General features: G+C 36.8%; 2 protein-coding genes, 1 pseudogene and 21 gene segments (V, D, J or C); all 24 read right to left on the minus strand.

Annotated features, from left to right (window-relative positions):
• Positions 1 to 7,067: 7,067 nt before the first annotated feature.
• LOC118802774 lies at positions 7,068 to 10,529 on the minus strand. The segment is given in 3 exon segments: positions 7,068 to 7,358; positions 10,056 to 10,384; positions 10,490 to 10,529. Coding segments are annotated over 3 exon segments (660 nt in total).
• Positions 10,530 to 12,608: 2,079 nt separating this feature from the next.
• On the minus strand, positions 12,609 to 13,091 carry LOC118802775. The segment is given in 2 exon segments: positions 12,609 to 12,913; positions 13,015 to 13,091. Coding segments are annotated over 2 exon segments (345 nt in total).
• Positions 13,092 to 16,169: 3,078 nt separating this feature from the next.
• LOC118802776 lies at positions 16,170 to 16,625 on the minus strand. The segment is given in 2 exon segments: positions 16,170 to 16,480; positions 16,586 to 16,625. Coding segments are annotated over 2 exon segments (351 nt in total).
• A 2,407-nt stretch (positions 16,626 to 19,032) lies between these two features.
• LOC118802777 lies at positions 19,033 to 19,546 on the minus strand. The segment is given in 2 exon segments: positions 19,033 to 19,373; positions 19,507 to 19,546. Coding segments are annotated over 2 exon segments (381 nt in total).
• A 1,391-nt stretch (positions 19,547 to 20,937) lies between these two features.
• LOC118802778 lies at positions 20,938 to 21,419 on the minus strand (annotated as a pseudogene).
• A 3,415-nt stretch (positions 21,420 to 24,834) lies between these two features.
• On the minus strand, positions 24,835 to 25,322 carry LOC118802819. The segment is given in 2 exon segments: positions 24,835 to 25,167; positions 25,270 to 25,322. Coding segments are annotated over 2 exon segments (348 nt in total).
• A 2,656-nt stretch (positions 25,323 to 27,978) lies between these two features.
• On the minus strand, positions 27,979 to 28,479 carry LOC118802779. The segment is given in 2 exon segments: positions 27,979 to 28,289; positions 28,399 to 28,479. Coding segments are annotated over 2 exon segments (351 nt in total).
• Positions 28,480 to 30,831: 2,352 nt separating this feature from the next.
• Positions 30,832 to 31,427, minus strand: LOC118802818. The segment is given in 2 exon segments: positions 30,832 to 31,216; positions 31,329 to 31,427. Coding segments are annotated over 2 exon segments (351 nt in total).
• An 802-nt stretch (positions 31,428 to 32,229) lies between these two features.
• Positions 32,230 to 33,835, minus strand: LOC118802780. The segment is given in 3 exon segments: positions 32,230 to 32,241; positions 33,371 to 33,684; positions 33,796 to 33,835. Coding segments are annotated over 3 exon segments (366 nt in total).
• Positions 33,836 to 36,747: 2,912 nt separating this feature from the next.
• On the minus strand, positions 36,748 to 37,237 carry LOC118802782. The segment is given in 2 exon segments: positions 36,748 to 37,058; positions 37,198 to 37,237. Coding segments are annotated over 2 exon segments (351 nt in total).
• Positions 37,238 to 39,573: 2,336 nt separating this feature from the next.
• On the minus strand, positions 39,574 to 40,094 carry LOC118802783. The segment is given in 2 exon segments: positions 39,574 to 39,884; positions 40,005 to 40,094. Coding segments are annotated over 2 exon segments (351 nt in total).
• Positions 40,095 to 42,132: 2,038 nt separating this feature from the next.
• LOC118802784 lies at positions 42,133 to 44,845 on the minus strand. The segment is given in 3 exon segments: positions 42,133 to 42,467; positions 44,370 to 44,660; positions 44,766 to 44,845. Coding segments are annotated over 3 exon segments (666 nt in total).
• A 1,882-nt stretch (positions 44,846 to 46,727) lies between these two features.
• Positions 46,728 to 47,271, minus strand: LOC118802785. The segment is given in 2 exon segments: positions 46,728 to 47,038; positions 47,232 to 47,271. Coding segments are annotated over 2 exon segments (351 nt in total).
• A 1,701-nt stretch (positions 47,272 to 48,972) lies between these two features.
• On the minus strand, positions 48,973 to 49,477 carry LOC118802786. The segment is given in 2 exon segments: positions 48,973 to 49,277; positions 49,397 to 49,477. Coding segments are annotated over 2 exon segments (369 nt in total).
• A 4,382-nt stretch (positions 49,478 to 53,859) lies between these two features.
• LOC118802787 lies at positions 53,860 to 54,330 on the minus strand. The segment is given in 2 exon segments: positions 53,860 to 54,167; positions 54,291 to 54,330. Coding segments are annotated over 2 exon segments (348 nt in total).
• A 4,192-nt stretch (positions 54,331 to 58,522) lies between these two features.
• LOC118802788 lies at positions 58,523 to 59,003 on the minus strand. The segment is given in 2 exon segments: positions 58,523 to 58,833; positions 58,964 to 59,003. Coding segments are annotated over 2 exon segments (351 nt in total).
• Positions 59,004 to 64,251: 5,248 nt separating this feature from the next.
• LOC118802817 (uncharacterized membrane protein DDB_G0293934-like) lies at positions 64,252 to 74,014 on the minus strand. Its single transcript, XM_036563244.1, has 17 exons — positions 73,997 to 74,014; positions 73,544 to 73,657; positions 73,092 to 73,205; positions 72,640 to 72,753; positions 72,188 to 72,301; positions 71,736 to 71,849; positions 71,288 to 71,401; positions 70,840 to 70,953; positions 70,392 to 70,505; positions 69,940 to 70,053; positions 69,488 to 69,601; positions 69,036 to 69,149; positions 68,585 to 68,698; positions 68,133 to 68,246; positions 67,681 to 67,794; positions 64,665 to 64,744; positions 64,252 to 64,574 (listed from the first exon to the last, which is right to left on the minus strand). Exons 2-16 carry the CDS (start codon positions 73,655 to 73,657, stop codon positions 64,721 to 64,723), a joined length of 1,620 nt encoding a protein of 539 aa, XP_036419137.1. The 5' UTR covers positions 73,997 to 74,014; the 3' UTR covers positions 64,252 to 64,574; positions 64,665 to 64,720.
• Positions 74,015 to 74,435: 421 nt separating this feature from the next.
• On the minus strand, positions 74,436 to 81,267 carry LOC118802789 (stress protein DDR48-like). Its single transcript, XM_036563238.1, has 8 exons — positions 80,173 to 81,267; positions 79,080 to 79,272; positions 78,704 to 78,817; positions 76,245 to 76,343; positions 75,789 to 75,902; positions 75,346 to 75,450; positions 74,890 to 75,003; positions 74,436 to 74,555 (listed from the first exon to the last, which is right to left on the minus strand). Exons 2-8 carry the CDS (start codon positions 79,197 to 79,199, stop codon positions 74,436 to 74,438), a joined length of 786 nt encoding a protein of 261 aa, XP_036419131.1. The 5' UTR covers positions 79,200 to 79,272; positions 80,173 to 81,267.
• A 570-nt stretch (positions 81,268 to 81,837) lies between these two features.
• Positions 81,838 to 82,311, minus strand: LOC118802790. The segment is given in 2 exon segments: positions 81,838 to 82,148; positions 82,272 to 82,311. Coding segments are annotated over 2 exon segments (351 nt in total).
• A 4,187-nt stretch (positions 82,312 to 86,498) lies between these two features.
• On the minus strand, positions 86,499 to 86,969 carry LOC118802791. The segment is given in 2 exon segments: positions 86,499 to 86,806; positions 86,930 to 86,969. Coding segments are annotated over 2 exon segments (348 nt in total).
• An 8,171-nt stretch (positions 86,970 to 95,140) lies between these two features.
• On the minus strand, positions 95,141 to 95,617 carry LOC118802793. The segment is given in 2 exon segments: positions 95,141 to 95,451; positions 95,578 to 95,617. Coding segments are annotated over 2 exon segments (351 nt in total).
• Positions 95,618 to 96,706: 1,089 nt separating this feature from the next.
• On the minus strand, positions 96,707 to 97,649 carry LOC118802794. The segment is given in 3 exon segments: positions 96,707 to 96,812; positions 97,129 to 97,423; positions 97,551 to 97,649. Coding segments are annotated over 3 exon segments (441 nt in total).
• A 2,138-nt stretch (positions 97,650 to 99,787) lies between these two features.
• LOC118802816 lies at positions 99,788 to 100,389 on the minus strand. The segment is given in 2 exon segments: positions 99,788 to 100,102; positions 100,350 to 100,389. Coding segments are annotated over 2 exon segments (345 nt in total).
• A 7,563-nt stretch (positions 100,390 to 107,952) lies between these two features.
• On the minus strand, positions 107,953 to 108,557 carry LOC118802795. The segment is given in 2 exon segments: positions 107,953 to 108,257; positions 108,506 to 108,557. Coding segments are annotated over 2 exon segments (345 nt in total).
• Positions 108,558 to 144,179: the final 35,622 nt, after the last annotated feature.

Here is a 144,179-nt window from a genome sequence, read left to right on the forward strand (position 1 = left end):
ATTTGCATTCAACTTCATCATATATATAATGTTTTGCTTTTAAATAATAATTAAGCAGAAATTAAAGTGTATCTGCATATTTATCACTTTGATTATTTCACTTTTTATAAATTTACATTTATTCCGCATTTGTTCAAAATGAATGAAATATTTTATTTTCATACTTACATACCAAATTAAATGACTGGGATGGGTGGGGAAGAAGATCTCTTGGTAGAGCAGCGAACAGAATGAAGTTAGTCAGCTTATTTCTGTCGTTATCTAACCATTTAGAGGACGAGTCTGTTGGAAGCCCAGTGGAGATGCAGCCAAGCTGGATTTAGTGTTTAACGTCTCTAAATAAATGACATTTTACAAATAAACAATGTACCTGACACATAAACTTGGGTTAATAATTTTAATTACAATCTTTTTTCTGGAGCGAATCTTCTGCTGGATAATATTGTTAGTATTATTAGTATTTATACATAACTGCATTGTTCGTGATTCGTGTTCATTATGTATTTTTAGCTAAAACTTTTTTCATTGGCAGGCAGTTTTGCGATCAAAGTGAATGTGGTTTATAGACCATATATCAAGCGGTCGTCGGTCTTTCATTGCTTCATGGTTAAATAATGCTTGTTTGTATACCTCTGAAATCGCGATTTTTAATTTTGTGAAAATTCTCCTTTAATGCGCGATGAAAAGACTCTTCATGACAATTTTCTGTATGTCATAAAAATACCCTAAGTGCTTTAAATTGAGCGCGAGTATTGCATGTACAGCTGCAGAATGACGACACGATAAATACCAACACTTTATTTTACTGATAAAACTTCATCACCCTCCTTTAATGATAATGTCTATAATCCAGGCGTCTATTTAATTAATATTATAGTTCATTATACTTTCGCTGGGCGATGTGACATCGTCGTCGTGAAACATCTAAAGATCGAGTTCTTATTAATACATTAACGTTTTTTTCTGATAGACAAAATTACAGTTAGTGAGAAAGACTAGTCTATAAAACCTAAAGTAAAAAACGAATAGTCTTGTCTTGACACATTCTTGCTGATTGAGGAGGAACACTGGTTTAGACCAAGCCGCGAGGATTATTTTTGCCCATCTTTATGAAATGAAGCCTTACCCAAAACGGTGAATTGAGTTCCTTTCCCCCATTAGTCGAAAACATTACTGTGATCCTTGCTTTGCTAGCAACTGTACAAAAACCTCCACAGAAGGAAAAAAATGCGAGATTATTCGCGTTTAGCAAGAAGCACAATGTTAAAAACTATCAATTGCAATAACTGGTTTGGTAATGGAGAAAGAAAATGACCACTACTGTTGCTCTCCATTGTTTCCAATGACTAACTGGGTTTTTATTAAGGACTGTATCTCTGTGCCACCCCGGTATCACCGTGATACACTAGAAGACAAAAACCTGCATCATTTGATTTCAGCGTTATGGCTCTGAATCAGCGTTATTAGCGTTTTATTTAGCGCTGTTTTTCGGTTTCAAGGCCATTTTTATATAAAAACAGACGCCCTTTACTTGTTTTTCAGCATTTTATTGTAGTGCCTTTATTTATGCTATTTAAATGTTACTCCCATTTTAAATACGTATGTGATGCTTAACTTTTAGAATATAATGTGGGCCTGTATTTAAAGGCAAGTGTCCTTTTATACAAATAACAGTAAATGCATTCCGGCATCATCGTTACAGTAAAGAAAACACTTCTATATTCATTTCCAAATTTTTAAATTCTGCTACAAAACCTCCTCACTGAGGTTTTTGTACAGTGTTTTTTCACTGTGCACCCCAGTTATACACCATGTTCATTACTACTGCAAAAACCTCACAGCCTGTTTCACCTTTGTTTAGCTCAATAAACAAATAGAGAAGCGCTTAACTGCCATGCATACACACTCCGCGTACACATCACTATTAGTGCTCATTACCGCAAGACACACTGATCACATTATTTAATTTCATTTTAATTATTATTTCAATACATAAAACAGCATGTATAGTAATGTGAACTGGTTTTGCTTGAACACACTGTGCCCATTATTGTTAGCATTGCTTTGCTAGGTCATCTCAGTATTGCAATATTCTATTCCATTACAGCAACATGCATGTCTTCATTGCTTGTTGCGGTGATGAAGGCCTTAGGACAATATTTTATATGCCTGCATCCTATCATATAGAAATGTGCAAAAGTTTTGGGCAATCTGAGAAAAATTGTATGTGAAGCCGTTTTGTCTGGGCAATGTCCATTTATTTGTTCAAAAAAAATAATGTTTGAATACAAAAACTAGAAGGGGAAAGATCACAGGAAAGAGGGGAAAGAATGAAATTTAAGTTAAGCTTGATAAAGATAGCTAATAACATGAAAGGTTGCTATGGCACCATACAAACGTCATGGTTTTCCAGTCAGCTGCTAAATGGTTGCTGGGGTTTTGCTACCAGTCTCTAAACTATCCAAGGTTGTTGACTGGGTGTTACTAGGTGACTGCTATGGTGTTTCAGGTGGTTGCTAAAGGTGTTGCTATGGGGTTGCTATGTTATCCAGTGTGGTTGCTATGGTAGGTGGTTGGTAGAATCTTGTTATGCAGTTGCTATGATATTCAAACTTGTTGCTAGGGCATTACTAGGTGGTGGCTAAGTCATTGCTATGGTATTGGTAGGAGGCTGCCATGGTATTTTTGGTGATTGATAGCCTGCTGCAAAAAGTTGCGAAGGTATCAAAGGTCGTTGCTAGGGTATTTTCAGTAATTTCTGTGGCAATTTTATGTGGTTGCCAGGGTGTTGACAGATGGCTGCTATTGGATTTCTCATGAATGCTAGATGGTTGCTATGGTGTCCCAGTGGGTTGCAAAGGTACTTCTAGGTGGTTGCTATGGTATATCTGATGGTTGCTTAGGGGTTACTAGGTATGTGTGCCTGCACATGTGTGAGTGTATGTGTGTGTACTGTGTATGAACCTTTGTAGTGTGTGTTTAGTGTATTACTCTGTAATAACTGTGTTATTTATGTTTTATTAGTGTGCATGTGTGTATAAGTGTGTAAAAACTATTTAACTGCTATGTATTAGTCCACATGCAAGTCTGTATATAATGTGTACAAATATCAATGTGAGACATCTGCAGATTTGAGTTTGCTGAACATTTCACCAGTGTAGGTTCTATGATTGTAGTTATAGCTCAAAGACTGTGTACAACAGAAGTTACAGTGTTATGGGTACAGAACAAGATGAAGATGAATAATAATAATAATAATAAGAAGAAGAACAGTAAGTTTTTGTTAAGCTAACTTGAATAAATTAACTGTCCATTGTGCTTTGATGTGTGCAGATGTGTTAGCGTTACCATTTCCAAAGCTCAAAATCTCATATTTACAGTTACTATTCAATCCCTATTTTATCTAATCAGTCCTTAATTAAAGTAAATCAGGTGTGCTGCTGATGGAACCTGTGTTCTTCTAACTGTATTCTTCTAACATATATATTAATAACTTTACTGAAAACAAGAAAATTGTCTTATTTTTGATATATTTATTTTTGTTCCCTTACCTCTAAAACTGCTGTGAATTCTGTTAATGTAATTTGTATCATTAAATAAGGATCTGTGCATTTTTATTAAGTAAAGTAGTCAAGAACAGTTGCCATACAATAATTTAGACATAAATTCAGCATCTCAGAAGAGGATGATGGAAGCATACAATACACAAGTAAAGTTGTCATATAAGAAAAAAAAATCTTTTTAACAACTTCATTGCACCTTAGCTATGTTACTGTATCATTTGAAAGTATGTGTTTATACATTTAAACTTCCATTGAGAAAAAGAAGGAAAAAAGGAAAACAGGAAATGTTTACTACTGTTCTTAAAATAACAATGATGAAAGAAGCCATCTTAGCTTAAATGTTCAGTAATTTTCCTTTACTCTGCAAAGCAGGTGGTCCTCACTTACTCCGCCCATGTGTTTTTAGATGAGGAGGACGTTGCTTTGTGTCAGTGCGTCTCTGTACCGCGCACAGTAATACAAGGCTGTGTCTTCAGTTTGCAGGCTCTGTGCCTGTAAAGTCACTGTGCTTCTATCATCGTCTTTTGAGATGCTGAATTTATGGTTAAGTGAATCTTTGATGTTTCCTGAGGAGTGGCCGATCCACTCCATCGCTTTTCCTGTTGGATGTTGAATCCAGTGGTGTAGCTGCCGTCGCTCACTGAGTATCCTGACACATCACAGGTAATGGTGAACGGCTCACTGGGCTTCACATACTTAAATTCAGGCTGCCTCAGTTCAACCCCCTTAGCATCTGTAGATGGACAGAATAGAACAGAGTAGATTTTATGATAGTTTTTTTGACGAGTCCACTGTAGGTGCTTTGAAGATACTCAATATTCATCTTAATTTACATTCAACTAAATATCCATTAAATGCAAGTGAAGTTTAAATTCAATGGAATGGATTCTACTGAAACCAAACCTAAACCTAACCCTAACTCTGTTGATAATCACCTGATAGCATTGGTAAACAATCTAAAGACTCTAACAATAAAGTTTGACCCACAAAGGTCTGATATCTCAGTATAAGTAGGGGTAACATTCAATAGTGGAGCTGCTGATCATGTACTTACATCTTGCAGTTGCTAAAGCCATCAAAAGTTGAAGGATCATAATTCGAGCCCTTCAGAATATACTTTACACTTAAGCCCTGAGCTGATGGACATATGATGGGCAGCTTCCTCTTAAGTAAGGTTGATGTGTGCAACTTTGCATAGAATTTACATTTATATCTACAGCACTTAGCAGACAATGGAAATTAATTCAAACTGATTTTTGTAGAAGAAAGGACAGCTATTAAGCTATGACAGCTATTAAGATATTAAGGTATGAAGGTATCATTGCAGTTTTTGATTATGGAGATTGCCAAGAAATATAGGAACAAAGCTCTCACTTTATTTGGATAGCCCACTATAGTCCCCTATAGATTATCTACAGATCTTCAAATTGTTAATAATCTGTTTGTTGAAACTCACTTGATTCTAAACAGTGGTGGGGTTAGGGTTAAGATTTGGACCAGGGTAAGGGTTGGGTTTAGATTTTGGGTTGAGGTTAAGGTTAGGATTAGGATTAGAGCCAGGTTTAGAGTTAAAGACAATTATGGTTAATTTAGTAGATGTTTAGTTGAATGTAACTTGAAAGTAACACATATAAAGTGGACTATTCGAATAAAATGTTACAGAAACTGTCATACTGAGACTAAAGAAATGGCAAAGACAGTGGAAAATGGTCTATAAGACTTAGAGGTCTCATGTTTTATTGTCTCTAATAACTGTGTAGTTACGCATTAACAATACATGTAACAACAAAGTAACTACATATAATGTATTCACTGTTACAGATGGATTTCAGTAGTACACCTAATGTAATCTTGGCTTCTAAGAACTGTGTGCTTGTAAAAACATCCTCAGTCAGTATGAGGTAGTCTTTCATGGAATCCGCATATGTTAGAACGGTGATTGGTGGATTGCAGAGGTTCTACAGTCATGTGATCTCCAAGAAGATTCTGGGAAATGGAGTCCCTGGGTGAGTCTGAATCAGATGGATGCATGACAGCTTTATTCATAGCTTCCATTCTTTTCAGGAGATTAGCTTTCAGTGTTGTCCTTTCCTTCATGAATGTGCATGAGATGGGAGATAACGTGCAATACTTTCTCAAAATGGCACCTAATCTTCTTCTAAATTACTATACTAAGGCCTAAAACACAGGCCGCTTATTCAAAGTCATATGGAGACATTTTCTTCTATAAGCAACAGAGTGAAATCTGCACATGTTGACAGCATCTCTCATGCTACTATCTTGTTATGTAAAATTTTATGCTGCCAAAAGGGTATTTTTAGAGCAATGCCATGGAAAACCCTCTCTGACATCCCTAAACAACCTTTCATTGGAGGAGACGTGCAAATGTTCTTCCTGTTTATTAATTGTGCTGCCTGGCCGGGGCGAGGAACACCATTAAGAACGTCTCTCATCCTAACCATGGACTTCTTACCCTCCTCCCATCTGGAAGATGTTACAGTAACCTCCGCTCCCGCATCAGTAGGCTCAGGAAGAGCCATGATGAACTCCACACCACCACTTTAACTGCCTCTTTGCACTCACTGCACTGTTACTGTACTTTATGTCTAAGTATTATTGCACCATTCATATTTGCACAGTCAGTTACTGTTTTTACTCTGGATACATTTTACATATGCTGCTTTCACAGTACAGACTACCTACATTTGCACTCTCTCCACTCACTCTGTATATATGTATATTATATTTATACTTGCATATCTATATTTTTTACCGCTACCATCCTTAATTGTACATATTGTAACTGCAGCATTGCTTATCAAGGTGACTTTCCTGCACTTTATATGTAAATAACACTGTATTTTGGACTTCTGGTTAGATGCTAACAGCATTTCATTGGCTCTGTACCTGTACTCTGCACAATGATAATAAAATTGAATGTATTCTAATCCAATTATGTAAGTATATTCTCCACTTTATTCAAGGAAACACAAAAACAATTAGAGAGAAAATAGGATGTCATTAACAAGGTAAGTAATCATGAGTTTGTAGTAAAACCCACTTTTTTGAGAAGGACAAAATATAATACTTAATTAACAAAAATAAATCTGTAGACTGATAAACATAATTAAAAGGACTAACTCATAAATGTTAGTTCTTTATATGAATAAACACATGAGTGTTATGAGTTTATTTACAGTGTAATAAGAACGAGTTAATACTGTTCAAACCAGTTCAAACCAAGTGTAACTTTATTGTATAACATTGTGTTTGATGTTGATGTCTCCCAAAGCAGGAGTGACCAAGTCTTTTCCTGGAGATCTACCACCCTGCAGTTTAGCCCCAAAACATTTCACTCTAATATTCAAATGTTCACATCTAGATGGTGTTGTTGGTAATGAATGTCTCTGGATTTCTGCTCATTGCTAAGAGGATGTTTACAGCTCTGTCACATCTGGTCAACAGACGGAGTGGGTTTTTACACAAGTCTGTTGCCTTTTTGTGTCAGTGTGACTCCCATGCGCAGTAATAAACAGCCGTGTCTTCAGTTTTCAGGCTCTTCACCTGCAGGTACAGCATGTTTTTACTGGTGTCTTTAGTGATGGAGAACTGGCCCTGTAGTGACTGGGCAAAGTAAGTGCTAGAGCCATAATCAATGTAACCGATCCACTCCAGTCCTTTCCCAGGTTTCTGACGGATCCAGTGCATCGAGTTGCCCATTGATAAAGACACAGAACAGGACAGAGTGACCGATTTCCCAGGTTTCTCCACCACTGACCCAGAGGAGGTCAATGACTGTCCATAAGAATCTGAAGAAAAGATTGTTTAGATAGTTAATAACATAATGTATGCAATCATAGTCTGTGAAGAGAGAATATTCTCAGTAACAGCAACAGAAAATCAAAAAATGTGAAACTTACATGAAATCAGTATCATTAATACACAATAACTTAGAATCATCTTCCTGCTGAAGCTAAACAGACAGTACTGTTGAAGTGTTGTATGAGATGCTGCTGATAACTGGGACAGCCAAGAACGTGCCATATAAACCAGACTGTATTTGAATAAGGAGTGTCCACAGAGCTGGGCAGGAGTGTCAGATTCAGGCAGTTTCACACATGGATGAATAAAAGTTTACATTTTAGTAGTGAAGCATTTTCTGTATTATAACTGTCATGACATTTGCTATTTCTACATTTACAAGAACTAGATTTCTGACACAAACAAACAAAAAAAAACTTCTGTTTCTCCAAACATTGTTCATTTTAGGTCTAAATTATATTTCCAAGATTGTAATGTGTTTCTGCAGTAAGCAAAATATGTATGACTAGTTTGTAGCTCTGCTATTCTGTAGTATTCAGATTAAATAGTAATGCTATTTAGAAACTCTACAAAATAACAGGAGACTTCGGAATTATTGGCTAATTGCTGCTAATAAATACAGCATTGTGAAAAAGCCACATTGTAAAAATGTAAGTAACCTAGTAAACTTTGAGTTACTGAAATTCTAATAACACGTTAAAAGAAGAATCGTTTAAATATCGCTTGAAATTCAATAACCAAAACATTTAAAATAACCAGATTTCTTACTTTTTACGTTGGAAAGAGATCATCCTTTATTTATATAATTTCTAATGATTTCAGTGGAGATTAGATATAATAATCTACTTTTTCATGAGGAACGAGAAAGTAAAAATAACAAGAGTTTCCATTAGTAGAGTTCATAAAATTACAGTCATTTTATCATTTTTGATGCACAATGTCTATTAAGGATAATGACTGTAGAATGAGCTGTTCATATCTGCATCAACACATCACTCCATAATAAAACTTTACTTTTGTACTATAACTACAGAAGTAATTTAGAGATTTCATACATGGGGTTATTAATTAGATTTCTGCCTGATAAGTTTCATTATTTGGGAATAACACTTCATAACAGTGTTACAAAAGGAATTAATGTCACTTTACTTTAAGGCCCATGATGTTAATATAATGTCATTCACTTGCTGAAAACATCTCACATCATCTTGAAATTACTGTCCTAAGTTGTTCATACGTTCATACATACTAAGATATGGCTTTATAAATCTGTTGTTTCAATGCTTTTACATGTGTTATGACATCACTATGTAGGTAGCCTTGAAATAGAGCCTTCAAGTGAAATGTCAACACTCCTTTGATTAATAGACTGGATTACATGTTTAAGTTTATTCCTTTACAGTTTTTGAGAGAATGCTTGTCCAAACACTTCTTGTATGCATATCTCAATAAACAAAATTAACCTTAATCTTGTTCATCTGTTAAAGTGCATTAATACATTTCTTTATAAACTTCTAGAAACTATGTCTTCAAACTTTTACAAACAAGTGTTTGATACTCACAATCTGAATTTCCCTAAAGAAGCCTCTAGAGGGCAGAATATGCAAAGCAACCAACACTCAGACACACTCAAAGCACAACAAGCAAAGTTTTAATAATTAACTCAACAGATTCATAACATGTCATGCGAGAAAAATATTCTGCTGAAATGCTTTTAAAAGATTTTATTACATTTTACTTGTGTGATAAAACTGGTGGTGGTGATTAGATCTGGATATTTTTCGAATTTTTTCCTGCAGTACAAACAGTACTTTACAAAGGCCACAGATCAAATTTTATTTATTTAATTTCCAGTGAAAATACAGGTAAAAGTTATTCTTTTTTAAGTCATTAATTTCTTGGGAGATTAGATATAAGATAATCCACTTCAGTAAGGAAGGAAAAATAAAAGAAAGTGAAAAATCAGAGTTTTCCATAAGTGGAGTTCATAAAGTAAAGGATTTAAAGCAAACTGGTCTCATAACAACCACTTGCAAGACCTGATAGACACCAAAACCATCCCCATCAGATAAACAGCACTTAAAGCTTTCGTCTTTGAGAGAGAGGAGAAAATCAAGCTGCATCAGATCTGAAAACATCCACAGGTGTTTCTGTCCATCCTTCCACTGTGAGAAGACGACTCAGCGCTGTGGGTCTGAAAGGATGTGTAGCTGTTAAGGAGTCTTTACTGGAAAAATCAAATAGACACAAAAGAACATTTACAAATCAACAAAGAAGCTGCTGGTGTTCTCAGAACAATGAACCTCATTCACCAACCGTTCATAAGAAGAAATTTTCTCTTAAAACTCACTGCGCAGTTTTCATGATTCTGATATTCAGCAGTGCTTTTTTTATTTGGGATTTATTCTTAAGTTAAAACAGAATCTACACACACTCAATAGTACAAATGATGCTTTATGAAAGTGCTATCAATGGAATGAATGTCTGGAACTTTATTATCTGGCATTTACTTCAGCAAACATCTTAAGAAATAGTCTTATTTATTGCCTAATAGAAGTTAGCATTCAAACCAAGTATTACCTTATTTTATAACATTGCGTTTGTTGATTTCTCCCAAAGCAGGTGTGACCAAGTCTATTCCTGGAGATGAGCTTGAGCAGGTTTTTATACGAGTCTGTAGCCTTTTTGTATCAGTGAGCCTCGTGCACAGTAATAAACAGCCGTGTCTTCAGCTTTCAGGCTCTTCACCTGCAGGTACAGCATGTTTTTACTGGTGTCTTTAGTGATGGAGAACTGGCCCTGTAGTGACTGGGCAAAGCCAGTGCTAGTGCCAGTACTAATGTAACCGATCCACTCCAGTCCTTTTCCAGGTTTCTGACGGATCCAGTGCATCCAGTAGTAACTCATTGAGATACCAGATACAGAACAGGACAGAGTGACCGATTTCCCAGATTTCTCCACCACTGACTCAGAGGAGGTCAATGACTGTCCATAAGAATCTGGAGAAAAGAAGATAGTTAATAACATAATGTATGCAATCATACTCTGTGAAGAGAGAATATTCTCAGTAACAGCAACAGAAAATTGAAAATTGTGGAACTTACATGAAATCAGTACCATTAATATACAATAACACAGAATCATCTTCCTGCTGAAGCTAAACAGACAGTAGAAAGTGTGGAAGTGTTGTCTGAGATGTTGCTGATAACTGGGACAGCCAAGAACGTGCCATATAAACCAGACTGTATTTGAATAAGGAGTGTCCACAGAGCTGGGCAGGAGTCTCATCTTTGAGCAGATTCACATATGTGAACATTTCCATTTTAATAATGAAGCATTTTCTGTATTATAGCTGTCTTCCGAAATTTGCTCCTCCAACTTTTACAAAAATAGTTTTAATTAACATTTAAATGTTAAATGTTAATATTTCTAAGATGTGTTTTTGCAGTAAGCAAAATGTTCATGAGCAGCCTGTAGCTCTGCTGTTCTGTAGAAATTAGATTAAATAATCATGCTATTTAGAATCTCTATAAAAAATACAACTGAAAAATAAGTAACTGACTGACCTTCCAGTAAAATGTTTAGAGAAGAAAAAATTGTGTTTTATACTCTTTAACGTTTAATTCAATATTTTAAGTTAAGCAGGTTGTTTACTTTTTTAAGCTCAAAATTGAGGAGATTAAATATAAAATACTCCACTTAGAAGGAATGAGAAAGTAAATGAAGTGAAAGGCAGAAGTTTTGATTACACTCATTTTATTAGTTTTTTTATAAACACTGTCTATTAAGGATAATCTCTACGGAATTAGCTCTTCATGTCTGAATCTACACATTGCTCCATTATAGAAACTGTGCATTTTTACTTTAACTCCAGTATAAATATATAGAACTGTTTTATGGTGTTGTTAACTCGATTTCTGCCTATCAAATTTCATTACTTGTGAATGATGCTTCATAACAGTGTTACAAATGGAATACATGTCATTCTACTTCAAGGTTCCTTAGTTGAATATAATGCCATTCTCTTCATAAATCATCATATTTCAAGAAATATAATGAGAGATGATACATCATCTATTAATTGTTTCTTCAACCTTTTGCATTCACCTGTATATAGCGACATTCATAATCTGAATTTAGGGCAGACTATGCAAAGTAACCAACACTCAGACACACTTTAAACACAACAAGCAAAATTTGAGCCCTTTACTCAACAGATGTGCTAGTTAGACATATTTAGAATTTGTTTTGTAGAAAGAAAATATACAACGGTATTTTGTTATGTGAGAAAAATCAGAGACCAGCCTCACTTATACACATGATTCATTTTCCAAAGAAACTTCTGAACAGATTAGTTATAAGATAATCCACTTGTATAATTACAGAGAAAAAAGTGAAAAAGCAGGTTTTCCATAGCAAAAGTTTGTAGAATAAACGACTCAGAGAACACTGAACTGCTAAAAAAAACACCTGGAAGACCTGGTAGACACCAAAACTGGCCCCTATCAGATAAACAGCACTTAAAGCTTTCATATTTGAGAAAGAGGAGAAAATCAAGCTGCTTCAGATCTGAAAACATCCACAGGTGTTTCTGTCCATCCTTCCACTGTGAGAAGACGACTCAGCGCTGTGGGTCTGAAATGATGTGTAGCTGTCCAGAAGCTGTTACTGGAAAAATCAAATAGGAAATAAAAAACATGTGCGAACCAACAAGGAAGCTGCTGGTGTTCTCAGAATAATAGTTTTACAACCTCAGAACCCAGACCAATCAGTAATTTTGTATTTGTGTACTCAAGTAGAAATCTAGTCAGAGAACGTCTAGTTTTATTCAAGGAATATTTTACTATTACAGAGCATTTCTGCTTTTACTCAACATGAGATTTTAGTATTGGGATACATAAATTCATACATGTGGGAAAATATGTTTGAAAATGAGTATTTAAGCACATAAGTGAGTAAGACAGCTTCCGTTGAACTCATATATAATGATCTATACTAGATTTGTGGCAAGTTCTATTACTTATAAACGATATTTAATTACAGTGTTATAAATGGACCAAATGTCTGGCACTTCAGTTTATGTTCATACTCATCTCTTTTACTTCATCAAACACCTGAAGCCATTTTTGCTCATTGCTAAGAGGATGTTTACAGCTCTGTCACATCTGGCCAACAGAAGATGAGCTTGAGCAGGTTTTTATACGAGTCTGTAGCCTTTTTGTATCAGTGTGACTCTCTCGCACAGTAATAAACAGCCATGTCTTCAGCTTTCAGGCTCTTCACCTGCAGGTACAGCATGTTTTTACCGGTGTCTTTAGTGACTGAGAACTGGCCCTGCAGTGACTGGGCAAATATAGTGCCCGTGCCACTATCAATGCGACCAATCCACTCCAGTCCTTGTCCAGGTTTCTGACGGATCCAGTGCAACCAGCTAAGAGAAAGTCCAGACACAGAACAGGACAGAGTGACCGATTTCCCAGGTTTCTCCACCACTGACTCAGAGGAGGTCAGTGACTGTCCATAAGAATCTGGAGAAAAGAAGATAGTTAATAACATAATGTATGCAATCATACTGAAGAGAGAATATTCTCATTAACAGCAACAGAAAATTGAAAAATGTGGAACTTACATGAAATCAGTATCATTAATACACAATAACTCAGAATCATCTTCCTGCTAAAGCTAAACAGACAGTGCAGCTGAAGTGTTGTCTGAGATGTTGCTGATAACTGGGACAGCCAAGAACGTGCTTTATGTACCAGACTGTATTTGAATAAGGAGTGTCCAGAGTGTTGGGCAGGAGTTGCAGATTTGAAGCAGTTTCACATAGGAATGAAAAAAAGTTAACACTTTAGTAATGAAGCATTTTCCGTATTATAACTGTCATGAAATTTGCTATTTCTATATTTACAAAAACTAGATTTCTGAAAAAATAGGCTTTTGTTTCTCCAAACATTGTTCAGTTTAGCTCTACCTTATATTTCCAAGATTGTAATGTGTTTTTGCAGTAAGCAAAATATTTATGATTAGTATGTAGCTCTGCTAATCTGTAGAATTCAGATAATTAAAAATGCTGTTTAGAAACTCTATAAACTAACAGGAGACTTCAGAATTATTTGCTAATTGTTGCTAATAAATACAATATTGTGAAAAAAGCCACACAGGAGATCAGGTATGACAATCCACTTGTATAAGGAAAGAAAAAGTAAAAATAGTGAAAAAAGCAAGACTTTCCATTAGTAGAGTTCACAAGATTGCAGTTATTTTATAAGCAATTTTTTTATTTACAGTGGCTCTGCTGTGGACATCGTCTGGAGCACCTCGCTGTCCACATCACAAAGAACCTCACCTGGTCCCTCAACACCAACTCCATCATAGCCAAGACAGCTCAGCAGCGCCTCTACTTTCTGCGGAGACTGAAGAAGGCTCATCTCTCCCCTCCCGTCCTCACCATGTTCTACAGGGGAACTATGGAGAGCATCTTGAGCAGGTGCACCGCATCTAACTGCAAGACCCTACAGCGTATAGTGAGGACAGCTGAGAAGATCATTGGGGTCTCTCTCCCCTCCATCATGGACATCCACACCACACTCTGCATCCGCAAAGCCACAAGCATCGTGGACGACCCCATCCATCCCTCACACGAACCTTTCTCACTGCTGCCGTCTGGCAGAAGGTACTGGGGCATCCGTGCCATCACTGCCAGACTGCAACAGCTTTGTTCCTCAAGCAATCAGGTTTTTAAACTCACAAGGACTGAACTGAAAGCCCCCCCTCACACACACACTCTACATTCACACACACTCCTCTTTTGATGCTCTTTTGCACTGTCTGGAACTTTGCTGCTAATATAGTGTTTACACTTTGTTTACTCAAGTACTGTGTATATCCTACCTCAGTAACTGCTGTGCTCACGTATGTTATCTGACTGCGTTTACTCACAGATCACAGCATGTTAAATAATCTTTGTTTCATGTTGCACCGTGTTTCCTGGAGGGACATAATTTCACTCCACTGTGTATTTGTACATAGATGGAATGACAACAAAAGCCTCTTGACTTATTAGGGAAAAAGGCTGCAGAATGAGCTGTTCATGTCTGCAGCAACACACTGTTCAATAACACAAATTATACTTTTGTACTATAACTAAAAGAAAAATTTACAGAACTAATATGTGGGGTTATTAACTTGACTTCCACCTTATAAGTTTGATTACTTGGGAATTATGCTTCATAACAGTGTTCCAGTTCGAATTAATGTCCCTTTACTTTAAGGCCCCTAATGTTAATACAGTTTCATTTGCTTTAGAAAAAACTTGCATCATCTTGCAATTACTGTCATAAGCTGTTTATACAGATTGAGGTATAAATCAGTTGTTTTAATGATTTGGCATGTGTTATAACATCACTATGTACACTGTTACAAATAAAGGTTCTGTTCAGGTACATAAATGTTCCCTCAAAGGTACAACAGTGGTGTAAGGGTCCAATTGTGCACCTTAAATACGTTTTTTTTTCAGGTGAAAAAAATTTATTTGTACTGTTTCATAACCGAATGTTTTAAATCAGAACAGTAAAATAAAAAGCCTGGAGACGGTGTGTGGAGTCAATACAGCTTAGAAAATATGCTTTCAGTGGATTATGGTAACAGTTATGTTCCTGTGAATATAGGTACTGAGAGGTACCCTTGGGGGGACCACCCCAGTGACAGTTTAGTACCTTTTTCTGAGAGTGTAGGTGGCCTTCAAATAAAGCCTTCAAGTGAAATGTGAATAGTCCTTTAGTCAATAGACTGAATCACATGCTAAAGTTTATTCCTGTGAGATTTTTGGGAGAAAATGCTTGTTAAGCTCTTTTCTGTGTCCATATACATTTGGATGAAAGATCTTTATTGTTTATTGCTCAGGGAGCCACACTTAGTGTTGTACTTTGAGTGCCACCTTCATCCTGATCATCTGTTAATTTGCATTAATACATTTCTTTATACATTTCTAGTAATTATTTCTTCAATTTCTTTGCAAACGTGTTTGGATACTCATGATGTGTAAAAGAAGCTTCTAGAAGGCAGACTATGTAAAGTAACCAACACTCAGACTGAAAGCTCAACAAGCAAAATTTTAAAACTTTACTCAACAGATGCAGAAACTGCAATTTGAGAAAAATATTTGCTGAAAGGCTTTTAAAAGATATTATTACATTTTACTTGCATGATGAAAATAGTGGTGGTGATTAGATCTGGATATTTTAGTATATTTTCCTGCAGTACAAACAGTACTTTACCACAGACCAAGCTTTATTTATTAAATTTCCAGTCAAAATACTTACAACTAAGAGTTATTGATTTTTCCCATCAGATGAACAGCACTTAAAGCTTTCATCTTTGAGAGAGAGGAGAAAATCAAGCTGCAAATGAAGAAGCTGCTCATATTCTCTGAACAATGGGCCTCATTCACCCACTGTTCTTGAGAAGAAATTTCTCCTTAATTGCCTAACAGAAGATAGCATTCAAACCAAGTGTTAGCTTATTTTATAACATTGTGTTTAATGTTGATATCTTCCAAAACAGGAGTGACCAAGTCCATTCCTGGAGATCTACCACCCTGCAGAGTTTAGCTCCAAAACATCTTACTCTAATATTCCGATGTTCACCTCTAGATGGTGTTGTTGATAATGAAGGTCTCTGGATTTCTGCTCATTGCTAAGAGGATGTTCACAGCTCTGTCACATCTGGCCAATTGAAGATGAGCTTGAGCAGGTTTATTTACGAGTCTGTAGCCTTTTTGTGTCAGTGTGTCTGTCGTGCACAGTAATAAACAGCCGTGTCTTCAGCTTTCAGGCTCTTCACCTGCAGGTGCAGCATGTTTTTACTGGTGTATTTAGTGATGGAGAACTGGCCCTGTAGTGACTGGGCAAAGCTAGTGCCTGTGCCACCATCAATGTAACCGATCCATTCCAGTCCTTTTCCAGGTTTCTGACGGATCCAGCTCATGTTGTAGCTGCTCATTGAGAAACCAGACACAGAACAGGACAGAGTGACCGATTTCCCAGGTTTCTCCACCACTGACTCAGAGGAGGTCAGTGACTGTCCATAAGAATCTGGAAAAAAGAATGTTTAGATAGTTAATATAATGCACACACTCAAACTCTGTGAAGAGAGAATGTTGTCAGCAACAATCATAGTCTGAAAATGTTGAAACTTACGTGAAATTACTACCATTAATATACAATAACTCAGAATCATCTTCCTGCTGAAGCTAAACAGACAGTACTGTGGAAGTGTTGTCTGAGATGTTACTGATAACTGGGATAGCCAAGAACGTGCCATATAAACCAGACTGTATTTGAATAAGGAGTGTCCACAGAGCTGGGCAGGAGTCTCAGCTTTGAGCAGATTCACATATGTGAACATTTCCATTTTAATAATGAAGCATTTTCTGTATTATAGCTGTCTTCTGAAATTTGCTCCACTAACATTTACAAAAATAGTTTAAATCTAAATGTTAAATGTTAATATTTTTAACATGTTTTTAAAGTAAGCAAAATGTTCATGAGCAGCATGTAGCTCTGCTGTTCTGTAGAAATTAGTTTAAATGATCAAGCTATTTATACTCTATTAACTCACAGGGGAATCCAAAATTATCATTAGTTTCTAATAAATACAGTCTTTTAAGTCTGCAACTTAATAATTTAACCTACTGAACTTCTAATAAAATGTTAAGAGAAGAAAAATTTGTTTTGTATTTTTTAACATTTAATTGTAAGTTCAATTAATTTGATATTTTAAATTAAGCAGGTTATTTACTTTTTTAAGTTCAAAATTGAGGGGATTAAATATAAACTATTCCACTTATAAGGAATGAGAAAGTAAAATTAAGTGAAAAGCAGAAATTTTCATTAGAAGATTTTATAAAATTGCAGTCACTTATTATTTTTTGATAAACATAGCCTATTAAGGAGAATGGCAGCAGAATGAGCTGTTCATGTCTGCATCCACACATTGCTCCATAATAGAAACTGGACATTTGTACTTTAACTCCAATAGAAATATCTAGAACTGTTTTATGGTGTTGTTAACTAGATTTATGCCTATCAAATTTCATTTATTTGTGAATGACACTTCATAACAGTGTTACAAATGGATTAAATGTCAGTCTACTTTAAGGTTCATTAGGTCAATATAATTCCATTGTCTTCATATATATATATATATATATATGATGAAATATGATGAGATATAATATAATCATCTTTTAATTATTTCTTGAAACTTTTGCATTCACCTGTATGTTTAGACATTCATCTGAATTTCCCTACTGGAGCTTCTAGAGGGCAGACTATGCAATGTAACCAAAACTCAGATACACTCAAAACAGAAGCAACTAAATCTGCTTGAACTCTTTACTCAACAAAGGAGCTGGTTTAACAGACATATTTTGCATTTGTTTTGCAGAAATAAAATAAACAATGGTAGCATGTTATGTGAGGAAAATCTTCTGACGAAAAGCTTTTTTACATTTTATTTCCATGGTATTCTGGAGATTTTCATTAATTTGCTAGCAGTACTTTGCAAAAGCAGAGACCAGCTCCACTTATACAAATGATTCATTTTCAAAAGAAACTTCTGAACTTGTATAATTAAGGAAAAAAAAGTGAAAAAGCAGGTTTTCCATAAGCAAAGTTCGTACAATAAAGATTCAGAGAAAACTGAACTGCTGAAAAAACCACTTGCAAGACACCAAAACTGCCCCCATCAGATAAACAGCACTTAAAGCTTTCATCTCTGAGAGAGAGGAAAAAATCAAGTTGCTTCAGATCTGAAAACATCCACAGGTGTTTCTGTCCATCCTTCCACTGTGAGAAGACGACTCAGCACTATCGGTCTGAAAGGATGTGTAGCTGTCCAGAAGCTGTTACTGAGAAAAGAAAATAGGAAATAAAGAACACATACGAATCAACAAGGAAGCTGCTGGTGTTCTCAGAATAATGATCTTACAACCTCAGAACCCAGACCAATCAGTAATTTTGTATTTGTGTACTCAAGTAGAAATCTAGTCAGAGAACGTCTAGTTTAATTCAAGGAATATTTTACTATTACAGAGCATTTCTGCTTTTACCCAACATGAGATTTTGGTATGGGAAGATATAAATTCATACATGTGGGGAAATATGTTTGAAAATGAGTATTTAAGCACATAAGTGAGTAAGAAAGCTTCTGTTGAACTCATATATAATGATCCTTACTAGATTTGTGGCAAGTTCTATTACTTATAAACGAGGTTTAATTACAGTGTTATAAATAGAACAAATGTCTGGCACTTCAGTTTATGTTCATACTGTCTCATTTTCTTCATCAAACACCTGAAGCCATAGTCTTAGTTATTGCTAAATAAAAGTTGGCATTCAAATAACATTTTATCGTATTTTATAAAATTGTGTGAATGTTAATATCTCCCAAAGCAGATGTGTCCAATTCCTTTCCTGGAGATCTACCACACTGCAGAGTTTAGCTCCAAAACATCTTACTTTAATATTCAGATGTTCACCTCTAGATGGTGTTGATAATGAATGTCTCTGGATTTCTGCTTGTTGCTAAGAGAATCTTTACATATCTGGTACATCTGGCCAACAGAAGATGAGCTTGAGCAGGTTTATATATGAGTCTGTAGCCTTTTTGTGTCAGTGTGTGTCTGTCGTGCACAGTAATAAACAGCTGTGTCTTCAGCTTTCAGGCTCTTCACCTGCAGGTACAGCATGTTTTTACTGGTGTCTTTAGTGATGGAGAACTGGCCCTGTAGTGACTGGGCAAATATAGTGGTAGTGCCATCATCAATGCGACCAATCCACTCCAGTCCTTTTCCAGGTTTCTGACAGATCCAGTGCATCCAGTAGCCACTCATGGAGAAACCAGACACAGAACAGGACAGAGTGACCAATTTCCCAGATTTCTCCACCACTGACTCAGAGGAGATCAATGACTGACCATAAGAATCTGGAAAAAAAAGATAATTAGATAATAAATAAAAGAACTTCATAACAATTACTAAACACATGTTCTCTCACTCTCAGCAGAGAGAGAATACTGCCTCAGATTACAGTTTCAGTCTGAAAAATGTAGAACTTACATGAAATTAGTATCATTAAAATAAAATAACTCAGATTCATCTTCCTGCTGAAGCTCGTAACTGTTAAATGAAAGTGTTGTGGAAGTGTTGTCTGAGATGTTGCTGATAAACTGGGACAGCAAAGAACAGGCAGTATATACCAGACTGTGTTTGAATAGGGAGTGTCCAAAATTTGGAACATAGTCTTAGCTTCACATAGTTTAACAAATAGATGAGTGAATGTTCAATTTTTGTAAAAAATCATTTTCTGTGTCATAACACCATCATGTTCATTTTGAATAGAAACAAGGCCTCTTCCTCTCTTCCCAATTTTAAATTTAGGCATAAATCATAATAAGTATATGTTCATGCATGTTCATGATCAGCCTAGATAGATAAATAGACCTCTGCTCTCGCACCAGCAGGCTCAGGAAGAGCTTCGTCCCTGCTGACCCCCACACCTACACTTTAACTGCATCTTTGCACTCACTGCACTGTTACTGTACTTTATGTCCTAGTATTACTGCACTATTCAAAATTGCACAGACAGTTACTGTACATGTTTTTACTCTGCATACTTATCACTTTACATGTGCTGCTCTCACAGTATATACTACCTACATTTGCATTCTCCCCACTGACTCTGTATATATGTATATTATATACACATCTCTCCACTCACTCTGTATATATGTATATTATATTTAATAGCAATACTTAGTTGAAACATCTATATTGTTTACCACTTTACCATCCTTAATTATACATATTGTAACTGCAGCATCGCTTACCAAGGTTACTTTCCTGCACTTTATATGTAAATAATACTGTATTTTGCACTTCTGGTTAGATGCTAACTGCATTTCACTGGACGTGTACCTGTACTCTGCACAATGATAATAAAGTATATTCTCCACTTTATTCAAGGAGACATGAAAACAGTTAGAGAAAAAATAGTATGTTGTTAACAAGTTAAGTAATCATGAGTTTGTAATATAATTAGTTGTAAAACACAACACTTTTTTGAGAAGGACACCATATAATACTTTATTGACAACAATAAATCTGTAGATTGATTAACATAATTAAAAGGACTAACTCATAAATGTTAGTTGTTTATATGAATAAACACACTTATGAGTTTATTAACAGTGTAATAAGTACTAGTTAACACTGTTAGTTCAAACCAGTTCAAACCAAGTGTTAGCTTATTTTGTGCTTATATCATTGTGTTTGATGTTGATATGTCCCAAAACAAGTGTGACCAAGTCCTTTCCTGAAGATCTACCACCCTGCAGAGTTTATCTCCAACACACTTCACTCTAATATTCAGATATTCACCTCTAGATGGTGTTGTTGGTAATGAATGTCTCTGGATTTCTGCTCATTGCTAAGAGGATGTTTACAGCTCTGTCACATCTGGCCAACAGACGGATGAGCTCGAGCAGGTTTTTATACGAGTCTGTAGCCTTTTTGTGTCAGTGAGCCTCGTGCACAGTAATAAACAGCCGTGTCTTCAGCTTTCAGGCTCTTCACCTGCAGGTACAGCATGTTTTACTGGTGTCTTTAGCGATGGAGAACTGGCCCTGTAGTGACTGGGCAAAGCCAGTGCTAGTGCCACTATCAATGTAACCGATCCATTCCAGTCCTTTTCCAGGTTTCTGACGGATCCAGCTAAACCAGCTACTCATTGAGATACCAGACACAGAACAGGACAGAGTGACCGATTTCCCAGGTTTCTCCACCACTGACTCAGAGGAGGTCAGAGACTGTCCATAAGAATCTGGAAAAAAGAACATTTAGATAGTTAATAACATAATGAATGCAATCATACTCTGTGAAGAGAGAATATTCTCAGTAACAGCAACATAAAGTTGAAAAATGTGGAACTTACATGAAATTAGTATCATTAATATACAATAACTTAGAATCATCTTCCTGCTGAAGCTAAACAGACAGTCTGTTGAAGTGTTGTCTGAGATGCTGCTGATAACTGGGACAGCCAAGAATGTGCTTTATATACCAGACTATATTTGAATAAGGAGTGTCCACAGAGCTGGGAAGGCATGTCAGATTTAAGCTGTTTCACATACGGATGAATAAAAGTTTACAGTTTAGTAATGGAGCATTTTCTGTATTATAACTGTATTATAGCTACTTTTACATTTACAAAAACTAGATTTCTGAAAGAAAATATATATATATATATATATATATATATATATATATATATATATATATATATATATATATATATATATATACTTCTGTTTCTCCAAATGTTGTTTATTTAGGTTTATATTATATTTCCAAGATTGTGTTTTTGCAGTAAGCAAAATATTTATGACTAGTATGTAGGGGTGGGAATCTCTAGGCATCTCACGATTCGATTACGATTCAGAGGGCTACGATGTGATTATAAAACGATTATCCATGCATCGAGATGCATCTTTTTTTTCTATACATGATTTTTTTCTATTTTCTTACTGTCTGAGGACTTGGTAGTTTTTAAACAAAGTATTTGTAATGATCCATAATGCATTTACTTCCAATATCTTTTATTAATAAAACAAATGGAAGTGATGTGGCAAGTGAACTGGAAGGCTCTCATTCACTGCTCTTGTTTGGAGACGCTGCTAAAGCCCTGTTTTGCAATGACTCAGAACTCGCGTGCAGACTGCGGGTCACATAGCAACGAGGTTTCGCCGAGCTAGTAGTGAACGAAAAAGGAAAGAGAAAGACAGACGAACATTTGGAGATGAATGGACTTATTCGCTTTTATAAGCAGTTGGTTTCCTGGTACATTAAATCTGCAACAAGAGACTGTCAGACACTAAAAAGTTGTGAAAATGAAGTTGCTTCTCTTTCTAATTTTCCCGTTCCACCTTAAATGGTGCCGCATTTACATTCGGTGCCTCAGTCAGAATTTAAGGTGGAACGGGAAAGTTCAGCAAGAAGCTGGCGAATGAGAAGCGACTTTAGCCTCGTAAAACAGCCGAACGTTGAGAGACATTTTACAAGAAACTGATCTACTTTAGAGGAAAAGTTTTCTGGCAGAGATGGAAGAAAAGCGGCTACAGCTAAAGCTTAAAGCAGAGCAGAGTAAGTCTGCGTTTTCGTTTATATTGTTAGTCTATACTAGGACAATATCGCATACTGAGACATACTGGACATTAAATGTTGTGGCTCCCAAGGTGGTTTGATTTTTGTTGAAAGGACAGAGGGAGCCGGTCTGATTTCTTGCACATCCAGTTGTGTTTTTGTTATGTGCCACCACAGACTGTCCGGGCACTGCAATTCCCCACTTCCAAGTTCTGCCCTTTGCGTTCCGTCCACTTTACAGTATAAATTAAATATTAAGAAAATCGATTTTTGAAATTTGTGAATCGATTCAGAATCGTCCATGTCTGCATCGTGATGCATCTAAGAATCGATTTTTTCCTGCACCCCTACTAGTATGTAGCTCTGCTGTTCTGTAGTATTTAGATTAAATAGTAATGCTATTCAGAAACTCTATACAATAACAGGAGACTTTGGAAATATTGGCTAATTGTTGCTAATAAGTACAGTATTTTTTAAAAAAAAACACGCTGTAAAAAGTAAGTAACCTAGTGAACTGAAATTCTAATAATATGTTAAAAGAATATAAGCTTTGTTTATAGTTTAAATATTGTTTGAAATTCAATAACCAAAACAAACAAAAAAACTGTTTTTTTTTTTAATTAAAAAGAGACCATCCTTTATTTATTTATTTCTGGTCAAACAGATATTAAGTGCAAGTTATTCTTTTGTCGGGTGAAATTTCTGAGGAGATGAGACATGACAATCCACTTTTATGAAGAATGAGAAGGTAAAAAAGTGAAAAGAGTTTCCGTTATTAAAGTTCATAAAATAACAGTAATTTCACTATTTTTTATAAGCAATGTCTATCAAGGATAATGGCTGTAGAATGAGCTGTTCATGTCTGCATCAACACATCACTCCATAATAGAAACTGTACTCTTGTACTATAACTAAAAGAGAAATTTACAGAACTCATATTTCTGTTATTAACTTGTCTGAGGAACCTTATAAGTTTCATTACTTGTGAATGATGCTTCATAACAGTGTTACAAATGGAATAAATGTCATTCTACTTTAAGGTTCCTTAGTTCGATAGAAGGCGATTCTCCTCATAAAACATCATATATTATGAAATATGATGAGAGATGATACATCATCTGTTATTATTTCTTCAAACTTTTGCGTTCACCTGTACATAGGGACATTCATAATCTGAATTTCCCTAAAGAAGCCTCTGGAGGGCAGACTATGCAAAGTAACCAACACTCAGATTCAATGCTCAAAAAGCAAAATCTGAATACTTTATTCAACAGATGGATAAAATGCAATTTGAGAAAAATATTTGCTGAAGGGCTTTAAATTATTTTCTTTCATTTTACTTGCATGATAAAAATAATCGTGGTGATTAGATCTGGATATTTTCAATACGGATGGAAAAAAGTTAAAAAGCAGAGTTTTCCACAAGTGGAGTTCATAAAGTAAAGGATTTAAAGCAAACTGGACTCAATCACTTACAAGACCTGATAGACACCAAAACTGACCCCATCAGATAAACAGCACTTAAAGCTTTCATCTCTGAGAGAGAGGAGAAAATCAAGCTGCTTCAGATCTGAAAACATCCACAGGTGTTTCTGTCCATCCTTCCACTGTGAGAAGACGACTCAGCGCTATGGGTCTGAAAGGATGTGTAGCTGTCCAGAAGCTGTTCCTGAGAAAAGGAGACTGACACATCAAACAAAGAAGCTGCTGGTGTTCTTAGAACAATGGACTTCATTCACCAACTGTTCATAAGAAAAAAATTCTTCTTAAAACTCACTGTGCAGTTTTCATGATCATTCTGATATTCAGCAGTGCTTTCTTATTTGGGATTTGTTCTTAAGTAAGAACAGAATCTACACACACTCAATAGCACAAATGATGCTTCATAAAAATGTTATGAATGGAATTAATGTCTGGTACTTTATTATCTGGTATTTAATTCAGCAAACATCTTAAGAAAAAGTCTTAGTTATTGCCTAATAGAAGTTAGCATTCAAACCAAGTGTTACCTTATTTTATAACATTATATTGAATGGTAATATCTCCCAAAGCAGGAGTGACCAAGTCATTCCTGGAGATCTACCAGACTGCAGAGTTTAGCTCCAAAACACTTCACTCTAATATTCAGATGTTCACCACTAGATGGTGTTGTTGGTAATGAATGTCTCTGGATTTCTGCTCATTGCTAAGAGGATGTTTACAGCTCTGTCACATCTGGCCAACAGAAGATGAGCTTGAGCAGGTTTTTATACGAGTCTGTAGCCTTTTTGTATCAGTGTGAGTCTCTCGCACAGTAATAAACAGCCGTGTCTTCAGCTTTCAGGCTCTTCACCTGCAGGTACAGCATGTTTTTACTGGTGTCTTTAGTGATGGAGAACTGGCCCTGTAGTGACTGGGCAAAGTAAGCGCTAGAGCCACCATCAATGTAACCGATCCACTCCAGTCCTTTTCCAGGTTTCTGACGGACCCAGTGCAACCAGTAGCCCATTGAGAAACCAGACACAGAACAGGACAGAGTGACCGATTTCCCAGGTTTCTCCACCACTGACTCAGAGGAGGTCAGTGACTGTCCATAAGAATCTGAAGAAAAGAATGTTTAGAAAGTTAATAACATAATGCATGCAATCATACTCTCAGAATAGAAAAGATTCTTAGTAACAGTAACAGAAAATTGAAACTTACATGAAATCAATACCATTAATATACAATAACTCAGAATCATCTTCCTGCTGAAGCTAAACAGACAGTACTGTGGAAGTGTTGTCTGAGATGTTGCTGATAACTGGGACAGCCAAGAACGTGCTGTATAAACCAGACTGTATTTGAATAAGGAGTGTCTACAGAGCTGGGCAGGAGTCTCAGCTTTGAGCAGATTCACATATGTGAACATTTCCATTTTAATAATGAAGCATTTTCTGTATTATAGCCGTCTTCCGAAATTTGCTCCACTAACATTTACAAAAATAGTTTAAATCTAAATATTCAATATTAATATTTCCAAGATTGTGATGTGTGTTTAAATTAAGCAAAATGTTCATGAGTAGTATGTAGCTCTGCTGTTCTGTAGAAATTAGATTAAATAATCAAGCTATTTAAACTGTATAAATGACAGGGGAATCCAAAATTATTAGTAGTTTCTAATAAATACAGTCACACAGAAAAACTGCAACTTAAAAATAATTTAGCCTACTATTAACCTAACTTCTAATAAAATGTTAAGAGAAGGAAAAATTGTGTTTTCTATTTTTTAACTCAAATTACTTAATTCTTATTAAATTAATTAATTCTTTCATTCAATTTGATATTCAGTTAATTCAAGATTTTAAGTTAAGCAGGTTATTTACTTTTTTAAGTTCAAATTTGAGGGGATTAGATAAAATATCCACTTAGAAGGAATAAGAAAGTAAAATGAAGTGAAAAGCAGAAGTCAACTATGTGTATTAAGGACAATAGCTGCAGAATGAGCTGTTCATGTCTGAACCCACACATTGCTCCATAATAGAAACTGTGCATTTGGACTTCAACTCCAGTATAAATATATAGAACTGTTTTATGGTGTTGTTAACTAGATTTCTGCCTATCAAATTCCATTACTTGTGAATGATGCTTCATAACAGTGTTACAATTGGATTAAATGTCATTGTACTTTAAGGGTCCTTAGTTCAATATAATGCCATTCTCTTCATAAAACATCATATATGATAAAATATGATGAGAGATGATACATTATCTATTAATTATTTCTTCAAACCTTTGCGTTCACCTGTATATAGGGACATTCATAATCTGAATTTCCCTAACGAAGCCTCTAGAGGGCAGACTATGCAAAGTAACCAACAGTCAGACTCAATACTTAACAAGCAAAATTTTAATGCTTTACTCAGCAGATGCATAAAATGCAATTTGATAAAAATATTTTCTGCAAGACTTTTAAATGATTTTATTACATTTTACTTGCATGATAAAAAATAGTGGTGGTGATCATGTCTGGATATTTTTTATAAGGATGGAAAAATAATAAAAAAAGCAAAAAAGCTGAGTTTTCCATAAGTGGAGTTCTTAAAATAAAGGATTTAAAGCAAACTGGACTCCTAACAACCACTTGCAAGACCTGATAGACACCAAAACTGACCCCATTAGATAAACAGCACTTAAAGCTTTCATCTCTGAGAGAGAGGAGAAAATCAAGCTGCTTCAGATCTGAAAACATCCACAGGTGTTTCTGTCCATCCTTCCACTGTGAGAAGACGACTCAGCGCTATGGGTCTGAAAGGATGTGTAGCTGTCAAGAAGAACCTCACTGAGAAAAGGAGACGGACACATCAAACAAAGAAGCTGCTGGTGTTCTTAGAACAATGAGCCTCATTCACCAACCGTTCTTAAGTTGAAATGCCTTCTTAAAAACCATTCATGCAGTTTTCATGAACATTCTGATCTTCAGAAGTCTTTTCTTATTTGGGGTTTGTTCTTAGGTAAGAACAGAATGAACACACACTCAAGAGCACAAAGGTGTGAACAGTTTTGCAGTTTAAGAACACGTCATGAATCTGATGTGGACTGTTTCTAAAAACGTTTTTCGAGAAAAGATTCATTAAAAAAAATTTTGGAAGATATTAGTGAATGAGTCCCGTTGTTCTTCCATCCTCAGAATCCAGACCTTAACATCACTGTGAGAGCTGTGTAGTTCAGCTGAAAAGCAAATTCTGCAGCCATTCAGCCATTAAAGTTAAAAGCAAGATATATATATATATATATATATATATATATGTATATGTATATATATATTGGTACTCAAGTAGAAATTTAGTCAGAGAACTTCTATTTTATCAAGAGTATTCCGCTTTTTCTCAAAATGGGACTTGTTAAAATATAAATTCCTACATATGGGGGCATATGATGGAGTACTACAGCTTAAGTGTGAGCAAATTAAAAACTTCCTTTGGTGATATATGGTGATCTTCTCTAGATTTCCGAAAAGGTCTATTACTTGGAAATGATGCTTCATAACAGTGTTTTGAATAGACTGAATGTCTGGCACTTTATTATCTGGAATTTACTTCAGCAAACATCTTAAAAATAGTCTTAGTTATTGCCTAGTAAAGGTTAACATTCAAACCAAGTATTAGCTTACTTTATAATATTGTGTTTGATGTTGATTTCTCCCAAAACAGGAGTGAGCACGTTCATTCCTGGAGATCTACCACCCTGCAGAGTTTAGCTCCAAAACATCTTACTCTAATATTCAGATGTTCACCTCTAGATGGTGTTGTTGGTAATGAATGTCTCTGGATTTCTGCTCATTGCTAAGAGGATGTTTACAGCTCTGTCACATCTGGTCAACAGACGGATGAGCTTGAGCAGGTTTTTATACGAGTCTGTAGCCTTTTTGTATCAGTGTGTCTGTCGTGCACAGTAATAAACAGCCGTGTCTTCAGCTTTCAGGCTCTTCACCTGCAGGTACAGCATGTTTTTACTGGTGTCTTTAGTGATGGAGAACTGGCCCTGTAGTGACTGGGCAAAGCTAGTGCCTGTGCCACTATCAATGTAACCGATCCACTCCAGTCCTTTTCCGGGTTTCTGACGGATCCAGCTCATGTACCAGCTACTCATTGAGATACCAGACACAGAACAGGACAGAGTGACTGATTTCCCAGGTTTCTCCACCACTGACTCAGAGGAGGTCAGTGACTGTCCATAAGAATCTGGAAAAAAGAATGTTTATAGTTAATAACATAATGCATGCAATTATATTCTCAGAAGAGAGAATATTCTCAGTAACAGTAACAGAAAATTGAAAAATGTGGAACTTACATGAAATCAATATCATTAATATACAGTAACTCAGAATCATCTTCCTGCTGAAGCTAAACAGACAGTACTGTTGAAGTGTTGTCTGAGATGCTGCTGATAACTGGGACAGCCAAGAACGTGCTGTATATACCAGACTGTATTTGAATAAGGAGTGTCCACAGAGCTGGGCAGGAGTCTCAGATTCAGGCAGTTTCACATACGGATGAGTGAAATTTTATATTTTAGTAATGAAGCATTTTCTCTATTATAACTGTTGTAAAACTTGTTGCTTTTACATTTACAAAAAACTACATTTCTGAAGAAACACTAGACTTTTGTTTCTCCAAACATTTTTTTTAATTTAGGTCTAACTTGTATGTGCAAGATTGTAATGTGTTTCTGCAGCAAGCAAAATGTTTATGACAGTTATGTAGCTCTGCTAATCTGTAGATTACGTTCATGTTAAATAGTAATGCTGTTTAGAAACTCTATAAAAAACCTTTTGAGTCTGCTGAAGAAACTGGTGGGATATGTTGGTCTGGTTAAATTGTTCATGAATACAATGATGCTCAGTATATTAGAAAACTGAGTTTTCTTTAGAGTTTTCAACACATAAACATACAGCTGAAAACCCTTTGATGCACCTGTATGCCTCCATCTTACCATTTTACCGTCTTCCATTTAGATAACAGATCTTATTTGTGGATAGAAGTGGTATCAGTGTTGTGTAGGTTTGTCACACACATCAACCCTGGTTGAGGGAGTTTTCTAATTCAGCCAAAATCGAACCTACATTAGAGTGCAGAAATCAGGGACCACCCTTAACATGTTCATTTTCCAGTTAAAACAACCATTTATAGAACACATTTTTAACAAAAAATACCACAGAAGCCTCAACAACTAAGAATAATCTTAATTTTTTTAGTATCTGTTGTGTCCATCCCTTACTTTATATATAGCTTCCTTTCCTTTCAGGAGATTAGCTTTCTGTGTTGTCCTTTCCTCCATGAATGTACATGAGATGGGAGATAACATGTAATACTTTCTCAAAATAGCACCTAATCTTCTTCTAAATGATCATACTTAGGCCCAAAACGCAGGCCACTTAGTCAAAGGCATATGGAGACATTTTCTTCTATAAGCAACAGAGTGAAATCTGCACATGTTGACAGCATCTATCATGCTACTATCTTGTTATCTAAACTTTTATGCTGCCAAAAGGGTATTTTTAGAGCAGTGCCATGGAAAACCCTCTCTGACATCCCTAAACAACCTTTCATTGGAGGAGATGTGCAAATATGAAGGTCATTAGTTTAATTTAGTTTGAATTGTTCTTCCTGTTTAATATGTAGCATCATTTAGAATAAGCATTAATTGCGCTGCCTGGGCAGGTGAGGAACACCACTAAGGACATTTCTTATCCTAGCCATGGACTTTTTACCCTCCTAACATCTGGCAGATGTTACAGTAGCCTCCACTCCTGCACCAACAGGATCAGGAAAAGCTTCTTCCCCGAGGCTGTGACCATGATGAACTTCTCACCACCACTTTAACTGCCTCTTTGCACTTATTGCACTGTTACTGTACTTTATGTCTAAGTATTCTTGCACTATTCATATTTGCACAGTCAGTTACTGTTTTTACTCTGTATACATTTAACATATGCTGCTCTCACAGTACAGACTACCTACATTTGCACTCTCTCTGCTCACTTTCTCTATATGAATATTATATTTATACTTGCATATCTATGTTTTTTTACCTCTCTACCATCCTTAAATTGTACGTATTGTAACCACAGCATCACTTAACACTTTACTTTCCTGTACTTTATATGTAAATAATACCGTGTTTTGCACTTTTGGTTAGATGCTAACTGCATTACATTGGCTCTGTACCAGTACACTGCACAATGATAATAAAGCTGAATGTGTTCTAATCCAATTATGTAAGTATATTCTCAACCTTATTCAAGGAAACACAAAAGCAATTAGAGAGAAAATAGGATGTCATTAACAAGTTAAGTAATCATTAGTTTATAGTACAATTAGTAGTAAAACCCATTTTTTTTTGGGGGGGGGGGCGAATAACACAACATAATACTTAATTAACAACAATAAATCTGTAGATTGATTAACATAATTAAAAGGACTAACTCATAAATGTTAGTTCTTTACTTGAGTAAACATGAGTGTTATGGGTTTATTAACAGTGTAATAAGAACTAGTTAATACTCTTAAAACCAGTTCAAACCAAGTGTTAGCTTATTTTATAACATTATGTTCGAATGTTGATTTCTCCCAAAGCAGGTTTGTCCAAGTCCATTCCTGAAGATCTACTACCCTGCAGAGTTTAGCTCCAACACACCTGACTCTAATATTCAAATGTTCACATCTAGATGGTGTTGTTGGTAATGAATGTCTCTGGATTTCTGCTCATTGCTAAGAGGATGTTTACAGCTCTGTCACATCTGGCCAACAGAAGATGAGCTTGAGCAGGTTTTTATATGAGTCTGTAGCCTTTTTGTATCAGTGTGACCCCGCTGCACAGTAATAAACAGCCGTGTCTTCAGCTTTCAGGCTCTTCACCTGCAGGTACAGCATGTTTTTACTGGTGTCTTTAGTGATGGAGAACTGGCCCTGTAGTGACTGGGCAAAGTAAGTGCTAGAGCCATAATCAATGTAACCAATCCACTCCAGTCCTTTTCCAGGTTTCTGACGGATCCAGCTCATGTAGTAGCTGCTCACTGAGAAACCAGACACAGAACAGGACAGAGTGACCGATTTCCCAGGTTTCTCCACCACTGACTCAGAGGAGGTCAGAGACTGTCCATAAGAATCTGGAGAAAAAAAATGTTTAGATAGTTAATAACATAATGAATGCAATCATACTCTGTGAAGAGAGAATATTCTCAGTAACAGCAACATAAAGTTGAAAAATGTGGAACTTACATGAAATCAGTATCATTAATATACAATAACTCAGAATCATCTTCCTGCTGAAGCTAAACAGACAGTGTTGTTGAAGTGTTGTCTGAGATGCTGCTGATAACTGGGACAGCCAAGAACGTGCTGTATAAATCAGACTGTATTTGAATAAGGAGTGTCCACAGAGCTGGGCAGGAGTGTCAGATTCAGGCAGTTTCACATATGGATGAGTGAAAGTTTATATTTTAGTAATGGAGCATTACTAACATTGTTCAGTTATGTTTACATTATATTTCAACGATTATAATGTGTTTTTGCAATAAGCAAAATGTTTATGAAAATATGTAGTTCTGCTATTCTGTAGAATTCAGATTAAATAATAATACTGTTTAGAAACTAGACAATAATAGGAGTGTTTGGAATAATTGGCTAATTGTTGCTAATAAATACAGTATTGTGAAAAAAGTAACCTAGTTAACTTCAAGTTAACTGAAATTCTAATAACATCTTTAAAAGAATAATACTTTAACATATTGTTTGATATTCAATAACCAAAACATTTTAATTAACCTGATTATTATTTTTTTTTTATGTTGAAAAGAGACCAGCCTTTATTTATATAATTCATATTAATTTCTGAGGAAATTAGATATAACAATCCACTTATATGAGAAATTAAAAAGTAAAAAAGTGAAAAGAGTTTCCATTATTAGAGTTCACTGGATCACATGTTTAAGTTTATTCCTTTACAGTTTTTGAGAGAATGCTTGTCCAAACACTTCTTGTATGAAAATCTCAATAAACAAAATTCACCTTATTCTTGTTCATCTGTTAAAGTGCATTAATAAATTGCTTTATAAACTTCTAGTAATTATGTCTTCAAACATTTAAAAACAAGTGTTTGATACTCACAATCTGAAATTCCCTATAGAAGCCTCTAGAGGGCAGAATATGCAAAGCAACCAACAGTGAAACACACTCAAAGCACAACAAGCAAAGTTTTAATAATTAACTCAACAGATTCATAACATGTCATGTGAGAAAAATATTCTGCTGAAATGCTTTTAAAAGATTTTATTACATTTTACTTGTGTGATAAAACTGGTGGTGGTGAGTAGATCTGGATATTTTCGTAAATTTACCTGCAGTACAAACAGTACTTTACAAAGGCCACAGATCAAATTTTATTTATTTAATTTACAATGAAAATACAGGTAAGAGTTATTCATTTTTAAGTCATTAATTTCTTGGGAGATTAATATAAGATAATCCACTACAATAAGGATGAAAAAAAAAAAAGTGAAAAATCTGAGTTTTCCATAAGTGGAGTTCATAAAGTAAAGGATTTAAAGCAAACTGGACTCATAACAACCACTTGCAAGACCTGATAGACACCAAAACTGACCCCATCAGATAAACAGCACTTAAAGCTTTCATCTCTGAGAGAGAGGAGAAAATCAAGCTGCTTCAGATCTGAAAACATCCACAGGTGTTTCTGTCCATCCTTCCACTGTGAGAAGACGACTCAGCGCTATGGGTCTGAAATGATGTGTAGCTGTCCAGAAGCTGTTCCTGAGAAAAGAAAATAGGAAATAAAGAACACATACGAACCAACAAGGAAGCTGCTGGTGTTCTCAGAATAATAATCTTACAACCTCAGAACCCAGACCAATCAGTAATTTTGTATTTGTGTACTCAAGTAGAAATCTAGTCAGAGAACGTCTAGTTCTATATTTTACTATTACAGAGCATTTCTGCTTTTACCCAACATGAGATTTTGGTATGGGAAGATATAAATTCATACATGTGGGGAAATATGTTTGAAAATGAGTATTTAAGCACATAAGTGAGTAAGAAAGCTTCTGTTGAACTCATATATAATGATCTTTACTAGATTTGTGGCAAGTTCTATTACTTATAAACAATGTTTAATTAAAGTGTTGTAAATAGAACAAATGTCTGGCACTTGAGTTTATGTTCATACTATCTCATTTACTTCATCAAACACCTAAAGCCATAGTCTTAGTTATTGCTAAATAAAAGTTGGCATTCAAATAACATTTTACTTTATAAAATTGCGTGAATGCACAGTAATAAACAGCCGTGTCTTCAGCTTTCAGGCTCTTCACTTGCAGGTACAGCATGTTTTTACTGGTGTCTTTAGTGATGGAGAACTGGCCCTGTAGTGACTGGGCAAATCTAGTGCCCGTGCCATAATCAATGCGGCCAATCCACTCCAGTCCTTTCCCAGGTTTCTGACGGACCCAGTGCATGTAGTAGTCGTTCACTGAGAAACCAGACACAGAACAGGACAGAGTGACCGATTTCCCAGGTTTCTCCACCACTGATTCAGAGGAGGTCAGAGACTGTCCATACGTATCTGGAGAAAAGAATGTTTAGATAGTTAATAACATAATGTATGCAATCATACTCTGTGAAGAGAGAATATTCTCAGTAACAGCAATATAAAGTTGAAAAATGTGGAACTTACATGAAATCAGTATCATTAATATACCGTAACTCAGAATCATCTTCCTGCTGAAGCTAAACAGACAGTACTGTGGAAGTATTGTCTGAGATGCTGCTGATAACTGGCACAGCCAAGAACGTGCTGCATATACCAGACTGTATTTGAATGAGGAGTGTCCACAGAGCTGGACAGGAGTCTCAGGTTGAAGCTGTTTCACATACGGATGAATAAAAGTTTACATTTTAGTAATGGAGCATTTTCTGTATTATAACTGTCATGAAATTTGCTATTTCTACATTTAAAAAACTACATTCCTGAAAAAATGTTTCCCTAAACATTGTTTAATATAGGTCTAAATTATATTTCCAAGATTGTAATGTGTTTTTGCAGTAAGCAAAATGCTTATGACAATATGTAGCTCTGCTTTTCTGTAGAATTCAGATTAAATAATAATGCTGTTTAGAAACCAGACAATAACAGTAGATGTCAGAATTATTGGCTAATTGTCCATAATAAATACAGTTTTGTGAAAAAGCCACACAGGAGATTGGGTATGACAGTCCACTTGTATAAGGAATGAAAAAGTTTAAAAAAAGTGAAAAAGCAAGACTTTCCATTAATAGAGTTCACAAAATTACAGTCATTTTACATATTTTTATATACACAATGTCTATTAGGGTAAATGGCTGTAGAATGAGCTGTTTATGTCTGCATCAACACACTGTTCAATAACACAAATTGTACTTTGTGCTATAACTAAAAGAGAAATTTCCAGAACTCATATATGGGGTTATTAACTTGATTTCTGCCTTATACGTTTCATTACTTGTGAATGATGCTTCATAACAGTCTTCCAATTGGAATTGATGCCACTTTACTTTAAGGCACATTATGTTAATGTATTGTCATTTGCTTTAGAAAACAACTTACATCATCTTGCAATTACTGTCATAAGCTGTTTATACAGATTGAGGTATTGTTTTATAAATCAGTTGTTTTAATGCCTTGGCATGTGTTATAACATCACTATGTACACTGTTAGAAATAAAGTTTTAGTGCAGGTACACTTTTCATTCATCAGGGTATAAACAATGTAAATGTTCCCTCAAAAGTACAACAGTCGTTTTAAGGTCCAGTTGTGCACCTTAAATAAGTTTTTCCAGGTGAAAAGTTCGTATTTGTACCTTTTCATAACCGAATGTTTTAAAACAGAACAGTAAAATAAAAAGCCTGGAGACGAGACGGGGTGTGTGGAGTCAGTACAGCTTAGACAATATGATTTCAATGGATTATGGTAACAGTTATTTTCTCTGACTAAAGGTACTGAGAGGTACCCTTGGGGGGACCACCCCAGTGACAGTTTAGTACCTTTTTCTGAGAGTGTAGGTGGCCTTAAAATAAAGCCTTCAAGTGAAATGTGAATAGTCCTTTAGTCAATAGACTGAATCACATGCTAAAGTTTATTCCTGTGAGATTTTTGGGAGAAAATGCTTGTTAAGCTCTTTTCTGTGTCCATATACATTTGGATGAAAGGCTCAATAAACACTGCTAATCTTTATTGTTTATTGCTCAGGGAGCCACACTTAGTGTTGTGCTTTGAGTGCCACCTTCATCCTGATCATCTGTTAATTTGCATTCATAAATTTTATTCTACATTTTTAGTAATTATTTCTTCAATTTTTGCAAACAAGTGTTTGGATACTCATAATCTGAATTTCCCCAAAGAAGCCTCTAGAGGGCAGACTATGCAAAGTAACCAACACTCAGACTCAAAGCTCAACAAGCAAAATTTTAATACTTTACTCAACAGATGCAGAAACTGCAATTTGAGAAAAATATTTGCTGAAATGCTTTTAAAAGATTTTTACTTGCATGATGAAAATAGTGGTGGTGATTAGATCTGGACATTTTTGTATATTTTCCTGCAGTACAAACAGTACTTTACAAAGGCCACAGACCGAACTTTATTAAATTTTCAGTCAAAATACTTACAAGTAAGAGTTATTCATTTTTAAGTCATTCATTTCTGGAGAGATTAGATATAAGATAATCCACTTCAATTCAGATGGAAAAAAATAATAATAAAAAAAGTGAACAATCAGAGTCTTCCATAAGTGGAGTTCATAAAATAAAGGCTTTAAAGCAAACTGGACTCAACCACTCAATAACAATTACTTGCAAGACATGGTAGACACCAAAACTGACCCCTATCAGATAAACAGCAATTAAAGTTTTCATCTTTGAGAGAGAGGAGAAAATCAAGCTGCTTCAGATCTGAAAACATCCACAGGTGTTTCTGTCCATCCTTCCACTGTGAGAAGACGACTCAGCGCTATGGCTCTGAAAGGATGTCTAGCTGTTAAGAAGCCTTTACTGGAAAAATCAAATAGACACAAAAGAACATTTACAAATCAACAAGGAAGCTGCTGGTGTTCTCAGAACAATGGGCCTCATTCACCAACCGTTCATAAGAAGAAATTTCTTAAAACTCACTGCGCAGTTTTCATGATTCTGATATTCAGCAGTGCTTTTTTATTTGGGATTTATTCTTAAGTTAGAACAGAATCTACACACATTCAATAGCACAAATGATGCTTCATAAAAGTGTTGTGAATGGACTGAATGTCTGGCACTTTATTATCTGGCATTTACTTCAGCAAACATCTTAAGAAAAAGTCTTAATTATTGCCTAATAGAAGAAAGCATTCAAATCAGATGTTACCTTATTTTATAACATTGTGTTTGATGTTGATATCTTCCAAAACAGGAGTGACCAAGTCTATTCCTGGAGATCTACCACCCTGCAGAGTTTAGCTACAAAACATCTTACTCTAATATTCCGATGTTCACCTCTAGATGGTGTTGTTGATAATGAATGTTTCTTGATTTCTGCTCATTGCTAAGAGGATGTTTACAGCTCTGTCACATCTGGTCAACAGAAGATGAGCTTGAGCAGTCTGTGGCCTTTTTGTGTCAGTGTGTCTGTCGTGCACAGCAATAAACAGCCGTGTCTTCAGCTTTCAGGCTCTTCACCTGCAGGTACAGCATGTTTTTACTGGTGTCTTTAGTGATGGAGAACTGGCCCTGTAGTGACTGGGCAAAGTCAGTGCTAGTGCCACTATCAATGAAACCGATCCACTCCAGTCCTTGTCCAGGTTTCTGACGGATCCAGTACATGTAGTAGTCACTCATTGAGAAACCAGAGACAGAACAGGACAGAGTGACCGATTTCCCAGGTTTCTCCACCACTGGCTCAGAGGAGGTCAGAGACTGACCATAAGAATCTGGAAAAAGAAGATAATATACATAAATAATGAATGACATAATTATTTAAGAATTACTAACTAGATGTTCTCATGCTCTCAGTAGAGAGAGAATACTGCCACAAATGACATTTTCAGTCTGAAAAAATGTGGAACTTACATGAAATTAGTATCATTAATATAAAATAACTCAGATTCATCTTCCTGCTGAAGCTCTAAACCATTAAATGAAAGTGTTGTTGAAATGTTGACTGAGATGTTGCTGATAAACTGGGACAGCAAAGAACATGCAGTATATACCAGAGTTTATTTGAATAGGGAGGGTCCACAACTTTTTAGCAAAAAAAAAAAAAAAGCATTTTCTGCATCATAACACTGTCATGGTAAAGACTCTAATATAATGATGATAATCTTTGTACTTTGAGTGTTTGTGGTTACTTTTGCATAGTCTGCCCTCTTCAGGAATTAATAGGTATATTCAGATTTTGTGCTCATAGTAGACACTAAAAAGCATTCATAAGTTATAATTGAGTCTGAAATGTCAATCACAATCCCCAAGATCAGTCTCTAAATTCAACGGAATATACATGTACATAAACTGCATCAAACAGTCTGCATCCATTTGGGAATCCCACAGAATGGACTGCTGTGGGAACACCAATAGAATTTCTCTCAGAAGTTTACAGAGGTGGTTTTACCAACCAGCTTAGCAAAGATAAAGTTCAAAACAGAACCCAGGTCCATTCCTGGAGATCTACCACCCTGCAGAGTTTAGCTACGACTCTCTCTCTCTCTCTCTCTCTCTCTCTCTCTCTCTCTCTCTCTCTCTCAAGAACAGAGCATAGAGAGCTTCATGGAATGGGTTTCCATGGCTGAGCAGCTGCATCCAAGCCTTGCATCACCAAGCACTATGCAAAGCGTTGAATGCAGTGGTGTAAAGCGCCGCCACTGGACTCTAGAGCAGTGGAGACGTGTTCTCTGGAGTGACAAATCACGCTTCTCATGCTTCTGACTGCATTGTGCCAAGTGTAAAGTCTGGTGGAGGGGGGGGTCATGGTGTGGGGTTGTTTTCCAGGAGTTGGGCTCGGCCCCTTAGTTCCAGTGAAAAGGAACTCTTAATGCTTCAGCAGACCAAGAGATTTTGGACAATTTCATGCTCCCAACTTTGTGGGAACAGTTTGGGGACGGCCCCTTCCTGCTCCAACATGACTGCACACCAGTGCACAAAGCAAAGTCCATAAAGACATGGATGAGCGAGTTTGGTGTGGAAGAACTTGACTGGCCTGCACAGAGTCCTGACCTCAACCCAATAGAACACCTTTGGGATGAATTAGAGCGGAGACTGCGAGACAGGTCTTCTCGTCCAACATCAGTGTCTGATCTCACAAATGTGCTTCCGGAGGAATGGTCAAAAACTCCCATAAACACTCCTAATCCTTGTGGAAAGCCTTCCCAGAAGAGTTGAAGCTGTTAGTGACGCATTTTTCTGTATTATAGCTCAGACATGGTCATGCTTTATTTACTCCTTCTACATCTACAAAAATAAAAAGTAAAAACAAGACTTCTTCATATGGTAACAAACCAATGAACTAGCTTATTGAACTACAGTTGGTGGGGAGAGGAACTAAGAGGAAGTTCACTGAAAAGAACTGAAGTTGTAATAAAAGCAAACATTGAAAATGTGTAATTATATTTACTTGCTGAGGCTTCTGTGTCATTTTCAGTCATGCTATTTTGATGGTCCTCTGATCTTCATTCTGTCTTTAATTAACATTCAACTGAATATGTATGTAAAATGCAACTAAATTCAAATTATGTGAGACAAATTCTAATAACCTTAAACCTACTCCTGAACCTAACTTTATCCATAACCTCAACCCGAAACCAAAACCTACTCCTAAACCCAACCCTAACCTAATGGTTTTGATAGTTAACTTTCACCAGAAAGTTTGTTTAACAAATCTGTAAATCCTAGAAGACACCAAAGAAAATGTTGACAACATTTCTGTCAAATATATGTTTTCTGTTTCTTTTGCTGATGCTGGAAAATCAATAAAAATATAAAAAAAGGTGTAATTAATGGCTTTTAATGTTTTTTTCTGTCAAAATTGATGGCTTTTAATGGTTCTTGGCTGGCACTGGGTGTCATTTTCTGTGTTTATTTTTGTGTTATTTTCATGTTAATTTTGTAGTTAGTTTTTGCTGTTATAGTTATAGTTTTAAATTCAATAGTGCTTATACTTGGACTTGTCTTGTGTCTTGTAATCTTGGCTGACTTGAATTTGATGAAGAGATATCATTGGCACTACAGTGCTGTTTCATGGAAAAAAAAATCTTGACTCTGTTGCAATTTTCTGTTAATTTCTTATATTAAAAACAAATAAAACAGGAATGAAGCTTACATTTCATTTGTTGTTGGTAATGAATGTCTCTGGATTTCTGCTCATTGCTAAGAGGATGTTTACAGCTCTGTCACATCTGGCCAACAGAAGATGAGCTTGAGCAGGTTTTTATATGAGTCTGTAGCCTTTTTGTGTCAGTGTGAGTCTCTCGCACAGTAATAAACAGCCGTGTCTTCAGCTTTCAGGCTCTTCACCTGCAGGTACAGCATGTTTTTACTGGTGTCTTTAGTGATGGAGAACTGGCCCTGTAGTGACTGGGCAAAGTAAGTGCTAGTGCCAGTATCAACGAAACCGATCCACTCCAGTCCTTGTCCGGGTTTCTGACGAACCCAGTGCATCCAGTAGCTGCCCATCGAGAAACCAGACACAGAACAGGACAGAGTGACCGATTTCCCAGGTTTCTCCACCACTGACTCAGAGGAGGTCAGTGACTGTCCACAAGTATCTGAAGAAAAAAACGTTTTGATAATTAATAAGACAAAACATATTCTTATGAGCTCAGATGAGAGAATATTCTCAGTAACAGTAGCAGCAACAGTCACAATCTGAAACATGTAGAACTTACATGAAATTAGTATCATTAATATACAATATCTTAGATTCATCTTCCTGCTGAAGCTCCTAGCCTTTAACTGAGAATGTTGTGGAAGTGTTGTCTGAGATGTTACTGATAACTGGAACAAGAACGTGATGTATATACCAGACTGTATTTGAATAGGGAGTGTCCACAGAGCTGGTAATTAGTCTCAACTTTGGGCAGTTTCACATGAATGAGTGAACATTTACCTTTTAGTAATGAAGCATTTTCTCTATTATAACTGTCATGTGAAATTTGCTTCTTCTATGTTTACAAAACTAGATTTCTGAAAAAACAAAACATCAAAAAACTAGACTTCTGTTTCTCCAAATATTATTTAATTTGGGTCTAACTTATATTTGCAAGATTGTAATGTGTTTTTACAGTAAGCAAAATGTTCATGCGCAGTGTGTAGCTTTGCTATTCTATAGAATTCAGATTTAAATAGCAATGCTGTTTAAAACTCTGTAAACTAACAGGAGACTCCAGAATCAGTTTCTTATAAATATTAAATAAAAAATCTTATATGAATAACAAAATTCATATCTATTGTTTTTTGCTCATTGAGTCACACTCAGTGTTGTGTTTTGAGCTCCATCTTCATCTTGTTCATCTGCTGAAGTGCATTAATACATTTGTCTACAAACTTCTAGTAATTATTTCTCCAGACTTTTGCATTAAACTGTATCTTGGGACACAGATAATCTGAATTTCTCAACTGAAGCCTCTAGAGGGCAGACTGTGCAAAGGAACCAACACTCAGACACACTCAAAGCACAACAAGCAAAATGAACTCTTCACTCAGCAGATACACTTGTTAAAGAGAAATCATTAGTATTTGTGTCTGAAGAAAGAAATAAATTCAATGTTAATATGTAAATTGAGAAATTGAAATTGAAAATTGAGAAAATATATTTTGATGAAGGGCTTAAAAACATTTAAGTACATTTTACATGCATGATAAAACCGTGGAAAAGGTGGTGGTTAGAGACTTTCATAAATTTACCAGCACTACATACAATGATTTTGAAAACTCTGAGACCACCTTTCATTTTTTTCACTATCCAGACAAAACAGTAAAAAATAAAAAAAATCAGAGAAAAATAAAAGATTCAGAGAAAACTGAACTCCTAACAATCACCTGGGAAGAGCTGGTAGACACCAAAACTGACCCCATCAGATAAACAGCACTTAAAACTTCCATCTTTGAGAGAGAGGAGAAAATCAAGTTGCTTCAGATCTGAAAACATCCACAGGTGTTTCTGTCCATCCTTCCACTGTGAGAAGACGACTCAGCGCTATGGGTCTGAAAGGATGTGTAGCTGTAAAAAAGCCTCACTGAGAAAAGGAGACAGTCAAAAAAAAAAAATCATTTACAAATCCAACCAGCAGAAGCTGCTGATGTTCTCAGAACAATGTTCTTCTAACCTCAGAATCCAGACCTTAACATCATGCCGAGTGCTGTGTATTTGAGCTGAGAAGCAAATTATGCAGCTATTCTCCTTCATAGAAGGTTCATCAAAAATGATGAAACTAATTACTCTCAGCACATTTACTTTTGACAGTCAAGCACAGTCAAAAGAAAGTTTTGTAGTAGAAATTTAGTCAGAGAACATCTAGTTTTACTCAAATGATGTTTTACAAAGTATTTCCACTTTTACTCAAGACGAGATTTTGGTGCTGAAAATTATCAGCATAAATAGAGATCTTAACTTAATTTCTGCTTGGTAAGTTCTATTACTTGAAAATGATGCTTCATAGCAGTGTTATAAATTGATCTAATGGCCAGCACTTTAGTTTTGTCCATACTGTGCCATTTACTTCATCTAATGTCTTAAGTAATCTGGTATTGCTGGCCTAAGCTGTTTATGAAAATGTAGTTATTGCTTCATAAAAGTTATAAAGAAATAAAGTTTCACCATATTTGATAACACTTCATGCAATGTTGATATCCAAAGCAGGTGTGTCCAAGTTCATTCCTGGAGATCTACCACCCTGTAGAGTTTAGCTCCAAAATATCTTAATCTAAAATTCAGTTGTTCACCTCAAGATGGTGTTGTTGGTAATGAAATTCTCTGGATTTCTGCTCATTGCTAAGAGGATGTTTACAGCTCTGTCACATCTGGCCAACAGACGAGGAACTTGAGCAGGTTTTTGTATGAGTCTGTAGCCTGTTTGTGTCTTTGGCTTTCAGGCTCTTCACCTGCAGGTACAGCATGTTTTTACTGGTGTCTTTAGTGATGGAGAACTGGCCCTGTAGTGACTGGGCAAAGCTAGTGCTAGTGCCACTATCAATGTATCCAATCCACTCCAGTCCTTTTCCAGGTTTCTGACGGATCCAGTGAAACCAGCTGCCCATTGAGATACCAGACACAGAACAGGACAGAGTAACCGATTTCCCAGGTTTCTCCACCACTGACTCAGAGGAGGTCAGAGACTGTCCATAAGTATCTGGTGAAAAGAATGTTTAAATAATAAATAACATAACTATATAAGAATTACTAAACACATGTTCTCTCACTCTCAGCAGAGAGATTACAGTTTCAGTCTTAAATAAACATGGAACTTACATGAAATTATTATCATTAATATAAAATAACTCAGATTCATCTTCTTGCTGAAGCTCTGAGCCATTAAATGAAAGTGTTGTGGAAATGTTGTCTGAGACGTTGCTGATAACTGGGACAGTAAAGAACATGCAGTATATACCAGATTGTATTTGAATAGGGAGGGTCCACAACTTCAGAACGTAGTCTTAGCTTCATGTAGTTTAACATACGGATGAGTAAATATTTCAAATGTAGTAAAAAAGTACTATTTTCTGTGTCATAACACTGTCTTGTTAGTTTTGAATAAAATCAAGGCTTCTTTTTCTCAACATATTTTTAATTCAGGTATAAATCATATTTCCAGCATTGTAAAAGTTAATTTAAGTGTATGTTCAGAAAGATTGATTGATTGATTGATTAGGCTGAAATAAAAATGAGACATAAGTTAAAGTGTGAGAGAGTAGGAATTAAAGTATTTCTATTTGCATATTTACACAGCATATAAGACCGAATTGTTGTATTTAGGTATTCAGGTATTGCAATAAATGGTATGAAGTAGTTACAACACAATGAGTATAAACAGAACTAAGAATAGCAGCAGTGTTTAGAGTCTAAAGTGGGCAGTGAGAGTGTAATTGAAATGAAGCCTATGCTACTGTAACTAAAATGGTCAAACGAGAGTGATTTGGTTTTTCTTCTTCTAAATCAGTAGCGCAGCATAATCTTTCCACCAGTACAATATACAAGTTAAACTTGAAAGTGAAGGGGAAGTGGGGAAGTTCCAAGACAGAATTTTATGATGTAAACGAGTAACTTTGTGGAGATTTTAGTGGTCATTGAGTATGCAGTACATTACAGAAGGATTCTTTGACAGCCAAGATTTTCAGAAGCATCAAACATTGAATTGGGCCATTTGCATACACTATACAGATTACTGATAACTGGGACAGACTGTATTTGAATGAGGAGTGCCCACAGAGCTGGGCAGTAGTCTCAGTTTTGGGCAGATTTGCATATGGATGAGTGAACATTTCCATTTTAATAATGAAGCATTTTCTGTATTATAGCCGCATGAAATTTGCTCCTTCTACATTTACAAAAACTACATTTCTAAAAAAAATAGCCTCGAATTTTTAAAAATACAGTTTAATTTAAGTGTAAATTATATTTCTAAGATTGTAATATGTAGCTCTGCTATTCTGTATAGATTAAATAATAATGCTATTTAGACAATCTATAAACTCACAGAACTCTCTGTAATTATTAGCAGTTCCTGATAAATATGGTCACACAGTGAATATGCAACTTAAAAACTACCTACAAAACTTCTAATAAAATGTTAAGAGAAGAAAAATTCGTGTTTGATATTTTTTAACATTTAATTTGAAGTTCAGTTAACACAACATTTGAAGTTAAGCAGGTTATTTACTTTTATGAAGTTCAAAATTGAGGTGATTAGATATAAAATACTCCACTTATAAGGAATAAGAAAGTAAAATGAAATGAAAAGCAGAGGTTTTCATTACTAGAGTTTACAAAATTATGGTCAATTTATTATTTTTTTGGTGAACTATGTGTATTAAGGGTAATGGCTGCAGAATTAGCTCTTTAACTCAAAAACACTTCACTCTAATATTTAGATGTCCACATTTAGATGATGTTGTTGGTAATGAATGTCTCTGGATTTCTGCTCATTGCTAAGAGGATGTTTACAGCTCTGTCACATCTGGCCAACAGAAGATGAGCTTGAGCAGGTTTTTATACGAGTCTGTAGCCTTTTTGTATCAGTGTGACCCCGCTGCACAGTAATAAACAGCCGTGTCTTCAGCTTTCAGGCTCTTCACCTGCAGGTACAGCATGTTTTTACTGGTGTCTTTAGTGATGGAGAACTGGCCCTGTAGTGACTGGGAAAAGCCAGTGCTAGTGCCCCTATCAATGTAACCGATCCACTCCAGTCCTTTTCCAGGTTTCTGACGAATCCAGTGCATCCAGTAGTAACTCATTGAGATACCAGACACAGAACAGGACAGAGTGACCGATTTCCCAGATTTCTCCACCACTGACTCAGAGGAGGTCAATGACTGTCCATAAGAATCTGGAGAAAAGAAGATAGTTAATAACATAATGAATGCAATCATACTCTGTGAAGAGAGAATATTCTCAGTAACAGTAACAGAAAATTGAAAAATGTGGAACTTACATGAAACCAGTACCATTAATATACAATAACTTAGATTCATCTTCCTGCTGATGCTAAACAGACAGTCTGTTGAAGTATTGTCTGAGATGTTGCTGATAACTGGGACAGCCAAGAACGTGCCGTATAAACCAGACTGTATTTGAATAAGGAGTGTCTACAGAGCTGGGCAGGAGTCTCAGCTTTGAGCAGATTCACATATGTGAACATTTCCATTTTAATAATGAAATATTTTCTGTATTATAGCCGTCTTCTGAAATTTGCTCCTCCATCATTTACAAAAATAGTTTAAATCTAAATATTCAATATTAATATTTCCAAGATTGTGATGTGTGTTTAAATTAAGCAAAATGTTCATGAGTAGTATGTAGCTCTGCTGTTCTGTAGAAATTAGATTAAATAATCAAGCTATTTAAACTGTATAAATGACAGGGGAATCCAAAATTATTAGTAGTTTCTAATAAATACAGTCACACAGAAAAACTGCAACTTAAAAATAATTTAGCCTACTATTAACCTAACTTCTAATAAAATGTTAAGAGAAGGAAAAATTGTGTTTTCTATTTTTTAACTCAAATTACTTAATTCTTATTAAATTAATTAATTCTTTAATTCAATTTTATATTCAATTAATTCAAGATTTTAAGTTAAGCAGGTTATTTACTTTTTTAAGTTCAAAATTGAGGGGATTAGATAAAATATCCACTTAGAAGGAATAAGAAAGTAAAAATGAAGTGAAAAGCAGAAGTGAACTATATGTATTAAGGACAATAGCTGCAGAATGAGCTGTTTATGTCTGAATCTACACATTGCTCCATAATAGAAACTGTGCATTTGGACTTTAACTCCAGTAGAAATATACAGAACTGTTTTATGGTGTTGTTAACTCGATTTCTGCCTATCAAATTTCATTACTTGTGAATGATGCTTCATAACAGTGTTACACATGGATTAAATGTCATTCTACTTTAAGGGTCCTTAGTTCAATATAATGCCATTCTCTTCATAAAACATCATATATGATAAAATATGATGAGAGATGATACATCATCTATTAATTATTTCTTCAAACCTTTGCGTTCACCTGTATATTGGGACATTCATAATCTGAATTTCCCTAAAGAAGCCTCTGGAGGGCAGACTATGCAAAGTAACCAACAGTCAGACTCAATACTTAACAAGCAAAATTTTAATGCTTTACTCAGCAGATGCATAAAATGCAATTTGAGAAAAATATTTGCTGCAAGACTTTTACAAGATTTTATTACATTTTACTTGCATGATAAAAATAGTGGTGGTGATTATGTCTGGATATTTTATACAAGGATGGAAAAATAATAAAAAAGCAAAAAAGCAGAGTTTTCCATAAGTGGAGTTCTTAAAATAAAGGATTTAAAGCAAACTGGACTCATAACAACCACTTTCAAGACCTGGTAGGCACCAAAACTGCCCCCTATCAGATAAACAGCACTTAAAGCTTTGATATTTGAGAGAGAGGAGAAAATCAAGCTGCTTCAGATCTGAAAACATCCACAGGTGTTTCTGTCCATCCTTCCACTGTGAGAAGACGACTCAGCGCTATGGCTCTGAAAGGATGTGTAGCTGTCAAGAAGAACCTCACTGAGAAAAGGAGACGGACACATCAAACAAAGAAGCTGCTGGTGTTCTTAGAACAATGAGCCTCATTCACCAACCGTTCTTAAGTTGAAATGCCTTCTTAAAAACCATTCATGCAGTTTTCATGAACATTCTGATCTCCAGAAGTCTTTTCTTATTTGGGGTTTGTTCTTAGGTAAGAACAGAATGGACACACACTCAAGAGCACAAAGGTGTGAACAGTTTTGCAGTTTAAGAACACGTCATGAATCCGATGTGGACTGTTTCTAAAAACCTTTTTCGAGAAAAGATTCAGGAAAACATTTTGGAAGCTATACGGAGGCTATACGAGTCTGTAGCCTTTTTGTGTCAGTGTGAGTCTCGTGCACAGTAATAAACAGCCGTGTCTTCAGCTTTCAGGCTCTTCACCTGCAGGTACAGCATGTTTTTACTGGTGTCTTTAGTGATGGAGAACTGGCCCTGTAGTGACTGGGCAAAGTGAGTGCTAGTGCCAGTATCAATTTGACCAATCCACTCCAGTCCTTTCCCGGGTTTCTGACGGATCCAGCTCATGTAGTAGCTGCCCATTGAGAAACCAGACACAGAACAGGACAGAGTGACCGATTTCCCAGGTTTCTCCACCACTGACTCAGACGAGGTCAGAGACTGACCATAAGTATCTGGTGAAAAGAATGTTTAGATAGTTAATATAATGCACACACTCAAACTCTCAGAGGAGTGACTGTCCATATGTATCTAGGAAGATATTTAATAAAGTAATTGATTATTTATTATTAACTGTATGCTGTCATACTCTCAGAAGAAACAATATTCTTAAAGATAACATAAACAGTCTGAAAGTGTGGAACTTACATGGAATCAGTATCATTAATACACAATAACTTAGGTTCATCTTCCTGCTGAAGCTCTTAGCCATAAACTGAGAGTGCTGTTGAAGTGTTGTCTAAGATGTTGCTGATAACTGGGAAGCCAAGAATGTGCCATATATACCAGACTGTATTTGAATAAGGAGTGTTCACAACTTTTTGGTCTCAGCTTCAGAAAGATACACATGTAGGTGAGGAAATATTTCAATAATGAAGCATTTTCTGAATTGTTAATCAAACATAGTGATATTTGCTCCTATGTTTACAAAAACAAAATTTCTGAGTAAAAATCAAGAATTGCTTCTGTCCATATGTCATTTACATGAGGTCTGCACTATATTTCCAAGATGGTGTATTTGCAGGAAGCATAATGTTCATGATCAGTATGTAACTCTCTGGTTTGTAGAGTTTAGATTAAATAGTAATGCTATTATTTAAGTTCCATTAAAAATAGTCAATATTTACAAGTTATTAATTGTTCCAGGAGACAGTTCAGAGGATAATAGATAGTACATGATCTACTTGCAAAAAGAAGGAGAAAGCCAAAAGAAAATAAGTGAAAAAGAGGAGTTTTCAACATTAGAGTTTTATTAAAACAGACAGAGAAAGACTTGATAGACCACCAAAAATTCATCATCAGATGAACAGCACTCTTTCCTCAGATCTGAACAAATCCATGTGTTTCTGTCCATCTTTCCGCTGTGAGAAGACAACTCAGTGCTAAGAGTATGGATTTTTTTTTTTTGCCTTCTGTGTCATTTTTTGTTAAATATTTGCTTGAGACTTTTTTCCTGATGCTGAAAAATGAATAACTTTTACTTAATGTTTTGCCTGGAAATCCAATAAGCGAAGGATGGCCTTTCAGTTTCGTAACCACTGTAAAAACCAAAAAAAATAAATAAATAAATAAAAAATAAACATGACCAATTATACACAGTGTACACCTGTGGTAAATAAATAAGCCTGTCTAAATCCCCAAGGTCAGTCCATACATTCTTATTCAAACTGAGTCAGTTAATCTATGGCTGTTTTGAGAAGAGCACATCTCAGAACCTTGTGTACTGAAATACTGGGTAGAAATGATCTAAAGTTTACAAAACATACAACATATTAGATACATATAGATTAATGATTCATACATGCATTAAACAGATGTTTATTTTGCCCAAACATTATTCACAGGATAATGAGGTATTTCCAGTAACACTGTATTTGAAAGCTGTCTGAGGACTTCATAACACAAGCATGAGCATTGAATAGTGTGTTGCTAATGTAATACTTTAATATTAATGAACAGCTCATGTTAGCTACTGAAAGATGAGCTTAGATGTTATAAGCAGAAAAGACACTGTATTGACATAAACAGTCTTAAAGTGTTTCAATTTCCACTGTGATCCTCAAATATTGTTTCCATTGTATCACTTTAATGAAGTTTCATTGTCAAGTAATGGTCATTTGAAAGATTTCTCCGCCTTCGAACTTCAGTGGTAATTTTCATAATATTTTCCCACATAAATATGTATGTAAATATTCCAATATCCTTAGCAAAATATCTGAAAAATGTTGAAATGTACTTTTGTATCAAATGTTAAAGAACTTTCAGGTATTTTTGTTGAATGTCTCTGGGGTTCTGCTCATTGCTAATGGAATGTTTACAGCTTTTGTACATCTGGCCAACAGAAGAGGAGTTTGAGCAGGTTTTTATACGAGTCTGTAGCCTTTTTGTGTCAGTGTGAGTCTCGTGCACAGTAATAAACAGCCGTGTCTTCAGCTTTCAGGCTCTTCACCTGCAGGTACAGCATGTTTTTACTGGTGTCTTTAGTGATGGAGAACTGGCCCTGTAGTGACTGGGCAAAGCTAGTGCCCGTGCCACTACCAATGTAACCGATCCACTCCAGTCCTTGTCCAGGTTTCTGACGAATCCAGTGCAAATAGCTAAGAGTAAGCCCAGACACAGAACAGGACAGAGTGACCGATTTCCCAGGTTTCTCCACCACTGATTCAGAGGAGGTCAGTGACTGTCCATTAGTATCTGAAAAAAAAGGTAGTTTGATAATTAATAACATAGTTATTAATTGCATTCTAATACACTCCCAGAAGAGAGAACATTCTCAGAGATAACAGTAACAGTCTTTAAAATGTGCAACTTACATGAAATCAGTATCATCAATATACAATAACTCAGATTCATCTTCCTGCTGAAGATCTGAACCATAAATGAACAGTGATGTGGAAGTGTTGTCTGAGAAATTACTGGTAACTGGGAAGCCAAGAACATGCTTAATATACCAGACTGTGTTTGAATAAGGCGTGTCCACAACATGGAGCAGATTAAAATCTTCAGGCAGTTTAACACACGGATAAGTATATATAATATTTATTATATATACTTATATATAAGTATATATAATATTTTCATTTTAATTTCATTTTAAGTAATGAAGCATTTTTTTCTATATTATAACTCAGACATTATCATGTGACATTTATTCTTTCTATATTTACAAAAAAGAAAAAAAATAGTAAAACAAGACTTCACTCCATCACTGTTAAAATGGTCAATTAATTCAACTTAAAAATAATTGACTTCATGTGGTAACAAGCCAATCATCTAATTTTAATGACTTACAATATTGTGGAAAAAATATCCCTGCAGATTTATTTCAAAAACTGAGAGCAAATCCAGAGAAATGAATTGAAGCTATAATTAGGCAACGGGTGAAAATGTATCATTTAATTATTACATAAATGTTAAAATGTCTGTTAAATAAACATTTTCTTCTTATTTTGCTGAAGCTGAAAAATGACTAATTCATGACAAATAGCTGTTTTTTTTTAACTACCACTAAAATCTTTTAATTGAGCTCACTTTTTATCACAAAGTGTAGTTTTGCAGTGCTGTACTTCTTAAGCCTGGACTTATGTGTGTTGTGTTGGATGTGACAGCATTTGTGCGCAGACCTGTCTTTGTCTTGGCCGTCAGTCTCTGATACCAGCAACCATTTTTAAAAATATATATATATATTTGCTGAATTTTTTTGTTTTTTGTTTTTTTGAAGCCATATTCTAAACTTACAATCCAATCAATTACTTACAGTATTTGAAAATGAAAGTAATAACTCTAGAATTCTAGGCATTAATTCTGTTGTTACAAGTGACTTGTTGTTTTGGGGGTCTTTTTTTTGGCTCAGCCTCACCCTCACTTGAACCTGGACTTAACTTGGTCTGTAGTAGAGACCGCCTTGGTCGAATCCAAGACTATTGGTGCATTCCAATTGGGAGGCAACTGTCTAAGTAGGCAGGATTTTAAGGTGCTCCCGAGATGAAGGCTGCCCCATTCGGGAGGCAGCATAAAGTAGCTGCCTGCTAAGGTGCTTTATTTTGACCACCAGTTTTCTTTATTTCTGTCCTCAGAGACTTATGTTACAGAGGCAGAGAGGTACTGGCTGAGGGGCTGAGGAACAGGAGCTGTTTCAGGGAGAAAACTGTACTGAAGACTGAAAGGAGCTCACTTTTTAGCATATACAGGGGAAAACACTACGGAACCCGTGCAACTGATGTTCTCCCTGAACGATGAAAACGACTTTAACTTACAGGACGATGTAGAAGTTCAGAAATAAAATGTTTTTAAAAATAAATACCACAAATGCTTATTTTTGCCTGCTCTGCTTGTTTTGTATTGCAGATGAGAATACACAAAATAAAAAAGCATGTCAGATTAATAGATTGTGTGCAATACTTTTTTTTTAGTAATACTTTATTTGTAGATGATTAATAAGCTCTTAATAGATTGTCAGTAACACATCAGCAAAATATCAATGAAGTAACAGTAGTGAATCATCTGAATACATTGAGGTAAATATCTTGTAGATGGTCTGTTGATATATTACTTATATTAAGTAGATGTATTGTTAATATGTTACTTCCATTACGCATCCTTACCCAACTTTACCCAAATCCTAACCCTCACCCTGGCCCTGATCCTAACCCTAACCTTAACCTCAACCTAAAACTTAACCGCAACCCTCGTATGTTTTCGACATGTTACTGAGAGTCTGTTGAGTGTGTGTTTCATCTAAAAGGACCACTCAAAATAAAGTGTCACCCTTTTCTCTGAGTGCATTGTGTACAGAATTATACATAGTTTTGAACTGAAATGATTCACAAACTAGTAGTCATGACTATGTGTGTTTGTCTGGGATGCTGAGTCGAATATGTAATGTCTGATCCGACTCCTTAAATCAGCCTGTTCTTCATACACAAATTCCCACAACATTGTCAATGCAAGGAAAACAGCTCCTGCATATGATCTTATGACATATGATGGTTTTGAAGCACTGTCCCGAATGTGATGCCTGCTGAGGTTTCTTTTCAGGTAAAATGCTGCTCAAAGAGAGAGGGCAGTGAAGACAGTTGGAGGCAGTGACTATTTAGGCAGCTGCCTCCAGAATGGAACACACCATATGACTTGTCCTGATGGTACTGATAATTTAGATCATGAGTCAGTCTGGACTAGTCATTGTCTTAGACTTGATCTACATAGTCTTGACTACAGCCCTAGTGTTTTGTTATTCAGCTAGTTCTTGTTCAGCTGCTCCATCAACTCCATCACTGTGTCCCTCTCGAGCGCAGTAATAAACAGCAGTGTCCTCTGCTCTCAGACTCTTGGCCTCTAAGAACTGTGTACTTGTGGAAACGTCCTCAGTCAATATGAAGTGGCCTTTCATGGAATCTGCATATGTGGGTTCCTTGGATCGACCCGAGTCTACTCTCCCAATCCATTCCAGAGCTTTCCCTGATTTCTGCCTTATCCAGTGCATGTAGTAGCTGGTCATGTCATATCCAGAAATCTTACAGGAAATCTTCACACTTTCTCCAGGTTTCTTCACCTGAGGTGGAGACTGATCCATCCTGATCTCCTGACATGAGAAACCTTAAAAAGAGATACAGCATAGCAATAAACCATGAAACAAACAGAGTAATTCTCCATAAAGTGACGTACATGACATAATTAAGAGATGCCCTGTAAATTTAACCAGGCAATTCATCTAAATATTTTACTAAAATCAATCATTATATCACTACATAACGTGCTATAAGTAATTACTTTGTATGGACCATAAGATGAAACAAATGATGCTTGGAATCTTCATTATGAACCTAAAGCTGCCACAGTGGAGTCTAAATGCTGATGTGGCTCATACAGGTTTTGTGTAGTGAGTGATTATAAAGGGGTGGTGGAGCCTGAATTTACATATTCTTCTCTGCAGAGGCTTAGAACCAACCTATTCAAATTTTAGAAGGAGACTAATAGTTATTGTAGATTTTAAGTGTTTAAGTTTAAGGTAATACTGTGAAGCTCCTCCTTTCACTCTATTCTTCTCACTTAGTTTATCTTGTATACACAGTAAGGTAGTGATCATATTATATATTGTATATGTGTCTGTTACAGATGTTGAGCAAAACTCTGTTCCCTTTTTTTTTTTAATGTGTTCTTATCTTTGAATTGTCTGCCCTCTAGAGGCCTCAACATGAAAGGGTGACACAGTTGTCAGTAAGTAGCCCCTCACACACACTCACATACCCACACACCACCTTGGGAAGCCACACCCACATACTAACTCACACAAGGATCAAACTCATCATTAAAGGATCATCCTTAGAACATAAAATACTTTGAACAGAACAGTTTTCTATCGGTGAAACTTTTAGAAATCCCTTTAAAATTCATTATTCATACGGCTTACAATCAATACAAAATTAGGTAGACTATGTCAATACATATATATCCCATTAAAATAAAAAAAAAACAGATCATTGCTTAAAATACTGACTAGCATCAAACAGATGTTTAGATTTGACTAATATTTAAAAGTGATATTTGATTATGTTTTATTGAACTTTAGAAGAGCAGAGCAGTTATGTTGACTTATCTGCATTTTATTCAATTTACTGCAATAGTAACTATCTACCAATAAATATTATATTTTTCTGTAATGCTAATCCAGGTGGATTATGAAAACACACACACACACACACACACACACACACACACACACACACACACACACATATATATGTTGTTCTCCCTGCAAGCCACAATTTGCTGTACAGTCACCATCCTGTCTAATTTGTCCAGCTTTATCTTGTGTATATAACACACAGCAATATCAAGGCGTTCTTGTGTCATGGTACAGAGCCATGTTTTCAGTCTCCGAAGACCAATGAATCTTCATTCAGTGTCAGCTGAGGAGGGCAAAGGGTGCACATATCAAATACTAATAACTTATCAACTTCTGATAGTATATTTATTTGTCACTCTTCACATAATTCATTTTTTGACCAAACAGGTGATCACAAGATAATTAAGTATTTTCTAAAATTATGTTGAATATTAATTATCCCACACAGCAGGTGTGACCAAGTACATTCCTGGAGATCTACAACTCAGAGAGTTTAGCTCCAACACACCTGATTCTAATACTCAGATCTTCACATCTAGATGGTGTTGTTGTTTCTGCTCATTGCTAAGAGGATGTTTACAGCTCTGTCACATCTGGCCAACAGAAGATGAGCTTGAGCAGGTTTTTATACAAGTCTGCAGCGTTTTTGTGTCAACGTGACAGTGCACAGTAATAAACAGCCGTGTCTTCAGCTTTCAGGCTCTTCACCTGCAGGTACAGCATGTTTTTACTGGTGTCTTTAGTGATGGAGAACTGGCCCTGTAGTGACTGGGCAAATCTAGTGCTAGTGCCACTATCAATGCGACCAATCCACTCCAGTCCTTGTCCAGGTTTCTGACGAATCCAGTGCATGTGCCGGTAACTCATTGAGAAACCAGACACAGAACAGGACAGAGTGACTGATCTCCCAGGTTTCTCCACCACTGACTCAGAGGAGGTCAGTCCTTGTCCATAAGTATCTGAAAAAAAGATTAGACAGTAAATGATATGATTGATTGAGAATGATTAACTCCATGAAATTATACTCTTAGAGGAGAGAATATTCTAGATAACAGCAACAGTCTGAAAAATGTGGAACTTACATGAAACTAGTACCATAAAAGCACAATAACTTAGATTCATCTTCCTGTTGAAGCTCTGAACTGTAAATGGAGAATGTTGTGGATAACTGGGATAGTGAACAGTGTACTGTATATAATAGACTGTATTTGAATAGGGAGTGTCCACAATTTAGACCAGATTAAAGCCTTAGCTTCAGGCAGTCAAACACATAGATGAATGAATATTTCCGTTTTAGTAATGAAGCATTTTTCTGTACTATAACTCACTGTCATGTGATATGTACCCTTTCTATGGTTAAAAAAAACAAAAAAAAAAACATTTTTTTCCGTAAACAAACTTCTTTATCTCTACCATTGTAAAATTAGTGAATCAGTTAACTTAAAAAATGACTTCTTCTGGTAACAACCCACTTAGCTTGTTTTACTGCAGTCAAATATGTGTGAAAAAAACTGAAAGCAAGTCTGCTGAAAAGAGACAAAAGCAAAAGGTGAACATCTGTATTTATATTTAGTTGTTGAGGCTTATTTGTAGTTTTGTGTTAAATATAAAGTTTTCTGCTTGTTTTGACTGGCACTAATTTTTATAACTTGATGTAGATTTGTGTGAGTTTTGTAGTGTTTTACTTCTCCAGCCTGAACGTGAGACATTATATCTAATATCTCACACTCAAATGCGTTCATGCTCAGACTTGTCTTGCTCTTGGCCATCAACTACCTAACAAAATGCCTCCATTAAACAGATAGAAAATACCAAGACATTTGGGCTGGACGTAGTTAAAATTTAAGGTTGCACTTGAAATGGTTTCATTTTTGGGGGGTCTTTATCTTGACTCAGTCTCACTCTCATTGGTGCTTTTCTAACTTGTTCTGTAGTAGAGACAGGAGTGTAGCTAGAACTTTCAGAAAGGGGTGGCCAGATGCGTCAGAGAGATTTTATTGGAGTGAAATACTGATAGGAAAAAAAAAAACAAAATAAAATTGTGTGACTATATTAAAATGACACAAAAACAATATGCAATTTTTCCCCTTGTAACTAATTCTGTCTAAATCTCTTGATCATCAACTGAAGTAATTTGTAAACATTCAATGCATAACATGTTCTTGAAAACGTGTTGTTGCAATTACAGTTTTCTGGTGCATGGAAAAAAAAATCTTTACATTTTTGACATATTTGTTATTTCCTGACATTGAAAACATATAGAAAAAGCCCTGACTAGAATCTACAGATGAAGAATTTAAGTTAAATGCTAAGATAATTATTAATAACTTTGTAATTAATTAGTATACCTTAATATCTATGTAATTACTCTAGGATTGTTATTACTAAGTAATTAATTAGGAAATTACATAACATGGTTTAAACAAGGTAGAAAAATGAAATTAATGACTATAAAAGTCTAGAATTCAAAGCAACAATTCTGTTTTCCCATGTGAATGTATGGTTCACTTTTAAATGCCTCCTCCAAACATTTAGAAAATATCAAAAAATGTATACTCGAAGCAGTTAAAACTTAAGGTCTGCTCTAGAAAATGATTCCATTTTTTGGAGATCTTGAGCTTAGTCTGACTTACATTTGGACCTGGATTTAACTTGGTCTGTAGTAGAGACCACCATACTCGAGTCCAACACAATGACTAGTCCAGATCGAGTCAAGACTGAATTTGCACATGTCAAACTGAAGGGGTCAGACACCAAGTTCTCTTTGAGAACTTTAGCTTGATCTCTGTCCACTTTCAGTCTCAGCTCTGTCATCGTCTTGAATTTGAATTAAGTGATCTTGACTACAGCCCTAGTGTTTTGTTATTCAGCTAGTTCTTGTTCAGCTGCTCCATCAACTCCATCACTGTGTCCCTCTCGAGCGCAGTAATAAACAGCAGTGTCCTCTGCTCTCAGACTCTTGGCCTCTAAGAACTGTGTGCTTGTGGAAACGTCCTCAGTCAGTATGAAGTGGCCTTTCATGGAATCTGCATATGTGGGTTCATTAGTTGTACCCGAGTCTACATATCCAATCCATTCCAGAGCTTTCCCTGATTTCTGCCTTATCCAGTGCATGTAATGCTTCGTCATGTCATATCCAGAAATCTTACAGGAAATCTTCACATTTTCTCCAGGTTTCTTCACCTGAGGTGGAGACTGATCCATCCTGATCTCCTGACATGAGAGACCTTAACAAAAAGATACAGCATAACAATAAACAATGAAACAAAATGAACCAAACAGAGTAATTCATGCTGAAATCAACTGCATTAAAATATACCCTATAAATCTGAGTAGGCAATACATCTCAATGATATACTAAAATCAATCATTATATTACTACATAACGTGCTATAAGTAATTACTTTGTATGGACCATAAGATGAAACAAATGATGCTTGGAATCCTCATTATGAACCTAAAGCTGCCACAGTGGAGTCTAAATGCTGATATGGCTCATACAGGTTTTGTGTAGTGAGTGATTATAAAGGGGTGGTGGAGCCTGAGTTTACATATTCTTCCCTCTAGAGGCTTCAAATCAATCTATTCAAATTTTTCAAAGGAAACTAATAGTACACCAGTTGAGTGAAGGAGAAGCTCCTCGCTTTACTTCCATGCCCTGTTGTCATCACCCTGTACAGACAATAATGTATGTATGTGTCATATTTTCTGTAGCTCCATATCTATTGCAAATATTTCAAGAAGTTATGTTTAGGATTCTGTATGTATATAGGAATGATTGTATTGAGAAGCTCATTCTCGGTTCATATGCTGGGAGAATTCCTAGAAATAGAGTTTTATAAATCAGAGCCCAGCATTATAATGTTTAAATCATCTTACCTGATAGAGAGAGTGTTCAGTGTGATGCTTGCTCTACCATTTAAGAACCATCTCTGTTCAAAACAGTTCAAAACAGAACAGAAGGTATCAAATGCTTAGTAATAGCAACAGTTGTGTAATGGATGGTAGATCTTTTACATTTGGTTAATTTGAATCAAGCCTTCTCATTGTCTGTAAGAAAAAAACAAAAAAAACAAAAACATTTTGATTGAAATGAAGATGCCACCCAAAAACACAAATCAGCCTTTCAAAAATGCCTGGAAAAGCAAAAAAAAAGCAGTAAAGCAAAAAGGATGAGTTTTTCAGAGTTAAGGGTTATAAAGATCTACATTAGCTATTAATAGAAAGGGACCTATAATTACTATTATAACAAAACTACAATGTTCTCCTGAAAATGTGTAGTGTTTTGGAATTTTTCCCTTATAAACAGGGGCATAGCTTTCAGAATGGGTTGGTCTGGTAAGCCCCAGAGATTTTATTAGGATGGCATACTGATAGGAATGTGAATAAATAAAATAGCATGACTATTTAAATGACACAAAAATAATACATTATTTTTTCTCTCATAACTAAAATCTCTTTATCATTTCCAGACAAATAAAATATTACATCAACACAAATACTGCCGGAGGTAAACTGAAAGACAAAACTGTGTTAATGTAACATATTTTAGTCATTCATGAAAAAATGTTGTATTTGAATCAATTAAATTAATTGAAAATAAATTACCTTTTTTTCAGTGATGCCATGATGCCATATTTTCACCATAAAGCAAAAATGATGCTTCATTGATGACGGCTGACTCATTTTCACTAACTGGGTGGCCAGAAGGGTGACCATGCTTCATTCTAGGATTGCACTGGAAATCCCAGGCCACCCCTTGGCTAGGCCTCTTATAAATGCACAGTGCCCCATATCTTCTGTTTTTATGTTGATCAGATCTCTTGACCACTGAAATTTAAAAGTTTGCCTTGACTTAAAATTTAACTTATGATGTAGTTAATGATTCTAGCTGAATAAATGAGTGTGATTGTGGAGATTTTATAGGCTTTCAATAACGTATCTGTCCTGTACTAACCAAAAACCATTCACTATGAAGCTCCGCCTTGACAGCCAAAATGCAGTGCTTTTTAGAAGTAACTTCAGTCATCCTGAGGCTATTAATACACTCAACCAATCCAGTCACTTCCAAAAATTATAGTTACATGTAAAGAATTTACCAATTTCCTCCCACAGATACAACCATAATAACCAAATGCATGAGTAGACAATGGTAAATTCAGTCACCAAATACTTCTAATCAAAAATGTAGATTAAAACAGTTGTCCCTGGGGTTCTGCTCCCCACTAAAGGAGAGATGTTTACAGCTCTGTCACATCTGGCCAACAGAAGAGGAGCTTGAGCAGGTTTTTATACGAGTCTGTGGCTTTTTGTATCAGTGTGAGTCTCTCGCACAGTAATAAACAGCCGTGTCTTCAGCTTTCAGGCTCTTCACCTGCAGGTACAGCATGTTTTTACTGGTGTCTTTAGTGATGGAGAACTGGCCCTGTAGTGACTGGGCAAAGTAAGTGCCCGTGCCAGTACTAATGTAGCCAATCCACTCCAGTCCTTTCCCAGGTTTCTGATGGACCCAGTGCATCCAGTGGCTGCCCATCGAGAAACCAGACACAGAACAGGACAGAATGACTGATTTCCCAGGTTTCTCCATCACTGACTCAGAGGATGTCAGTGACTGTCCATAAGAATCTGAAAAAAAAAAAGATTAGATAATTAACATCATAATTAGTTAAGAATTATTTACTGTATGCTGTCAAACTCTCAACAGAGAGAATATTCTCAGACATAACAATAACAGTTTGAAAAAGCTGGAACTTACATGAAATTAGTACCATTAATACACAATAACTTAGAATCATCTTCCTGCTAAAGCTCTGAACTGAAAAGTGAGGAGTGTTGTCTGAAAGATCGCTGAAAACTGGGGTAGCCAAGAATGTTCCATATATACCAGACTGTATTTGAATAGGGAGTGTCCACAGCTTGGAGCAGATTAAAATCTTAGCTGAAGGCAGTTTAACTTACAGGACTGCATGATTCCATATAACATAGTATTTGGGTCATTCTACAGAAACGTCCATTTTTGTTTTCCTAGCATTTACAGATATATTACACTTGAAAACCATATTAGGGCTACTTTTTCATTTCTATTTTAAAAATAAAACAATACATTATTTTAACAATTACACCATCTTGAGCCATTAATTTAAATCAATCATATAGAATTCTAAGCACCACAGAATAGCTCGTCCTCACATATTTCCAAGATGGTGTATTTGCAGGAAGCATAATGTTCGTGATCAGTATGAAACTCTCTGGTTTGTAGAGTTTAGATTAAATAGTAATGCTATTATTTAAGTTCCATTAAAAATAGTCAATATTTACAAGTTATTAATTGTTCCAGGAGACAGTTCAGAGGATAATAGATAGTACATGATCTACTTGCAAAAAGAAGGAGAAAGCCAAAAGAAAATAAGTGAAAAAGAGGAGTTTTCAACATTAGAGTTTTATTAAAACAGACAGAGAAAGACTTGATAGACCACCAAAAATTCATCATCAGATGAACAGCACTCTTTCCTCAGATCTGAACAAATCCACAGGTGTTTCTTTCTGTCCATCTTTCCGCTGTGAGAAGACAACTCAGTGCTATGAGTATGGATTTATTTATTTATTTATTTTGCCTTCTGTGTAATTTTTTGTTAAATATTTGCTTGAGGCTTTTTTTTCCTGTTGCTGAAAAATGAATAACTTGTACTTAATGACTGTTTTGCCTAGAAATCCAATAGGTGAAGGATGGCCTTTCAGTTTCGCACTATGTAACCACTGTAAATAAAAAAAAAAAAACATGACCAATTATACACAGTGTACAACTGTCTCAGTTATAAATAAGCCTGTCTCAGTGCCCAAGGTCAGTCCATACCTTCTAATTCAAACTAAGTCAGTTAATCTCTGACTGTTTTGGGAAGGGCACATCTCAGAACCTTGTGTACTGAAATACAGGGTAGAAATGGTCTGAAGTTTACAAAAGATACAACATATTAGATAAATATAGTTTAATGATTCATACCTGCATTAAACAGTTGTTTATTTTGCCCAAACATTATTCACAGGATAATGAGGTATTTCTGGTAACACTGTATTTGAAAGCTATCTGAGGACTTCATAACACAAGCATGAGCATTGAATAGTGTGTTGCTAACGTAATACTTTAATACTAATGAACAGCTCATGCTAGCTATTGAAAGATGAGCTAAGATGTTATAAGAAGGCAAGACACTGTATTGACATAAACAGTCTTACACTAAAGTGTTTCCATTTCCATTGTGATCCTCAAATATTGTTTCCATTTGTATGACTTTTATGAAGTTTCATTGTCGAACTTCAGTGGTAATTTTCATAATATTTTCCCATATATATGAATGTAAGCTGTACTTCTCAAGTCTGGACTTATGTGTGTTGTGTTGGACTTGATAGCATTTGTGCTCGGACTTGTCTTCATCTTGGCCATCGGTCTCTGAGACCAGCGACCATTTAAAAAAAAATATATATATATGTTTGCTTTATTTTTTTTGGTTTTTTTTAAGCCACATTCTAAACTTACAATCCACATCATATTTGTCTTTGTAAGTAGAAGAGAAAATATGACAATGTCTGCATTTGTTATTATTGTTTAAATGTGTACTTAATCATGTAATTACTTACAGTATGTGAATTTTTTGGGGGGGTCTTTTTTTTGGCTCAGTCTCACTCTCACTCAAACCTGGACTTCACTTGGTCTGTAGTAGAGACCGCTTTGGTCAAGTCCAAGACTACTTGTGTGTTCCAATTCGGACACAACTGTCTAAGTAGGCAGGATTTTAAGGTGCTCCCGAGACGAAGGCTGATCCATTCGGAAGGCAGCATAAGGTAGCTGCCTGCTAAGGTGCCTTATTTTGACCTCATCTGAAGGCAGCATTGCACGTGTCTTCCTCAATGAAGGCCATCCTATAATACTGTTTACCTGTTTGTAAATAATTTATCAGTTTGATTTTTTTCTGTCCTCAGAAACTTATGTTACAGAAGCAGAGAGGTGCTGGCTGAAGAGCTGAGGAACAGGAGCTGTTTTGAGGAGAAAACTGCGCTAAAGACTGAAAGCAACTCATTTTTTACTTAGACTTTAACTTACTAAGTGATGCAGAAGTTCAGAAATAAAATGTTTTTAAAAATAAATACCACAAATGCTTATTTTTGCCTGCTCTGCTTGTCTTGTATTGCTGTGTTTACCAAAGTCACATCATTGTGAGGTGAATGCTCACAGCTAAATTTCAGACTAGGAGCTCATAAATATAAATAAATAAAAAGCATATTAGCCAGATTAACAGATTGTGTGCAACACTTTTTTTTTTTTGGTAACGCTTTATTTGTAGATGATTAAGCTCTTAACAGATTGTCACTAACACATCAACAACATTTCAGTGAAGTAGCAGTAGTGAAGCATCTGAGTACATTGAGGTAAATATCTTGTAGATGCTCTGTTGATATATTACTTATATTAAGTAGATGTATCATTAATGTTACTTCCATTACGCATCCTTACTCAACTCACCCTGGCCCTAATCCTAACCCTAACCTTAACCTCAACCTAAAACCTAATCCTAACCCTTGTATGTTTTTGACATGTTACTCAGAGTCTGTTGGGTGTTTATTTCATCTAAACAGGACCACTCAAAATAAAGTGTCACCTGTTTTTCTGAGTGCATTTTGTACAGAATTATACATAGTTTTGAACTGAATGATTCACAAACTAGTAGTCATGATTATCTGTATTTGTCTGGGACGCTGAGTCGAGTATGTAACATCAGATCCGACTCCTTAAACCAGCCTGTTCTTCATACACAAATTCCCACAACATTGTCAATGCAAGGAAAACAGCTGCTGCAGGTTTTGAGCCATGCATTTACACGGAGATGATGCACCTTTACAGTCGGAGGTGAGTGTGGTCTAACCAGCGACTGAAAGTAAACAGATGTACAGCACAGTGAAATTTATGACGAAACCACTGTCCCGAATGTGATGCCTGCTAAAGTTTCTTTTCAGTTAAAATCCTGCCCAAAGAGAGAGGGCAGTGAAGGCAGTTGAAGGCGGTGACTATTTAGGCAGCTCCCTCCAGAATGGAACACACCATATGACTTGTCCTGATGGTACTGATAGTTTAGATCTTGACTCAGTCTGGACTAGTCATTGTCTTAGACTTGACTGGCATAGTCTTGACTACAGCCCTAGTGTTTTGTTATATAGGTAGTTTTTGAACAGCTGCTCCATCAGATCCATCACTGTGTGTCCTCGAGCGCAGTAATAAACAGCAGTGTCCTCTGCTCTCAGACTCTTGGCCTCTAAGAACTGTGTACTTGTGGAAACGTCCTCAGTCAGTATGAAGTGGCCTTTCATGGAATCTGCATATGTGGGTTCATCAGTTTCACCCGAGTTCACATATCCAATCCATTCCAGAGCTTTCCCTGGTTTCTGCCTTATCCAGTGCATGTAGTAGCTGGAACTAATAGTTATTGTAGATTTTAAGCGTTTAAGTTTAAGGTAATACTGTGAAGCTCCTCCTTTCACTCTATTCTTCTCACTTAGTTTATCTTGTATACACAGTAAGGTAGTGATCATATTGTATATTGTATATGTGTCTGTTACAGATGTTGAGCAAAACTCTGTTCCCTTTTTTTTTAATGTGTTCTTATCTTTGAATTGTCTGCCCTCTAGAGGCCTCAACATGAAAGGGTGACACAGTTGTCAGTAAGTAGCCCCTCACACACACTCACATACCCACACACCACCTTGGGAAGCCACACCCACATACTAACTCACACAAGGATCAAACTCATCATTAAAGGATCATCCTTAGAACATAAAATACTTTGAACAGAACAGTTTTCTATCGGTGAAACTTTTAGAAATCCCTTTAAAATTCATTATTCATACAGCTTACAATCAATACAAAATTAGGTAGACTATGTCAATACATATATATCCCATTAAAATTAAAAAAAAACAAAAAAACAGATCATTGCTTAAAATACTGACTAGCATCAAACAGATGTTTAGATTTGACTAATATTTAAAAGTGATATTTGATTATGTTTTATTGAACTTTAGAAGAGCGGAGCAGTTATGTTAACTTATCTGCATTTTATTTTATTTACCAATAAATATTATATTTTTCTGTAATGCTAATCCAGGTGGATTATGAAAACACACACACACACACACATACTTGTCTAAGCGCATTTCGGGGACTACCAGCCCAATGCTACAATGTGGGGACTCGCATTTCTAAAGGCTTTAGGAGCAAATGAAAGACAGATTCATGTTTCAACTGGCGTTTTAAAGACGGCTGTCACTTCAAAATAACGAAAATACGTTAATAAAACAATGTGACATTTTCCTACATTCTGGGGACAATTTCCGGTATTCAAAGCATGTGGGGACCAGCAGATACACACACACAACTTTCTGGTATTTTGTACAATGTAGGTACTTGTGAACAATCTGGGGACAAAATGTTATGAACAGCTGAAATGCACCTATAAGGTATATTTGTAACAAAAGACAACTGATGTAGACACATGAATAACAGGTCTTTTAATTGTTTCTTTTTAAACCAGTTTTTTGCCGTTTGTGATACAGTATTTCTGCACAGATAATTAATGACTGCTTTTTAAATCTAAAGCAATCATAAGCAATACTAAATACTTAAGCTGCCAGTAAAAAAATAATAAGTATTTAAAAAAATGCTCAAAAAGATGTTTTGTCAAGAGAACTTTGGTAAAGACAGTGGTTCTATATAGAACTATGTTTCATGGTAAATGGTTATTCAGACTGTGTTGCATGTGGTTCTATAAAAGAACTTAAAAATGGTTCTGTATAGTACAAAAAGGGTTCTACAAGTGTGTTGATGTCAAGCTTGTAGCAGAACTCTATTTGGTGCTATACAGAACCATTTTAAAATGGTTCATTAATAGAACCATAAACAACACATTCTCCAAACTGAAAAACCATTTCACCATGTGACGAAACATTTAAGCATGCAGATGGCTCTTTGTGTTTTTACTAAAGAACCCTTGAAGAACCATTGTTTTCAAAGATTGACATCAAATAAAATATACAATGAAATAAAACCTTTTTTTTCTGTTGGAACAATCAATGAACGTAAAAAAACAAAGACTGTGCAAACGACATTTGTTCTGGTTTACATTTTCCTTTTAAGTGCAGTGATTCTGTTCTTTACAAAGAACATCTCGGTCTTTCAGTGCAACAGGATCAGCTTTTATACAAGCCTCACTTTCTTTTTTTTCCTGGCACTGTGCAAGTTTTAATGAACCTGTTCAGATGTTTTTCAACTGCTTTCACTTCACCGGTCTCCCACTTCTTTCTCTTAACCATCTTTACACCTGAATAAATGCAGAACATTATTAGTCAAAACATACAATGTCTTTCAATGTCATAAAAGCTTGCCATCATGTTTATTTATCAGACAATACCTTTGGGAACTGATGTGGTCCAGCCAAGGTCTCCTGGGCTTGCTGTGTAGACGGTTCTAAGTCCGGTTCTGCTCCAGGATCTACATAAACCCAAACGAAACACACTCTTTTTGAAAATACTTTAAATAGCTAAGGACATGCCAAAATAATAATACTAATAATACTAATAATATAATAATAAAAATAATACTATATAAATGCATTTCCTGATGAAAATGCAGAGTGATTGCTGAGATAAGTCCTAAGTGAATGCTAGAGTGTTGCTATGTCATTGATGTGGTCTTGCTATGTGGTTCTTAAGGTGCTGCTAGATGGTTGCAAACTACCACCTATACTGGGCAGCAGGGATATAGGACAATGTTGAAGGTGGATTATCACACAGGTGACAATGGCAATGACATCAGTTCAACTGTGCAGAAGAAGCCAATGGTAAACCACTTCTGTACTCTACCAAGAAAATCACATGGATAGGAACAACAAAATGTTTGGTATTATCTTGCACTCAACTTATTATTGGGGAAGAGCTGAGGATTCCTCTGAGTACACCTTGCTTGCATGACACAGCTAGGTCAAAGATTTTTGCTTTAGCTGATGAGCAAGAAAAGAGAATTCAAAGCTACAAGCGGAACTTGGAATGTCTGAAGCAGGAATCATGGCAAGCTGGAAAAGAAACACAGTCTACTAGTCAGGTAATGAACAACAAAGAAGAAATGGAGTGGCTTTTATTGTCAACAAGGATGTCAACAAGACCATTATTGGATGCAATTCTGTGAATGACTGACTGATGTCAATCCAATTTCATGCATAACCATTCAACATTCCATTCATCCAGGTTTACTCCCCAACAACAGATGCTAATGAAGAAGAAATGAAAAAGTTTTATGTTGAAGCTCAGGCTGAAATTGACAGGACCTGCAAATAAGTTATCCTGCTGGTGACTGGAATACCAAATATAAAATAAAGTAAGAAATAAAGATCAATCAACAACATCTTACCTGATGTATGCTAGATTATGGTTCCACGGCAAGCAAGTTAGACAAAGCTACATTGTGTCATCATACCTGTTCAACCTGTATGCTGAACATATAATGAGAGACGCAGGTGGAAGATATCAATAACCTTCAATATGCGGATGACACGACATTCACAGCAGAAAATCAGGAAGACCTAAAGGCCCTTATAAGAAAGGTTAAAGAACAGAGTGAAAAGATGGAACTTAAGACCAAGGTTAGGACAATAAGAAAGAGCACTAACTGTATCACTGATGGAGAAGATGTCAAAGAGATGGACAGCTTTTGCCAACTTTAACTGATTAACAACAAAGGATCCAGCAGTCAAACTGGAAAAGATGTTCAAATGCAAAAATCTGTCTCTCCACATAAAGATCACACCTGTCCAGACTGGTCATCTCTGTGGCTCTTTATGAATATGAAAGCTGGTCAGTAAAAAAGGTGGGAAATACTGATGCATTTGAACTGCTGGCAAAGTCTTTTGAGGGAACGTTGGATGCCAAAGGAAACAAAACAATGGGCCCTTGACCAAATCAAGCCTCAACTTTCAAAGTCCAGATAATAAACTGACACTCTCTTTGGGATTTGGGAATATTCTGAGAAGAACCACTGGAAAAGACAATGATGCTTGGAAGAGTTGGGAAGTGGAGCCCAAGCAAGAAGATACAATCCAAGGAACAATGAACGAGGCCATTATAAAGCCTGAAGACCCGAACAGAAGACCAGGATATTCTGGAGAAACACCATCCATATGGTCTCCAGGGGTTGGAAACAATTTGACAGCACTTAACAATAATATAGGGGGCTAATATGTGCTAAGGATCTTACACCAAGCAGTCTCTTTTTCCTTATATCTATTAAACAGGAAAACATTTACTGATTTTTCATCCTGATTTTGAAAGTTACCATATTTTTAAAATGTGGTCAATGTGTTTTAAATGTGTTTCAAAGTGGTTACAGCATAACTGTGCCTCTATATAAAACAACTACTAATGAGTACATTTCCTGGCAAAAACTACACTATGAACACAAAAAACCCACCCAAAACAACACCTTAACACGGTTATTGAAAAGTACAGGCTAAGGGACAGATACTGAACAAATACAACATCTTGCATCATTTCAGCTAGTTGGCCAAAGGCCAAATTTGACCTTTAGAGCAGGGGTATTTAATTAAAATTCAATAAGGTCCAGTTAACGAAAATCAAGCAAAGGTCCAGAACATCATAATGTCTAACTTCCATTATGATTCAGTGCCATGTACTGTTCACTGAAGTAGCCTAGTAGGTATATCAACATCTTATGTAGTCTACAACTGAATGTCAAATCAAGTAAAGTACAATTCAGTAATATTTCAACATTTTATTGTCAGTTTTCTCTTTTTAGATCACGCCATGTGAAGTAATTTCCCTCTGACTCACTTTCTTCTCCAACTGCTTTGTCTTGCCTTGTCCCTCCCCTGTGTGGCTTCACTCCCTCGAGTCTCTGTGCTCATTGTAATGCACAGATCTGATTGGCTGAGTAGCGTCATGTGTGATATTTACAACGCCTGTGATTGGTCTGTGAGTTTTCTGGGCCGCTAAAACGGTACCATAATGACTAGAAATGATACGCCGATTAAAATAGGACCAACCCAATAAAATTAAATAATTATCCAGAATTTATGGGTCCAGTCAGTATGGAACAACGTCTGGGTCTGGACTCGGACCGCAGTCCACCTATTAGTGACCTCTACTTTAGGGTGATTATACAGATCTATGAAAACTGAAAACTGAAATTGTTAAGGTGGCTCTACCAAATGGCTTCAATGCAAGGTACACAGGAGATTTATAATTTTAATTTGTGTTCATTTTTATATAGATCGGTGAGAAAAATTATTTAAATCCACTGAGACTGCAGGAGTGAGTGCTTTCTAATCTTTTGCCAAACCTAGTAAATTACAGTGTACATTGTGGGGACTTAACCTTTACCATGCAAAAAATATAAGAAAATTAGCAGTTTCATACCTCGTTACAGAAAGTAGACTCATGCTGTGAATGCTGGGTGTGATGGTGATCGTCTCCAGAGGTACCATCTGACTCCAGACGATTACTGGCTGCTTCCGTTCCATTTTTTGTCATCTGAAATAGACAAAACAATTACCAATAAGCCCAAAAGTAAAAGCAATGCTGACATACTACAACTAAGCTGAACGCTGTCAAGTTGTAGAAAGTATTTTTAGGCTAAACACACCAACCAAAAAAATATTTCTAGATTAAAATGATAATATTTTAAAGTAGATGCCTTGTGAGGACTTTGTGTAAAACCTTCACTTTTAAAGACAGTGTGGGGACTCAGTGGGGGAAGGGCACCGCTAGTCAATTGAAAATCTTTTGCCAACCGTGGTAGATTACAGTGTACATTGTGGGGACTTGACGTTTACCATGCAAAAAATATAAGAAAATTAGCAGTTTCATACCTCGTTACAGAAAGTAGACTCATGCTGTGAATGCTGGGTGTGATGGTGATCGTCTCCAGAGGTACCATCTGACTCCAGACGATTACTGGCTGCTTCCGTTCCATTTTTTGTCATCTGAAATAGACAAAACAATTACCAATAAGCCCAAAAGTAAAAGCAATGCTGACATACTACAACTAAGCTGAACGCTGTCAAGTTGTAGAAAGTATTTTTAGGCTAAACACACCAACCAAAAAAATATTTCTAGATTAAAATGATAATATTTTAAAGTAGATGCCTTGTGAGGACTTTGTGTAAAACCTTCACTTTTAAAGACAGTGTGGGGACTCAGTGGGGGAAGGGCACCGCTAGTCAATTGAAAATCTTTTGCCAACCGTGGTAGATTACAGTGTACATTGTGGGGACTTGACGTTTACCATGCAAAAAATATAAGAAAATTAGCAGTTTCATACCTCGTTACAGAAAGTAGACTCATGCTGTGAATGCTGGGTGTGATGGTGATCGTCTCCAGAGGTACCATCTGACTCCAGACGATTACTGGCTGCTTCCGTTCCATTTTTTGTCATCTGAAATAGACAAAACAATTACCAATAAGCCCAAAAGTAAAAGCAATGCTGACATACTACAACTAAGCTGAACGCTGTCAAGTTGTAGAAAGTATTTTTAGGCTAAACACACCAACCAAAAAATATTTCTAGATTAAAATGATAATATTTTAAAGTAGATGCCTTGTGAGGACTTTGTGTAAAACCTTCACTTTTAAAGACAGTGTGGGGACTCAGTGGGGGAAGGGCACCGCTAGTCAATTGAAAATCTTTTGCCAACCGTGGTAGATTACAGTGTACATTGTGGGGACTTGACGTTTACCATGCAAAAAATATAAGAAAATTAGCAGTTTCATACCTCGTTACAGAAAGTAGACTCATGCTGTGAATGCTGGGTGTGATGGTGATCGTCTCCAGAGGTACCATCTGACTCCAGACGATTACTGGCTGCTTCCGTTCCATTTTTTGTCATCTGAAATAGACAAAACAATTACCAATAAGCCCAAAAGTAAAAGCAATGCTGACATACTACAACTAAGCTGAACGCTGTCAAGTTGTAGAAAGTATTTTTAGGCTAAACACACCAACCAAAAAAATATTTCTAGATTAAAATGATAATATTTTAAAGTAGATGCCTTGTGAGGACTTTGTGTAAAACCTTCACTTTTAAAGACAGTGTGGGGACTCAGTGGGGGAAGGGCACCGCTAGTCAACTGAAAATCTTTTGCCAACCGTGGTAGATTACAGTGTACATTGTGGGGACTTGACGTTTACCATGCAAAAAATATAAGAAAATTAGCAGTTTCATACCTCGTTACAGAAAGTAGACTCATGCTGTGAATGCTGGGTGTGATGGTGATCGTCTCCAGAGGTACCATCTGACTCCAGACGATTACTGGCTGCTTCCGTTCCATTTTTTGTCATCTGAAATAGACAAAACAATTACCAATAAGCCCAAAAGTAAAAGCAATGCTGACATACTACAACTAAGCTGAACGCTGTCAAGTTGTAGAAAGTATTTTTAGGCTAAACACACCAACCAAAAAAATATTTCTAGATTAAAATGATAATATTTTAAAGTAGATGCCTTGTGAGGACTTTGTGTAAAACCTTCACTTTTAAAGACAGTGTGGGGACTCAGTGGGGGAAGGGCACCGCTAGTCAATTGAAAATCTTTTGCCAACCGTGGTAGATTACAGTGTACATTGTGGGGACTTGACGTTTACCATGCAAAAAATATAAGAAAATTAGCAGTTTCATACCTCGTTACAGAAAGTAGACTCATGCTGTGAATGCTGGGTGTGATGGTGATCGTCTCCAGAGGTACCATCTGACTCCAGACGATTACTGGCTGCTTCCGTTCCATTTTTTGTCATCTGAAATAGACAAAACAATTACCAATAAGCCCAAAAGTAAAAGCAATGCTGACATACTACAACTAAGCTGAACGCTGTCAAGTTGTAGAAAGTATTTTTAGGCTAAACACACCAACCAAAAAAATATTTCTAGATTAAAATGATAATATTTTAAAGTAGATGCCTTGTGAGGACTTTGTGTAAAACCTTCACTTTTAAAGACAGTGTGGGGACTCAGTGGGGGAAGGGCACCACTAGTCAACTGAAAATCTTTTGCCAACCGTGGTAGATTACAGTGTACATTGTGGGGACTTGACGTTTACCATGCAAAAAATATAAGAAAATTAGCAGTTTCATACCTCGTTACAGAAAGTAGACTCATGCTGTGAATGCTGGGTGTGATGGTGATCGTCTCCAGAGGTACCATCTGACTCCAGACGATTACTGGCTGCTTCCGTTCCATTTTTTGTCATCTGAAATAGACAAAACAATTACCAATAAGCCCAAAAGTAAAAGCAATGCTGACATACTACAACTAAGCTGAACGCTGTCAAGTTGTAGAAAGTATTTTTAGGCTAAACACACCAACCAAAAAATATTTCTAGATTAAAATGATAATATTTTAAAGTAGATGCCTTGTGAGGACTTTGTGTAAAACCACTTTTAAAGACAGTGTGGGGACTCAGTGGGGGAAGGGCACCACTAGTCAACTGAAAATCTTTTGCCAACCGTGGTAGATTACAGTGTACATTGTGGGGACTTGACGTTTACCATGCAAAAAATATAAGAAAATTAGCAGTTTCATACCTCGTTACAGAAAGTAGACTCATGCTGTGAATGCTGGGTGTGATGGTGATCGTCTCCAGAGGTACCATCTGACTCCAGACGATTACTGGCTGCTTCCGTTCCATTTTTTGTCATCTGAAATAGACAAAACAATTACCAATAAGCCCAAAAGTAAAAGCAATGCTGACATACTACAACTAAGCTGAACGCTGTCAAGTTGTAGAAAGTATTTTTAGGCTAAACACACCAACCAAAAAATATTTCTAGATTAAAATGATAATATTTTAAAGTAGATGCCTTGTGAGGACTTTGTGTAAAACCACTTTTAAAGACAGTGTGGGGACTCAGTGGGGGAAGGGCACCACTAGTCAACTGAAAATCTTTTGCCAACCGTGGTAGATTACAGTGTACATTGTGGGGACTTGACGTTTACCATGCAAAAAATATAAGAAAATTAGCAGTTTCATACCTCGTTACAGAAAGTAGACTCATGCTGTGAATGCTGGGTGTGATGGTGATCGTCTCCAGAGGTACCATCTGACTCCAGACGATTACTGGCTGCTTCCGTTCCATTTTTTGTCATCTGAAATAGACAAAACAATTACCAATAAGCCCAAAAGTAAAAGCAATGCTGACATACTACAACTAAGCTGAACGCTGTCAAGTTGTAGAAAGTATTTTTAGGCTAAACACACCAACCAAAAAATATTTCTAGATTAAAATGATAATATTTTAAAGTAGATGCCTTGTGAGGACTTTGTGTAAAACCACTTTTAAAGACAATGTGGGGACTCAGTGGGGGAAGGGCACCACTAGTCAATTGAAAATCTTTTGCCAACCGTGGTAGATTACAGTGTACATTGTGGGGACTTGACGTTTACCATGCAAAAAATATAAGAAAATTAGCAGTTTCATACCTCGTTACAGAAAGTAGACTCATGCTGTGAATGCTGGGTGTGATGGTGATCGTCTCCAGAGGTACCATCTGACTCCAGACGATTACTGGCTGCTTCCGTTCCATTTTTTGTCATCTGAAATAGACAAAACAATTACCAATAAGCCCAAAAGTAAAAGCAATGCTGACATACTACAACTAAGCTGAACGCTGTCAAGTTGTAGAAAGTATTTTTAGGCTAAACACACCAACCAAAAAAATATTTCTAGATTAAAATGATAATATTTTAAAGTAGATGCCTTGTGAGGACTTTGTGTAAAACCTTCACTTTTAAAGACAGTGTGGGGACTCAGTGGGGGAAGGGCACCGCTAGTCAATTGAAAATCTTTTGCCAACCGTGGTAGATTACAGTGTACATTGTGGGGACTTGACGTTTACCATGCAAAAAATATAAGAAAATTAGCAGTTTCATACCTCGTTACAGAAAGTAGACTCATGCTGTGAATGCTGGGTGTGATGGTGATCGTCTCCAGAGGTACCATCTGACTCCAGACGATTACTGGCTGCTTCCGTTCCATTTTTTGTCATCTGAAATAGACAAAACAATTACCAATAAGCCCAAAAGTAAAAGCAATGCTGACATACTACAACTAAGCTGAACGCTGTCAAGTTGTAGAAAGTATTTTTAGGCTAAACACACCAACCAAAAAAATATTTCTAGATTAAAATGATAATATTTTAAAGTAGATGCCTTGTGAGGACTTTGTGTAAAACCTTCACTTTTAAAGACAGTGTGGGGACTCAGTGGGGGAAGGGCACCGCTAGTCAATTGAAAATCTTTTGCCAACCGTGGTAGATTACAGTGTACATTGTGGGGACTTGACGTTTACCATGCAAAAAATATAAGAAAATTAGCAGTTTCATACCTCGTTACAGAAAGTAGACTCATGCTGTGAATGCTGGGTGTGATGGTGATCGTCTCCAGAGGTACCATCTGACTCCAGACGATTACTGGCTGCTTCCGTTCCATTTTTTGTCATCTGAAATAGACAAAACAATTACCAATAAGCCCAAAAGTAAAAGCAATGCTGACATACTACAACTAAGCTGAACGCTGTCAAGTTGTAGAAAGTATTTTTAGGCTAAACACACCAACCAAAAAAATATTTCTAGATTAAAATGATAATATTTTAAAGTAGATGCCTTGTGAGGACTTTGTGTAAAACCTTCACTTTTAAAGACAGTGTGGGGACTCAGTGGGGGAAGGGCACCACTAGTCAACTGAAAATCTTTTGCCAACCGTGGTAGATTACAGTGTACATTGTGGGGACTTGACGTTTACCATGCAAAAAATATAAGAAAATTAGCAGTTTCATACCTCGTTACAGAAAGTAGACTCATGCTGTGAATGCTGGGTGTGATGGTGATCGTCTCCAGAGGTACCATCTGACTCCAGACGATTACTGGCTGCTTCCGTTCCATTTTTTGTCATCTGAAATAGACAAAACAATTACCAATAAGCCCAAAAGTAAAAGCAATGCTGACATACTACAACTAAGCTGAACGCTGTCAAGTTGTAGAAAGTATTTTTAGGCTAAACACACCAACCAAAAAAATATTTCTAGATTAAAATGATAATATTTTAAAGTAGATGCCTTGTGAGGACTTTGTGTAAAACCTTCACTTTTAAAGACATTGTGGGGACTCAGTGGGGGAAGGGCACCGCTAGTCAATTGAAAATCTTTTGCCAACCGTGGTAGATTACAGTGTACATTGTGGGGACTTGACGTTTACCATACAAAAAATATAAGAAAATTAGCAGTTTCATACCTCGTTACAGAAAGTAGACTCATGCTGTGAATGCTGGGTGTGATGGTGATCGTCTCCAGAGGTACCATCTGACTCCAGACGATTACTGGCTGCTTCCGTTCCATTTTTTGTCATCTGAAATAGACAAAAACAATTACCAATAAGCCCAAAAGTAAAAGCAATGCTGACATACTACAACTAAGCTGAACGCTGTCAAGTTGTAGAAAGTATTTTTAGGCTAAACACACCAACCAAAAAAATATTTCTAGATTAAAATGATAATATTTTAAAGTAGATGCCTTGTGAGGACTTTGTGTAAAACCTTCACTTTTAAAGACAGTGTGGGGACTCAGTGGGGGAAGGGCACCACTAGTCAACTGGAAATCTTTTGCCAACCGTGGTAGATTACAGTGTACATTGTGGGGACTTGACGTTTACCATGCAAAAAATATAAGAAAATTAGCAGTTTCATACCTCGTTACAGAAGTAGACTCATGCTGTGAATGCTGGGTGTGATGGTGATCGTCTCCAGAGGTACCATCTGACTCCAGACGATTACTGGCTGCTTCCGTTCCATTTTTGTCATCTGAAATAGACAAAACAATTACCAATAAGCCCAAAAGTAAAAGCAATGCTGACATACTACAACTAAGCTGAACGCTGTCAAGTTGTAGAAAGTATTTTTAGGCTAAACACACCAACCAAAAAATATTTCTAGATTAAAATGATAATATTTTAAAGTAGATGCCTTGTGAGGACTTTGTGTAAAACCACTTTTAAAGACAGTGTGGGGACTCAGTGGGGGAAGGGCACCACTAGTCACTGAAAATCTTTTGCCAACCGTGGTAGATTACAGTGTACATTGTGGGGACTTGACGTTTACCATGCAAAAAATATAAGAAAATTAGCAGTTTCATACCTCGTTACAGAAAGTAGACTCATGCTGTGAATGCTGGGTGTGATGGTGATCGTCTCCAGAGGTACCATCTGACTCCAGACGATTACTGGCTGCTTCCGTTCCATTTTTTGTCATCTGAAATAGACAAAACAATTACCAATAAGCCCAAAAGTAAAAGCAATGCTGACATACTACAACTAAGCTGAACGCTGTCAAGTTGTAGAAAGTATTTTTAGGCTAAACACACCAACCAAAAAATATTTCTAGATTAAAATGATAATATTTTAAAGTAGATGCCTTGTGAGGACTTTGTGTAAAACCACTTTTAAAGACAGTGTGGGGACTCAGTGGGGGAAGGGCACCACTAGTCAACTGAAAATCTTTTGCCAACCGTGGTAGATTACAGTGTACATTGTGGGGACTTGACGTTTACCATGCAAAAAATATAAGAAAATTAGCAGTTTCATACCTCGTTACAGAAAGTAGACTCATGCTGTGAATGCTGGGTGTGATGGTGATCGTCTCCAGAGGTACCATCTGACTCCAGACGATTACTGGCTGCTTCCGTTCCATTTTTTGTCATCTGAAATAGACAAAACAATTACCAATAAGCCCAAAAGTAAAAGCAATGCTGACATACTACAACTAAGCTGAACGCTGTCAAGTTGTAGAAAGTATTTTTAGGCTAAACACACCAACCAAAAAATATTTCTAGATTAAAATGATAATATTTTAAAGTAGATGCCTTGTGAGGACTTTGTGTAAAACCACTTTTAAAGACAATGTGGGGACTCAGTGGGGGAAGGGCACCACTAGTCAATTGAAAATCTTTTGCCAACCGTGGTAGATTACAGTGTACATTGTGGGGACTTGACGTTTACCATACAAAAAATATAAGAAAATTAGCAGTTTCATACCTCGTTACAGAAAGTAGACTCATGCTGTGAATGCTGGTGTGATGGTGATCGTCTCCAGAGGTACCATCTGACTCCAGACGATTACTGGCTGCTTCCGTTCCATTTTTTGTCATCTGAAATAGACAAAACAATTACCAATAAGCCCAAAAGTAAAAGCAATGCTGACATACTACAACTAAGCTGAACGCTGTCAAGTTGTAGAAAGTATTTTTAGGCTAAACACACCAACCAAAAAAATATTTCTAGATTAAAATGATAATATTTTAAAGTAGATGCCTTGTGAGGACTTTGTGTAAAACCTTCACTTTTAAAGACATTGTGGGGACTCAGTGGGGGAAGGGCACCGCTAGTCAATTGAAAATCTTTTGCCAACCGTGGTAGATTACAGTGTACATTGTGGGGACTTGACGTTTACCATGCAAAAAATATAAGAAAATTAGCAGTTTCATACCTCGTTACAGAAAGTAGACTCATGCTGTGAATGCTGGGTGTGATGGTGATCGTCTCCAGAGGTACCATCTGACTCCAGACGATTACTTCCTGCTTCCGTTCCATTTTTTGTCATCTGAAATAGACAAAACAATTACCAATAAGCCCAAAAGTAAAAGCAATGCTGACATACTACAACTAAGCTGAACGCTGTCAAGTTGTAGAAAGTATTTTTAGGCTAAACACACCAACCAAAAAAATATTTCTAGATTAAAATGATAATATTTTAGGGTAGATGTCTTGTGAGGACTTTGTGTAAAACCTTCACTTTTAAAGACAGTGTGGGGACTCAGTGGGAGAAGGGCCCCACTAGTCAATTGAAAATCTTTTGCCAACAAAGGTAGATGAGATTACAGTGTACATCGTGGGGACCTGACGTTTACCATGTAAAAATATAAGAAAATAAGCAGTTTCATACCTCGTTACAGAAAGTAGACTCATGCTGTGATGCTGTGCCTCCAGAGGCACCATCTGACTCCAGACGATTACTTCCTGCTTCCATTTCATTTTTTGTCATCTGAAATAGACAAAACAATTACCAATAAACACATTTTGCTAGTTCAAAGCCTGCATTCAATATACTGTAAAATAAGGAGAGATCACAGAACAGAAAACAGGAAAAGAATGCTGATAACACTAGATCACTTCTGTTTTACTCCAAATAACCCCTGCCACACCACAATAAATTTAATAATGAGCTTTCCATGATCCTTGACCCAGCTGAAGAGGAGGTTGCTACAAGTTACAAGGCAAGGGTTGCAAGATTGGAAACACAAAGATGGCACAGGGTGGACACTGAATGCACTTTTGCAAAATGTTGCATGGTAGCTTTACAGAATCGAGGTCTAAAGCCAATGGCTCAGCAGCCCAAGAGCAGTAAACAGACAGCAGTGAAAGAGCTTGCTACTGTAGATGCTGGTCCCAAAAAAGGGAATGTAAACAATGGATCTGTAATACTGACGTGACACTGAGTGAAATGGAGCTGTGGAAGAGCAACAGTGACACAGAAAAAGCAAGAAGAAAACTTCAGTGCAGCAGTGTTAAGGAAAGAGCTGGAGGAAATGAGATTAGCATTAGCAGACTCAGAGCACAGTGAAGCTGCAGTGTTACAGCTGATGAGTGGTATGAGTGAGATGAGATGGCATGCAGGAGCATCACAGACACCTTAGAATGGAAGAAACTGGAGTAAAAAAATAGCATTAGTGAAACATGGAGTAAAGCTGGTATACATGATTGCTTGGTACTTTCTCTAAGCGGCAAGATGAGATATTCCTCAGCACCATTAATGAGACACTAGAAAAGAAGTAGCTGGAGTAAATTCAATTAGGATAAGTAACCGTACAATGTAACTGAGGTACAGCATCACATCTGTATCACTGTTGAGTTGTTAGAGAAGAGAGCATTTTACAGCTCTGCTGAGGAGAATCTGAAAAAGACCAAAAAAAAAAAAAAATTATAGTATACAAAACGAGAAATATATGACATGAACAGCACAGAGAAGGCATCTTGTAACAGTACTGAGATAACCCTGGTAAAGGAGTAAATGAAGTTAGGTTTAGAAAACGAACAGCAAATGGTGCAGCATCATGAGATGGATGGGTCAGCCGAGCATAGTCTGCATGAGAGAAGCTCAACAGGTTAGCAAATGCACAGTGTGATCAAGGAATAGCATCTCAGAGATGTCATGGTTGAAGGCGATGAGGTAGATGTGCATAGTCCACATGAAAAAAGCAGAAGGGATTAATACATGCAAAGCAGGTTTATGGAGCAGCAGCGCATAAATTTCATAACTGAGGTATATGAACAGACATGCACTCTCAGCCTGACATGCACCAGCAGCCTATTAATGACGTCAGTGCCGCTCCGCCACAACAGTGTTTTTGTGAGTTTTATGAGTAAAAACAGCGAAACGCGTACTGCTGGGCAGCAGGAGTTACACTGAATATATAATGATGTTGCCATACTGATAATAAGGTAATTAAATATGGAAACTTTCAAAATAAAGCCTACCACAGCAATAAGACATGAATGTCGGGTTTATTCACAGAAAAGACAAACAGGCTGCTGCTGAAACTCATGAAAGCCATGCTGACAATTAGAACCGGTCATCAAAAACTGTAATATTGATTAAAACTTATTAAGGATTCTAGGAGCTAATGACAACGTACAGTCACCATAGTACTGATTACTTTTGCTGTCTCATCAACGTCGTCACAACCTCCTAGAAAGTTGTCAGACAACGTTCATACCTTTCTGAAAAATTACATTACAATGTTATGACAATGTAAAGAGCACCAAGCAGACGACGCTGTGGGCATTGAAACAGTAGGTTGTCAAAGTGTAATTGTGTTTGCAGGGCTGTTAGGAATAAAACCTGACGGTTTGGCTTCCTAACGGGAATTGGCTTGATGGTTGCCGTTAGAGACCATTAGGAAATAATCAAACATATGTGGAATCAGTCCCAGAACACCTGATTAAACGATCGGAATCCTTCACACTGTGATATTAACCCATCAGGAAAACACAGAATACCATTAGCCACTACTGAAAACCACCAGAAACCAACAGACACTTTTAATGCGTTCTATGATTTTTATTCAACAGGGAGGTGCATTAAATGTCACTCTCTAGCCATGTTATGGATGAAAAATGGATTAAGTGATGATATCGCTAAATAACAGCAGCCAAAAGTTAATGTGCCATTGGGCTGTTTCAGCCATTGGCAGAGAGCACATGACGTGATTGGGGCTGAGACTGCATCTGTCTGAGAGCGCATGTCTGCAGCCAGACTCTCCTGATACTGGTTGACTACTTTACACATTGTGCAGACTTAGCATTACCTGTGTGAACATGCTTGAATTTTAGCAGTTTGCTTACCTGGACGCCAAAAGCAGATTTGTGCTGTAAATGCTTGGTGCAATGCTGATCATCTCCAGAGGCACCTTCTGACTCCAGATGATTGTTGTCTGCTTCCATTCCACTTTTTGTCACCTGAAATGGACACAACAGTCATTATTAAACACAAAAATAAGAGGGAAATCCTGTTATGGAAACAGCATGCAACATGTTAGCAGTACCATACTGTAACTGATTGGAATTGTTCTGATCATCTCTAGATAGTCTGCATAAACTCAAATTAACAGTATCCTTTAATTTCAAGCTTCCATTTACATTATGGATATGATATCTTAGAAATATATTCACTATTTGGTATTTAATTATCCACAACTGGTACAAGAAGTAACATTCTTACCTCACTCCTCCAGGGACAATCACCATCTCCATAATTATACGTAATCTCCTCTCCAGGTGTTATGTCTCTTAAAGCAAAAAGGCACAAATGTGGCCTTCCCTCCACAATGATTCTCTTCATTTTACAGTTGGGGTTAATGTGGTCGTCATTAACCAGTCTTCCAAGTGTGCCATCATCCCTTGCAGCATCAATGCTGAATTTGAACAAACAGAAGAGTTATTTAGTGACAAAAAGTAATATTTTAGTTGTATAGTTGTAAAATTTAAAAATGTAATGAAAGCAAACAATACACTATTTTCAGTTATTTCACTTAATAATAGTGTCATTATCATTTTGCTCATATTAATATATTATCATTGTTAGACTATTCACAGTTTCCTTCTACCTCTTAAGTAACTGTGCTCAATATGCGTCTACAGGCAGGGGTGATTATGCATTTTGAGTTAAGGAACATGACATTTTGTTAAATAGAAATAGTAGTGAACTAAAGAAAGACTACAAAGCACAATATGTACGCCATACATAAACAGATTAGAAAATGTGGAAAACAGAGCTGGATAACGGAAATTATACTAAATTTAAAGATGATGCGAACTAAATCCACGTGTGGCTCAGGATCAGGAGGGTCAAGAGGTCATGATCTTAACCAATAACTTTAGAATTACGACCAGCACCTCGCTGGTTCTGATGCGGTGGCCCTTTAAAATCGCGTCAGGGGAAAGTTGCTATACATTTACCGAAAAAGACAACACGACTGAATAAGGCGCATTATAAAAGCTAGCCAGGTCGCTGTTCTGATAAAAACACACGTCATCATTAGATGTGATTAAAAACGGAGGTCGATCACAGTAAATGGCCAACGCGTCTGTAAACAAAACGACGACGCTGCCAAACACCTCGGCGCTGATCACAGATGAATGTTAGATCTTTAAAGGTTTAAATATGAATGAGTCGCAGTAATAAAGCGTTTATAGCCCATCTAACACCAGCCTCCCGTCCCCATCTCCGCTCAGCGCGGCTCTGAGCGCCGCGGCCGAAACCTCCCCACCTTTAACCCCGCAGGCCGAGAGAGAAGAAGGGAAGAGTTACTCACGTCCAGAGCTTTCCGTGCCAGATGAAGTCGAACAGGAACGCTTTCACGGCGCTGTGATAAACCCGCTGTCTTCTCCGACTCTCCTCCGCACTGATCAGGTCTCCTCTGTACTCCAGCACGAACTCTCCTCTCGCGAAGTTCGTCACGGCAAACACTCCCCTGCCTTAATCAGCAACCACAGACCGCGCTAACACGACCTTCTCTGTGTCGAGGTTCAGTCAAAGCTGATCTACCTGCTCTGCTCACCTTTAAACGAACCAATGTACTTCACATCCAGCCCCGCTCTGTCGCGGCCGGCGGTGATGTGGAAAACAGCGTCGTTTGTCGGGCTCTTCCTCCTCATTACCAAGCTTTCACCCTTAAACACTTCACCAGCTTCTCTACGGAAGACGCGTTAAACATTCATAGGCATCGTAGCGCGAACTGTCTCGATAAACGGGCTGATACAGGGAGGCAGGTTAAAGGCCTTAAATGCCCCGTCAGGGCTGAGCTAACAGGCTAGAACAGCCAGCTAACTAGCGCTAGCTAATTAACGAGAACACGGCACTACTGAAACTAAAATCTTAAATTTACAGCACTATTAAGGTTTATATTCGAGCACAGTTTATTAATTAAACATGTAGTCGCTGAAAACATTCCGTCTGATGGTGAAAGTTCACTCACAGAGCTCTCAGGCGCTGGGCTAGCTCGGCACAGTCACTTCGGACTGGGAAACTGCAGCACTGATCAAGGTGATACCTCATTGGCTCACAGTTCCACTGATTGCTTCCCGTTTCAACCAATCAGAGTTCAGCATTGCTGTACCACGTGATCAAGTGTGCGTCCGCAGTTGTTTTTACAGTCTTTGGCCACAGGGGGCGTGTACACACTTTGAGCAGTTCCCCCTAAGCACTCGCACACTTTTTGTCGAGATTGTGTTCATCTTGGGGACTTCCGAGATTTTAAGGGGGGAGGTTCAGCCCAACGAAATAGACATGCTACAATGGTTAACTTTGTGGGGACTCGATTTTTGGTCCCCACGATGACACACGTCCCCACTTTATTGGTGTGCTTACTGGCTGAAGTCCCCATATTATAAGGTTTACAAACACACACACACACTCACACACATACACACACACACACACATATATGTTGTTCTCCCTGCAAGCCACAATTTGCTGTACAGTCACCATCCTGTCTAATTTGTCCAGCTTTTTCTTGTGTATATAACACACAGCAATATCAAGGCGTTCTTGTGTCATGGTACAGAGCCATGTTTTCAGTCTCCGAAGACCAATGAATCTTCATTCAGCATCAGCTGAGGAGGGCAAAGGGTGCACATATCAAATACTAATAATTTATCAACTTCTGATAGTATATTTATTTGTCACCCTTCACATAATTCATTTTTTGACCAAACAGGTGATCACAAGATAATTAAGTATTTTCTAAAATTATGTTGAATATTAATTATCCCACACAGCAGGTGTGACCAAGTACATTCCTGGAGATCTACAACTCAGAGAGTTTAGCTCCAACACACCTGATTCTAATACTCAGATCTTCACATCTAGATAATGTTGTTTCTGCTCATTGCTAAGAGGATGTTTACAGCTCTGTCACGTCTGGCCAACAGAAGATGAGCTTGAGCAGGTTTTTATACGAGTCTGTAGCCTTTTTGTATCAGTGTGACTCCAGCGCACAGTAATAAACAGCCGTGTCTTCAGCTTTTAGGCTCTTCACCTGCAGGTACAGCATGTTTTTACTGGTGTCTTTAGTGATGGAGAACTGGCCCTGTAGTGACTGGGCAAATCTAGTGCCTGTGCCACTATCAATGAAACCGATCCACTCCAGTCCTTGTCCAGGTTTCTGACGGATCCAGTGCATGTGCCGGTAACTCATTGAGAAACCAGACACAGAACAGGACAGAGTGACTGATCTCCCAGGTTTCTCCACCACTGACTCAGAGGAGGTCAGTCCTTGTCCATAAGTATCTGAAAAAAAGATTAGACAGTAAATAATATGATTGATTGAGAATGATTAACTCCATGAAATTATACTCTTAGAGGAGAGAATATTCTAGATAACAGCAACAGTCTGAAAAATGTGGAACTTACATGAAACTAGTACCATAAAAGCACAATAACTTAGATTCATCTTCCTGTTGAAGCTCTGAACTGTAAATGGAGAATGTTGTGGACGTGTTGTCTGATAACTGGGATAGTGAACAGTGTACTGTATATACCAGACTGTATTTGAATAGGGAGTGTCCACAGTTTAGACCAGATTAAAGCTTTAGCTTCAGGCAGTCAAACACATAGATGAATGAATATTTCCGTTTTAGTAATGAAGCATTTTTCTGTACTATAACTCACTGTCATGTGATATGTACCCTTTCTATGGTTAAAAAAAAAAAAAAAACACATTTTTTTCCGTAAACAAACTTCTTTATCTCTACCATTGTAAAATTAGTCAATCAGTTAACTTAAAAAATTACTTATTTTGGTAACAACCCACTTAGCTCGTTTTACTGCAGTCAGATATGTGTGAAAATAACTGAAAGCAAGTCTGCTGAAAAGAGACAAAAGCAAAAGGTGAACATCTGTATTTATATTTAGTTGTTGAGGCTTATTTGTAGTTTTGTGTTAAATATAAAGTTTTCTGCTTGTTTTGACTGGCACTAATTTTTATAACTTGATGTAGTTTTGTCTGAGTTTTGTAGTGTTTTATTTCTCCAGCCTGAACTTGAGATATTATGTCTAATATCTCACACTCAAATGCGTTCATGCTCAGACTTGTCTTGCTCTTGGCCATCAACTACCTAAATACATAAAAACAAAATGCCTCCATTAAACAGATAGAAAATACCAAGACATTTGGGCTGGACGTAGTTAAAATTTAAGGTTGCACTTGAAATGGTTTCATTTTTGGGGGGTCTTTATCTTGACTCAGTCTCACTCTCATTGGTGCTTTTCTAACTTGTTCTGTAGTAGAGACAGGAGTGTAGCTTGAACTTTCAGAATGGGGTGGTCAGATGCAACAGAGAGATTTTATTGGGGTGAAATACTGATGGAAAAAAAAACAAAAAAACAAAATAAAATTATGTGACTGTTTTAAAATGACACAAAAATAATATGCAATATTTTCCCCTCATAACTAATTCTGTCTAAATCTCTTGATCATCAACTGAAGTAATTTGTAAACATTCAATGCATAACATGTTCTTGAAAACGTGTTGTTGCAATTACAGTTTTCTGGTGCATGGAAAAAAAAAAAAATCTTTACATTTTTGACATATTTGTTATTTCCTGACATTGCAAACAAATAGAAAAGGCCCTGACTAGAATCTACAGATGAAGAATTTAAGTTAAATGCAAAGATAATTATTAATAACTTTGTAATTAATTAGTATACCTTAATATCTATGTAATTAATGTAGGATTGTTATTACTAAGTAATTAATTAGGAAATTACATAACATGGTTTAAACAAGGTAGCAAAATGAAATTAATGACTATAAAAGTCTAGAATTCAAAGCAACAATTCTGTTTTCCCATGTGAATGTATGGTTCACTTTTAAATGCCTCCTCCAAACATTTAGAAAATATCAAAAAATGTATACTCGAAGCAGTTAAAACTTAAGGTCTGCTCTAGAAAATGATTCCATTTTTTTGAGGTCTTGAACTTAGTCTGACTCACATTTGGACCTGGATTTAACTTGGTCTGTAGTAGAGACCACCATACTCGAGTCCAACACTATGACTAGTCCAGATCGAGTCAAGACTGAATTTGCACATGTCAAACTGAAGGGGTCAGACACCAAGTTCTCTTTGAGAACTTTAGCTTGATCTCTGTCCACTTTCAGTCTCAGCTCTGTCATCGTCTTGAATTTGAATTAAGTGATCTTGACTGCAGCCCTAGTGTTTTGTTATTCAGCTAGTTCTTGTTCAGCTGCTCCATCAACTCCATCACTGTGTCCCTCTCGAGCGCAGTAATAAACAGCAGTGTCCTCTGCTCTCAGACTCTTGGCCTCTAAGAACTGTGTACTTGTGGAAACGTCCTCAGTCAGTATGAAGTGGCCTTTCATGGAATCTGCATATGTGGGTTCCTTAGTTGTACCCGAGTCTACTCTCCCAATCCATTCCAGAGCTTTCCCTGATTTCTGCCTTATCCAGTGCATGTAATGCTTCGTCATGTCATATCCAGAAATCTTACAGGAAATCTTCACACTTTCTCCAGGTTTCTTCACCTGAGGTGGAGACTGATCCATCCTGATCTCCTGACATGAGAAACCTTAAAAAAAAACATACAGCATAACAATAAACAGTGAAACAAACAGAATAATTCTCCATAAAGTGACTTACACGACATAATTAAGAGATGCCTTGTAAATTTAACCAGGCAATTCATCATCATCATATCACTACATAATGTACTCATAAGTGATTACTTTGTATGGACCATAAGATGAAACAAATGATGCTTGGAATCCTCATTATGAACCTAAAGCTGCCACAGTGGAGTCTAAATGCTGATATGGCTCATACAGGTTTTGTGTAGTGAGTGATTATAAAGGGGTGGTGGAGCCTGAGTTTACATATTCTTCCCTCTAGAGGCTTCAAATCAACCTATTCAAATTTTAGATGGAAACTAATAGTTGTTGTATATTTTAAGTGTTTAAGTTTAAGATAATACTGTGAAGCTCCTCCTTTCACTCTATTCTTCTCACTTTGTTTATCTTGTGTAGACAGTAAGGTAATGATCATATTGTATATTGTATATATGTGTCTGTTACAGATGTTGAGCAAAGCTCTGTTCTCTTTTTGCTTTGAGTGAATTCTTAGCTTTGAATTGTCTGCCCTCTAGAGGCCTCAACATGAAAGGCTGACACAGTTGTCAGTAAGTAGCCCCTCACACACACTCACATACCCACACACCACCCCGGGGAGACTCACCCAGACACTAATTTACATCAGGATCAAACTCATCATTAAAAGATCAACCTTAAAATGTAACATACTTCACACAGAACAGTTTCCAATCAATTATTTTAATTTTGATTTTGTTTGGTGGAACTTCTATACATCCTTTAAAAAGTGGAAATATTTATTTAGCTGACAATCAAAGACAAATTGAGGTAGGCTCAAAGAAAAGACAAACAAGTAGATTAAACAAGGCATGAGCTTTGGTGTTTCAACTCACATATGAATGACATCTATATCAGCAGATCGTTGGTTGCAATAATGACTGGTATCAAACAGATATTTAGATTTGACTGATATTTCAAACTCATATAAGATGATGTTTTTAGAATTACTGCACTAAAATATCTGTATTTTATTCATTTTACTGCATTTGTAACTATCTACCTAGAAATATTATATTTTTCTGTAATGCTAATCCAGGTAGATCATGAAGGTGTGATCCACAAACATCGTTGTATGCAAAAAGCAAAAGTTTGGGCATTAACATCCTCTACAGAGAATGTATTTCTGCACACACACACACACACACACACACACACACACACACACACATATATATATATATATATTATTTTTTTTTTGGAAATTCAACATCTTGGGGGGAAAAAATAAAAAATGAAAGAATAAATTGCGGCCTGAGCAAAAATTACAGCATGCTTCATAATTAATGTTGGCTTTTTAAACTCAGCACAATAGAAATGTCATTTGACGAGGGTGTTTAATCTTTTCCATAGGACCGTATGTACATTAAATATATCAGCTTTTGCCTAGAATTCCCATATCAGTGCATTCCTAATCAAAACAACTGAAAGTATTCTTACAGGTCTCCCTGAAAGCCACAAATTGCTGTACAGTCACCATCCTGTCTAATTTGTCCAGCTTTTTCTTGTGTATATAACATACAGCACCATCAAAGCGTTCTTGTGTCATGGTACAGAACAATGTTTTCACTCTCTGAAGACCACTGAATCTTCATTCGCCCTCAGTTGAGGAGGGCAAAGTGTGCCCATATCAAATACTAAAAATTCATCAACTTCTGATAATATATTTAGTAGTCAGCTTTCACGTAATTCATTCTTCTGACCAAACAAGTGTTCGCAAGATAATTTATGTATTTTCAAAAATTATGTTTTATGTTACTTATCCCTCACACCAGGTGTGACAGAGTCCATTCATGGGGATCAGCCACTCTGCAGAGTTTAGTTCCAACACACCTGATTCTAATATTCAGATCTTCACATCTAGATGGTGTTGTTGTTTCTGCTCATTGCTAAGAGGATGTTTACAGCTCTGCCACATCTGGCCAACAGACAGATGAGCTTGAGCAGGTTTTTTATACGAGTCTGCAGCGTTTTTGTGTCAACGTGACAGTGCACAGTAATAAACAGCCATGTCTTCAGCTTTCAGGCTCTTCACCTGCAGGTACAGCATGTTTTTACTGGTGTCTTTAGTGATGGAGAACTGGCCCTGTAGTGACTGGGCAAAGCTAGTGTCTGTGCCACTATCAATGCGACCAATCCACTCCAGTCCTTGTCCAGGTTTCTGACGGATCCAGTGCATGTGCCGGTAACTCATTGAGAAACCAGACACAGAACAGGACAGAGTGACCGATTCGCCAGGTTTCTCCACCACTGACTCAGAGGAGGTCAGTCCTTGTCCATAAGTATCTGGAAAAAAGATTAGACAGTAAATAATATGATTGATTGAGAATGATTAACTGCATTATATTACACTCTTAGAGGAGAGAATATTCCAGATAACAGCAACAGTCTGAAAAAAGTGGAACTTACATGAAACTAGTACCATAAAAGCACAATAACTTAGATTCATCTTCCTGTTGAAGCCCTGAACTGTAAATGGAGAATGTTGTGGACGTGTTCTCTGATAACTGGGATAGTGAACAGTGTACTGTATATACCAGACTGTATTTGAATAGGGAGTGTCCACAGTTTAGACCAGATTAAAGCTTTAGCTTCAGGCAGTCAAACACATAGATGAGTGAATTTTTCCATATTAGTAATGAAACATTTTTCTGTACTATAACTCACTGTCATGTGATATGTACTCATATGGTTCAAAAGGGAAACACATTTCTCTGTAAACACATTTCTATCTCTGCCATTGCAAAAAATAATGAATCGGTTCAACTTAAGAAATTACTTATTCTGGTAACAAACCAATGCTAGTTTTACTGCAGTCAAATGTGTGTGAAAACTGAAAGCAAGTCTGCTGAAAAGAGACAAAAGCAAAAGGTGAACATCTGTATTTATATTTAGTTGTTGAGGCTTATTTGTAGTTTTGTGTTAAATCTAAAGTTTTCTGCTTGTTTTGACTGGCACTAATTTTTATAACTTGATGTAGTTTTGTGTGAGTTTTGTAGTGTTTTACTTCTCCAGCCTGAACTTGAGACATATCTAATATCTCAGACTCAAAGGTGTTCATGCTCGGACTTGTCTTGCTCTTGGCCATCAACTACCTTTAAAAAAAAATAAAAAAATAAATGCCTCCATTAAACAGCTAGAAAATGCCAAGAAATTTAAGGTTTGCTCTTGATAAGGTTTCATTTTTGACTTAGTCTCACTCTCATTGGGTCTTTTTTAACTTGTTCTGTAGTAGAGACAGGAGTGTAGCTAGAACTTTCAGAATGGGGTGGTCAGATGAGTTGGAGAGATTTTATTGGAGTGGAATACTGATAGGAAAAAAAGAAAACTAAATAAAGTGTGGCTGTATTAAAACGACACAAAAATAATATGCAATTTTTTTCCCTTCATAACTAAATCTGTCTAAATCTCTTGGCCGTCAACTACCTTAAAAAAATATATGTTTATTGCTTCTTTTTTGAAGTAATTTGTAAACCTTCAATGCATAACATGTTGTTGAAAACGTGTTATTGAAATTACAGTTTTCTGGTGCAGGAAATAAATTTCCTTTACATTTTTTAACATATTTTCCTTTTCCTGACACTGAAAACAAATATGAAGAAACCCTGAGTAGAATCTATGGATGATTTAAGTTCAATGCAAAGATAATTATTAATAACTATGTAATTAGTGTAGGTTTATTATTACTATGTATTTAATTAGGAAATTACATAACATGATTTTAAGAAGATAGGAAAATGAAATGAATGACTCCAAAAGTCAAGAACTCTAGAATTCCAAGTAACAATTCTGTTGTGCCATGTGAATGTATAGTTCACTTTTAAATGCCTCCACCAAACGATTAGAAAATATCAAGAAATTTATACTGGAAACAGTTCAACTTTAAGATTTGCTCTTTAAAATGATTCAGTGTTTTTGAGGTCTTGAACTCTCATTTGGACTTAGATTTAACTTGCTCTGCAGTAGAGACCACCTTACTCAAGTCCAACACTATGACTAGTCCAGATCGTGTCAGGACTGCATTTACACATGCCAAACTAAAGGGGTCAGATACCAAGTTCTCTTTGAGAACTTTAACTTGATCTCTGCCCCCTTTCACTCTCAACTCAGTCTGGACTAGTCATTGTCTCAGACTTGACATAGTCTTGACTACAGCCCTAATGTTTTGTAATTTCTTGCTCAGCTGCTCCATCAGATCCATCACTGTGGTTGTCGAGCGCAGTAATAAACAGCAGTGTCCTCTGCTCTCAGACTCTTGGCCTCTAAGAACTGTGTGCTTGTAGAAACGTCCTCAGTCAGTATGAAGTGGCCTTTCATGGAATCTGCATATGTGGGTTCATTAGTTGTACCCGAGTCTACATATCCAATCCATTCCAGAGCTTTCCCTGGTTTCTGCCTTATTCAGTGCATGAGGTGCTCTGTCATGTCATATCCAGAAATCTTACAGGAAATCTTCACACTTTCTCCAGGTTTCTTCACCTGAGGTGGAGACTGATCCATCCTGATTTCCTGACATGAGAGACCTTAAAAAAAAGACAGAGCATAGCAACAAACAATGAAACTAAATGAAACAGAGTAATTCACGCTGAAATCAACTCCATTAAAATATACCCTATAAATCTGAGCAGGCAATACATCTCAATGATATACTAAAATCAATCATTATATCACTACATATGCTATAAGTAATTACTTTGTATGGACCATAAGATGAAACAAATGATGCTTGGAATCCTCATTATGAACCTAAAGCTGTCACAGTGGAGTCTAAATGCTGATGTGGCTCATACAAGTTTTGTGTAGTGAGTGATTATAAAGGGGTGGTGGAGCCTGAGTTTACATATTCTTCCCTCTAGAGGCTTCAAATCAATCTATTCAAATTTTAGAAGGAAACTAACAGTATAACACCAAGTGAGCAAAGGAGAAGCTCCTTCTGTTACTTCCATGCCCTGTTGTCATCACCCTGTACAGACAATAATACATGTATGTGTCATATTTTCTGTAGCTCCAAATCTATTGCAGATACTGCAAGAAGTGATGTTTAGTATTCTGTATGTAGGTGGGAGTGATTTGGTTACTTTGCATAGTCTGCCCTCTAGAGGCCTCAGTATGTATATTCAGAGTTTGTACTGATACTTCAGTAACTTTAAAAAAGTTTGCTATTTTTACCAAGTACATCCAATTAAGTTTATATGTCTGTCACAATCCCCAAAGTCTGTCCCTAAATTGAATAGAAATATAAATATTATAAATATTAATAATAATAAAAATATAATATAATATAATATAAATATAATATAATATAAATATTAATAATAATAAAACTGTATCACACAATCTATGTACTGTATTGAGAAGCTCACTCTCGGTTCATATGCTAGGAGAATTCCTAAAAATAGAGTTTTATCAATCAGAGCCCAGCATTATAATGTTTAGATCATCTTACCTGATAGAGAGAGTGTTCAGTGTGATGCTCGCTCTACCATTTAAGAACCATCTCTGTTCAAAACAGTTCAAAACAGAACAGAAAGTATCAGATGCTTAGTAATAATAACAGTCGTGTAAAGGATGGTAGTTATTTTACATTTGGTTAGTTTGAATCAAGCCTGGTCATTGTCTGTAAGAAAAAAAAACAAACAAAAAGAAAACATTTTGATTGAAATGAAGATGCCACCCAAAAACAAATATCAGCCTTTCAAAAATGCCAGGAAATGTAAAAAAGCAGTAAAGCAAAAATGGGGAAGACAGTGGGATGAGTTTTTCAGAGTTAAGGGTTATAAAGATATACATTAGCTATTAATAGAAAGGGACCTATAATTACTATAATAACAAATGTTCAAATCCAATGTTCTCCTGAAAATGTGTAGTGTTTTTGAATTTGTACCTTATAAACAGGGGCATAGCTTTCAGAATGGGGTGGTCTGGTAAGCCCCAGAGATTATATTAAGAGGGCATACTGATAAAAAAAAAAATAAAATAAAAAAATATGATTATATAAATGACACAAAAATAATGCGCTATTTTTTCTCTCATAACTAAAATCTCTTTATCATTTCCAGACAAATATAAACTTTGTTGATGTAACGTATTTTAGTCATCCATGAAAAAAAGTTTGTATTTAAATCAATTAAATTAATTGAAAATAAATCACCTTTTTTCAGTGAACAACACTACCATTAAAAAAATATTTCAAACACCACAGATGTCTTTAATTTTATTTAGGCTGCCCTGATGAGTCTAATGATTAGAAAGCTGGCCAGACAGCACAGTGGAAAGGAACCTGCAACTTATGTATGTTGTAAAAAAGAAAATAGTTGGCATGATAAACAATTATAGCTGACCATTTTTTTGATATTTAACTCATCTTACCGTCGCATAGCCTTCTTCAGAATGTCGCTCACAGAGCTCAGTTGTTGTTTGCTTAGTAAATTAACCTATCATAGTAAATTATGCTAATTACTGAATGCAGCATCATCAGACTCTCGTAATTGATTGGTAACTACCCTGATGCCATCTTTTCACCAGCTGCCCATTGTAGTAGCTGCCCATTGAGAAACCAGACACAGAACAGGACAGAGTGACTGATTTCCCAGGTTTCTCCACTACTGATTCAGAGGAGGTCAGAGACTGACCATAAGAATCTGAGAAAAAAAAAAAAGACAATTAACATCATAATCAGATAGGAATTATTAACTGCATGTTCTCTTACTCTCAGAAGAGAGAATATTCTCAGAGATAAAAATATCAGTCTAAAAAATGTGGAACTTACATGAAATTAGTACCATTAAAACATATAAACTTAGATTCATCTTCCTGCTGAAGCTCTGTAGCAAAGACGTACAATGTTGTAGAAGTGTTGTTTGAGAGATCACTGATCTCTGGGAGAAAGAATGTTCCATTTATACCAGAGTTTATTTGAATAGGGAGTGTCCACAGTGTTGGGCAAATAAAAGTCTTCATTCCAGGTTATTGAGATAAAGAGATGTTTCCATTTTAATATGTTCTGCATTATAACTCAAATACTCTTATGTGAAATTGTTTTTCTGTAATTGAAAACAAAACTTCTTAGCCTCCAAAATGAAAAAAGGTCTAAATTGTATTTCCACATGTAATTATATTTCCAGTTGTGTTTTTGCAGATATAATAGATAATATTCTTCTGTGTAATTTTCTGTTAAATATGCATTTTCAGCTTGTTTTCTTGATGAAAATGAATCATTTGTACTCAATAGCTGTTTTGACTGGCAATGAATAAATCGATGGTGGTGTCTGACTGTTAAACATCATGAAAAAGAAAATTACAAATAATGATTTGTAAAGAAATATATTTCCATCATGATCATTAAAGTACCCTTAACCCCTTAAATGGACAGGATCCACTGGTGGGCATGAAATTTTATTACACACTTTTATAACCTTAAAAAGCCTGGAATTTTAGAGGGGTTAATTGGTGAATTAACCTTGACATACTACATATAGATTTCTTCCACAAAAAGGAAATAAGAAACACAGAGTATTTTTATAATTTGCAGAAGCTTTGTTTAGGTTTTCTAGTGCTGTGGTACTCATATCTGGAGACAGGACTTTTTTTGTTTGCATTGTCTCAGACTTGCACTCAGAAATTAGTCTCATCAAGTTTAGTCTCGGGGCGGCACGGTGGCGCAGTGGGTAGCGCTGTCACCTCACAGCAAGAATGGCCTGGGTTTGATTCCCGGCCGGGTGACCAGGGTCATTTCTGTGTTTGCATGTTCTCCCCGTGTCTGCGTGGGTTTCCTCCGGGTACTCCGGTTTCCTCCCACAGTCCAAAAACATGCAGTCAGGCCAATTGGACATGCTGAATTGCCCCTAAGTGTGTGTGTGACTGTGTATGTCTGTCTGTCTGCCCTGTGATGGACTGGCGACCTGTCCAGGGTGTATCCTGCCTTCCGCCCAATGACAGCTGGGATAGGCTCCAGCACCCCACCGCGACCCAGAAGGATAAGCGGTTTAGATGATGTACGTATGTATGTATGTAAGTTTAGTCTCTGATCTCAACTGACACCAGCTACCATTTAAACAAGATTGTGTTGATTTGTATTTTCTTTCTTAAGCCAAATTATAAACATTCAAAGACCTAAGGTTCAAAATATTGTTCTTTTGCCATGTTTGTCATTTCCTGACATCTAAAATAGAAGAAAATATCACATCAGAATTGCAGACAAGAGCCTGTAGAACGCAGTTAAACTGAATGCTAACAGAACCGTCATATAACTATGTAATTAACTATGTAATTATATAATTTAATTTGGCAAAATGCAAGTAATATCACTAGAATTCAGAATGTTATTTCTGTTGCCTCAAGTAAACCTGTAGCTTACATTTAAATGTCTCCACCAAACTACTTTTAATAGCCTTAATATATTAAACTCATAAAGGTTTTAACAACAAAACATTAAACAAATAGATAAAGTAGCTTAATATTGGATAACTTTTCACTTAGATTTTTGGAATGTTGAAGTTTTGTATGTAAATTTGCAGACAATCTTTTACAGAAGGAAGAGTCAGTATTTTTCCACTCGGCATTGACGGCTTAAACAAAAACATTGCAGAGCTAGTTTGCTCTTAATGTAAGACCCAGTATAGGATTTAAATCTGGACTCTGACCAGGTCAAAACCATCAACAACCATTATATTTGATGAACCTTCTCCTATTGCTTTAATGCTCTGTTCTTATCTCCTTGTATAGACATTAATATAATGATTTTATGGCATATTTTATGTAGCTCTATATCAATTGCAGACATTGCAAAACATTAGGTTTGTGATGGTTTGAGTCTGTGTGGGTGTGTGTTGGTTACTTTGCATAGTCTGCCCTCAAGTGGCCTCAATATGTATGTTCAGAGTTTGTGATGATAATTAAGTAACTATGGAAGGAGCACTGTCCAATTATACTAAGTACATAAAATTAGGTAAATATATCTATCAAAGTATGTCTCTAAACTCAATAGAATAGAGACTTGAATAATAAAACTCTGTCGCACAATCAATGTACTGTTTTGGGAATCCCACATATCCGTCTCATATACTGGGAGAATCCATAGAAATGGTCTTAGACTACAGAGGCAATTTTAATCATAACATCATATTAACTGCCAGAGAGCATGTTCAGTGTGATTCTCACACCATTTAAAAATCATCTATGTGCTAGTATAAACACATAATAAAACGATATATATATATATATATATATATATATATATATATATATATATATATATATATAATGAAATATTTTCTAATGCTATGTTGAGTGTTCATCTCTTTTCACTGCATTTTATAACATTTTGTAGAATGTTGATACCCAAAATAGATGTATCCAAGTCAATTCTTGGAGATCTAACACCCTACAGAGTTGATCTCCAACATACCTGATTCTAATATTCGGATGTTCACATTTATTGATAATGAATGCATCACTTTCCTTCTGCTTGCACTTACTAATACAAAATTTGACCTCTTAAGGGCAACCATACCACACCCATAAATATCCACATAAAGATCTTTATTTACACATGAGGAAAATACCTCCAAATGAGCAGCCCAGTGCAACATCATTTATCATGTAGTCACCTTTGCCCACACAGTGTGAGCACAAAAAACAAAGGAAAAAAAATCAAGAAAATAAACCCTAAAATACAATCAGTTAGACAATCTCTGTGTACTAATACTCACATATAAATAACATGATTATCACTGCATAAACATCACACATGTAATGCATTTAATTAAATGGTGCTGGCAACCCACTATTCATCAATGCATCTTGCATTGTCACCCCCCAGACAACCCCTCCATGTAAAAGCTCAGTGGTCACAGTCTGTAATAATGAGACAGTACATTATATCACCTAGTTTTTAGAGGTAAGTGTGGATTATCAAGACACACTTTAACTGTGAAATGTAAATGGTGTGATGGAGTGTAAATAAAACTAAATGTTTGTAAATCTATTGCAAAGTTATCAACAGTGCAACTTACCTCCAGTTTCTGTGTTAAGATGTTATGTTGTCTGAACTGTAGAAATGTAAACCTTTAACTGGTCCAGTTAAACAGTTCTGCTTCAATAGCCAAGATGCAATGCCTTTGAGAAGCAACAAACATTACAGTTTCGGTCAGTTTTGCAAGTGGCAGTTTTGAATGCTAAATAAGAGTTAGAATTATGGAATTATAATACAATAAAGAGTACATTTGGCACGTAGTATTCTCGTGACAGGATGGAAATGTGGTGCAGCAAGGGGCTCACATATGAAATATTCAGGGTACCCAAAATTCATACTGGTGCCTCTGCAATGACATCACTGTTCACTGCTGTCATCTTTATAAATGCAACCTATTCAGTCGCCTCCAAAAATTACAGTGACATATCAGAAATTCACCCATTTCCCCAATACATATGTACATGCACGAAAAGCATGAGTGGTCAATCACATAAACATGCGCCAAATACTTCTAATTTAACAAATATGTTGACTCTGATGAATGTCTCTGGGGTTCATTGCTAAGAGGATGTTTACAGCTCTGTCACATCTGGCCAACAGAAGATGAGCTTGAGCAGGTTTTTATTTGAGTCTGTAGCCTTTTTGTGTCAGTGTGAGTCTCTCGCACAGTAATAAACAGCCGTGTCTTCAGCTTTCAGGCTCTTCACCTGCAGGTAGACCATGTTTTTACTGGTGTCTTTAGTGATGGAGAACTGGCCCTGTAGTGACTGGGCAAAGTAAGTGCTAGTGCCACCATCAATGCGACCAAACCACTCCAGTCCTTTCCCGGGTTTTTGACGGACCCAGTTCATCCAGTAGCTGCCCATCGAGAAACCAGACACAGAACAGGGCAGAGTGACCGATTTCCCAGGTTTCTCCACCACTGACTCAGAGGAGGTCAGAGACTGTCCATAAGAATCTGGAAAAGAGTCATTAGATAATTAACAACAAAATGTCATTATAAACATGAACTGCATGCTGTCAAACTCTCCGAAGAGAGAACATTTTCAGAGATGGTAAAAGTCTGAAAAATGTTGGAACTCACATGAAATTAGTACCATTAATATACAATAACTTAGTTTCATTTTCCTGCTGAAGTTCTGAACCATAAATGGAGAGTGTTGTAAAAGCCCTTTTTGAGAGGTTGCTGATAACTGGGAAGTGAAAATGAAAATTGTGCTGTATATATATATCAGTCTGTATTTGAATAAGGAGTGTCCACAACTCTGGGCAGATAAAAGCCTTCAGTTCAGGCAGTATATTTAAATAAAGAGGATGTTGCCATTCATTTCCATATGTTTACAAAAAATGTGTATGCATAATTGGAAACAAAACTTCTTTGTCTTCACAAATTGTTAAAAATAAGTCTAAATTGTAGACCTTACTGTTTGTGCAATAATGGTAATGTTACTGGTTATAATGCAGCTCTGCTCTCTTCCAATATTTAGATTAAATCTTGATGCTTACACGGAAAGTCTGAATGCACAAGATGCTCTGGGATGTTTAGCAGTCTTCTGCAAAAGTTAGAGATCAGCCATTATTTATTAATTTCCTGTCATAATAACCATTAAAGCCCTTGTCTACTGATCTTCTTTTATTATCGATAGTTTTAGAGATGTTTTTTAACTATCAACTGTCTGAAAAAGAATGATGTTAATCTTTTCTGTTAAGAGATTTTGAAATGACTTTTTTCTGCCATTTTCCTCAGTCTGGTTTGGGTTGGGTGGGACTAAAGTTGGCATAGGTGATGATAGATCAGTACCTATCAGAGTTAGCAACATATACATGCCAGCTACTCATGTAGCTACATTCTTGTATTTTTTTTAATTACCTTTTGAGTAGCTTAATTAATTTTTTGCATATCATGACAGTTGTGCATTGTGCAGTTCCTTTATGCACATCAACTTCTAAGAATGACCAGGTTTTTATCATGTTCTTGATAAAAACAGGAAAATATGGGCACAGTTTTTGGCAAAAGGTGGTGAATCAGGGCTTATTAAGCCCGTAACTCGAATCATCAGCCTTGTTGAAGATTACTTCCACTATTTTGCCCAAACACAGTTGTCTACACTGTAATAAAGGCAAATTTTTAAATAGATACTTTTTTTGTTAAATATATTTCCTACGTTTTAGCTCTGCTATTCTGTAGAATTTCTATAAAATGATAATTCTATTCAGAAATGGTCTTTTGTACTCAGATGGTCTGAGAAGTTTACAAATGTGCTTAATAAGCCAGACAGATACTGATCAAAGGGTTGGATGTACTTAGATATGATCCGCAATGAAGAGTATTCAATGATAATTAAGTATTGTCTAACAATATGTTAAATGTTGATATCTACCACAGCAGGTGTGTTGAAGTCCATTGATATCTGCCCCCCTGTGCAGAGTGTAGTTCAAACACTATACCATATTTCATGCAGCTCTTTATCTATTGCAGATATTGCAAAACGTTATGTTTGAGATGGTTTCAGTCTGTTGTTGGTCACTTTGCGTAGTCTGCCCTCTAGTGGCTTCAATATGTATGTTCAGAAGGATGAACTTGAGCAGGTTTTTATACGAGTCTGTAGCCTTTTTGTGTCAGTGTGACTCCGCTGCACAGTAATAAACAGCCGTGTCTTCAGCTTTCAGGCTCTTCACCTGCAGGTACAGCATGTTTTTACTGGTGTCTTTAGTGATGGAGAACTGGCCCTGTAGTGACTGGGCAAAGCCAGTGCTAGTGCCAGTACTAATGTAACCAATCCACTCCAGTCCTTTCCCAGGTTTCTGACGGATCCAGTGCATGTAGTAGCCACTCATTGAGATACCAGACACAGAACAGGACAGAGTGACCGATTTCCCAGGTTTCTCCACCACTGATTCAGAGGAGGTCAGTGGCTGTCCATATGTATCTGGGAAAAAAAAGCATAATTATATAATTATTAACATAATTAGAATTATTACCTGCATCATTTTATACTTTCAGAAGAGAGGATATTCTCAGAGGTAACAATAACAGTGTAAAAATGTAAAACTTACATGAAACTAGTACCATTAAAATACAATAACTTAGATTCATCTTCTTGCTGAAGCTCTGAACAAAACAGTTAGAATGTTCTAGAGTGTGTGACAGTGTTGTCTGAGAGATCGCGGATAACAAATAAAGCCAAGAACTTGCTTTATAAGCCAGACTGTATTTGAATAGGGAGTGTCCACAACTTTGGGCTGATTAGCTTGGGACAATTAAATTTACTGTATTTTAACTCTGATTACACATGTTGCATATCATGCAAAGTTTGTTTCTTCTAGTTTAACAAAAAAGACTTTACTTGTCCTTGAAAATAATACATGTATTCAGAAATGTCAATGATTTCTTGAGGAAATTTAAAATTTGTTGTAAACTAGTTTTTCCAAGACTGGGTAAGTGTTTCAGTATTGTGTTTATGAAAAGTATAGCCAGATTAGAATATGTGAAAACTCATGGCAGAGTGCAGAAATATTGGAAGTGTGTGATAAATATGAAAGACGAAAATAAAACAAGTATAAAATAAGGCTTCCAAAATGCTCTGTATGTGTTTTCCATTTTATCAAATAGGACAAATAACAAGTACTTGAAATATTCTCCCTTGAAAAGCTTAATGGAATCATGTCTTCTTCCTTCAAGATTAGTGAACAATTGAGGCCCCGGGGGGTGAGGGGGGGCTGTCTATAGGGCACGTCTTCAACTTGGATCATAGTGACCATGTCCCACTAAACCCACTATTTTGTGCATACCTCTACAGCAACCAAATATTCAAAGTGAACCTGCACTTCTTCCCATACGTTACCAGTTTAAAAGGCTAAGAGTGTTTGCATGCATCACTTTCTATTGACTTATACTTCAGTTTGTATGCTGCATAATGTCCAGGATATGTAATGCAAGAGATTGCCAGGCTTCAACAGTGGTAGGTTGTGTGTGGTGCAGGCAAGCTGTTTTGAGTGAACCTGATGTCCTCAATGATTGCATATGAGTCCTGGATATAATTCAGCTTTGTAAAATTGTTTTCTTAGCAGAAGTAAATGCAGCAAATAACATGTTACTTTGTATTACATTTAAGATGTATCACCATTTATGAGACAAACACTCCCATTCAAAAAAAATTGGGCCAAGCCAAGGATAGCAACACATAAACCGTTTAATGGTCTTAACAACATCAACAATCATTAGTCAGTAAATTAGCAAGAATGACACGCACACATAAAGTAATGTAGAATGGGATAGCTTTTCTTTTAAATGTGTTTAAATGCTGAGGCTTGTGGGTAAAAATACTGCCTTTTATAGAAAGAAGAGTCAATATTTTTCCATTGATGAAACTGTACAACGTATGTGACAATGACATGTAGGTTTGAGTTTGAAATCGTCAATAAGGCATCTATGAATAAACTCTAAATGGATGAGTTGAACTGAATTTTTTGAAGTTACGATAAGATTTGACCATATCGTATCCCAGTCTAGACTGCAGTTCAAAGCAGCTGGTTCTAGATTCCACTAGATTCCACAATGGGATGTTTTTTAGCACAATCAATCAAGATTATTTTTTTCAAAATTGAGACCTGCTGTATTTATTTCTATGTCATAAATAAACCTATGAAGATTAGTTAGTTCTCTTGCTAAATCTAAATTAGCAGGTGGTAGATCTGCTATTAGCATAATAACAGACTCCAATATGATTTGTACTTGCATGCACAGTCACACAAGTCTTTGCTACTGTTTCATAGAATCATGTGTAAACACAAAATTATTATTTGATATTGAAAGTGTAAAAATATAACCCAAAAAACTTATTCTCTAGCTGCTAGCATACAGGCTAATAGTGCTAGCACTATAGCATACAAGCTAGCTAACATTACATTGGTAAAGTATTTACAAAAAGTAACACATCAGTAAAACATCAAAATACTATTTTAGTTTATATTCTGATGCACTTAATGGTGATCAGTCAGTCAGTGATTCAGGAAGGGCACGGACTCTCATAAGCTGCTTAGCTGGGAAGTCCAGAGAAAATATCAAGAAACACCTGCACATGTGTTTTGATAAACCAACATCAGCCTTGTTTACTGGCCAGAGAGAAACTCCCAAAGGCAAGTTAACAGATGAGCCTGACAAAAACAGAGTCAAAACAAAGCACTACATGCAAAATCACAGTGTTGTTGATAATGAATGTCTCTATGGTTCTGTTTCCACTAATGGAGTGTTTACAGGTTGTTCTTACGCAGGTTTTTATATGAGTCTGTAGCCTTTTTGTGTCAGTGTGACTGTTTTGCACAGTAATAAACAGCCGTGTCTTCAGCTTTCAGGCTCTTCACCTGCAGGTACAGCATGTTTTTACTGGTGTCTTTAGTGATGGAGAACTGGTCCTGTAGTGACTGGGCAAATATAGTGCCTGTGCCATCATCAATGCGGCCAAGCCACTCCAGTCCTTGTCCAGGTTTCTGACGGATCCAGTGCAAATAGCTAAGAGTAAGCCCAGACACAGAACAGGACAGGGTGACCGATTTCCCAGGTTTCTCCACCACTGATTCAGAGGAGGTCAGAGACTGTCCATTAGTATCTGAAAAAAACAGTAATAATAGGCAGATAAGTATAATAGTGGGAAAAAACATTAAGAAGTTAAACTAATGAAATAAATGAAACATCAATGATTTTAAGTATATTCTATTATACCTTCCCATTTTGAAAAAAAAAAATATATATATATATATGATAAATTCTCTTAGAGATATAAAAGTAGAATTTATTAACTGCATAGTCTCAGAATCTCTGAGAAAGCAATAACAGTCTGAAAGTCTGGAACTTACATGAAATTAGTATCATTAATATACAGTAACTAAGATTCATCTTCCTGTTGAAGCTCTGAACCATAAATCGAGAGTGCTGTGGAAGTGTTGTCTGAGAGATTAACTGGGAAGCCAAGAACATGTTTAATATACCAGACTGTATTTGAATAAGGAGTGTCCACAACTTTGGGTAGATAAAAGTCTCTGAACAAGAAGTCATCAAAAGGAAAGGCACAAATTTCTGTCATGTTAACTAACTATCAGAAGTTGACTTAACGCAAACTTTTTTCCATAGAAAGCAATAAACACACGTATGCATTTTTATTAATTTATAAAGAATAGAATTTTTGTAATTATAATTATTTTTATTATGTTTTATACAAGTTCTAAACTGGTCCATTGCAACTAGCATCTACTGTTGTTTAAAATAAATAATAACAAGAAAAAGAAACAATAATAGTTAATGTAAATGGAAAAAAAACAAAAAGGAGAGTTTTTAATATTTTTTCTCAATTTAAAGCACACAGAAATGTTTGATTGACATCTCAGCTATTCTCATAATCAAAATCTGTGATGTGACAATGTTTAGATATGGAATAGAAGGCCATTATGCTCATTATGTCTATGGATATACGCTCATTATATCTGATCATTATGTCTATGCAGTCATCTCTGTAGACTTTCCCTTTTTGTGGGGTTAATTTTAGAATGAATGATTTCCTGTTTCAGTACCATTTTATTCACTAGGTGGCACTGTACCCTAACCAGATTTACGAGCCCTTCAATTGGATAGAGAGACTTCTGAGGTTCTTGCTGGACTCCTCCCCTTGAAGGTTGCTCTCTTACAACGTCATTTTCAGTCATTTAGGCTACGGAGCTCACAGAGATCCCTCACCAAGAGAGAGGTAGAGTTGTTATGCTTAAACAATAGCTTCTCCACAAAGACTGTGATCTTAGCCTTTATGTTAGGATTTTCTGGTGCTATATATATATATATTATATATATATATATATATATATATATATATATATATATATATATATATGCATATCATCTGAAGACCAACCAGCAGCTCCTCAGCAAATGTTTAACATCTTTAGCTATGCTCCAAATCCCAATGTTTGCTCAGAGAAGTTTCTGAAAGACGTTTCTTTGAAATATTTGTTTGAAATAAAATAATAATGCAAGTTTGAGAACAGGAGCAGGCATTGTGTGTGATTTCTATTATTATGCATCTAATTAAGGACACATGAGTGATGATAAGGAACCTAGAAACAAAGAACACAGACATTTTGAGAGGAACAGAGAATTTATAACCATTAAATTAGGGATCTCTTAGTAATAACTTTATTAAAAAATGAAGTATTTAATAATTGTCCAGCACAACCAAGATGAACATTTTTTTCCTAGAAAAAAATGGAAACACAGTTATTGGCAGTCCTGTTTATAGTACTTGTATTGTAGTATTTGATGTTGCCTTCTTTTGCAATTAAATACTTTCATACACTCTATTGCTTTACTGGGCTGACCATTTCTCCATTTAGAATTAATAATAATAATAATATTTTTTGTTATTTTACTCAATTTCCTCCCAGTTTTAGTCATGGTTAGTTCCAGCTGCTAGTTCAGTCTCCTCTTATCTTTTCCACCTGCTGCCTAAACAACTTCATTAGACATTTCTTGGAGAACAATGCTAACTGCTAATTCTTTTATGTCAGTTAACAGATGCCTGAGTTGGCTAGCATCACACTAAGCGATGGAGGAGAGGGAGGAGCATCCTACCCACCCAGAAAGAGCGAAGTCAGTTATACCTTCTTGGACTCCTGGCCATGGATTTAATGCATTTGCAGACAGGATGCAGCTTCTTTGCTCCCACACATTATCTAAACCGCTTGTCCTCCTGCGCCACGGAGGTTGCTGGACCCTATCCCAGCGGTCACTGGGCATAAGACAGGAAACACCCTGGACAGGTCGACAGTCAATCACAGGGCTAGACTGATAATTCAGTATGTTATTGATCACCCAAAGGACTCAGGCCCACTGATGCCCTCAGAGCACTGACCCACGTGACCCATATTACAGTAGATTAATTCTCTTTTTGATATGTCCATCCTTCTTTTTGAACCTTTAAAATACAAATGACATGTGATCTGGTGTCATCCTGGATTTGAGCAGTAAGATATACAGTAAGGTTCATGATGACCAAGCTGGAGCAGGCAACTACAGCATTTACAGTACAACATGAAACTAGTTGATTGGTTGTTGTTTAAGTACCTTAGCCAGGGGTCAGAAAACCCCACCTACAAGGAAAACCGATGTAAATTTACTCCCTCTTGTTTTATTATAAAGCAGGATCTTGGAATAACATATTCCACCAGTACAGCCTCAACATAAACCATGTTACCAAACCTTGCATGTTTTCTGATGCTGCTTGCAGCTGCATCCTGTAAGTTCATCTCACTATTTGTCACATTGGTAGCTACTGTATTCTTAATGTCAGCATAGCAAATAACATTGAGTGTTGTTTATTGTATACGTTGTTTTAGTGTTAAATTACTGTATTGCTTCTATTGCAGTTGTCTGTGGACAAGTTGGTTTTGATCAGCCAGCTCATCTGGTCGTACAGCCTGGGCAGTCTTTGACCATTGGATGTAAGGTCTCTGGATATTCCTTGACTGATAGCAGCTACTGTACAAACTGGATCCGACATCCCGCAGGGAAAGCGATGCAAAGGATTGGACACGTTTGTGGAGGTGGAGGCGCAGGTTACACAGATTCACTGAAAAGCAGGTTCAGCATCACTGAAGACACGTCCAGCAGCACAGTGACCCTACAAGGCCAGAACATGCAGACAGAAGACGCAGCTGTATATTACTGCGTGCGATATAGAAACTCACAGTGATGTGTAGCTCTGGAGTGCCTGTACAAAAACCTTCCCCAGCCTCCTGCGTTTTAAGGTAATGCTTATTTTATACACACATAATAATTAAAATAATCTTTAACAAATAACAAATAATTATAATTTGCTTTAATTTGCTAATTATATATCTGCTAAAAATTTAGCACTACAAGAAATCTAAATTAATTTTAAATTTTTTTTTGAAAAGATTAAATTTTAGTCATAAAATGTTGAACTTTTTTTTTTTGCTAGTTATTAACAGTAAAACAGGTGATGTAAATTTAAATATTATTCTTAGTGATGTTGTTACACTTGGTCAATATTTCAGTTCAGTCGTTCTGTAAGCAGTTAATCTACTTTTTTAAAATACTCACTGCCGTTGGAGTGAACTTTAAAAGATAATAACTACAAACACAAAATTGAAGCACAGCAAACAACTGAACAACTATGACAAACTAGCTAGCATTTTGGATATATTTTTTAAAATGAATAAAATTACCTGTCCCTGAATCTTCTTTGTAAAATTTCTTTGTAAAATTACTTAAACTCATTTTCATGCCAAATTTGTATTGTGCTATTGTCAGGCCTCCTAGCTCTCAAACAGACGCAAACTATCTTATGGACTCCAATTCCCAACATGCAACAGCCAGTCAAATGACCCGTTCATCCAATCATCAGTCAGTCAGCAGATCCCAGTCACCTGAACTGTAATAGTTTTGACCTGTTTGCTCTTGTATACATACCTGTCAGATTGTCTCTCTCATTCTGAGGTATTGCCTCTGTTTTGCCAGTGTAGACTGACCTTTTGACCTGGTCTGGTGTTAACATGTCATTTTCCTTTTAACAAACCTTGTGGTTTATTTTACATCTGCAAATATGTGGCTCATCAACTCAGCATTACAGCTATCTCTTGATGCATGTCAACTTCTAAGCATGGCCAAGTATTTTCATTGTGTTCCTATTAAAGAAATGGAATTTGTGCACAATGTTTGGTGAAATGTGGTGGATCAGGGCACATTAAGGCCATAACTCAAACCTGCTGTCTTCCTGAAGATCAGCTCAACAATTTAACTAACAATGGTAAGGGTTGGATACACTAAATAGTGTGTAAGTAGTTAAATATAGTTAAAACACTTAAAATTTGTTGACACTTCAGTGTAATTTTTGATAAATGTTTCCCATTTTTAGCTGCTCTTCTGTAAAATTTTGAATAAATGGTAATGCTACTTAGTAATGACCTTCTTTACTGAGGTAATGTTTACAAATGCACTTTAACAAACCAGACAGACACAGTTTCTAGATTTATAGATGCACTTATAAATGCTCTTCACTGTGAAGAGGATTCACATGATAATTAAATATTTTCTAAAAGTATATTGAGTGTTAATACTTTCCTCAATTCCTGGAGATCCCCCCCCCCCTGTGCAGAGTATAGTTTAGTGATGGAGAACTGGCCCTGTAGTGACTGGGCAAAGCTAGTGCCCGTGCCAGTATCAATGTAACCGATCCATTCCAGTCCTTGTCCAGGTTTCTGACGGATCCAGTGCATCCAGTAGCTGCTCATTGAGATACCAGACACAGAACAGGACAGAGTGACCGATTTCCCAGGTTTCTCCACCACTGACTCAGAGGAGGTCAGTGACTGTCCATATGTATCTGGGAAAAAAGCATAATTAGATAATTATTAATATAATTAGAATTATTAACTTCATCATTTTATACTTACAAAAAAAAAAGAATATTCTTAGACACAACAGTAACACTCTAAAAATCTGGAACTTACATGAAACTAGTACCATTAAAATACAATAACTTAGATTCATCTTCTTGCTGAAGCTCTGAACTAAACAGTTAAGATGTTCTAGAGTGTGTGGAAGTGTTCTCTGAGATGTTGCTGATGACAAAGAAGGTCAAGAATTTGCTTTATAAGCCAGACTGTATTTGAACAGGGAGTGTCCACAAAGTGGAGCAGATTAACTTGGGATTCACTTATTTTCTGTATTTTAACACACAGACTTCATACGCAACATATTATGCAAAATATGCTTTTTCTAGTTGATTAAATGTATAATTTAGTGTAAATACTGTGTTTATGACCAGTAGGGCAGCTTAGAACATGTGAACACATAGTGAACTTAAGAAATATTGAAAGCTTGTTAGAACTATGAAAGCATAAAACCAAAACCAGTGTAAACAATAAGCTCTGTATGAATTTCAATTGTGATGACATAATAATTCCATTTAATCAAATAAACAGCAAGTACTTGTTGTTCTTCATTGAAAAGAGTAATTCCATTTCCATATTTTTGAGGACCTTTCAGTTTGTTTAAAGGGGCACTTCTTCAGCTTGGATATTTGGGGTTGAATTAGGATAATGCCTCACCAACCAGTGATCATGTCCCACTAAACCCACTATTTTGTACATACTTCTACAATAGCAAGCAGCAACCAAAGACTTAAAGTGAACCTGCACATCTTGCCATATGTTACCAGTATAAAAGGATAAAAGGCAGAGTGTTTGCATGCATCACTTTGTATTGGCTGCACTGTATATTCTGAAAAGATCAATCAGCCGACAGTTTTCCTAAATAGGCAGATTTTTGGTAAATTTCTGTAAATATGGCTCTTCTTTTGGTTCATGTGGCTTCTTTGGGAAAAATAAAACACAAGGAGGAACACAGCTATACAAACAATAGCTTGCTCAAAAATTGGGCCAAGCCAAAAATGGCAAAACTATTCCCTTTCATTTCTTTTACAGAAAGAAGAGTCAGTATTTTTCCACTCAGCATTGACGGCTTCAAACAGCGAAAAAACACTGCTGAGCTAGTTTATGTTTAATGTGAGACCAAACATGCTCTGTAGGGTTGAACTGACTCTGACCAGCCCAAAACCATCAATATAATCCATTATATTTGTGACTTGGCCCTTTCTCTACATGGGAGTGTAGACATAGACTATATTTGTAGTTAGACACAGGTTTATTACATACTAAGGCTTATTATTCAGTATTTACAGGGACTACAATGCAAACTAGTTGAGTTATTCTTAGGTTATGAAAGCATGTAGCAAAACTTTGGACCTGTGGATGAGTCAGCGCATGGATGAGGTTATTTTAAATAGACCAGCAATTCAAATCTGCTAGTTCTTGATTGCACAATATATAATGTGAGGTGTATTAATACAGTCAGGTAGGATTTGTTTAATAATTCTGACATGCTGTATTTACTGCTAAGTCATGAATCTACCTATGAAGATGAGTTAGTTCTTTAGTTAAATTTAAATTAGCCAAAGCTACAACTGGGATTATTATAATAGTGTCATTCTACAGAAACGTCCACATTTCTACCTATCCATGGGTGTTACCAATCCTCACTGGTGTTACACATGAGAAAGGTAACACCAGAGACATTTTTGCTAAAAATATATATATATAAAATATATATACATAATATTTTTATATTTATAATATTGCATAATATTTTTTTATATATGCATTTTACAAAATGGCTGCTACAGAGCATCAAACCACATGTTGTCGGTCATGGAATATCCACCAAAATATGTAATTTAATCCATTTGTAAAACAATATTGCTAAATTCATTGCTGAAGAAGGCGTGATTGTTAAAATAGCATTGTTTTATTTTAAAATATAAATAAATTGTAGCCCTAACATGTTTTTAAAGTGTAACATATCTCTAAACGCTAGGGACACAAAAATGGACGTTCCTGTAGAATGACCCAATAACAAACTCTAAGATGATTTGTATTCACACAAATGTCTTTGTTACTGTTACACAGAATCACCATTTTATATTGAGACTGCAAAAAATAGTTGCTAGCATATAAGGTAATAGTGCTAGCAGTATACCTTCCAAGCTAGCTAACATTGGTAGAGTATTTACAAAGACATAACTCAAAAAGTAGCGTTCAAAATATCAAAATACTACACCAGTTTTTTATTCTGGTGGAATTACTTGTCATGTACTAGTGCTTGGTGACTTTATCCTCACCAGAAAAGAGTGAAACATTACTAACACCACTTATTCTGCAAGGTGAGCAGTGAATTCAGACAGAGCCTGAGCTCAAATAAATTCACTGTACTTACATCTGTGTTACTGAGTCTGTTATCAGGAAGACCTTTGGTTGTTTTTGGAAGATGTATAACAAGTTTCAATGAATGCATTTCATGCTTTCTTTCATTATGTGTATGCCAGCCCTACTTTTGTGGTTATGGGTATGTAGGCACCAATGTCCCTTCATTAAAATAAGTTTATGCATTTCAACAATGGTGATCAGCCAGTCGGTCAGTCAGTCAGTTACTCAGTTAGACACACTGACTCTTATGTGGGGATTTGCTGGGCAGTCCGGAGACAATATGAAAAAACACTAGGTATATAATTCATATGCATTTTTGTAATATTATAAATATATTATAAGGTATATAATTCATATGATTTTTAATAAACATAGAAAAAAAATTGTTACATAAAACATCTGCATGTGTGTTTTGATAAGCCAACATCAGCCTCGTTTGCTGGCCAGAGAGAAATTCCCAAAGGCAAGTTAACAGATGAGCCTGACAAAAACAGGATCAAAACAAAGCACTATGTGTAAATTCACAGTGTTGTTGATAATGAATGTGTCTATGGTTCTGTTTCCCACTAAGCGGGTGTCTACGCACTGTTCTTACACAGGTTTTATGCGAGTCTGTAGCCTTTTTGTGTCAGTGTGACTCCAGTGCACAGTAATAAACAGCCGTGTCTTCAGCTTTCAGACTCTTCACCTGCAGGTAGACCATGTTTTTACTGGTGTCTTTAGTGATGGAGAACTGGCCTTGTAGTGACTGGGCAAATATAGTGCCTGTGCCAGTATCAATGCGGCCAATCCACTCCAGTCCTTGTCCAGGTTTCTGACGGATCCAGTGCAACCAGCTAAGAGAAAGTCCAGACACAGAACAGGACAGAGTGACCGATTTCCCAGGTTTCTCCACCACTGATTCAGACGAGGTCAGTGACTGTCCATAAGTATCTGAAAAAAAGGCAGATAAGCACAATATTGGAAAACTATGATGTCTTATAAAAAATAAAACTAATGAAATTAATACAATAGCATTCATTGTAATTTAATGCTATTATACATGATACATATTGAAAGACAATAGTAAATTCATTTAGAGACAGCAATAACTAATAGTTATTAACTGCATGTTCTCATACTCTCATAAGACAGAACGTTCTCAGAGATAACAGTGACTGTTTAAAAATGTTGGAACTTACATGAAATGAATACCATTATTATACAATAACTTAGAATCATCTTCCTGAAGCTCTGCGCCACAAATGAAGAAGGCTGTGGAAGTGATGTCTGAGAGATTACTGATAACAGAGACTGACAAGAACCTGTATATAGCAGACTGTATTTGAATAAGGAGTATCCATAGCTTTGGGCAGATAAAAGCTGTTTAAATGGGGGGAAAAAAGCAGCTTGGCTTAACGTTTTGAGTTCATTGTGTTTACATTTTGAGTTCTAATCAGAATGTAAGACCCAGAATTTTGTCCTGTTTACTATTAGAAGTTCAATTAACTCAAAATTGTAGTAGTAAATTTTATTATTTTATATTTAACAAGATTTTACAAGTTCTAAAAGTGTTGTAAGACACATTTCAATAAGCAGTTACTATTACAACACTGTGTAATGGAAAATGACAACAAAAAAAGAAATGATAAAAGTTCATTTAGATGGTCTTTAACATTTCTTTCATGGTAACCTCACATTTGTCACGTCTTCTCATTTTAAAGCACACAAAAATGTTTGACTGGCATCCAACCGTTCTCATAAGCTTGTTCAGTGATCCCAACATTGTTTGATGCAAGGTGGGTCTGCTCATTCTGTCTGTGGGAAACAGATTAACTGGATACAGCCAATAACAGTACTTCAGTCATCTCCATTGACATTACTTTTTGTGAGATTTTGTAACTGTCACTCTGTCCAAGGGTACCAAGATCAACATAAAATCTGTCCTCATAGGACCCAAAGGTGAATTTGAATAATTTAGAGTCAATTCATTTTAGGTCTTGTAAATGATTTTATTCACTAGATGGCACTGTAGCCTATTTTAGGAGACCACCTGAGTTTCTTGCTGGACTCCTCCCCTTGAAGGTGGCTCTCCTACAACACCATGTTCAGCCATTTGGGTCACAGAGCTCACCAGGAGAGAGGGAGTATTCAACATGCTAAACTTTTTCAAATAAAAGCTTCTCCACAAAGACTGTGAATTTAGCCTTCCTGCTTGGATTTTCTGGTTTAATATATCAAATAATATATCAGCAGCTCTCAAATACTGGAGTCAAAATTCTGGTGTTTGGGAACAGGAGAAGGCTTTGTGTGTTTATTAGAGTAAAAACAGAATCAGAATTTAGTGGACATGAATCTAGGGACCTCATATAAGTAATGTTATAGAACACTACAGAATTTGATAATACTCCAACACAACCCAGACAAACAACATTGTCCTCCGAAACACAGGAAATACAACCATTGGCACTCCTGTTTTTAATATTTGACTTAACCTTCCTTGGGAATGATAACAGCAATATATGTTTTATCAGGTTGATCATTTTTCCCTTTTTTATATTCTTGTGGATTATTCTTTTTTATTCACATTCATAGATTTTTGAGGGGTCAGGAGATGGCCATCTATAATAAGCCAAAAGCTGATATGCTTTTCACTACATAATTTCTGTATTGATATTCAAGTTTGTTTTGGATCATTATCATATTAAGCAATGCACTCACCTCTTAGTCTTTTACCTGAGGCAACTAGGTTTTTACACAAAATATGCAGATTCTTTTAATAATTCACAATGCCATTGACCACTGACATCGACCCACCACCATAGTTTACAGTGGCTGTAGTTCGCCTTTTAATATATGCTTCCCCCTTCTTGGACCCTTCAGTTACAAATGGCAATAGTCATTACTACAAGGTGGCCAGGTCAGACCCAATGACTCCTTATCATCCCTTGGCTATGTCGTTGGATGGCACCTTAAAGGACAAAAAGATCTGGTTTCATCACTGAGATATACAGTAAGGCTTTTACAGTACAATATAAAACGTGTTGCATACTTTTCTTAAGCCCACCCACAAGGAAGACCAATGAAAATTTACTCCCTCTTGTTTTATTATAAAGCAGGACCTTGGAATAACAGATTCCACCAGTACAGCCTCGACACAAGCCATGTTACCAAACCTTGCATGTTTTCTGATGCTGCTTGCAGCTGCATCCTGTAAGTTCATCTCACTATTTGTCACATTGGTAGCTACTGTATTCTTAATGTCAGCATAGCAAATAACACTGAGTGTTGTTTATTGTATACATTGTTTTACTGTTATATTACTGTCTTGTTTCTGTTGCAGTTGTCTGTGGACAAGTTGGTTTTGATCAGCCAGCTCATCTGGTCGTACAGCCTGGGCAGTCTTTGACCATCGGATGTAAGGTCTCTGGATATTCCCTGACTGATAGCAGCTACTGTACAAACTGGATCCGTCGTCCTGCAGGGAAAGTGTTGCAATGGATTGGATATATTTGTAGCAATGGAGGCACAGGTTACACAGATTCACTGAAAAGCAGGTTCAGCATCACTCAAGACACGTCCAGCAGCACAGTGACCCTACAAGGCCAGAACATGTAGACGGAAGACACAGCTGTATATTACTGTGTGCGATATAGAAACTCACAGTGATGTGTAGCTCTGGAGTGCCTGTACAAAAACCTTCCCCAGCCTCCTGCCTTTTAAGGTAATGTTCATTGTTTATACACACACAACAATGAAAATGATTGATGGGACGCTCCAAAAACATGGAGGGGTTGAAGGGAGGCCAAGGTTGGGTTGATGGGATGTTGGGACAGTGTTTAAAACAAAGCTTAACAAAACATGGATGACAAATGTACAGTAGATCTAGAGCAACACATTCGATGGAAAATCTTCAAGAGAACCATCTTTATAGCAGATGATCAATGATCTACTCATCTTGATTGTTGATTTACCTTTGTCGTAACATAGAATGCATTTCTGTAATGCAGCCAAAGGATAATGATGCATGCAAACTTTCCTTTGTTAATCAATAGCCTGTTATATTGGAGCAGCAATGTGCAAAAACTTTAGTTTTATGTAGTTTTGCTCTCTGCCACTATAGATATTTTTATAAAAATAGTGGGTTTAGTGTGGCATAAGGATTGGATTGGCATTGGCCCAATTAATTACTACCTGATGCTGGACCTGCTTTATAGAGGGTGGCCTTTATTTTCACTTAGAAAATTAACAAAGCATGACATTTGACCAAGATGGCCACACTCGCATTTATCACATTCATGAAAAAAAAAGGTTTAACACAATGTATTTATTACTTTCGTTAATTAAATAACACTGTTTTACACACAGCTTACATGAACCTAAACATGATGTTCATATGAACGCCGAGGTGACATGCAAATAAGGTGAACACAGTTTAGAAAATGTTTTATCACTGACGTCCAGTGAGAACAACGGTGCTCCTTCGCAATCGTAGCCCTCTGGCTCCCATACTGCTATGTTACATGTTGTTTCAAGAGAAACCAAAATGCTTCACTTTGTTATTGCGTTTGTTAGTTTGTTGCCTTGTTGGTTTATCCACTGTCCAGCATAGTCTGCTGAAAGCATCTTCCAGTGTTAACGTTATTGATATTGCCAGCAGTTAATGGTGTACTTTGCTTGTAATTGATACTTCAGACTAGGTGTACTTCAGTGATAAACAAATTCGGTAGCAGTAGCTGGAAATAACTTTTGTTTCATCATAAAAGTTGAGAGTCATCAGTGGAGCTATTTAAAAGCTATATTTGAACTAGAGCAATACAGTCTTGGATGCAGTCTTAGCAATAGAGCATGAGCAGCTGGGCTTCAGCCTGAAACTATGGAGGGTTTGAAGGGTCAAATTAGGAAAATGCATTAATTGCATTTAGAAAAATAAGGTTTTAAATATCCTTTGACACCACTATAAACAATATGTTTTTATTATAGATTTATATGATATGAATATTTCATAAATCCATGGTAAAAGCATATTGTTTATTGATTAATATTTTATATTAATACTTATTTTATATTAAATTGTCACTGTCCAATTTTTTTCTCCAATAGTACTTGTAATAAAATTCCTTTACATTAACTTACATTAAAAATTAAGAACATATTTGCATTCTCCAGTAAAGGTACCATTGTAGAGATGATAATGTTATTGTATTTGTATTATATTACATTCTTTTAGCCATTAAAGCTAATTTTGACCAGCAAAACAGGACATTTATTGGGGGCTCCAGCAAGAGATTCTTTGTACAATCTATGAATGTAACATCCCTTAAAAAAATACAGACTTTATGATTATTATAATGGTTGTTTTGTAAATCTAGCATTTTTCTGTTTACAGTCTGTTTATCAAGTTTTTCACTGTTATTCTGTATAAACTATGCTTATTTAAACAGAACCTTTAAAAACAAGTGAAGGAAGTTTGCTTAAATGGTCAGGTGCTGTTTTTGTGCAGCACTGCAGCCTCTTGTGTCACTGTGCTCCTCTTGCACAGTAATAAACTGCAGTGTCTTCAGTCTTCAGGCTGCTCATGTGCAGATACACCTGATCTTTGCTGTTGTCCCTGGAGATGGTGAATCTTCCAGTCACTGCACTGGAATAAAACTTCCTATTACTGTTATCCTCAATAGTTGCAACAAATTCCAGCCCTTTTCCAGGAGCCTGTCTGATCCAAGCCATCCAGGAGCTATCAAAGTTAAATCCAGAGCCAGTACAGGTCAGTTTGTGAGATTGTTCAGGTTTGAGGACCACAGGGTCAGATTCAGTCAGTGTCTGACTGCAGGAATCTGGAGTAAAGGAATAAATGGATAAACAGGCATTAGGAAAAGTAAAAATAATCTATTGAATTAAATTTAAAATAGAGTTGGACTAACATTGAAAGAGCACTGATACAGCAATGAAGCTCAAAAAGCTGCTGCGCTCCATCCCAAACAGCTAAAATGGTCAATCTCACTGTAATTGACTACAAGCTGCTGGTGAGCTGGTGAGCTAAATAGATCAACTTAAAGGGCTGAACCACATGATTAATTTGCATAGTCTGACCCTAAGAGGCATAAATAGATGCTGAGATGCTGAGGAGTAACAGTGTAGAAATATTTGCAAAAATAATACATCCTATTTATGTCCAGCTAGTCTAGACTGTTCTGGCAAAATGCTTCATAACCTAACTGGCATAGCTATTTGTGTTTATATCTTTTTGGAATTAATCCATCATGAATAAATGGTTACAAAGAAATGGCTACAGATTTTTTTTTTGTTTGTTTGTTTTTTACACTACATGATTGCACAGTCGAGAGAAACAGGCTGTGACAGGCTTTGACGGGCTACATTGAACATTGTGTTTTATTTGTTTGCATTTTCAACAGTCAGTCCAGTTAAATCTTCTTGTGGGCAGCTGAAGCTTTTGTGGTCAGTTGTGTGGGCCATGAATTCTAAAAGGTTAAGTGTCTCTTGTTCAGGTCGTTCACTTTCCAGGTGTTTCTTTAAGTCTGGTTACCCGGTAATGATAGTTGTGAACTGGTTTGCATAGAGTGCCCTCCAGTGGTGTAAAAGTGCAGTGAACTGGTGACTGCATTTATGAGCAGAACTGTTGGAACTAATATGTTATACCGAAAACACTTCTGCACATTTTAATGTACAATTATTGTTTATATACTGAATTTTATACACACACACACACGCACACACACACACACACACACACACACACACATCATCATCATCTAAACCGCTTATCCTTCAGGGTCGCGGTGGGGTGCTGGAGCCTATCCCTGTCATTGGGCGGAAGGCAGGAAACACCCTGGACAGGTCGCCAGTCCATCACAGGGCTGAATTTAATACACTGGAGAAAAAATAAAACATTTTTTTTTTTCTATAAAAGTAAAATGTAAGTGCTGTAGTTTCCAGAGTGAGGAATTGTTGTGGGGCCAACATACAGATTTGTAGAGTTTGAGGTTTGAGGCCAACCTGACCCGAACCATCATCAAGTTTTGAGTCCGAAAGTGGCCCAACCTCAAGAAAATTCTGTCAAAACCTGACCCGTCATCACCCAAAGTCTTAGATTGAAGATGATGTTTCAAATGATAGCAGCAATTATATTTCCATTTATGTATTTGTCCTGGGGGCTGGATTCTCTAAGCATCCAGGATAGTCATAACCCACTAGGACCATTGGAGCTTCCCAGACTCGATGATAATTGGCTGCACCAGTGATTTTCAAAACACCTTTTTTTGGTCTTATCTCTCTTGAAAGTAATACAATTTTGGACCACCTCAAGGACCACTACTAACAGGGTAAGAGCAAGAAATATTTATGAGCATTCAACAACGTCATGAAGAGAAAACGTCTATGCAGAGAAGGTCTTGCAAGGCCCCTGGGCACCAGCATCTTAGGAGGCACCCCCAAACTGTGACATTAGCACAAAATAAATAAATACATGCATAAATTCATAAATGCATGCATGAATGAATGAATATAAATAAATTAATAAGATAAACAATAGTTCACATTTGTGTTGATGTGCACTAACAGCAACACAAATGTTCTTCTTTGCTTTGAGAATGGCTGAAATTAGACTTTTTAAAATGAATGTGCAATATTCCTTTATTATGTCTACACTGTAACAGTTTGTGCTTTTTTTGTGTGAAATTTGTTTACCTAAAGATGAACTTGAATCAGGATTTCTTCTTTTTTCTTGATGCCAAACCAAGTCATAATGCAGAACAATGACATTTCGTTCCACTGTAAACAAGTCATACTGAGGAATGACAATAAAAACCACTTAACTTGAGAAGCAGAAGTGTTTCTACACTCATTGAAGGGTAAAACCTCTCATTTGAATGGCAGCAATGAAATCAATAATAATATAAAACCTGAGGGGCCTAAAAACAGATAACATTTCTTGTTTTATTTCATTTATTTAGTCATTTGTACATATTCAGTGGTTATTTGTTCATCTAATATATCTGTTTATATCTGCAGTGGATTGCTCCAAGTATTTGAGGCCCATTGGGCCTTGCGGCAGCCTTCTGGCAGTCAGGGCCCCTGGGCACTGGGCCCACGGGTCCAGTCAGGAATCCATCCCTACTCCCACACATTGTAAACTGCACTGAAATCAAGCCAGAAGCCATCAAAAGTCACAGGGCGATACTTAAATGTAGTTTACAATAACATTGCATTTACTTAACAGTTAAAAGAAGAAGATGATGAAGGTAGGATAAGAGTGTCACAAGGACTTTACAGCAACTGGACCTGCTGTAGGACCTACAGTTAGATGTTAAAACCACTGTTGTACCTTTGAGGAAACATTTACATTGTTTGTACCTTGACGAATGAAAAATGCACCTGCACCAAACCTTTATTTCTAACAGTGTATAGTGTGGTGTGCTTACTTAGGTTGCCCAGTCAACCACAGGAAGAGCAGTGACATTGCCCACTACACTATAACAGCTGCTAATATTTCCAGCTCTAAATGGAGAAGCCGATGTTTGCATTAACATATTACATCAAATTTAGTGTAATATCGCAGAAGAATTGATGTTATTTCTATGTTTGGTGAAGAGTGTTTCATTATCAGATTCCAAATAACTGCAAGTCACGTATTGGCTTGGAAAATTCATCAGATGATGAATTTTTTGGGGTTCATGATGACTACACAGCAGTTTTACTCTGTTTAAACTATGTTTACTTGAATAGAACCTTCAAAAACGAGTACAGGAAGTTGGCTGAAATGGTCAGGTGCAGTTTTTGTGCAGCACTGCAGCCTCTTGTGTCACTGTGTGTGTCTTGCACAGTAATAAACTGCAGTGTCTTCAGTCTTCAGGCTGCTCATGTGCAGATACACCTGATCTTTGCTGTTGTCTCTGGAGATGGTGAATCTTCCAGTCACTGCACTGGAATAATCCTTCCTATTACTGTTACCCTCAATAGTTGCAACCAATTCCAGCCCTTTTCCAGGAGCCTGTCTGATCCAAGCCATCCAGTAGCTATCAAAGTCTAGTCCAGAGGCTGTGCAGGTCAGTTTGTGAGATTGATCAGGTTTGAGGACCACTGGGTCAGATTCAGTCAGTGTCTGACTGCAGGAATCTGGAATAAAGGAATAAATGCATATACAGGCATTAGGAAAAGTAAAAATAATCTATTGAATTAAATATAAAATAAAGTTGGACTAACATTGAAAGAGCACTGATACAGCAATGTAGCTCAAAAAGCTGCTGCGCTCCATCCCAAACAGCTAAAATGGTCAATCTCACTGTAATCGACTACAAGCTGCTGGTGAGCTGGAAAGCTAAATACATCAACTTAAAGGGCTGAACCACATGATTAATTTGCATAGTCCAACCCTAACAGACATAGATAGATATGCTGAGGAGTAACAGTGTAGAAATGTTTAATATTTCCTATTATTACATGGGTTTTTATTTGGCTCCTTTTCCGCTCTATTACAGTGAAAGACTTTCTCAGACGATGGATCTTTACAGACCAGTTTAGATCATTTCACTTTTCCAAATGTTTTTCTTACTCTGGTTACACTGTTATGAACCCAGACACAGAAATGATACAGATCAGGTTTGCATAGACTGCCCTCTAGTGGCATAAAAGTGCAGTGAACTGGTGAATGTATTCATGAGGCATTTCTTTCATTGTGGTTCTATAAGGGTGGAATAATTTCTATCTCTTTCTTTTTGTATATTTATGTGTTTTCATATTTCATAAAGACCCCTCATCAAATTACACATTGTGTTGATGTTCTAAGTTAATATATCCTCTACAGGGAACAAACCTTCTGCACGCATATTGAAAAAAAAAATAATAATAAAAAATATATAAAATGTGCCTTCATTTCTGCACAGGCCATATTTCATTTTTTTGTAAAACATTGGCAAACACTCAGTGTTTTACATCAGCTTTGACCAGCAAGGGTGGGGGGAGGGGGGGGGGGGTTATTTTTCCCCTTACCTTTCAGGAACCTGGTGACGAAAAATTCACTAGGGAGCGAAATGGCTAGCAATTATCATGCTTTACCACATTTGACCCTTGGTAATCCACCCACCCCTCCCCCAACCCTTCAAGAACCAAAAGGGAAAAAAAAAATATTGGGGAGCTAACTGGCTAACAACAGTGGCTAACACCCCCAGTCAATTTTTTCATATGGTTCCTAAAGGGTTATGAGAAAAAAAGAACATCTGCCCTCTGTTGGTCAGAGCTTATATAGCACGCCACTTTGCTCTCCAGTGAATATTTTTTTCATCTTGTCCCCGAAGGATCAAAAGATGCAGAAAAAAGCGTTGAAATCAACATAAACTGTGCAAACAATCTTTCAAAACATCTAATCATACTAATACGGAACTGATGGATAAAGATCCCCTGGCTGAAGAAGCAGGCCCAGATCATTTAATGGGTATATGGGTTGTGCCCAGTGGCCTGAGCCACTTGGAGGCCCCAGCAGGGAATTATGACAAAATCTAAACAGCTGTGTTGACTCGGGGTGGGATCATAATCCAGCTGCTCCATGTCTTTTCTAAACGTCCACTTCATTTTCTACTTCAGTCACTGCTTAGCAACCGTTTGACTATCTGCCATTACTTTGTTAAAGCTTTCAGGTTTTCTTCTTCTTTTGTATTCCTTTAAATATATTTTGAATTTGAAGCTCCAAATATTTAAAAGATGCGCTTGGACGTTCTGTAATACTAAGATCTGATACTTCCACAGAGTTGAGCACAGGTTCCCAACCCTGGTCCTGGAATAGCCCCTGTTCTGCACATTTTACTCTTTACCCAACTCCTGACCCATCCACTTTAAGCCATAAAGGACTTGTTAATGAACTGGTTAGTTGGATCAGGAGTATTGGGAACAGACAAACACTAACATGTGCAGGCCAGGACCAGGGTTGAGAACCACTGGAGTAGAGGATTCCCATTTCCAAAGAAAACTAGAAAATGTCAGCCACCTGGGTTAAAAATGTGGTTCATCCTTAACGGTAGTGATCTGCAAACTGTCTACTATGCATAAAGTCATCAAAGGTAAAATATAAATAAGTAAATTTAAACCATTGTCCATGCCTGCCATGACAGTATGCTTTAGGGTAGGAGGCTTTAAAGTTCTGGGCTTTAAGTTTACTCTTTTTTTCATCTTTATCATGTAAATTGGAGTTGTCTGATATTAATTTGTCATCTTGGTTGTGTTGTAAATATTTTCTTTGTCAAGAGTGGACACAAGCCTTATAGAGAATACTGTGTTGACTGTTGATCAATCATGTGACCTGCTGTGACATCGTAAAAATTCCCCTGACCACCAAAAAAGGGTAGCCAAGTATGGACCCACCAAACATTTGTGCTCGGGGGCTTTTAACTTGACCTGGGCCTGTGAAAAAGAGAGAGTTTTATATCAATTAAACAGACCAATAATTTTAATTAGTACAACTGTGTCTTTTTCAAAGGCAGACACTTTTAAATGATGTGTATTGTTGGACTATTCGATTTTACCTGGTATTTTCCAGTAACGTAGAAGTAAAGTAATGAGTAGTGAGATTACTTTTTCCATGAAGTAATAATCAAAGTGATCTCATTAGAGATTATGAGAAGTAATTGGAAATTTGTAAAAGATGTTGACTCACTATCCTCATCACTGTTGGCAGGAATGTAAGCAATATGTAAATCTAAAAGCCACTGACTCTCATTGGGCCTCATTCTCCAATATGCTCCTATGTTTGTTCTTAAATGTGTTGTTGAGGAAAGTCCTAAGAAAAAGGTCTACGTCAGATTCATGACGTGTTTTTAAGGCACAGAACTGTTCTCACCTTTGTGCTCTTGAGTGTGTGTAGATTCTATTCTTATCTAAGAACAAATCCCTATTAAGAAAACATTGGTGAATGTCAGAATGTCTTCTTAAAAACTGTTTAAGTGGGCTTAAAGGAGAAATTTCTTCTTAAGAATGGTTGGTGAATGAAGCCCGTTGTTATTGTTCTCATTTGAGTTTTTGTACTACGGTAAGGCCAGCTGTGCTGCTGTGTCACTCGGACACAGTAATACACAGCCGTGTCTTCAGGCTTTAAGTTGGTCATCTTTAAGGACACCTGCTTCTTGCTGTCGTCTCTGGTGATGGTGAATCTCCCCTGAACGGTCTGGGCGTAGTATGTAGTGCTGCTATACCTCATTCCAACAAACTCCAGCCTTTTCCCAGCAGTCTGTCGGTTCCATCCCATATAGTAGCTACTCACATCCAGACCAGACGCTGTGCAGGTGAGAGTGTGAGATTCTCCCGGTTTAGCAACAACAGGCTCAGACTCAGTCAGCGTCTGACTCCCCACCCCTGCGGAATAAAGTAATAATACACACATTTGAGAAAGAAATATTAATGCAGTATCAAATATGAGGTAATGTAGCTCCTCTAACCTTTCAGACATGTTGCAATCAGTGCAAATCCAATAATTAAGCTCATGTTTGATATGCTTTCTGTGTGTGTGAGTGAGAGAGGGAGAGTTTATATATAGGGAGAGAGAGGGAAAGATGGAGAAATGAGTTTTGCATGAACTCCTCCTCATTTAATATGAAGAGCTTAAAGGAGATGCTGAGAGAAAAGAGGGATCACCCAACATGTTGGAAAGTAAATACATTCCGTTTACATTCAGTCTAATAGAAGAATCTCACATCTCAGGGATATTGCAGAGTGTTAGATTGTAACATTGAGTGATTGATTGATTGGTTGATTAGATGGTTTGTTGAATCTTTCTAAGGGGAATAAACTCATGTATAAAGAGACAACACCACTTGTATAAATTATCCATTAACTATTATACATTATTCATTAAGTGCTATGAAACTAATGAACTAATATAAATCTTTGTTTGATTAGAAATTACAAAAATAAGTACAGGAAGTGTACTTAAATGGTCAGATCTTAAATATATAAACAATTTTGTTGTGATTCTACAAAGGTGGTATGTCAGACATAACATTATGACTCCTTGTTTCTGCGCTCATTGTCCATTTTATCAGCTCCACTTACTACATAGGGGCACTTTGTAGTTCTACAGTTACAGACTGTAGTCCATCTGTTTCTCTGATACTTTGTTAGTCCCCTTTTACCCTGTTCTTCAGTGGTCAGGACCCCCATGGACCCTCAGAGAGCAGGTACTATTTGGGTGGTGGATCATTCTCAGCACCGCAGTAACACCGATGTGGTGGTGGTGTGTTAGTGTGTGTTGTGCTGGTATGAGTGGATCAGACACAGCAGTGCTGCTGGTGTACGTGTATAATTTTATGATGTCTGTCTAATATACATTTGAACACCATCTGATAATTTCAAATATCCAGGAGACATATAGCCTTTCTGTGTCTGAATAGAAGCATCAAAAACAAGTACAGGAAGTTGGCTGAAATGGTCAGGTGCAGTTTTTGTGCAGCACTGCAGCCTCTTGTGTCACTGTGTGCATCTCTTGCACAGTAATAAACTGCAGTGTCTTCAGTCTTCAGGCTGCTCATGTGCAGATACACCTGATCTTTGCTGTTGTCTCTGGAGATGGTGAATCTTCCAGTTACTGCACTGGAGTAATACTTCCTATCACTGTCACCCTCAATGATCGCAACAAACTCCAGCCCTTTTCCAGGAGCCTGTCTGATCCAAGCCATCCAGTAGCTATCAAAGTCCAGTGCAGAGGCTGTGCAGGTCAGTTTGTGAGATTATTCAGGTTTCAGGACCACTGGGTCAGATTCAGTCAGTGTCTGACTGCAGGAATCTGGAATAAAGTAATAAATGCATATACAGGCATTAGGAAATGTAAAGATAATCTGATGAATTAAATATAAAATAGAGTTGGACTAACATTGAAAGAGCACTGATACAGCAATGTCGCTCAAAAAGCTGCTGTGCTCCATCCCAAAGAGCTAAAATGGTCAATCTCACTGTAATTGACTACAAGCTGCTGATGAGCTGGAAAGCTAAATACATCAACTTAAAGCACTGAACCACATGATTAATTTGTATAGTCCAACCCTAAGAGGCATAAATACATGCTGAGATGCTGAGGAGTAACAGTGTAGAAATATTTGCAAAAATAATACATCCTATTTATGTCCAGCTAGTCTAGACTGTTCTGGCAAAATGCTTCATAACCTAACTGGCATAGCTATTCATGTTTATATCTTTATGGAATTTTTCCCCTTACCTTTCAGGAACCTGGTGAAGAAAAATTCACAAGGGAGCTAAATGGCTAGCAATTATCATGCTTTACCACCTTTGACCCAGGGTAATCCCCCCACCCGTCCCCCAAACCTTCATGAACCAAAAGGGGAAAAAAAAATATTGGGGAGCTAACTGGCTAACAACAGTGGCTAACACCCCCAGTCAATTTTTCATATGGTTCCTAAAGGGTTATGAGAAAAAAAGAACATCTGCCCTCTGTTGGTCAGAGCTTATATAGCACGCCACTTGGCTCTCCAGTAAATATTTTTTTGATCTTGTCCCCGAAGGATCAAAAGATGCAGAAAAAAGTGTTGAATTCAACATAAACTGTGCAAACAATCTTTCAAAACATCTGATCATGCTAATATGAAACTGATGGATAAAGATCCCCATGCTGAAGAAGCAGGCCCAGATCATTTAATGGGTTTATGGGTTGTGCCCAGTGGCCTGAGCCACTTGGAGGCCCCAGCAGGCAATTATGAAAAAATATAAACTGCTGTGTTGACTCAAGGTGGGATTATAATCCAGCTGCTCCATGTCTTTTCTAAACATCCACTTCATTTTCTCCATCAGTCACTGCTTAGCAACCGTTCGACTATCTGCTATTTCTTTGGTAACATGTTTGTATTCCTTTAAATATATTTTGAATTTGAAGCTCCAAGTATTCAAAAGATGCACTTGGACGTTCTGTAATACTGAGATCTGATACTTCCACAGAGTTGAGCACAGGTTACCAGCCCTGGTCCTGGAATAGGCCCTGTTCTGCACATTTTAGTGTTTACACAACTGCTGACACATCCACTTTAAGCCATGAAAGACTTGTTAATGAACTGGTTAGTTGGATCAGGAGTATTGGGAACAGACAAACACTAACATGTGCAGGCCAGGACCAAGGTTGAGAACCACTGGAGTAGAGGATTCCCATTTCCAAAGAAAACTAGAAAATGTCAGCCACCTGGGTTAAAAATGTGGTTCATCCTTAACGGTAGTGATCTGCAAACTGTCTACTATGCATAAAGTCATCAAAGGTAAAATATAAATAAGTAAATAAAAACATTGTCCATGCCTGCCATGGCAGTATGCTTTAGTGTAGGAGGCTTTAAAGTTCTGGGCTTTAAGTTTACTCTTTTTTTCATCTTTATCATGTAAATTGGAGTTGTCTGATATTAATTTGTCATCTTGGCTGTCTTGTAAATATTTTCTTTGTCAAGAGTGGACACAAGCCTTATAGGGAATACTGTGTTGACTGTTGATCAATCATGTGACCTGCTGTGACATTGTAAAAATTCCAAGACCACCAAAAAAGGGTAGCCAAGTAAAGCCCACCAAACATTTGTGCTCATGGGCTTTTAACTTGACCAGGGCCTGTGAAAAAGAGAGAGTTTTTATATCAATCAAACAGACCAATAATTTTAATTAGTATAACTGTGTCTTTTTCAAAGGCAGACACTTTTAAATGATGTGTATTGTTGGACTATTAGATTTTACCTATTATTTTCCAGTAACATAGAAGTAAAGTAATGAGTAGTGAGATTACTTTTTCCATGATCTCATTACAGATTAAGAGAAGTTAGTAGAAATTTGAAAATGATGTTGAATAACTATCCTCATCACTGTTGGCAGGAATGTAAGCCATATGTAAATATAAAAGCCACTGACTCTCATTGTTATTGTTCTCATTTGAGTTTTTGTACTACGGTAAGGCCAGCTGTGCTGCTGTGTCACTCGGACACAGTAATACACAGCCGTGTCTTCAGGCTTTAAGTTGGTCATCTGTAAGGACACCTGCTTCTTGCTGTCGTCTCTGGTGATGGTGAATCTCCCCTGAACGGTCTGGGCATAGTATGTATTGCTGCTATACCTCATTCCAACCCACTCCAGCCTTTTCCCAGTAGTCTGTCTATTCCATCCCATATAGTAGCTACTCACATCCAGACCAGACGCTGTGCAGGTGAGAGTGTGAGATTCTCCCGGTTTAGCAACAACAGGCTCAGACTCAGTCAGCGTCTGACTCCCCACCCCTGCGGAATAAAGTAATAATACACACATTTGAGAAAGAAATATTAATGCAATATCAAATATGAGGTAATGTAGCTCCTCTAACCTTTCAGACAGGTTGCAATCAGTGCAAATCCAATAATTAAGCTCATGTTTGATATGCTTTCTGTGTGTGTGAGTGAGAGAGGGAGAGTTTATATATAGGGAGAGAGAGGGAAAGATGGAGAAATGAGTTTTGCATGAACTCCTCCTCATTTAATCTGAAGAGCTTAAAGGAGATGCTGAGAGAAAAGAGGAATCACCCAACATGTTGGAAAGTAAAAAGTTTTTTTTACATTCAGTCTAATAGAAGAATCTCACATCTCAGGAATATTGCAGAGTGTTAGACTGTAACATTGAGGGTTTGATTGATTGATTGGTTGATTAGATGGTTTGTTGAATCTTTCTAAGGGTAATAAACTCATGTATAAATGGACAGCATCACTTGTATCTATTATAAATTATCCATTAACCAGTATAAATTATTCATTAAGTGCTATGAAACTAATGAACTAATATGAATCTTTGTTTGATTAGAAACCACAAAAATAAGCACAGGACGTGGCATTTAATGTTTTAATGTTGGCAGTTCCTTCCGCCAAATTATAGTTCCTTAACAAGCAGCTTTTTGCTACGTCAGAGTAACGAACTCCGCTCACTCGCTGCAAGGCCGGCAGTTCGTTCTCCAGCTCCTCACACTAAATTCCGAATCTGTCATCACCACTGAGCAGCTTTTCAGTCGGCAGCTGTGACAGACGAACAGCTAAACAACCTGGAATCATCCAGAAATGAACCCAATACCGTTCGCCAAATGTGTAGTCTGATCTTCAGAGTCTGACCTAATCAGACTGAGCCATAAAACTGCCACCATATCAGGTTTAGCTCAGTTTTGTCACTTTTTGCCAGATCAGTATTAATGTTGTTTTGTTCCAGCCAGTCTGTAAAGCATCTTACAGCCCATTTAGTTTGGCGAATGGTATTGGGTTCATTTCTGGCTGATTCCAGGTTGTTTATCTGTTCTTCTGTCTCAGTTGCCGACTGAAAAGCTGCTCAGTGGTGATGACAATTTGGGAATTTAGTGTAGTCTCATCTTCAGAGTCTGACCAAATCGGCTGTTGGTCAAATGTGAGCAAAGTAAGAAGTAAGAACGTTCAAATGGCTTGAGCGTCTCCTACAGCTGTCAAAGACGTTGCATAGTAACGGCGTCTCAGCGGAGTGACACAGTGCTTGTGAAAAACATGATGTTATGGTGAAATAACAGCATGGTTAGAACGCTTCTCAACCAATCAGCTTGCGTCGCCGGAACGAACTGTTGTATAAATATTTGAATTTGTTGAATATATATATTCCATTGTGATTCTACAGAGGTGGTATATGTGTGTATATATGTGGATAATTTTATACATTTGAACACCATCTGATCATTTAAAAAAAACATACAGGAGATATAAAGTTATTCTGTGTCTGAATAGAAGCATCAAAAACAAGTACAGGAAGTGTCCTTAAATGGTCAGGTGCAGTTTTTGTACAGAACTGCAGCCTCTTGTGTCACTGTGTGTGTCTTGCACAGTAATAAACTGCAGTGTCTTCAGTCTTCAGTCTGCTCATGTGCAGATACACCTGATCTTTGCTGTTGTCTCTGGAGATGGTGAATCTTCCAGTCACTGCACTGGAGTAAAACTTCCTATCACTGTCACCCTCAATGATCGCAACAAACTCCAGCCCTTTTCCAGGAGCCTGTCTGATCCAAGCCATCCAGTAGCTATCAAAGTCTAGTCCAGAGGCTGTGCAGGTCAGTTTGTGAGACTGATCAGGTTTGAGGACCACTGGGTCAGATTCAGTCAGTGTCTGACTGCAGGAATCTGGAATAAAGGAATAAATGGATAAACAGGCATTAGGAAAAGTAAAAATAATCTATTGAATTAAATATAAAATAGAGTTGGACTAACATTGAAAGAGCACTGATACAGCAATGAAGCTCAAAAAGCTGCTGCGCTCCATCCCAAACAGCTAAAACGGTCAATCTCACTGTAATACACTACAAGCTGCTGGTGAGCTGGAAAGCTAAATACTTCAACTTAAAGGGCTGAACCACATGATTAATTTGTATAGTCCAACCCTAAGAGGCATAAATAGATATGCTGAGGAGTAACAGTGTAGAAATGTTTAATATTTCCAACTATTACATGGTTTTTTATTTGGCTCCTTTTCCGCTCTATTACAGTGAAAGACTTTATCAGATGATGGATGTTTACAGACCAGTTTAGATCATTTCACTTTTCTAAGTGTTTCTCTTACTCTGGTTAAACAGTTATGAACCCAGACACAGAAATAATACAGATCAGGTTTGCATAGACTGCCCTCTGGTGGCACAAAAGTGCAGTGAACTGGTGAATGTATTCATTTCTTCTTATTGTGAGCTCTCTTAGCCACCTTTCATTGTGGTTCTATAAGGGTGGAATCATTTCTATCTACGTCGTTTTTTTATATTTATGTGTTTGTATATTTTTTGTAAAGGCCCCTCATCAAATTACACATTGTGTTGATGTTCTAAGTTAATATATCCTCTACAGGAACAAACTTTCTGCAAATTTTGCATTTTTGCAAATTTCAGCAATTGTCATGGTACTTTTTTTATTCGCTGAGTTTAACATATTGGGAAAACATATATTGTAAGTTGTGCCATAATCTCTGCACAGGCCATATTTCATTTTATTTTTTGTAAAATATTGGTGTATTACACCAGCTTTGACCAGGAAGGGCATGGCTATTTTTCCCCTTACCTTTCAGGAACCTGGTGAAGAAAAATTCACTATGCAGCTATACGGTTAGCAATTATCATGCTTTACCACCTTTGACCCAGGCTAATCCCCCCACCCCTCTCCCAACCCTTCATGAACCAATTAAAAAAAACAAAAAATTGGGGAGCTAACTGGCTAACAACAATAACTAACGCCCCCAGTCATTTTTCATATGGTTCCTAAAGGGTTATGAGAAAAAAAAGAACATCTGCCCTCTGTTGGTCAAAGCTTGTATAGCACGCTAAATCTTAGCCACTTGGCTCCCCAATGAGTGTTTTTTTCATCTTGTCCCTGAAGGATGAAAGGATGCAGAAAAAAGCACAACATAACATAACCTGCACAAACAGTCTAATATGAAACTGATGGATAAAGATCGTCATGCTGAAGAAGCAGGTCCAGATCATCCTATGGGTTTTATGGGTTTGTGCCCAATGGCCTGAGCCACTTGGAGGCCCCAGCAGGCAGTTATGACAAAATCTAAACGGCTGTGTTGACTCAAGGTGGGATCATAATCCAGCTGCTCCATGTCTTTTCTAAATGTCCACTTCATTTTCTCCTTCAGTCACTGCTTAGCAACCGTTCGACTATCTGCCATTACTTGATTAAAACTTTCAGGTTTTCTGTATTCCTTTAAATATATTTTGAATTTGAAGCTCCAAATATTTAAAAGATATGCCTGGGGGGATCTGTAATACTGAGATCTGATACTTCACCAGAGTTGAGCACAGGTTCCTCACCCTGGTCCTGTTAATGAGCTGATTAGTTGGATCAGGAGTGTCGTGAACAGAGAAACATATGCAGGCCAGGACCAGGGTCGAGGATTCCCATTTCCAAAGAAAACTACAAAATGTCAGCCACCTGGGTTAAAAATTTGGTTCATCCTTAACGGTAGTGATCTGCAAACCTTCTACTATGCATAAAGTCATCAAAGGTAAAATATAAATAAATAAATAAATAAATAAAAACATTGCCCAAGCCTGCCATGGCAGTATGCTTTAGTGTAGGAGGCTTTAAAGTTCTGGGCTTTGAGTTTACTCTTTTTTTCATCTTTATCATGTAAATTTGAGTTGTCTGATATTAATTTGTCATCTTGGTTGTCTTGTAAATATTTTGCTTGTCAAGAGTGGACACAAGCTGTGTTGATTGCTGATCCATTATGTAACCTGCTGTGACATTGTAAAAATTTCCCAGACCACCAAAAAATATAGCCAAGTAAAGCCCACCAAACATTTGTGCTCGGGGGCTTTTACCTTGACCTGGGCCTAAAAAAGAGAGAGTGTTTATATCAATTAAACAGACCAGACCATTTTTATTTGGAAACAGTTGTTTTGGGACTTTTTCTACTGGCTAGTTTCTTGATTTTCTCATAGCCTTAGTTATTCATAATTTTGATTAGTATAACTGTCTTTTTCAAAGGCAGATACTTTTAGATGATGTGTATTGTTGGACTATTAGATTTTACCTAGTATTTTCCAGTAACATTAAACAAGTAAGTAAAATAATGAGTAGTGAGATTACGTTTTCTGTGAAGTAATGATCAAAGTAACCTCATTACAGATTGTGACAAGTAAATAGAAAATTGTAAATGATGTTGAGTAATTACCCTCATCACTGTTGGCAGGAATGTAAGCCATATGACTTACTGACTCTCATTGTTCTCATTTGAGTTTTTGTACTACTGTAAGGCCAGCTGTGCTGCTGTGTCCATCGGGCACAGTAATACACAGCCGTGTCTTCAGGCTTTAAGTTGGTCATGTGTAAGAACACCTGCTTCTTGCTGTCGTCTCTGGTGATGGTGAATCTCCCCTGAACGGTCTGGGCATAGTATGTAGTGCTGTCATGCCTCATTCCAACAAACTCCAGCCTTTTCCCAGCAGTCTGTCTGTTCCATCCCATATAGTAGCTCCCCACATCCAGATCAGACGCTGTGCAGGTGAGAGTGTGAGATTCTCCCGGTTTAGCAACAACAGGCTCAGACTCAGTCAGCGTCTGACTCCCCACCCCTGCGGAATAAAGTAATAATACACACATTTGAGAAAGAAATATTAATGCAGTATCAAATATGAGGTAATGTAGCTCCTCTGACCTTTCAGACATGTTGCAATCAGTGCAAATCCAATAATTAAGCTCATGTTTGATATGCTTTCTGTGTGTGTGAGTGAGAGAGGGAGAGTTTATATATAGGGAGAAAGAGGGAAAGATGGAGAAATGAGTTTTGCATGAACTCCTCCTCATTTAATATGAAGAGCTTAAAGGAGATGCTGAGAGAAAAGAGGGATCACCCAACATGTTGGAAAGTAAATAGTTTTTACATTCAGTCTAATAGAAGAATCTCAGGAATATTGCAGAGTGTTAGTAACATTGAGGAATTGATTGATTGGTTGATTAGATGGTTTGTTGAATCTTTCTAAGGGGAATAAACTCATGCATAAAGGGACAACATCACTTGTCTCTATTATAAATCATCCATTAACTAGTATAAATTATTCATTAAGTGCTATGAAACTAATGAACTAATATGAAAATATATATATTTAAGCAATAGCCACGATAACACACAACCTTATTTAAGCAATTCACGATAACACACGACCTCGAGTGTTCTATTGCTTTTATACAACAGTTAAATAAATAAAGTAATAAATTAATAAACTGAGCCGTGAACGCGGCGTTTAATATATTTTAATGTTGGCAGTTCCTTCCGCCAGATTATAGTTCCTTAACAAGCAGCTTTTTGCTACGTCAGAGTAATGAGCTCCGCTCACTCGCTGCACAGCCAACAGTTTGATCTCCAGCTCCTTACACTAAATTCCCAAACTGTCATCACCACTGAGCAGCTTTTCAGTCGGCAGCTGTGACAGAAGAACAGCTAAACAACCTGGAATCAGCCAGAAATGAGCTCAATACCATTCGCCAAACGTGTAGTCTGATCTTCAGAGTCTGACCAAGTCGGACTGAGCCATAAAACTGCCGCAATATCAAGTTTAGCTCAGTTTTGTCAATGTTTTCTAGATCAGTATTAATGTTGTTTTGTTCCAGCCAGTCTGTAAAGCATCTTACAGCCCATTTAGTTTGGTGAATGGTGTTGGGTTAATTTCTGGCTGATTCCAGGTTGTTTAGCTGTTCTTCTGTCTCAGTTGCCGACTGAAAAGCTGCTCAGTGGTGATGACAATTTGGGAATTTAGTGTCGTCTCATCTTCAGAGTCTGACCAAATCAGCTGTTGGTCAAACGTGATCTTAAAGGTGTCCATTTTCTGTTTGTGAGCAAAGTAAGAAGTAAAAATGTTTAAATGGCTTGAGCATCTCTGACAGCTGTCAAAGTCGTTGCTTAGTAACGGCGTCTCAGTGGAGTGATACAGTGTTTGAGAAAAACACATGATGTTATGGCAAAATAACAGCACAGTTAGAACACTTCTCAACCAATCAGCTTGCATGGCTGGAACTAACCGTTTTATATATATATATATATATATATATATATATATATATATATATATATATATATATATATATATATATAAAAATCCATTGTGATTTACAGAGGTGTGATATGTGTGTATATATGTGAATAATGTTATGATGTCTGTCTAATATACATTTGAACACCATCTGATAATTTCAAATATCCAGGAGATATAAAGTTATTCTGTGTTTGAATAGAAGCATCAAAAACAAGTATAGGAAGTGTCCTTAAATGGTCAGGTGCAGTTTTTGTGCAGCACTGCAGTCTCTTGTGTCACTGTGTGTGTCCTGCACAGTAATAAACTGCAGTGTCTTCAGTCTTCAGGCTGCTCATGTGCAGATACACCTGATCTTTGCTGTTGTCTCTGGAGATGGTGAATCTTCCAGTCACTGGACTGGAATAATACTTCCTATCACTGTCGTACTCAATAGTTGCAACAAATTCCAGCCCTTTTCCAGGAGCCTGTCTGATCCAAGCCATCCAGGAGCCATCAAAGTTAAATCCAGAGCCAGTACAGATCAGTTTGTGAGATTGATCAGGTTTGAGGACCACTGGGTCAGATTCAGTCAGTGTCTGACTGCAGGAATCTGGAGTAAAGGAATAAATGCATAAACAGGCATTAGGAAAAGTAAAAATAATCTATTGAATTAAATATAAAATAGAGTTGGACTAACATTGAAAGAGCACTGATACAGCAATGTAGCTCAAAAAGCTGCTGCGCTCCATCCCAAACAGCTAAAATGGTCAATCTCACTGTAATCGACTACAAGCTGCTGGTGAGCTGGAAAGCTAAATACCTCAACTTAAAGGGCTGAACCACATGATTAATTTGCATAGTCTGACCCTAAGAGACATATACAGATATGCTGAGGAGTAACAGTGTAGAAATGTTTAATATTTCCAATTATTACATGGTTTTTTATTTGACTCCTTTTCCGCTCTATTACAGTGAAAGACTTTATCAGATGATGAATGTTTACAGACCAGTTTAGATCATTTAACTTTTCTAAGTGCTTCACAGTTATGAACCCAGACACAGAAATAATACAGATCAGGTTTGCATAGACTGCCCTCTGGTGGCCCTCTATTATATTACCCTAAGCATATTTTAGTGTTTTCCAAGCTCCAACACATCCACTTTAAGCCAAGGAGGACTTGTTAATGAGCTGGTTAGTTGGATCAGGAGTGTTGGGAACAGAGACACACTAACTTTTGCAGGCCAGGACCAGGGTTGAGAACCACTGGAGTGGTTCATGGCTACAAAATGTCAGCCACCTGGGTTAAAAAATTTGATTTGAACTGTCTGCATCCACACATAAAGTCATCAGAGGTAAGATACAAATAAGTAAATAAATAAATAAATAAAAAGTATTGTCCATGCCTGCCATGGCAGTATGCTTTAGTGTAGGAGGCTTTAAAGTTCGGGGCTTTAAGTTTACTGGTTTTCCTCATCTTTATCATGTAAATTTGAGTTGTCTGATATTAATTTGTCATCTTGGTTTTCTTGTAAATATTTTGCTTGTCAAGAGTGGACACAAGCTGTGTTGATTGCTGATCCATCATGCAACCAGCTGTGATATTGTAAAAATTTCCCAGACCACCAAAAATTATAGCCAGGTAAGGGCCCCCACCAAAGGCCTTTAACTTGACCAGGGTCTGTGAAAAAGAGAGTTTTAACCTCAATTATACAAACTAGGCTGCAATTTTTTTCAGAAACAGCTGTTTTGGAACGGGTTCTACTGGCTAGTTTCTTGGTTTTCAAACAGCATCAGCCATTTATAATTTAAATTATTATAACTGTGTCAGGCAGATGCTTTTAAATGATGTACATTGTTGGACTATTAGATTTTACCTAGCATTTTTCAGTAACATAGAAGTAAAGTAATGAATAGTGAGAATATTTTTCCATGATCTCATTACAGATTAAGAGAAGTTAGTAGAAATTTGTAAATGATGTTGAGTAACTATCCTCATCACTGTTGGCAGGAATGTAAGCCATATGTAAATATAAAAGCCACTGACTCTCATTGTTCTGCTTTTGTACTACTGTAAGGCCATCTGTGCTGCTGTGTCTTTCGGACACAGTAATACACAGCCGTGTCTTCAGGCTTTAAGTTGGTCATCTGTAAGGACACCTGCTTCTTGCTGTCGTCTCTGGTGATGGTGAATCTCCCCTGAACGATCTGGGCATAGTGTGTAGTGCTGCCATGCCTCATTCCAACCCACTCCAGCCCTTTCCCAGTAGTCTGTCTGTTCCATCCCATAAAGTAGCTACTCACATCCAGACTCTGGAAATGGTGAATCTTCCAGTCACTGCACTGGAATAAAACTTCCTATCACTGTCACCCTCAATGATCGCAACAAACTCCAGCCCTTTTCCAGGAGCCTGTCTGATCCAAGCCATCCAGTAGCTATCAAAGTCCAGTCCAGAGGCTGTGCAGGTCAGTTTGTGAGATTGTTCAGGTTTGAGGACCACGGCGTCGGATTCGGTCAGTGTCTGACTGCAGGAATCTGGAATAAAGGAATAAATGCATATACAGGCATTAGGAAAAGTAAAAATAATCTATTGAATTAAATATAAAATAGAGTTGGACTAACATTGAAAGAGCACTGATACAGCAATGTAGTTCAAAAAGCTGCTGCGCTCCATCCCAAACAGCTAAAATGGTCAATCTCACTGTAATGGACTACAAGCTGCTGGTGAGCTGGAAAGCTAAATACATCAATTTAAAGGGCCGAACCACATGATTAATTTGCACTAGACTGTTCTGGCAAAATGCTTCATAACCTAACTGACATAGCTATTCATGTTAATATCTTTATGGAATTCATCCATCGTGAATAAATGGCTACAAAGAAATGGCTGCAGTTTTGTTTTTTACACTACATGATTGCACAGTCGAGAGAAACAGGCTGTGACAGGCTTTGACGGGCTACATTGAACATTGTGTTTCTATTTGTTTGCATTTTCAACAGTCAGTCCAGTTAAATCTTCTTGTGGGCAGCTGAAGCTTTTGTGGTCAGTTGTGTGGGCCGTGAATTCTAAAAGGTTAAGTGTCTCTTGTTTAGGTCATTCACTTTCAAGGTGTTTCTTTAAGTCTGGTTACCCGGTAATGATTGTTGTGAACTGGTTTGCATAGACTGCCCTCTGGTGGCGCATTTATGAGCAGAACTGTTTTGATTGCAATGTGAGTTTAACACATTGAAAAATAAAAAAAAAAACATTATAAAATGTGCCATCATTTCTGCACAGGCCATAATTAATTTTTTTGTAAAATATTGGCAAACACTCAGTGTTGTACACCAGCTTTGACCAACCGGTGAAGAAAAATTCACTAGGGAGCTAAATGGCTAGCAATTATCATGCTTTACCACCTTTGACCCAGGGTAATCCACCCACCCCTCCCCCAACCCTTCATGAACCAAAAGGGGAAAAAAATATATTGGCGAGCTAACTGGCTAACAACAGTGGCTAACGCCCCCAGTCAATTTTTCATATAGTTCCTAAAGGGTTATGAGAAAAAAAGAACATCTGCCCTCTGTTGGTCAGAGCTAATATAGCACACCACTTTGCTCTCCAGTGAATATTTTTTTCATCTTGTCCCCGAAGGATCAAAAGATGCAGAAAAAAGTGTTCATATCAAAATAAACTGTGCAAACAATGTTTCAAAACATCTAATCATGCTAATATGAAACTGATGGATAAAGATCCCCATGCTGAAGAAGCAGGCCCAGATCATTTAATGGGTATATGGGTTGTGCCCAGTGGCCTGAGCCACTTGGAGGCCCCAGCAGGGAATTATGACAAAATCTAAACTGCTGTGTTGACTCGAGGTGGGATTATAATCCAGCTGCTCCATATCTTTTCTAAACATCCACTTCATTTTCTCCATCAGTCACTGCTTAGCAACCGTTCGACTATCTGCTATTACTTTGGTAACACGTTTGTATTCCTTTAAATATATTTTGAATTTGAAGCTCCAAGTATTCAAAAGATGCGCCTGGACGTTCTGTAATACTGAGATCTGATACTTCCACAGAGTTGAGCACAGGTTACCATCCCTGGTCCTGGAATTGCCCCTGTTCTGCACATTCTAGTGTTTACCCAACTGCTGACACACCCACTTTAAGCCATGGAAGACTTGTTAATGAACTGGTTAGTTGGATCAGGAGTATTGGGAACAGACAAACACTAACATGTGCAGGCCAGGACCAGGTTGAGAACCACTGGAGTAGAGGATTCCCATTTCCAAAGAAAACTACAAAATGTCAGCCACCTGGGTTAAAAATTTGGTTCATCCTTAACGGTAGTGATCTGCAAACTGTCTACTATGCATAAAGTCATCAAAGGTAAAATATAAATAAGTAAATAAAAACATTGTCCATGCCTGCCATGGCAGTATGCTTTAGTGCTTTAGAACACCTGCTTCTTGCTGTCATCTCTGGTGATGGTGAATCTCCCCTGAATGGTCTGTGCGTAGAAAGTAGTGCTGCTATACCTCATTCCAACAAACTCCAGCCTTTTCCCAGCAGTCTGTCGGTTCCATCCCATATAGTAGCTACTCACATCCAGATCAGACGCTGTGCAGGTGAGAGTGTGAGATTCTCCGGTTTAGCAACAACAGGCTCAGACTCAGTCAGCGTCTGACTCCCCACCCCTGCGGAATAAAGTAATAATACACACATTTGAGAAAGAAACATTAATGCAGTATCAAATATGAGGTAATGTAGCTCCTCTAACCTTTCAGACATGTTGCAATCAGTGCAAATCCAATAATTAAGCTCATGTTTGATATGCTTTCTGTGTGTGTGAGTGAGAGAGGGAGAGTTTATATATAGGGAGAGAGAGGGAAAGATGGAGAAATGAGTTTTGCATGAACTCCTCCTCATTTAATATGAAGAGCTTAAAGGAGATGCTGAGAGAAAAGAGGATCACCCAACATGTTGGAAAGTAAATAGTTTTTACATTCAGTCTAATAGAAGCATCTCAGGAATATTGCAGAGTGTTAGATTGTAACATTGAGTGATTGATTGATTGATTAGATGGTTTGTTGAATCTTTCTAAGGGGAATAAACTCATGTATAAAGAGACAACACCACTTGTATAAATTATCCATTAACTATTATAAATTATTCATTAAGTGCTATGAAACTAATGAACTAATATGAATCTTTGTTTCATCAGAAACTACAAAAATAAGTACAGGAAGTGTACTTAAATGGTCAGATCTTAAATATATAAACAATTTTGTTGTGATTCTACAAAGGTGGTATATCAGACATAACATTATGACTCCTTGTTTCTGCGCTCATTGTCCATTTTATCAGCTCCACTTACTATATAGGTGCACTTTGTAGTTCTACAGTTACAGACTGTAGTCCATCTGTTTCTCTGCATACTTTGTTAGCCCCCTTTTACCCTGTTTAACCCCCATGGACCCTCACAGAGCAGGTACTATTTGGGTGGTGGATCATTCTCAGTACCGCAGTAACACTGACGTGGTGGTGTGTTAGTGTGTGTTGTGCTGGTATGAGTGGATCAGACACAGAAGTACTGCTGGTGTACGTGTATAATTTTATGATGTCTGTCTAATGTACATTTGAACACCATCTGATAATTTCAAATATCCAGGAGATATAAAGTTATTCTGTGTCTGAATAGAAGCATCAAAAACAAGTACAGGAAGTGTCCTTAAATGGTCAGGTGCAGTTTTTGTGCAGCACTGCAGCCTCTTGTGTCACTGTGTGTGTCTTGCACAGTAATAAACTGCAGTGTCTTCAGTCTTCAGGCTGCTCATGTGCAGATACACCTGATCTTTGCTGTTGTCCCTGGAGATGGTGAATCTTCCAGTCACTGCACTGGAGTAATACTTCCTATTACTGTTACCCTCAATAGTTGCAACAAATTCCAGCCCTTTTCCAGGAGCCTGTCTGGTCCAAGCCATCCAGTAGCTATCAAAGCTCAGTCCAGAGGCTGTGCAGGTCAGTTTGTGAGATTGTTCAGGTTTGAGGACCACTGGGTCAGATTCAGTCAGTGTCTGACTGCAGGAATCTGGAATAAAGGAATAAATGCATATACAGGCATTAGGAAATAATAATAATAATAATAATAATAATAATAATAATAATAATACAGATCACAGTACAATATGACATCTTGAAAGTTCTGTGAGAATGTAATATGCGGTTTTGAACATTTTGAAATAGTTTGCATAGACTGCCCTCTGGTGGCATGAAAGTGCAATGAACGTGAATGATGTGAATGAATGTGTCCATGAAGCATCTCAGAGCAGACATGTATTATTATTTGTTCAGTTTTCTTTACTATGTACAGTGGAAATGACTGATCTCCCAGTTAAATCACTCTGGATGAGTTCCACCCTGTAAAAAATGACATACAAATTCTTCTTATGACTCATCTTAGCCATACATTATGGTCCTTTGAGGTACTACATGTGTATATGTATATGTATATGTATATGTACATGTATGTGTTTTATATTTTTTATGTGCATCTTTTTCAAATAGCTCTGAACAACATCTAAGTGAAATAAATAAATAAAATATATATAAATACATAAAGATAAACAAGAAAATAAGTTGATCAAATTTTAGTGCAAAATGTAACATCAGAAACATTAAATGTGCTATAACCTTGGCCCAAGACTTATTTTGTTTTTATATTCTATGTATTTTTTCCAATATTAAAATTCAGCAAATAAATACTGATTTTATGCTAAAATGTGCAGACGTGTGATGTCTATACGTGTATGTGTATATGTACTTATCTTCACTTTGAAAATCAACAGAACATGAAATATGTACCCCAATCATCCATAACATTAAAGTCACCTCCTTGTATTTACACTTACTGTCCATTTTATCAGCTTCACTTACCATATTGACGGGTCTCTGTGCCACATCATCACAGAGATGCACACACAACTAGGGGGGAGAAAGCAACAGAAAGCAGCTTCACAGCATAGAGCAACAATGACAAGGAGTCGTTGTGTTGTATAAATGGTGCCAACCAGAGTAGCAGAGAAGATGGTTGGAGAATGTTTAATATTCTGAGGGGATCACATCCCTTTGTCAAACACTGCAGAAGACTATAAAGCCAGGTCATCAAAAGGGCGGACTGGGGTCCCGATTGTCCCAAAGGCAGCGAACGTCTGTGCAGCGCCCACTTTGGATCTGAGTGTAGAGGTTTTTTGACAGGATGATTGGCTATCAACACATCTGAAATGTAGTTTTAATACCGGTTTTAATACTGGCGGCCTATTTACCAGCTGCTCGAATTTTTCTGTACCACCTTAAATGGTGCATGAGTGGGCAGTGGCCTTAGGCACTTGAATGTAACTGCTGCACCATTTAAGGTGGAACGGCAAATTTGAATAAGAAGCTGAGTTCAGCTTTGTGTGATTTAGGCTATCAAAATATCCTCCCTACAGTTTTATGTAGAGCTCTAACTATAAATATGTGGTACGGTAGGACATTTCACTACAGTAGGACAAGGTCACACTGTTGGTCAGAACACCAGTATGTTTCTGTTTGGTAACATTAGCTAGTTAGGTAATGAGTGAGTTAGCATTGTTTGTGATTCTTATCAATGACAGCTAAACAAAATAATATCAGGTCTGTTGATCATGGCCCAACTAACTGGCCAACTAAATTGTCTGTTTACTTAGCTTAGCGACACTAATGGTACCACCACACTCCTGATATTGTCAAATAAGGAGAGGATAGGCAGGCTCAACAAATATATATATATATCATTCATACTATGAAAGTAATATGAATCTTTGTTTATTTAGAAACTACAAAAATAAAGTATACTTAAATGGTCAGATCTTAAATAAATATAACAAAATCCGTGGTTCACTTAAATGGTCAGGTGCAGTTTTTGTGCAGCACTGCAGCCTCTTGTGTCACTGTGTGTGTCGTGCACAGTAATAAACTGCAGTGTCTTCAGTCTTCAGGCTGCTCATGTGCAGATACACCTGATCTTTGCTGTTGTCTCTGGAGATGGTGAATCTTCCAGTCACTGCACTGGAGTAATACTTCCTATTACTGTTACCCTCAATAGTTGCAACAAATTCCAGCCCTTTTCCAGGAGCCTGTCTGGTCCAAGCCATCCAGGAGCCATCAAAGTTAAATCCAGAGCCAGTACAGGTCAGTTTGTGAGATTGATCAGGTTTGAGGACCACTGGGTCAGATTCAGTCAGTGTCTGACTGCAGGAATCTGGAGTAAAGGAATAAATGCATAAACAGGCATTAGGAAAAGTAAAGATAAACTATTGAATTAAATATAAAATAGAGTTGTACTAACATTGAAAGAGCACTGATACAGCAATGTAGCTCAAAAAGCTGCTGCACTCCATCCCAAACAGCTAAAATCGTCAATCTCACTGTAATCGACCACAAGCTGCTGCTGAGCTGGTAAGCTAAATACATCAACTTCAAGGGCTGAACCATTATTAATTTGCATAATCCAACCCTAAGAGGCATAAATAGATATGCTGAGGAGCAACAGTGTGTAAGTGTTTCAGTATCCCACACTTTAAAGTCCATAAATGCATTGTTAGATTAGATCTCATAGTGAATCTTTCACAGTTTTGTTTGTTCACTCTCTGGGTGCTTGTCTTACTTTGGTTACCCAGTAATTAACAAGCATGCAGAAATAATGCAAAATGACATCCTGAATGTTCTATGATTTTTTTTTATAGATATGTTTATGATTAGTGTTTAGGTTACTTAGCTATTTAGCGAGTGCTAACCATCTACAACCAGCTTTCTAGCTGTAGTTGTAAATAACAATGCTAATTAGTTGTGATGTTAGTAGCTACTTTGCTAACAGGCTAACAACTCCACACACTACAGAACACTGTTGTTATCCTTACCCCACTGATGATCTTGCATATATGCTGATTGAGCAGGAAACCAGCAGGAATCAATGATGGATATAATCCTTCTCATTGGGAACAACTGAAATTATATTAAACCATTTTAGGCAGATAAAATTGTCAAAGTATTAAATACAGTGTATATATAAATAAAAAATGTAGAGTTAACATTTCAAACACAGTGTGGAAAATATTACATATCGCTGTTGTCAGAACAAAACCTCGTATCTCCAAAATGATAACACGAAAAGGAAAAAACCTACTTTACTTTGAATGGAAGTCAATGGAACCAGATTTTTTTCCAAGTCATTTGGGGTCATTTCTTTTGGTCCATTCATCATGAAATTCACACACAATGTAAAGAGCTGAATACTGACAAAAATGGAGATACAAGATTTTCTCCAGACAGCAGTGATATTAAATGTAAGAAAAGACAGCTGAAAAAAAAATATATATTTTTTTTTCAGCAAAAGATCAGTTTCAGTCTGTGAGAAATCACACATCAAAAAGTACAAATTACAGCTGCAAGATATTCTTTTCCACCATCAGAAAGAGAAGTAAACACACTTCTTATCTTCTATGGAAGCACATTTTCACCAGGTAGAAGAGAGAAAATTTCTATTTCTTTTGTTTTCTTCATTTCTGTTTCTGGCAGTAATATGTAAAGAAAATTACCCAAAATTTACTCAGAAAATGGTCCAGAAGCATCTCAAAATAATGATATATTTTATGAAAAATTTGATATCACCACTAGATTCTGCATTATTAAGACTATATTCTCACATACTATGTTAACTAATGAGCTATTGGATTTCAAGAAAGTTACAATTTTGAGAAAATAGGTCAAACTTTCAAAAAGCAACAAATGTTAAAAATTCAATAACTCATTATTATCAGATACTATACTGTAAATGCTATAATTTTACTCTACAATACAATTTATGACACATTGTTTTCTTAAATGATATTTTATAATATTCTACTGTGAATTCTGGCAGTTGAAGTGCATTTCTTTCTTAACATTCTTGTCTACTGTATAATTTAAAGTAAATTCATGTAAAAATTAAGAAATCTCTGAAATGTCTACAAAAGAAAAACAGGAAAGAACATGTTTTTTAAATCTCCACAATGTAAGAGAAAACTATAGAAGAGACTTCAAGAAGAAGGTCTAGTGCACATATAGCATTTAAATGCATAGTCATCGAAGAAAAGTGACATAATAATTGTTGTAGTATTGCTGTGATGGTCTATATGTAAGAGGTGGAGTCAGTGGATCAGCATTGCCCAGGCTCTCTGGGAAGTGGACACTGATGCAAGTTCACCCTTTGTGCCGCGGAAGTTCATACAAGTCAGTAAACATCACCTGCGTTTGCGTCTAGTGAAGATGAAATCCTAGCTGAAGGCAGTGATGACTGAGAATCCCTGTAGTGCGCCCTCTACTGGCCAAGAATGTCATTACTCCAGTCTGTCTGCTTTTCTAGTGCCGTGTTCTTTACAGTTTCTCAAGCATAAAAAGTTTGAAGAGCAAGTCCACTGAATTAAAAACAACATCGGATGTTTATTTAGCATCAATGTAAATACATCTGTTGTCCTTTACATTGTGTGTGAATTTCATAATGAATGGATCAAAAATTACTTGGACAAAAAGTCTGGTTCCATTGACTTACATTATAAATGAAGTATGTTTTTTCCATCTCCTGTAAAATGACCATTTTGGAGATAAATGTTTTGTTCCAACAGCAGCAACATGTATAATAAGTGCTATTACTGACTGCTGTAAGAGAATTTAGGAAGCTCATGTTTTTGTGCTGAGATGTGGGCAGATGTGTTGTTGTGCGTAGCGGACACAGTAATACACAGCTGTGTCTTCAGGGTGCAAGTTCTGCCCTTGTAAATTCACTGTGTTGCTGGAGGCGTCTTTAGAAATACTGAACTTGCTTTTCAGAGACTCTGCTTGATAACTCTGTCCACCACCCCAGATGTGGCTTATCCACTCCAGAGTTTTCTCTGCAGGGTGTCGAATCCACACTGTCGCATAGTTAGCATCGGTAACTGAATAACCAGATGCCGTACAGATGAGGGTTAAGGAGTCTCCAGGCTTTATACCCACTGAGTGTGTCTGAGTGAGTTCTACTGAACAGTCCACATCTAAAAAGAAGAAAAAACTTCACTCAGAGAAACAGCCAAGCAGCATTTTAGAGCTACAACTCTTAACCCAGTGATGGAGTCAAACTCTGGAAACTTACTGGAAGAAACGTCCAGCAGCAGCAGAAACAGGAGCAACATTGTTGATGAAGCAGCAGAGCTGAACTCATATGAGCTGGAGATGAAAGACGCTGGCACATGTTTATGTGCAGTCAGAGGCAGAATGGACAAGTTATTTGCATAGTGTTTGGGTCAGGGATGGATCACACACCACCGCCTTGAACTCTGACAGTAACATATCTGTAAAAAATACCAACAAAAACAGAAATACTAGAAGAAATAAAATCACTAAAATAATAGTGATAATAATAAACAGACTTAATAGCTAAACAAACAAACAAAACACCAAACAAACTGTCCATTCATTTACTTTCAAATCAAAATGGCTGTAGTATTCATCTTCCAGGAGATTAGATATTAGATTAAAACTCAAAGAAAAAAAATGAAAAAAAAAGTTCAAAAAAGAGTTCAAAATATGATTAAAAGCTACAGAGAAAATTGGTCTCCCAACAACCACCTGGAAGACCTGATAGACACCTGATAGTTGCTATATAGACACCTGATAGTTGCTATATAGAAACCTTTTTGAAAAGGTTTCTATATAGCAACAAAAAGGATTCTTCTATTGTAACAAGCCTGACATCGTAACAATGGAAGAAGCTTTTTTGGTGCTATAGAGAACAGGTTTTAGATAGAACCATAAACAACATATTCTACATTAATCTGACGAACGCTTCCACAATGCAAAAACACAAATCCCTTTCATTATGAAAAAGGGTTCTTTGAGCATTCATGGTTCTATGTAGAATCATTTTCTTTACTAAAGAACCCTTGAAGAACCCTAATTTTTTAAGTATGTACATGTAGTGGATTTGTTTATATTTTTAGGGATATTCCTATGCATTTTGCACACTTTCACACATTGTATTTATTTATTTATTTATTTATTTATTTATTTAAGCATGGTCTCTCAAGTATGTGTACAACAAAGTCAACCTTACTAACTGTTGATGACATTAAAATGAAAACCTGCTAAAAGGGAAGTCAGAGACATCTTCATTAGCTTAGCGCTGTCATGCAATCGGCCTTCGAATGCAGCCTTGAAGGATGCAGCCCCTGAATTGGGACACAGCTATTGTGGAAACTTTATTGTGGTTGCAACATCAGACACACTAGCAACTACCTAAGACATGATAGCAACCACATAGCAACACCTTAGCAACCACCTGGGGTAAGATAGCAACTGCTTAGCAACACTCTAGCAACCACCTGGAACATTAAAGCAACCAATAAAGAACATCCTTAACATGACTTATTCCCACATTAGGAAAAGTGTTCACTCAGTAGTCGTTCCTAAAATATATTTTTTTGTCTATTAATATTGCATACCTATTACACTGCCATTAAGCTGGATGTGCTATGAAAGAAAAAAAAAATGCTGAATGTTTGTTTCATCAAGTTTTGTGTTAACACTTGTTGAAATTAAAGTTCTGGATTGACTGAGTTTTTATACGTCTCAGCTGGTCTCTTACAGCACTGTGAGGCATATCGAGCACAGTAATACACAGCTGTGTCTTCAGCTTGCAAATTCTGTCCTCGTAGGGTTACTGTGTTTCTGGTTGTGTCTCGAGAGACACTAAACTTGCTTTTCAGTGAATCTTTAGCATCTATGCTCCCAGAATAATAAATGTTGTTGATCCATTCCAGAGCTTTTCCTGCAGGATGGCGGATCCAGGCTGTTCCATAATGGCTGCTGCTGTCAGTGATAGAAGCTCCAGATACTGTACAGGTGATGGTTAAAGGCTCTGCTGGTTTGATGAGCACTGAGTCTGGCTGGATGAGCTCAGTAGCACAGAACACATCTGTGAAAAGAGAGAAGAAAAGGTTTGTATATTTGCAGTAATAAATCAGATGAAGTCAAATCCAGCTTCAGTTGGACACTCACACGAGGCAGCAGCCAGCAGCAGCAGTGGAGCTGAAGAGAACATGTTTGTGCTGCATTTAGAGTGATGGAAGCTGCTGTAGAGGGAGATGCTGCTGATATTATGAGAGCAAATGGAGATTTGCATATGGATGAAAAGGGGTTGAATGTCAGGAGTGGAGCTGGTTCTCCTGTGGGCTGTACTGGATAACAGGCCACATCGAAGTGTATTCAAATATGTATAATGATTAAGCAGGCTGGCTTTACATGGTAAAACCTACATGCAACTTGCATGCAATATAATTGTCATGCAACTTGACAAATGCATATATTTTTTGATACGTTATATTATCTTCATTACATAAAATCTTATCTGTTTACGTTTACATTTACATATTTGTAACATTTTAACTTTTTTATCCAACTGTCATCATTTAAAATGGCTGTACCTGAAACAGGGCAGGAAAAATACGTGGCCGCCTCATCCAATGACACAAAGCTGTGATATAAGGCACCTTATCCCCCTGCAAGTTCTTTAACATTGGGTTTCTGTTGATTCTGAATCAGATCTGATATTTGCCTTATGGTAGATGATACAGCCATGCAGTTCACACTTAAAGAACATCAAAAGCAGTACAAATCAGTTTAATTTATAAAGGCAAGTCAGTGCTTCATTTTTGGATTCTGTTGCACTTAATTCAAATATAAAAATATTTTGAATGGACTTCATAACTGGGTCACAGCCAGTGGCAGCTGGTGTGTTCTGACACAGGGGAAGTGGTGAAAATCAGATGACAACAAATAATCAACGTTCATGAGCTTTTAATAATCTTTTTAAATGTTTTTCAGGATTAATAAGTTAATAGTACTTTGTATTCAATAATAACATGTAAAATGTAGTCTATAGATCTATTTGGAGTTTTCTCTGAGATTTGCTCAAGGCCTTTGACACACAAGGTATTCTGGATATTAATTTATGATAATTTTATTCTTGATATTATAGAGATATTTCCGTTTTCTGTTCATTGTTCTAGATAAATCTAACCAGAGAAAAACTTTCAGAGAAGGCCCAATTATTTCTAAAACTAAAAATGCATATCTGTAATTTTATTTATGACAGATGTTATAATACTTGGTTTCAAGTAGAGGCATTTAGCAAGATTGAGCATGTAACATGACCTGTTGTGATATCAAACGTTATGCCATCTGTCAGGACAGTTACTGGCAATGGTGAAATGCTTTAATATTAACAACAATCTTTCCACCAGTCTCTTGGGAAATTGGGGAAGTTTTCAGATTTACAAATATGTATATTGT

This window comes from Colossoma macropomum, unplaced genomic scaffold, assembly GCF_904425465.1.
Source record: "Colossoma macropomum unplaced genomic scaffold, Colossoma_macropomum, whole genome shotgun sequence".
Classification (NCBI taxonomy): domain Eukaryota; kingdom Metazoa; phylum Chordata; class Actinopteri; order Characiformes; family Serrasalmidae; genus Colossoma; species Colossoma macropomum.

Excerpts from the sequence above, each read along its gene's own strand:
- LOC118802817 (XM_036563244.1), bottom strand. The coding sequence starts at position 73,657 with ATGACAAAAAATGGAACGGAAGCAGCCAGTAATCGTCTGGAGTCAGAT. Across the intron at positions 71,850-72,187 it reads AGTCTACTTTCTGTAACGAG|ATGACAAAAAATGGAACGGA; the intron begins GTATGAAACTGC and ends TGTCTATTTCAG. Across the intron at positions 69,602-69,939 it reads AGTCTACTTTCTGTAACGAG|ATGACAAAAAATGGAACGGA; the intron begins GTATGAAACTGC and ends TGTCTATTTCAG.
- LOC118802789 (XM_036563238.1), bottom strand. The coding sequence starts at position 79,199 with ATGAAGAGAATCATTGTGGAGGGAAGGCCACATTTGTGCCTTTTTGCT. Across the intron at positions 75,451-75,788 it reads AGTCTACTTTCTGTAACGAG|ATGACAAAAAATGGAACGGA; the intron begins GTATGAAACTGC and ends TGTCTATTTCAG. Across the intron at positions 75,004-75,345 it reads ACAGCATGAGTCTACTTTCT|ATGACAAAAAATGGAACGGA; the intron begins GTAACGAGGTAT and ends TGTCTATTTCAG.